This window comes from Leucopleurus acutus (genome assembly GCF_964270905.1).
Source record: "Leucopleurus acutus genome assembly, chromosome: 2".
NCBI classification, from domain to species: Eukaryota; Metazoa; Chordata; class Mammalia; order Artiodactyla; family Delphinidae; genus Leucopleurus; species Leucopleurus acutus.
This window is the reverse complement of record NC_139143.1, coordinates 84,840,908-84,958,286: the sequence shown is the minus strand read 5'-3', so window position 1 is coordinate 84,958,286 and position 117,379 is coordinate 84,840,908. Positions and strand designations below refer to the sequence as shown.

Below are 117,379 nucleotides of genomic sequence, written 5' to 3'. Positions count from 1 at the left end.
TTGCACTTCTTTTTTTTTTATTGAGGTACAATTGACACACAACATTACATTAGTTTCAGGTGTACAACGTCATGATTCAACATCTGTATGGATTGCAAAATTATCACCACAATAAATCTAGTTCACATCCATCACCATACACAGTTACATAATTTTTTTTCTAGTGATGAAAACTTTTAAGATCTACTTTCTTAGCAACTTCCAAATATGCAATACAGTATTATTAACTATAGTTGTTATCCTGTACATTACATTCCCATGAGGCAGGAGATAGATGGGCTCCAGGTTAGACATTTACAACTGGCCGCCTATTTATATTTCTGGGGGCGAGAAAAAGACGAGCTTCAGGTCGGACACTCACAACTAGCCTCCTGTTTGCATTTCCTGAGACAGGAGGTAGGTGGGCTCCAGGTTAGGCGTTTACAATCAGCCTCCTGTTTGCCCTCCAAAATGGAAGTAACAACAGAAACAGGATAAATAGCCAGGCTTTGTCTCTTGTGGACACCTTAAGATAACAGTCATGGCACTAACAAAGAGGGGCAAAACCTCGTTTGAGTACAGGATCAAGAGTCTCAGCTTCCCCCCCTCTCGTTGGGGCAAGGGAGACACTATACATGTGCAGAAAGGCTCCTTGGGGGGTCAAAAGTCCGGGGACAATGCCAGGCCATAATGAGTCTTGCTTCTCCCAGATGCCTTTTCATCGAGATCCATCTAGGCTGAGAGGTATGTGTGCACCTAGGGGGAGGGTCCTGAAACAAATAAGCCAGGGGGGACAAAAGCAAGATGATTGGCCAGAAGGAAGACAAAGACCCCGAAGAACTGCCCTATATAAATGACTTAATAGCCTCTTTACTGCTTAACTTAACTCACAACTTTTACCTTGTGTGTTTTTCTTTAAGTCGACACAGGAAAGAAGACCTTAGGCTATAAGTGTCCAGAGGTGAAGAATTAGATTCTTGAAGTCCGTGGACAAACTTAGTTTGTAAGTATTATGAAGGCTGTCATTGACTCATAAAGGCTTTTCAATGGCATTAGAGCCTAAAGGTTCAGCAAAAAGGATATGTACTGTAAAAAAATAAAATTGCCCAGGAGTATTATAATACCTGTGCCACTAAAAGTTAATGGGCTGGACTTCCCTGGTGGTGCAGTACTTAAGAATCCGCCTGCCAGTGCAGGGGACACAGGTTCAATCTCTGGTCCGGGAAGATCCCACGTGATGCAGAGCAACTAAGCCCGTATGCCACAACTACTGAGCCTGCGCTCTAGAGCCTAAAAGCCACAACTACTGAGCCCGCATGCCACAACCACTGAAGCCCGTGTGCCTAGAGCCCATGCTCCGCAACAAGAGAAGCCACTGCAATGAGAAGCCCGCACACCACAACTAGAGAAAGCCCACGCGCAGCAAGGAAGACCAAAAGCAGCCAAAACTAAACAAATAAAATTAAATTTAAAAAAGTTACTGGGCTGTCACTTGTAAGTTTTCATTTACTCCTCACAACATCTATGAAGGATAATGAGAAATAGAGTATATTGTGGTAGCTAAGAGCACTAGGACCTTGGATTCAGAAAGAGCAAGCAATTGGCCAAATCCAGAGCATGAGAGAGTCTACTGGACAAATGACCTGGCTTCTCCATAAAATCAATTACAAGGGAAAAAAAAGTATGTGTGTCTGGGGGGAGTGTAGGGTGAGGAGGTGACTGTCAAAGAATACAGTAGACTTAACAACTAAATGCAGTGTGTAAAACTGTTTGGATACTAATTTGAGTAAATGAACAGTAAAAAAGACACCTTAAACAATTGGAGAGGCTTTTAAATGGACTAAATATTAAATGATATTGAGAAATAATTATTAATTTTGTTGGATGTGCTAATGGCATGGTGGTTATATTAAAAAATTTCTGACTCAGAGATGTATAATGAGGGATTACACATAATCCCTCATTATATGAGTAAAGTAGTATCCAGGATTTGCTTTAAAATACTGAAAAAAAAATGAGGCGGGATAGATGAAACAAGACTGGAAAATGTTGATAATTGTTAACACTGGATGATGGGTACATGGCGCTTCACTCTACTACTCTCTCTCACCTTTCATATATATGTTTAAAATATTCTATAACCAAGTTAAAAATAAAAATAAATAATAAAATATATAAAAGGAGAGAGAGAAACAAAAAAGACCTGGTCTGCTTCCTGGCTCAGCCTCTTACTAGCTAGGTTACCTTGGGGAAGCTATTCGATATCTGTAAAATGGCAATAATAAGGATATGTAAAGCATTTAACACAGTATGGGCTGCATAGTTAAGCTCAATAAATGTTAGCTAATGTTGTTATTATGAAAGAAATAAAAAATATGTAATAACAGATTTGATTTACAGTAATTTTAAAACTTCTTTGTGTCAAAATATCAATCATTAATTACAGTATAATTTGTAACTGAGAACACTGGAAACAATATAGATGTTCATTTACTGGAGTTTAATTAAATAAATTATATACATTTTTATAAGGGAATTTCATGCATCTATAAAAATAATCATATTTCTAAGTCAAGACCTATCAATTCTATCACTTAGCATCATTTTGGAGATATTACATAATGCAAACAGACAAGAAAGAAATTAGAGGTAAAAATGAGAAAGAAAAAGGTAAAATTTACCTCTGTGGATGATATGCTTACATACTCAAAAAAAAAAAATCAAAAGAATCAACTGAAAAATGTATAAACCAAAAGAGAATTCAAGGTAAGGTAGCTGAGTACAAAAACTAATATGATAGAAATCAATAGCTTTCAAATATACATCCAATTAAAAATTATATTGGAAAAGACCCCATTTAAACTGCAAAAATAATAAAAGATAAACTCCCTAGAAAAGAGGTTAGCAAGAAATGGGCAATATCTATAAGAAGGGCACAAAAGAATACTTGACAAAATATAAAGGCACCTCTTATTCTTAGATAGGAAGGTTCAATAGTATAAAGAGGTCAATTTTCCCTAATTAGAGATATAAATTTAATGTCATCCAAATAAAAATACCAGCAGAATTTTAGACAACTTGACAAGCTAATTCAATAGATCACATGGAAAAAATAAAAAGCAAGAATCTTCAGGAAAAAATCTAAAAAAAAGAGAGTAATAAGGGGAAGACTAACCTGACTAGATATTAAAACATTATAAATGTGTGATACTGGCCAAGGATAGATATACATATTGATGTACCAGAATAGAAAATCTAGAAATAAACCCAAATACATACAGGAATGAAATAAATTTGTTGCCCACATATCCATACAAAAGGAAGTTCTAAGGGATGTTCTTTAGGCAGAAAGACAAAAAAAAAAGAAATCAAAATAATAGAAATGTGTAAATTTGCCTAGCTGGAAGTCAGACATCTCTCAAGCTTGTCTTTGGTCTTTACAAAGCTCAACAAAAACTACTTGCAGATTATCGAATGTGGTCTCTCATGCCTATACATTTCAGTATACTGTTCTTTGTGTCTGAATGCCATTTTACAGCTCCCAATCTGCCAAACCCATACCCAAGCTTCAAAAAAGTTCAGGAGTCATTCTTCCATTAAGTATTCTTTCTTTGAGAAGAAATAGAGTATGTGCAGTGTCTCCTAAATGTTGATTTTCCAATTTCTTGCATCTCCATTTTGTTCTTCATCTGTTATTTGTTCTTTACACCACTGCCAGAGGAATACTGCTAAAATATAGATCTGATAGTGTCTTTCTCCTACTAAAAAATATTTGATGCCCACTAAATGCCTGAGTGTCTATAAAATAAAATATGAACTTCTAGGGACATGAGAGGCTTTCAAGGCCTTCCAGGACTCACCTCCAACCTACTTTCTGTCCTCAGCTCTACCATGTAAATGAGTGTGCACCCTATATTTAGAGACACTGCAGCTCTTACCATTCACACACACAGCTTTCTTGGTGCCTTTGTTCACCCAGATCCTTCAGCCTGATATGCCGCCCTCCCTCCTCTAACCCTACTCCTCACCCCCAACCCAAATCTCTCCAATCCCTCATCCACCCCAATCCCTAATCTTCTCTGCTCACTGAGATTTTTCAAAGCTGTGTTCAATGAAACCACATCTAAAATCGATTAAGAATGACTCATTCCTGAGCTTCCATAATTCATGTTTATTTTATTATGGTTGATATTATTAATAATATTGATATCAGTTGTTTATATGCCTGTCACTAGTCTATAACATTCACAGAAGTCAGGGCCATGTCTTACTAATTTGTTTCATCCTGGTAGCTTTAAATACACTGCTTACCACATGGTAATAAATACTGACACACAAAAATAAATAATTTTTGCACAGCAAGAAATAAAGTAGCGCCTGACACATGGTAAGCATTCAATAAATGTGAACTCTTTCTAGTGGTAATAACAGATGCTCAATAAACGTTCTGTGAAAAATGGCAAAACCAGTTGTGCTGATTTATTATTAGCCAGCTAAGTTCTTTTAGAATTGATACTGCTTGGGAATCATTATAAAGAGTTTCAATCTCCTCTTTTGGTGATAGCAAAATTTTAGGTTCCAGAACCTCAGAAAGGGCCTTAAGATATTTTTCAAGACATAGGTTCATGTGTCACTTAATCTGGTCCCCATACAGATAGAATTAAATATTGAAATATTTTTATATCCATTTAATCCCTGAAACTTAGTATAATTCTTTTTTTACACTTTTCTGTTTTTAATAGATGAAAGATTTACAAAATCATAATTAGTCTCCTTCAGCAGCTAGTGTGGCCAAGACAAATCATATCAAAAGTACTTGTCAACTTACTTCCTGTAGACTAGAGGATAAACAAGTCTTTTTGTTTTTTTTAACTTCTTTTTTTTTAATTTTTCAAGATAAATAAAGTATACATTATTAGGACTTTTCACAGTCAAAAGTCAGTTTTTCACTTCCATTCCACGTGGAAATTTTTGCTGTGGCTTATTTGTTTTCACAGCTGTATGATATTCCGTAGCATATCTGTTTCACAATATATTCATCCATTTTTCTCTTGCTGTACATTTAGATTGTTCTAGGTTCTTTTCCTCTTTCAAATAATTCTGCAATGCATTCTTCTGTGTGTCTCCTTATGCACATGTGGGAAAGTCTCTAAAGATGGGTAAGTACTTCATCTTTTTTTTAAAAATATATTTATTTATTTATTTGTTTGTTTAGCTGCTTTGGGTTTTCGTTGCAACACCCTGGCTTTCTCTATGAGATCAGGCATCTTTTCCTGTATTCATCGGCTTTTTAGATTTCTTCTGTGGATTGCCTGTTTGTGTCTTTTGCCTAATTTTCTATTATTTGTTTTTATCTCATCAATCTGTAGTTTGTTTGTTTTTACATATACGTTCTAGATACTAGTCTTCTGTTATTTATAGGCTATGTCTGTTCAGGTCCTCCAAGAAGCAGACACCAAGAGGGAATTAGAAGTGCAAGACAATTACTGGGGGTCAGTGCTTCTGAAGGGTAATGGGAAAAGGAACAGGAGTGGTTGAGAAGAATCTTTAGACCCCAGTGCAGCTCTTGATACCGTCTCATTGCAGCTTCTCCTTTGTCTTTGGATGTGGGGTATCTTTTTTGGTGAGTTCCACTGTCTTCCTGTCGATGATTGTTCAGCAGTTAGTTGTGATTCCGGTGCTCTCGCAAGAGGGAGTGAGCACACGTCCTTCTACTCCACCATCTTGAACCAGTCTCTTAGTACAATTCTTAATACTGAGTAAGCACTTTAAAAATGTTGGTTGTAAATGTCTATCAACAGATGAATGGATAAAGAAGAAGTGGCACATATATACAATGGAATATTACTCAGCCATAGAAAGAAATGAAATTGGATTATTTGTAGTGAGGTGGATGGACCTAGAGTCTGTCAGACAGAGTGAAGTCAGAAAGAGAAAAACAAATACCATATGCTAACACATATATATGGAATCTTAAAAAAAAAAATGTTCATCTCACTGATGAAACTGCAGGGCAGGAATAAAAACGTAGACATAGAGAATGGACTTGAGGACACAGCGGGAGAGGGGGAAGCTGGGGTGAAGTGAGAGCAGCATCTACATATATACACTACCAAATGTAAAATAGTTAGCTAGTGGGAAGCAGCAGCATAGCACAGGGAGATCAGCTCGGTGCTTTGCAACGACATAGAGTGGTGGGATAGGGAGGGTGGGAGGGAGGCTCAAGAGGGAGGGGATATGGGGATATATGTATGCATATGGCTGATTCACTTTGTTGTACAACAGAAACTAACACAGTATTGTGAAGCAATTATACTCCAATAAAGATCTATTAAAAAAATAATAAAAATGTTGAAGGAATGAGCAAATAAATGAATTAGGACAAATTGTTTATGCAGCAGAATCTCCAGACAAATTGTGAGCACATCACATATAAGGAATATGTTTTGTTCATCTTTTTGTCTCCAGCATCTAGCATGGTATCTGACACAAAATGAACGTTTACTAAATAGCTATTTATTAAATTAGAGATAAGCGATAAATACAGTTTACTTTATAAATGGCAAAGAAGGAAAAACAAAACACATTTGTTGTATCATGTAACCTTGTACCAAAGATTTATGAATAGATTTATTAATGGGGTGGAATTTCTACCTTGAAGATATAGAAGTAAATGTGGAGACTGAGAAGTCAGGTCACCTTAGTCCTCTAGAGTGGTTAAAGCTAACTAGTCCCTGTGAATGAGAATCTAGCCTAGCTGAAGATCTCTAGCCTCTATTTACACAGCATTGGCCCCAGGACAACACAGTCAGGGCAGGTTGTGGTCACATCTCTTAGCCTAAGAATGCATACCTGTTAGGGAAATTTCCTATTTCTAATGAAAAAATAAAGACCTTGGGTGGAGAGAAGAAAAGTAGTAGGAGTGTCACTTGAAGCACAAACAAACATGGAAACTGAACAAACAATCTCTGTATCATTACATCTTCTTCAAGAAAGGCACACCAATTCCCTTCCAAGGTATATCAGTATGTTGCACCATTGTGGAAGGAATGGAAGAGCAGGATGGGGTTGCCTGGCTGAAGTCACATCTTGGGGAAGCTGGCCAGGTTGGCAATGCCACAAGCGTTGTTCTTATTCCGGGCCATGAGGATATAGCCTTTGTTCCCCCAGTTTTCTCCCCAGCTGTAGGACCAAGCAAGGAAAATACTTAGTACCCTCAGTTTATTCAATAAAACATTTACTGAGTATTGTACCTGAGTATAGGTACTGATGTTTTACAAAAATGAATAAGACAGTTTTTACCTTTAAACAGTTTAAAGTCAAGAAATGGAGGCATAGGGCTATAGGAGAAATTGCTTCTGACCAAGGGGATCAAAAAGGGCTTAAGAAAAAGGTGGCATTTGAGCTGAGCCCAAAGGCGGATAGAATTTGGACCTGTGGAAATGGAAGCCAGCAGGGGAGTGTGAAATGAGTAACAGAGGCAGGAAAGCATGCGACATGTGTTAGGATCATGTAGCTGAAAAACAGGGTGCTTGACAGGGTGTAGTGGGAGATCAGGTTGAGTGATCTTTATTGCCAGGCTAAAGAGTTTGACTCTCTGGCCCATGATAGTAGAGGAGACACTGAAGTTTTCTGATTGGGAGAGTAAAATCATTCAACTTGTGTTTTATGAAGACTAATCTTGAAAACGTGAGTCTAGAGCATAAGAAAGAGGCAAGAGGGCTGAAGTTGGTGATCTTGGTTTCATAGAAGAAATGAATGAAACTATGAGAATTGATGAGATTGCTAAGGAGTCAAGTGGAGGGACTGGAAGATTAGATACAGGTAGACAAAGACAGAGACAGAGACAGACAGAGAGAGGGAAGATTGGTCTATACATCTTCCTAAATTGTTTTCATGAGTTTTTTGTCCTTTTTCCCCAACCAGAAAATTCACCAGTTACCTGGTACATTTTACTTAAGACCTCTACCCTACCGCTGTTCCCTTCTCCAGGGGTCCCCAATGATCCTGATCCTGCCTAGGTGTGTCCTTTATTCTTCCCAGCTCTCTTGGCACTTGATCAAGAAAGGAAAGGGTAAGTGCTTGCGCTGGGAGTCAAGAAAGGGAGAACACAAGACAGAAGCTGTGGGAGAAGGAACATCCTCTTAGAAAGGTGCTCAGGTTCACTCTTAATTGGGACTGTGATATAAAAAGTTGCTTCAGGTTTGAAGCAACTCCCAGCCTTACATTCTATCCTGCCAGCCCTCCAGGCAGCAAATCCAACTTGGTTATACTACTGCATTGGCCTGTGCACTCCCCAGAGTCTAGGACCCCTGCTCTTTGGAGGGCACCAAGGACAGAAAATTTAATCAGGGCTACTGCTAGGCTGGTGTTGACCAATGAGGAAAGAAAAAGAATAACTACCCTAAATCTGCGCCCCTACAGAGTCACAAGGGGCTAAAGAGAAATGGGGAGCCAACTACTAATAACGTGTAGTTTTATTTGTTCCCAATAATAGAGAGGGAAACACTAATTTTTGTTGTTGTTGCTCATATCCACTTTCTGAAAAGCATTTCTCTTCACAGACTTCAAAATCTTTGGCCAGTTCTTATATGTCTATCCTAAGTGTAGCTGGAAGGGCAAAAAGCTGCACAAGACGATACTAAACTTTTACTTTGTTTATACTGTACCCTAGTGCTTATAGACAGACTGATGATGGAAACCTCTCTAAAAAATCAATCACATTAGAGAGAAAAGAAAGAAAAAAATATAATTCCAAAGCTCCTGCTGGTTCTTGGTGCTACTTTATGTTCTCATTTAGCTAGGTCTGTCTTTCTTAGGGGGCAATGAGGTCACTGAAGACAGACATCTGCTCATGTGTTTGTGTATGTGATTAAGTACCTTGAACATATAGCAGCTGCCCAACACATACCTTTAGTACTCTTGTCTGGTCATTAAATGTTAGAATTAATAGCCTCTGATTGGGAAGGTAGAATTGAAACATCTGAGAAAACTTTCTCTTGATTTAAGAGAAAGAAAGGAATATTGGGAAGTTGGAGTTGAGGGTGAGTGTTAAGAGGATGACATGTAGTGTTCCCATCATTACCTGTTTTTAATTATCCAATGCTTGTTTCCCTTCTGGATCCCGTATCCCACTGCCAAAACTGCATGGTTCAGATTATCACTATTGCAGTTTTCATCGTAATACACACCTAGGAAACAAACTATCAAGGTGAAGCTTTCTGCAATCCAAGGGTCGCCCTGTGAGGTCTCCCACTCTAGGAGACCCTCTGTAGAATCCCATTCCAGTCAGGAGGGCTTACAAAAGAGATGCTCTGTGCTGTGGCAGCTGTTTCTCCCTGGCAGACTCAGTCTTTATGGAAACAAGTACTGAAAATGCTCAGTACCCTTCGAGAAGCTGCCCAGCCCACGTCATAAGAGAAGGTTGATTGTGCCCCATAGGAACAGTGCCTTACCTTTTCTGTAAAACTGGAAGGAGGTCAGGCTTGCATCAATGGCCACAGAGACGGGTCCCACTCGGGCCACTGCCCTCTTCAGGGCTTTTTCATTTCCCTCAGGGATCTCTCTGTACCCTCTGCACTTAGCTGCCTTGCCTGTTGGGTTGTACATACAACTTTCATCCTGGAAAAAACAGGTTGAAATAGGACTAGGACTAAGCAACAGGCAGTGAATCAGTGAGTGAGGAATTCTGCCAATGTTTTGGGTGATGTCAGTGCACTAACAGGGGCAGCAGACTAGAGTCTCTAGAAAGGGTCTGTTCTCTCCTCACCATTTTAGAAACTATAAAGAAAAGAATATGAAAAGTGGATACCTTGTACCGTACACAAAAATCAGCTCCAGGTGGTTTTAAAACATAAATGTGAAAGGAAACACTGTAAAACTTAAAAAAGAGAATATTTTTTATTTCTACCTCAGGGTAGAGAAAGATTTCTGAAATACGATTTTTTTAAAAGCACAAATCATCTTCCGGCAATGTAGTATGTGTGATCCTCGGTAGGCAGGGAGGCAGCAGCTGCTGTGTGGGCAGGAGGCCAAGGCCAAGACCCAGCTAGAGGGAGGACCTTGGCCCCATGCACATATAACAGGCAAAGAGTTCTGGCTGGACCCTTGTGCTCTCATGAGATAAAAGCACATAACATGACACTAAAACAAATTAATAAGGAACTTAGCAATTTAGCTTGTGAATTTCCAAAGTTATGTTTTGCAGGTCTAGTTAACGATGATATGTTTCATTGTCAAGCCACAATTATGGAATCTAATGGGAACCCACATCAAGGTGGTGTATTCTTTTTGGCAGTTCATTTTCCTACAGACTACCCCTTCAAAACCCTGAAGTTGCATCTACAAGAATACATTGTCTAAATATTAACAATAATGGCAGCAGTTGACATGATATTCTAAGATTACAATAGTCTCCTGTCTTAATAATTTCTCAAGATTCCTTTATCTGCCATATGATCCAAACCCTTGATGCCTCCTAGCACCAAATATTGCATAGATCTACAAGTAAAATAAAATATCTAGGGAATGGATTTGGAAGGATACCACGTGATGATACTTTAAAAATAACCTGTATTATGGCTGGAGGGAACTTAAATTACTGTATTATCTGGCTGCTGCCCTATCAGATCTCTTCTTTTTTTAAATTTTGTTTTTCTTTACCTCCTTCCATTCATTTACACGTTCATATAAGATGTTCTTTCAGTTTTGGACAATAACTGCTTTTAAAAACTGTAAAGTAGATAAGAGAACAGTTGTCCAAGATTCAGAATGTTAAAAATGGAACACATGTTTTATATGGCTAATTCTTCATTTTAATTGATTATGAGACCAAGAACATTGCACATTTCTCTAAAATGCTGACGAGATCATCTGAGGGGGTAGGAGAACAGAGATTATAAGTCAATTGCTCCTTCTATTCCAAAATAGGGTTTCAAATGTTATGTAATTTTCCTTTAAATTATTCAGAGTTTCTGAGTTATTAGTTAAACTGTCTCTCAACAAACTGGTTAATATAGTACTGAATAAATGATGCAAGCTGTCAATGGATAAGTGATCAACTACTAGCTCTAATAATATTTAAGTTATGTTTTTAATATAGTTAGACAACCCTTTAAATTGGTTGCCTGGATTAATCAATACAAAAAAAGTTATAAACAGGAATCTGTTTTTTTGTATACACTGTTAGGATTTGTTTAATTTTTTTGATGTCAGGTGACAACAAAAAGTTGTCAGGAGAATATTTGACAGTTTAAAAAAGAATATTTTACCGCGCCCAGGTTATCTCACTGACCTGCCTGATGTACTCAGAATTCAAAAGCTAACCTTTTAGGACAGCTTCAGTGTGCTGCGCCTTATGGCAGCAGCCCCAGGGTCAGATATGGACTGGGGACACAGCAGTTCTGAGAACTGTACACATAGTAAAGAAAAAGCTTTCCACACACAACCTCCAACTTCTCTGACTTATTTACCTGACAGCTAAAAAAACCATAACATGGAATACTAATGGCATGACATTTATGAAATGAAGTAGTTTTGATGTGGCCAATGTCACGATGATGTGCTGAAGTGACATTACTATGTAGGTTGCTGAGTATCCAGTAAAATGGATCTGTTCAGTCATTTACATTAATGAGCATTTTTGTTGCAGGAGATACCATTTCAGATGACTAAACATGAATAAATAAAACTCGTTGTTACTGGATTTTTTAAAGGCACAAATTGCAAAGGAAAAAAATTAATAATTTTTCTACACTAAAATTAAAAACTTTTCTGGATTGAAAGACATCATAAAGAGAATGAAAAGAAAAATAGACTCACAACACACATAGTATTAGTATCCAAATATCTTTTTTAAATTCCTAAAAATCAGTAAAAAGGAGAACACAACCTAAAGATGGGAAAAGATATAAACAGTCAATTCACTGAAGAAGAAATGCAAATGGCCAGATAAGCATACCAATGAAGAGATGAATCAATAGGATTTCTTATACTGTGCAGGTGGGAAATACAAATTTTTCCAAACACTTTGGTAAATAATTTGACATTATCTAGTAAAGAGGAAGATGCACATACCCCAAGACTCAGACAATTCTGTTACTAGATATTATATTCTGGTAAAGAAACTCTTGTACATGTGCATAGAAGACGTGCCCGGGAATGTTTGCAGCAGATAAACAGATCCAATAGATAGATCTTGGCTCTGCTACATAACTAGAGGTGTGAGTTTGAATATGCTATTTTATCTCCTTAAGTGTCAATCTCCTCACCTATAAAGTGAGGATAAGGGTAACTTACAGGGCTTTTATGAGGATTAAATGAGAGCATGCACTAAGTACATGGCTTAGCATATGGTAGCCATCATTTGTATTACTCAGCCTTGTTATCCCTGCTTCAAAGGCTCTTATTGCAAAGGCCCCATATTATATTATCTATCAACCCCATGTATATAAAAAGCCCTCAGATCTTCTTCCTTTTAGATAAGAAAGATCTTCCTATTACTAAAGGACCTTATAGGAGGAAGTGAGTTGATCTCTAAAACTGCAATAAATATGAAGCAACTTGCTTTTTCCCTCATTTTATACATGTTAGCATGTTAACTTACATAATTTGCTTAAATGTTCCCCAAACCCACACTGAGATCATACAAAATAAGGCCAAGTGATTCATGAAATTAGCATGGTGGGCCTGGAGACTTGTGATGGGAGTGGAGGAATTGAGCAGAGTTACAGAGACTGACTCAGAGATCTATGGGATAACCTGTCCTCTGTTTTTTCTTCAGGGCAGAGAGGCAGATAGGAACCATGGTAGCCTAAGCTCCCCAAATTCTCCCAGACTGTGGGAATCTTCTTGGCCTCTGTGGGAAATTATCCCATCAAGAAGGCTGGATAGGGTAACAGAAAACAAGATTTCTGGACTTGTTTCCAGTACAAAATGTCATGCTGGGGAAGGAGGAGCCATTACAGAGCTGTATGACTGCATGGGACAGTCTCACCTGTCCAACATACGGGTAGGCATCTTCAGAGTCAATGCCCCGGTTCTTCTGCACATACTGGAAGGCATTGGTCATGTAGCCCCCTCCACAGCCATCATTCTCAGACACACAGTCCACCAGGTTCTGTGGACTCAGATTTAAGAGTTTGCCAGTTTTCTTCTTGAGTTGGCCCTCCAGGGCACCCACAGAGCTAAAAGCCCAACAGGAACCACACTGACCCTGAGAGGCATAACAGAGAAACTACCAGTCATTGCTGTTCACACTTTCTGTTTCTTCCTTCTACCTGCCTGATGAAATTCCATATGTTTTATAAATTCCAGCACCTGTCCCCTTTGCTGTGAAGTCTTCCTATTTCCCTTCATTTAACCTTTGTTGCAGTGTTCTATTGCTATTGTTGCTATTGATAACTGTTGTTACTATTGTTAACTGTTGTTACTATTGTTACCATTAGCTGTAGTAAAGCAGAATACAGCTCTTCCTCCAATGAATCCATCATAAATTGAAAATATAGTAAGTCGAAAATGCATTTAATACCCCTAACCTACTGAACATCAAAACTTAGCCTAGCCTACCGTAAATGTGCTCAGTACACTTACGTTAGCCTTCAGTTGGGTAAAACTATCTAACACAAAGCCTATGTTATAATAAAGTGTTGCATATCTCACATAATTTATTGAATACTGTACTGAAAGTGAAAAACAGACTGGTTGTAAGTGTATTGGTTGTTTACCCTCATGATCATGTGGCTGACTGGGAGCAGCGGCTCTCTACCACAGGCCAAGATCAAGAAAAGTTTTCGTACCACATATCCTAGCCTGGGAAAAGATCAAAATTCAAAATTTGAAGTACAGTTTCTATGGAATGCCTATCACTTTCACACCATCATCAAGTCAAAAAATCATAAGGTGAACCATCAGAAGTTGGGGACCATCTGTACTGGTTTTGCAACACACTAGATGTGTAACCTTGGGTAAATTACTAAACCTCTCTGTACCTCACTTTCTTTATGTGTAAATTGTGGATAATTATAATGTACTTAATGGAATTATGAGAATTTAAAAAGTTAATTCATGTAAAGGATGAATTATTATGTGTAATAATAATAATCTCTCAAAAGTGCTAGCTATTATTATTAGTGTTTGTTCAGCTAGATTATACATTTTTCTTTCTTTCCTGTTCTATTTTTTAAAACTGGGGATTTCTTGAGGACACAGGTTATGTCTTGGTCATCTTGAATCTCTACTGCCTAGCACTATATCTGGTAGGTTCTGAAAAAAATGTGTTTGTTGAATGAATGTTAAATCAAGTGTTTATCTGGTGGATAAAATCAGCCTTGTTAAGGTTGTGGGAAACCTTACATTCTCATGGTGGTAAGAATGTAAGATCATACAAACTTTTTTGGAAAGGATTCTGTGACCTACTGATTCCAATTTTGGGATTTGTTTTGCATAAATATTTGTATATATTCACAAAAATATATGCACACAGGTGCTTACAGCAACACTTTGTAGAAAAGAAAAAACAGAAATAACCTAAATCTACAAAAACAGATGATGAGTTAAATAACAGAATAGACTTTATTCTCTTAGCAGGGGGAGAGGTTAACTTAATTCTTTGCCCTCTTTTTCTGATGCCCTCCTACCTTAAGAACAAAGAAGCAGAAGAACAGAGAGGTCATGCCAGTTTCCATACCCACACCCAAGAGGAAGGAGGGTACCTGGTTTTTGACAGGAGTAACATATCCCTTCTTCCGATAATCAATAGAGTCTGGGCTGCCTTCCCAGTCTGGGATATAGAGGGTGTCATTACTGCGGGAATGAGAGGGGGGTATTTTGAGTCCAGTCATCTTCTGAACCACTTCTTCACTGGTCTGGGACAAAGAAGAAAGAGGCCAGGCATAAGCAGGGAACCAAGACAAACAGGGAAGGTAGACCAGGAGCTAAGGATCAACTCACCATATCCCCCAAATGGTTCATGGCCAGTTCATATGTATGGACACCAAGAGAGGCCTCGAGATTATGGATGGAAATATGCTTCAGGTTTTTTTCCCAAATTAAACGCCGAGAGACTTCATCCACCTAAACAGAGCATAGTCAGTATTGGCATAGACTGTGTCCTGTGTACAAAGTTATCTACATAATACTGTGGCGGTTTCTAGAAGAGATTAAATTTACAGTCATAGAGGGTTTACAATCTAGTTGGGGAACTGACCATGGGATTATTAAGAGCATGCAAAAGAAATATATAAAACAAATAATAGAATGCAAAGCTCTGGAGAGACATATAGGAAAATAATTGCTTACGGATTAATAGCATTAATCTGAGAAGGCTTCCCAAAAGAGAAATATAAGACAGTTATGAAGAAAAGGAAGGACAGGACTTGATGGAGGGTGAATTGAGGAGTAGTAATGGAAAGTATATGTTAACAGTTAGGGACCAGGGGCAGGTTTGCTTGGTTGTAGTGGTTAAAGTATTGGGGTTGAAGAAGGGAGTCTGGAAGCTAGGATTAGATGTCTCAGGTTCCAACCCTCCCACCATGTTCCCCTCCAGGTTCCCAGGCACCTTGCTGTTATACTGCTTTCTGTAGGTCTTCTTCCATAGCTCCCACTGGGTGTTCAGCATCTCCTCGGGATACAGAGCAAGGCTCACCACAGGCAGCAGTAGTAGAACCTTGAGCCCCCACATCCTGGAGAAGGGGATAATTAGGGGACACTCTTCTATTTGCCCAGAGGTTCCTAACCTGGCTTGGGATGAGGAAATAGCTGGAACCATATTCTCAGACAGGTGGTTCTTAACCTTTGGGACTCATAGACTCCCACGACAAGCTAATAAAAATTTTCAACCCACTTTAGTCCCAGAAAAATGAATGCACACAATAATTCTGGAGGGTTCATGAATCCGAAGTTAAGAACGCCTTCCTCTGGACCACGAGGCAGAGGAAAACTAGGCTTTACAAGGAAGGTAGACAGAGATTGAGGATGACTTCCATATGATAAAAACAGTGATAGTCAGGAGGGTTCTGGGTTTGGGTGGGACGCTGATACATCTGGTTACAAGTATTTTGACCTAGGGAGATTCAACACACACACACACACACACACACACACACATACACACACATATACACACACATACACACAGATACACTTGCACAGATAACCAGCAATGGGATAGAAAATGGACAATCAGGATGGGACAACACCTGTCTGCTCCAGTGTCCCCAGCAGACTTGGAGGAGATAGACAATGTAAGTGCAGGGTGGGATGAGTGGGGTCGGAGAATACACAAAGGAGAGATTTTCAGCTAAGTTTTGCTTCCTGATTATTTCTTCAAGGCATTCTTTTGTTCCTTGCCTAAATTCTGATACTTCTGATCTTGCTAGGAGAGGACAAGGGAAAAGCTGACAGCATTTCCTGTTCTCAAACTATGAGATGTTTACTGTCTCCTCAGTCGTCTTATGCATTTCTTCCTCCTTTCTCTTCCTGTTCCTTCCTCAGGCAGGAAACTGTCCTAATCTCAACCAGCTGCTGCGGGCAGGAAAGTTTCTTTTTTTCTGACCAAAAAGCCCACAAAACCTCTGTGACTGCCTCACAGGACAAAAAGCCTCAGAACCAAAGTTTGTTAGAAGAATGTAAGACAGAAAAGCAATGTTCTGTGATTATTAGATACACAGCTTTTCAGAAGTTTACTCTAGCTTCATTCACTTCTTGCAGTGTCTTGCTAATTTCATGTCCTCCATTTTAAGAGCAAGTTAGTCTGCATCAAGCCACACAGCTTGCATAAATTTTGAATTTATAGTCCATTTTTGTGTAATCTTTGCAAACTGGCAAAATGTCCAGGAGGACGTTTAATATCTGGAGTGTTAAGGGCTTTGGGATGTCTCAAACAGCAGGAAGACCTTACTGAGCTACCACCTCCCTGCACTACTCCTCCCCCCTGCTAGTAAGTTAACCCTTTTGGTACCTGCCCACCCACCCCCACACCTCCCCCCCCCCCAAAAAAAACCAACCCTGAGAGGTCACTCCTTGAGGGATGGGTAAAGGATGCCCTATATTCTTTGCTTTCACTAATAACCATGTATACATACAAACAAACCGTAAAAGGAGTCCTAAAGATTTCCAGGCAAATTTTACTTAGCCAAGAAATAACCTAAGAAGGGCATCACTGTTTTCATCTGCAAAGCCTATAAAGTTCATTTTGATCCCCAAGTCACTACGTTCCTAATATTCCTTAAAATGGAGAACTGAAAGGAATGAGAAGCTAAAAGATCTAGGAAGTTGAAAATGTTACCTGCTGATGGGGATCTGTTCTCTGGGCTCGTCTCAGCAGAGAAGTGTGGATAATGTGGGCGGATGACTAGGGGTGCTGGATTTATTCCACCAGGATTGCGGAAGTCAACTGTAGCTGTTGGCTGGAAAATTTGGATGGGGAGGGCAGTGGAGATAGAAATGCTGAGAGAGGGGGATTAGGGAGGAGGGAAGGAGGCAGCAGATTTGCATCGTTTCTGTGTGCGCATGTGGAGCATGTGTGCCAGGGCAGAGAGTTAGGTATTTAGTTTCACGTGGCTGCCTGCCTTTGAGAGCAGACAAAAAAAATACCTCAATACATATTATCCAAGTTGCGGCTTACCTTCTCTTTCGTGGACAAAATATTATTACACTAGGGGATTAAAACTTTCCAGTCCCTTTCCTGTTATTAATCTCTCCAACTTTGAAACCTCAGTTTTCCAATATGTCTGACCCTCACATGAGGGATGAGGAAATGAACACAAAAGGCTAGAAAAAAGTATGTAAGGGAAGTCACAGGCTCCAAAATCATTTGTATTTTATAAACTTGTTGACTAAAAGTTGTCATTGCTTCCAGGCAGGGGAATATCTTCCCCAGACTAACATGGTTTTGCTGAGGAAGGATACATCAAGAAAAGTCCAGATGAAACCAGTTCTAAAAGTAACCAGAAACAGTATTCCTGGTTATTTATGACAGCACTTGAATCAATGCCATAAGCACTGACAAATTCACATGTGACTTCTTTGTTGCTACAACTCTCAGATGGTGGGATGATGAACATTATCTGTCTCAATTATTAAAATCCCCAATCCAGGTCCAGTCATATGAGCTTCACCAAATGCTTCCCTCAACATCCAGGCATGTGACAGATCATAAGAATCTAGTTCAGTCCCTAAACCACAACCCCAAACATTTTCTTCCATAAACAGATGTGTGCGAAGAGGAAAAGGGGTCCTGGGAACAAAAAGGATAACACATGGGATCTAGAGTCAGTTTCTAGCTGGATTACACACATAGACCCTCAAGAACACAGGCTTATGCTTATGGGTTTTTTAAATTTCCTAATGAAACACATTGTCCTAGAGGGAAACTAGGTCTAGACCTGAATAGTTTAAATTTCCCCATTCTTAATACCTTTAAATCCAGAAGTGCCCTATTGGTCTCAAGTCCCAACTTTCCCCCTCTCCCAAGGACTTGAGCAATCCCCCACCCCCCATCCCATGGTCAGATGTTTCTGATGATTTTACTCAGAATGAGTCAAGATCAGGAGGACAACCAAGGAACGCTGAGTGATCAGAGCCCTATGATTTCTGATTCCTGAAATTATAGACATGCTGTGCTTTTATGTTTGTATATTTGAAGCGCAAGCTATGGATTCAACTAGTTGTGGGTGTTTGTTGTTTATGAGCTGGGAAGGAATAATAAAGCCGCAATCAAGATCACACAACACAGGAAAGTTTACAAAAGGAAAAAATATTTTGTTTTAAAATCTTTGCTACATGTCATTATTTTTGCCACTGTAAGGCTCAGCACAGATGCCAGCAGTACAGAAATGGCCAACAAGGAAAAAAAAAAAAACAATCAAAAATAAAACCCTGAAGGAAAAGCAGAAACAAAACCCCCAGAGCATCTTCTCCCGCCCCTCCCCTTCCCCAGAAGCCCTATAATAACTGTACAATATTATAGTCCTGATCACATTTAAAAACAGCTGATTATTAAAAAACAAGGATTTCATTGGAAACTCAACTTTTTGGTTTCTTAAACTGTGATATAAATATATATGTATATTGTATGTGTGCACATAGAATAAAAAAATAAACTGTCTCCTTTTCCATTCCACTACCTGGCACCAGATTGGAGACAAAAGGGAGGGAAACCTAATGACATTCTTTCAGCCTCTCCAAGGCCACCTATGTTCCTCAGTCCCCTATGGCTACATTTAGTATGTCTTCTCCTTATTCAATCTTGCACTTAAGATACTGGCCTGAGCCAAACAAATAAACAAAAAAAGGCCGATACACATGGCTGTTACCTGAGGAAGGGAAAGAGTGAGAGTAGTAACCTGTATCCGCGTTTATATGGCTATAGTTAATTGCTAAGTGACCCTGTCGGGATGGGAGTCCAGGTCCCATCTATCACATGGATTTATTACACTTGTACTATAAAGCAAAATCCAATCTCAAGATTGGAAAGGGAGCAAAGAGGAAAGAACAACAGGCCCAGAAGAGACCTAAATCTCCGTTTCTTGCAGACTGGATACTTTGAGAATGGGATGAAAGAGGTTACTTTGCAAGAAGGCTTGGTATTTGGTTTAAACTCCACCAGTGAGGATTTTCACTGGGACTGCTAATCCAAGAAGTTGAGTTTCCATGCATATATAACCTCTACAGAACACACATCATATGTGATTCTGACAGAAAAATGCAGCATTATCATTATGGCCAAGTAGGGGGTTTCTAAAAGTGTTTATCTTGCCAGCCTACTTCTGTAATGTTTACAGATCTTCCATATAAGGTGAGAGCACCAAAATCAGGAATGACCCATCTTTATCACTATATGTGTTCGATGAGAAACCAACGATTTCAATAGAAGACTTTATATATTTGCTTATAGTTGCCTATTGGCTGGGCATAGATATAAGTGCAGCAAAGACATTTATTTAAATACTCTTTGGCTGCAATACTAAGTGGAAAATACCTGGAAGAGTTAACTCCTTAGGACTCTTTAAAAAACACAAAGAAAGACAAAATCTGGGACAAATTTTGCATAACTCCCCAACAGGGAGAAAGAAACACAGAAACAAACGTGCACGTGCTCATGCACACACATGTGCACATGCATGCATGCATGCACGCGCGCACACACACACACACACACACACTCTCTCTCTCTTTCCCTCTCTCTCTCACACTTCCTTACTCATGTTTCTTTCCAGAGGAATTGCTCACAGGCAGCAGAAAGAGCCTATGCTCACTTCCTAAAGCCCCATGTATACCTACCATGCTTCATGGTCCTCAAACATGAGGACATTTCTCCCCTCCTCCACCTTATTGAGAATTTCTTTCCAGAAATAAGCCATATTATCCAAGACAAATAGTGGATGCCAGGTTCTCTAACCTGCCCCTTGACCCAGCACAAATCATCTCTGCACAAAATTTCTGGTCAGGAGACATAAGGAAAGGCATTCTTAACCTTATCCAGTCTCAATTTTTCAAAGGGTCCCCAAAGCCTTGAGGATTCAACTCCATTTCTTCTATAAATGTTATCTCAGAGAGAAACAAGGAAGACAAGGGAAAGGTCAGAAGGAAAAGGGGGTATACATCAGGGGTGAGGGAAGGGAAGGGAGAGGAACTTTTATTCTGTTTATAGTAAGATTTGCTTTTTAAAAACAAATGGTGATCTTTTTTTCTCCCCCACCCCTTATCCTCACCCCAATAGTTCTATTCTGAAAAGGAGGGAAACATAGTTAGATCAGGAAATTCTTCATTGTTGTAACTGTTGCTCTGGTCTCCCAGCATGGACAGCATCTCCTAATAAGTGAAAAAGAATAAGTTTGGGTCACACACCTTGATCCTTTACATTTATCAAGCTGCCTCCCAACATTCCCCTGAACTGTCATCTCTGGCCCCAGAGAGTTTCTGCTGTGCTGAGTTCTCTTAGCCTTCCTTACTCCCAGCAACAATGACTCCTTTAGATGACAACCTTTTTTCCTAGTTCCTTCTCTGTCTTCCTCCTACAGTTCCACATTTTCCCTCTTTTCTAGACCTCAGTATTTTCAAAAGGAGAAAAATCTGCTTGTCACATTTCATAAAACCCCCCTCTGGATACATATGGAATATCTCTTATCCTATTATGTTTTCCACCAAAACCTTGTTTTGCCTTCTTTCGACCTGTGTTTTAAACTAAGCTCCTCCTTTGTCCCACCTGAGATTACTCCGCTGACTCTTGCAGTCCCCTCAGGATGTATGTAAATAGACCTTTAGAGCTGTATTCAGTATTTTTATACCTAAAGTACTATCAAGCAGGCACACGGTTCTCCGTGAATGGGCCAAAATTACTTTTTTTGATGTCTTCACATGGCGCTTCACATCACTAACGACGGTCTGGTCAAAGGCTGTGCAGCACACTAACTTCACAATCTTTTCAATTAATGACATCTATTCCTATATGTCTTGACTCTTTTCTTCTCTTCTTACTAACCTCAATCAAACACCTGAATCCATGCATGCTTTCTTCTCTGTCTCTCCTCCCTGACTCTCTCCCAGTTTCTGGTTTTCTGAAGTCTGTTCACCCTCTCACCTGGAAGACCTCTGGCTGTCCAGGTTGCTGTGCTGATGGCTGTTGAACATGTTGCTCATTAGAACTTGAACGATGATGAGGCTGCTGGCCCTGCCACTGTGGCCAGACACCCACACCCTCTGCTGTCCGTGTCTGGAATTGTCCTGCAGTCTGTCCAGTCTCAGGAGCTAAAAATACAGCAAGGAAGAATAAACAACTTCAATCTGCTAACTCCACTAGAGAGGAGAAACTAGCATATTATCACATGCAAATAATTAATTTTACCTAGACACTTTCTGCCCTTCTTTCTGCAAATCAATGCCTCTTCTATTTCAAACCCTGGTCTCAGATTCATTTTTCTTCTCTAGGTACCCTTTCCAAAGAGTCCTTTGCTCATTCACACTATACTTGCATATTATTAAATTTATAATACTTTACATGCTTTTTGTTATATGTGCTGAAGTCTTTTTCATGTGGGTATGTTTTATATTCCAAATGGACTGTCACCTTGTTAGGTCAGTACAGCCGTGACAAAAGCAAGCAATTTTAACTACGAAATTCTTTCTCTCTCTTTTTTTTAAAATAAATTTATTTATTTTTGGCTGCACTGGGTCTTCATTGCTGCACGCGGGCTTTCTCCAGTTGCGACGAGCGGGGGCTACTCTTCGTTGTGGTGCGCGGGCTTCTCATTGCAGTGGCTTCTCTTTGCTGTGCAGCACAGGCTCTAAGCACGCGGGCTCAATAGTTGTGGCTTGCGGGCTCTAGAGCGCAGGCTCAGTAGTTGTGGTGCACGGGCTTAGTTGCTCCGCGGCACGTGGGATCTTCCCGGACCAGGGCTCGAACCTGTGTCCCCTGCATTGGCAGGGAGACTCTTAACCACTGCGCCACCAGGGAAGCCCAAAATCCTTTCACTTTAGTGGTGTGATATTTCTCCTTCTAGTCTGAACTCACCAAAGTTGGATCCACGATTGGTGAGACTTGGGTAGGCAGTGGCACCAGGTGATGCAGTGGAAGCTCCAGGGAGGGACATGGGGCTGAAGGAGGATGGAGTCTGAAAGTTGCCTACACCAAATTGGGAAGAACGAGTCTTGGCTGTAGCCTGGGTAGCCACCTGCTAAAAGAAAGAAAGGGGTAGAGAACAAATGGAACATTAATATTATTGCACAGGCCATTCCTGTGAGAGTTAATGTTACCTCTGTCAATCACTGGATTCTTCTGAGCCAAGCTCATTACTTATATGCCATTGTATATTTCTTCCAATTAACTCCCAATCTCCCTTGACACTATTTTTAGACACGTGATAAATTGCAAAAAACAAAGAACTATGGGATTAGTAACAGTACACGTTTATTTAGAGTTGTGAGAATTAAACGAAAATGACTTAACCGAAAGCATTTTATAAACTGTAAAGTTATACAAAAACTAGAGGTATTAATAATAGTATAGCATTATATATAGAGAAAAAACACTTTGTATCATTTTATTTAGTCTGTACCACATTTATTTGTTCCTAATGATTTTTTTTTTTGGAAACTAAACATTTTTCTCACTACAATATTAATGCATATGTACTGTGGGATATTTTCAAAAGGAAGGAAAATAAAAAGGAAATAATCATCCATAATTCTACCACCAAAGACCCATGGTTAACATTTTTGGATAACTTCTTCCAGTTTTTATTTTCCTATGCATTTTTTATACAATGAGGTCATACTGCATATAATAATTCTGGAGCTTACTTCTGGTTTTGGCTTTTTTATTTAAGTATTACTTAGCAATATAAGTATATATCAACATATGACAGGACATTAGCTTTAGCCTTAACATATATTTTATATATACATATATATACTATATGAGGATTTTTCAACACAATTTTTTTTATTTTGGTAAATAGATATCACTGTGTATAAATTAGTGATTAATTTTCTCCTTTGTCCCTGTATTTTGTAGCCCTAACCAAAGTGGAAACTTCTCAGAATTTACTCCAAAACAAATCTGGAACTGAAACCTGTTCAAGATGTTTGTGAGCAATTTTTGATTTAAGGTGAATGTGAAAACCATGGACTCTGAGATGTTTGTATTATCTATGGTTTTTAATTATCTAGCTGCTCCCAATAAAGATAAAAATTGGAAGGAAGGGGATGGAGGGGTGGAAAGAAGATGTCTAAGACAGACAGCAATAATTTTACATATGTAGAAAAGCCTAACCAAGCAAACAAAAAATACACAAGGGACAGACAGATGAGAAGGTTTACCTGGGCAGAGAAGCCTGGGCGGGTGCTAGGGGTCCAAGCTGGGGCTGCTCCCTGGGTAGGATTGGAGTGGCGAGAAATCTGGGCCAACATCTGCCCTGCAGAAGCTGATGGCTGGACAATGGTTACAGGAGGGGCCAGACCATTATTTCTAGGAGTGAACAAATAGTGAGGTAAGGATTTAAAAGGTGCATTTATCACAGAATCTAGGAATCACAGGACAATCTAGTGCTATACCTAGATTCCCTTGACTCCCTGGGGTTAAGAAAAACTTGATAACAGAATTTGGAAAAGATGAGAAAGACTGACAGTCACACACTGATCAGGACACACAGAGATGGAACCTAGAACATGGCAACAGGACAGGTGCAAAGAAAAAGGAGGAAGAAAAACAAGCTTGTCTCATCCTAGGCCTACAAGTTCCACTGCTTTGTCTGAAATAACCAGAGAAAGTTAGGGAAGAATAAAACTTGGATTCAGTAACTGAATCCCTCAGTTGCCATGTAAAGTAGCACACACATGTGGGGCTCACCTGAAACTCTCTGCCGGCCGGGAGGTAGGAGGGAATGTGTTGCCCTGGGAGAATAACTGTTGGGTGGCAGGGACAGTGCTGGAGGAGATGCCTTTACTCTGATCTGTGGACCAAAAGGAGTTGGGGGAGGGCCAGTCAAGGGGCTGTAGTATATTAGTTCAGCAAGTTCTTATTTACTCACGAGGTATTAGGATTAAATGGAAATATACTGGGAGACTACTGATTGGGCAATTGTAGGCCCATCAGTAAGTGATGAAAATGAGAATTTAAAATGAGAATAAAGAAGAAACATACCCGTATTGATGTTGGAGTAGATTTCTGAAAATCTTGGATCTCTATCTTGGGCAAATAGACCCTCTGACTTCTCGAGGGGCTTGCTGTGTTCTGGCCCTGTGGTTGTCACAGGCTGAACAGAAACCTGTGGAAATACAATGATAAAAATAACCAAGAAGGTTTAACATGACAACTCAATAACCCTAAAATTCATGTAAAGATACAAATATACTCTAACTGGCTCTCAGGGATACTTCTTAAGGAAATGCTCACCATCCTTCAAAGAAGACACACTAACCTGGGAATGATTGTAGCTGGCTAGTCCATCTCTTCCTTGTACCACATCCAATTCTGTTTGCTGTTGCTGCTGCCTATATGTTAAAGGCAAGTAAAGAGAGAAACGGGAAAAGAGATTTTTAAAAAGAATCTGGGGAAAGGGCTTAAAACAAACAAAAAAGTGGGACTGTATATGGCCACCACCCCAGGCTAGTCACTGCTCAATAAATGATTCTCTGACCATTTCTCACCTGGGTGCCAGCTGCCCTGAGCCCATCTCCAGGGATAAATTAGCTGTGGGACCTAGCTGTGGCCTCTGGATTGTGTTGGGCAGTGTAGGCCGTGGTTCCTGGCTAGAGTTCCTAGGAAAATGAAGAGTAGAGAGAACAAAGAAAAAAAAAGTATCTGACTCTGTTTGTACATAAGACATTATAGATTCACCTGTACATGGGGTAATCACTGATCAATTCCCCTTTCAAGTCCAATCCTATGATAACCTGTAACTTCAGATTCAGCAAATAATTCACACTACAGAAAACATGGTACAAATAGAAACTATGTCCTATGCAACAAGAGTTCATCCTGTTTGGGCTCTAACTCCTTCCAGGTATTCAATACCTAGTCGTTGTGGATGTGTGTATGTATATGTTGTATATCCATATATTGTGTTTTAAAAAAAGCATAAGTAAAAAACTGAAAGTACACAATGAAACATTAACAAAGACTATTTCTGGATAGTGAGAATTTTTTTCCTTCTCTTTACTATTTTCAATACCTTCCGAATTTTCTACAAAGAGTATTTATTACAAAATAAAATATTAAGAATCAACTAAAACCTACTGTAGTGGGAAAAACTGTAGTATGCAAAAATGGGGAAAGCCATTATTTCCAGAAACAACTTCTTAAAAAGACTTACACATTTCAAAACTTAAGCAAAACAGAAATACAAAACAGTTGTTGTTCTGTAATATAAAGATACAAAATCAAAACCCCAAAAAACTACAATGACCTGAGTCCTAAGTTAATGAAAATTTCTAACTGAATCCACTCAGTTATACTAAAATTAATTAGCAAAGAACTAAACTTTACAAGCCCTAAAAGTTGAATTGGAGGAGAGAGACTCAATGTTGTCACCGATATTATTCACACTTGCTAATTATTCATAATTAGATCTTCACACGTGGGTTTAAGGCCAATTCTACACAGATAGATTAAATGGAAAAGAAGTACCTTGACAACCGACACCCACTAGGATGGGTACAATAAAAAAAGACAGCAAGAATATGGAGAAGCTGGAACCCTCATACATTGCTGATGAGAATGTAAAATGGTACAGCAGCTTTGGAAAACAGTTTGGGAGTTCCTCAAAAGATTAAACATAGAGTCACCATGTGACCCAGCAATTCTACTCCTAGGTATATACCAAAGAGAATAAAAACATATCCACACAAAAACTAGTAAACAAATGTTCATAGCAGCAGTCTTAGTAGCCAGAAAGTGTAAACAACTCAATATCCATCAACTGATGAGTGGATAAACAAAATGTGGTATACCAATACAAAGCAATATTATTTGGCAATAAAAAGAAATGAAGTGCAGATACATGCTACAACATGGATGATCCTTAAAATATTATACTAAGTGAAAGAGGCCAGTCATAAAAGAACCATATATTATATGTTTCCATTTATAAGAACAGGCAAATTTATAGAGACACAGAATAGAATAGTTGTTACATACGGCTTGGGGAGGATGACCGTTAATTAGTACAGGATTTCTTTGGAGGTAATAGTTTTTTTGTGTGTGTGGTAATACTTGCACAACCCTGTGACATACTTAAGAAACTGTACACTTTAAATGAGTAAACTGTACGGTATATGAAATCTATTTTAATAAAATTGTTTCTTACAAAGCTGAGAAATTTCAAAGAGAAAAGAATCAAGGAACAGAGAAACAGAAGCTAACAAAAGAGTGAATATAGCTATGCTCTAAAGCAAACTATGGTCCGTGGGCCAAATCCAGTCCGTTGCCTGCTTTTGTAAATAAAAGTCTACTGGAACACAGCCATCTTTATCCATTTCATTTGTCTAGAACTGTTTTCGTGCTGTAACAGCAGAATTGAGAAGCTGCAATAGAGACTGTATGCCCCATAATGCTAAAATATTTAGTATCTGGTCTTTTACAGAAAGTTTGCAGATACCTGCTCTAGAAACAATTCCTGTCAGACTAGAGTGATACACTGGTGTATAAAAAACAAAATCCTGGGCTTCCCTGGTGGCGCAGTGGTTGAGAGTCCGCCTGCCAATGCAGGGGACGCGGGTTCGTGCCCTGGTCCGGGAAGATCCCACATGCCGCGGAGCGGCTGGGCCCGTGAGCCATGGCCGCTGAGCCTGCGCATCCGGAGCCTGTGCTCCGCAACGGGAGAGGCCACAACAGTGAGAGGCCCGCGTACCGCAAAACAAAACAAAAACAACAACAACAAAAAATCCTTTCTAAAAAGGGTTGAAACAAATTTGAAATACAGTTGACCCTTGAATAACATGGGGGTTAGGGGAACCGACGCTCTGAGCAGTCGAAAATCTGAGTATAACTTATAGTCAGCCCTCCGTATATGCAGCTCACGTAGTACTGTAGTATTTACTACTGAAAAAAATCTGCATATAAGTGGACCCACACAGTTCAAACTCATGTTGTTCAAAGGTCAACTGACCAAACCCTTCACATTTCAGAATCTAGTCTCTAAGCTACTGTTTGTTAAAATTTTACTCTACCTGTATAAGTCAACTATACTCTAGTAAAAAATTAAATTAAAAAAAATTTTACTCTACCTGGATGAACTACCCCAAATTCTAAGAAGTTGGAAGATGAAGAAATAATGGTGTTTACTACTAGAAAAGTAGAAGAGGAGGTAACCTGATAAGGCTAAGCAGACTTGGCCCGTGAGAAATCCCAACATTGGAAAAGGTCTTTATGGTACATACTTCACATTGGTGTTGGTACAGATGATGTACTCAATTTCATCTGAGTAAGGGTTCTGGAAAGTAAAAGAGCTGGTTCTCATCCAGAGCCATTCTCGGTTCTTAGACCGAAACCGGAACATGACAGATAGCACCTGGCCTTTTAACTTCACCACCTGAAAAAGTTTTCATGCTATCAGTTGAAACCCACAAAAAATTTTCTTTAGACATTTACAACCTTAAGATCCTTGTGTCACTGTCCTTGAAGTAACAGTCTCTTGCAATGTTACTAACAAAACAACATTTTGTTGTTTTGGGGAGTAACAATAAGTGACTAAACAATAAGGAGGTATATTTATCATGTTTCTTCTCAGAGTCCCAAGCTATCTAACCACTCTTGTCAATATCAAACAGGAGTAACAATTATTCCAGGAGAGAAAAGACTACCTTTCCCCACTTCCTTTAGAAAGTCCCTTAAAGATACACTGATCTAGCAAATTTACTAGGAGTTTATAAGTTTAATGACACTGAACATAGCTTATATGTTGCCCCTCAATCCTAGCTTTTCCTGCCAAGCCTGAGAATTTGTTTTCATAGCACCCATGCAGGTTTCTATAAATAAAACTAAGTTGGCTTTAGTTTTGTTTTGCTTTTATTTTTTAAAAGAAAGCAATTTTAGATCAGTTTAGTTTCTAATCTCAAAGAACAGAAAATAATCTTTTGAATGCCCTCCTTAACAGTAAAAAAAATAATATTAGCAGCTAACATTTGGTATTTACTATATGTCAAGCAGTAGGCTATGTGTTTTTTTTTAAGAACATTTATTTAACATTATAAAAAAGAAATGAGATATGAACATCTACATTTAAACAATAATATGCAGTCTTTAATACATGTGCTCACTGTATAATATATGCACAACGAACATCATTACATTTGTATACAAACTAAGTACTGGATTTGAAACCTGATTATTACTGTACATATTCATGCCAATGAAGTATAAGCCCAGTAATTCAAAATACCTACACTTTAAATTGCTTTTTAAGAAAAAGTTAAGTGATAACATTTGTGTTTAAGTTGACAAGAGTGTGGCAGTAACCGCTGACATTACAATCTGACTGAGAAATAATTATAACAGAAAACGGGACATACTTCACTTAGCAATAATAAAATGGCACATTTAAAATACATAAATAAAATTTTAAAAAATCAAATGTGAAACAAAGCATGACAAGAACCAAAATGGGAAGAAAAAAAAAAAAAGAGAAAAACAACCTTCACTGGAAATAGCAACTAAATTTATGTACTGAAAAGCAAAAAGAAATACAAATCCATCTAGACATAAGAAACATCAAAATCTAGATATCAGCAACTAGTAAGCAGCAACTAGTCTGCACATTAAAAAGTACCTTTGCTTCTGTACTCTACTATCATAGCAGCAACTGATGTCAGAATAAAAACCATGAGATTACAGAGTGTATATATGGCCCATTGCTTTGGAATAAACATTTTTCTAGAAATGATAAAGTGATACTCTGTGGCCCTAGGCGTGAGAATTATGAATTTCATGGATTTAAAATATACTGTACAACATCTCGCACTGCCAGAAGTCCATGTCCTTAGCTTTGAATGGTTTCAACAGAAGTCAGAATAGCTTTTCTAAGACTACACTACAAAAAAAAAAAAAAAAAAAAGTCTACCCGTACATGGAATGTGAGTGGATGGGACAGGTGATGCTGAGGAATTAGAGACAGAGAGACTTTTTACTGCCATTGTCTGATTTCCTCTAGAAGTTGGCCTTTGTGCTTTAAATGCTTTATCTTATATACCCATTGTATCAGTAAAAACACTATTGAGGTTTAAAGAGGAAAACTAACCAGTCTAATATAAAGTAAGAGCTACTATCGAAAGCCAAGCCTGTCCTGAAATTAAATTCGCCAGATGTTTTCAGGATCTAGGGCCTGAAATTAAGAGTTTGCTTACAATTAAGAGCCAACTTTCACTTATCTATAAAAGAACCATGAAATGAATTTTTCAACTACTATCCACTGTTCAGTGAAGTGTAGAATATTTTAAATACTTTAAAGACAGCCCCTTGGATATAAGACACTGAGTAGCCAAAGCCAAACAAAAATACCTTGAACATTATCCATAGTTTCAAAGTACTGGTCCTTTTCTGTTTCTTAAAAATACAGGTTAAGTACTAAAGTACATAAAACTGCAGGGCCTGCCACAGTACTAGGTTAATCAGCAGTCAATAAATATTTGTGGGATGAATGTAATAACAGACATTAGATTAAAATACTATTCCAATCCAAACCAAGAAAAAAAGTTACCTGTTGGAAGCTGTCTCTTAGAAGCTGCTGGTCTTCAGGATGACAGAATTCTACAATATTCTTTCCTAAGAGTTCCTAAAAGAGAAAAAGAAGAGTAAAATTGACACTTTTATGATCATCTAACTTTCCTGGGCCATTAGTAGGAGACTTGGATTTCATTTCTCTTGCTTTTATCCTAAGATTATGGATAAGAGTGGAGGGGGGATAAAAAAGACAAACAAAAAAAGATGGAATCTGCTAAACAACTGACCTCTAGAGCATTCTTCTTTTTCAGGATATTGTACATTTATTTTAACTGAATTTTTTACAGATTTGAGGTATAATTTAGATAAACTCACTCATTCTAAATGAATTTTATAATTCTAATTTGATGACCTATAATAAATTTATACAGTTGTACAACCATTACCACAATTCAGTTTTAGAACACGTCCACTGCACCCAAAAGTGCCCTTCTGCCCGTTTGTAGTCAATCCCTGCTCCTAATCCTTTGGCCAACCACTGATCTGCTTATGCGTCTTCAGTTTTGCCTTTTCTATACAAATGGAATCATACAATAGGTAGTTTTCTGTGTCTGGCTTCTTTCATTTAACACAATATTTTTGAAGTTCATCTATGTTGTTCCATGTATCAATAGTATATCCCTTCTATTGCTCATAAATATTCTAACATGGATATAACACAGTGTGTATCCATTCACTAGTTAATGGACATTCCACTTTTTGGCTATTATGAATAATACAGGTATGAACATCTGTGTATAAATCTTTGTGTGAACGTATGTTTTCATTTCTCTTGGGTAAATACTTAGGAGTGGAATTGCTAATTTGTAGGGTAAGTGTATGTTTAACTTTTAAAGAAACTGCCAAAATGGTTTTCCGAAGTAGTTATACCATTTTACTTATCTACTAACAATGTATGAAGGTTCTGTTTCTCCATGTTCCTGCCAGTACTTTTTGATGATAGCCATTCTAATGGGCATATAGTGGTATCTCATTGTGGCTTTAATCTGTACTTTCCTAATGACAAGCAACTATTTATATGCCATTCATATTGCTTCTCTGGTGAAATGTCTATTCAAATCTTGTGCCCCTTTTTTACTGGCTGGTTGTCTTAATGAGTTCTGAGAGTTCTTTAGTCTGGATACAAATCCTTCTTCAGATATATGATTTACAAATATTTTCTCCCAATTCATGGCTGGTCTTTTCACTTTCTTAATGATGCCCTTTTAAGAGGGCAAATTTTAACTTTTATGAAACCCAACTTACCAAATTTTTTCTTTTGTGAATCATGCTTTTAGGGTCATATAGAAAATCTTTGCCTAGGGAATTCCCTGGCAGTCTAGTCATTAGGACTCGGCACTTTCACTGCTGTGGCCTTGGTTCAATCCCTGGTGGGGGAATTAAGATCCTGCAAGCTGCACAACGTGGCCAAAAAAAAAATCTTTGCCTAACTCAAGATCACAAAGATTTTATCCTATTTTCTTCTAGACATTTTATAACTTTGGCACTTACACATTTATATCTTCGAGTTGATTTCTGTGTACGGTGTGAGGTAAGAGTCTAAGTTCTTTCTGTTTTGTTTTGCCTATGAGTATACAACTGTTCCGTCACCATCTATTGGAAAAGCTTCTTTTCCCCTTGAATTGTCTTGGCATCTTTGTTGAAAATCAGTTGACCATAAATATGAGAACAGACTCGATTCTCATCTACTGATCTATGTAACTATTCTTACACCAACACCACGCTGTGTTGGTAACAACAGCTTTACAACAGGTATTGCATCAGGTACTGTAAATGCTCTCTGACTTTGTTCTCCTTTTTCAAGATCTCTTTTGCACCAACCTCTTTACAGAAGTCCCTCCTGGCAGCTATAATTTTGAAAGTTTATGTAATGACTTGTTTCTCAATTCAGACATAGTTACCTGGTCTGCTGAATGAGATATCTAAATAAATCATAATAACTGGTGCTAAATTTGCATACTTTATGGGTTACTATGCAACTAGATGATTATATGAATTATCTAAAGGTGGCCAAATCATTATAACTAGTTTTTGCATCATCATCTGTATTAATATCACTAACAAAAAAGAAATACATTACCTGTACCTGCTGCTCCAGCCTGCTTTCACAAGCCATATTTTTCTAGATCAGATGATAACCTTGGTAGGAAGCTGAAATTATATTTAGCTATCAACAGACTAGGATCATCTCTTTTTCTGAGTTGGGGCTGACATGTTTTGGTTATCTCTGGAATTATACGACTGAATAATCTCAGCATAGCAAAAGGAAAACAGAAGCCTAAATATCAGTGGTGTAATAGCTCCAGCTCCTCACCTGTGGTTGGTAGCCAACGGTAGCCACACAGCGATGATCCACAAAAGTGAAGATTCCCTCAATATTGTGTCGAGAGATGAACTCCGTTGGTTGACAAACATTACTCATGTCTGTACAGTTGGGAGAACTAGTTACCTGAAAGAAAAGAGATAAAAATGAGATAAAATGACACCATTCTTTACAGATGTATTTCCCATCAGGTTTCCAATTTTAGGAATTTTTAAACTTTCACAACCCATCCAAAAAGGAAAAAGTGATCATCACAGATAGGGCATGAGGCCTAGCTCCACTCCTACACATGTACTCTTCACGAACTTTGTAAAGAAAGGTAATAATTCATTCAACCTGAAACCCACTTACTTTCATTTAGCTAGGTGGTATTCACTATTCAGATTGGAAAATTATACTCCCAAGTAACCAAGAAACATCTGTTTTTATAAGGAGAATCAAAATAATTCCAATTCTCTACTGTTAGTCATGTAATGAAAAATGAAAAGATCTCTCTTCTATTGTATAGGAGCAAAAGAAATTAGTTGGAAATAGAAAATTCAGCACTGCAAAGCTAAAAGTATGAAAGAGGAAAAGATCTCTCTCTCTCACTCTCTTCAGCTTCTGCTAAATCCAAGAGAAGCAATGTTAACTATGAATACCATATTCCTCAAAATATTCGGAGTTTTTCAGAATTCTTCATTTGTATTTAGAGAGTAAAAGAAAAAATAACATGAACACATCCTGAAGGAGATTTTCTCCCACTGAAAATGGGTGATATAGATGTGAAAAATTCATACTTGCCTGTAGTCTGCCAATAGCCACTAGGCAAAACTTGCTCCCCTGGCCAGCCTCTGGGTCATCATCTGGGAGGGAGACACCTTCAGGAAGGTGAAGTTAAAAGGTTTAACAGGTATCTCAAACTCAATTGCCTTCAAAAGTCAGATATGTAAAGATTTAAAACACATGTAGGTATGAAGAGACTAGGTATGAAACAATACAGACTGCTGAAAGATAAGAAAGGTAAACAACCCAAAGAACTTACCATATATATCAGGTACTATTTTAAGTACTTTTATATATATTAATTCATATATTATACTCATATTAATTATAATAAACTGCAGAGTACAGGTCCCACTCAAAGTATTCTAAAAGACTATGCTGGCCAAACCAAATACATATGAAGACAGTCATTTACTCTTTGACCATATCACAGGCAGAGAACGATGTCTTGCCTAACCTGTGACTTTCAAAGTAAGCAAACAACCAAAAATGAGATTAAACCAAACACCAATAGTTATTTATGTACTTTGGAAAAGAGACAAGCTAGTGTTTCAATGTTCATGTGGAAAGGGAAGAAGGATGCACTTTCCCCCTACTCTTTGCATATTTTTCTTCTTTTTACCAAGAAAAATAGTATTTCTTTGAGAGCTACATAGAAGTATAAAAGATCATGTGTATCTCAAACGCATGGTTTATACAGTATATAAACTAAAAAGTTCAAACTTCATTATGACTTAAAATTAATTTTTCTTAATTACATTTAACTACCATTTATTGGGTGCCTACCATATGCCAGGCACTAGGCTGGGTGCTTTCCTTACATTAAATCTAATCCTCACAATAACTCTATATGGGTTATATTATCTCTAAATTATAGATGAGAAAATTGAGGGTTTTTTTTTCCCATACAAGTCAAGCAACTTACCCTAAGTTATACCACTAATAAATAACAATGCCAGAATCAAACCCAGGTTTTTCCAAATCCAAAGTTTAACCTTTACCAAAATACACCACCTTGCCTCTCTTAGTTTCTATCTCCCTAAAACCCCCACTTCCCAGGCACACCTAGCCAGCAGGGAGGTAATAAAACTGCTACGATTTGGAAACTCTGACAAGCCAGGTTAAAAGGCTGATCCTTGTACCCCAACCACTTTTCTCACATTCCCTTTTTGACTTCAAGTTCTAGTAAAATTAATCCGCTCACATCCTGATTTAAAGTCTTTGCAGAGAATATCCCCTTTACAAGTTACTACAATCAAGCCATTTACCCGCTTCTCCATCCAAGTCTTGCTCCTTCTTTAGAAAACTTTCCCAAATCAACAGCATTCAATGTCAACTGCTTCTTTGCACACAAATACTTAGATACAGGTATTCAGTATACATTACTATTTGGACATTTAAAAACTACATTCTGTGACACAGCCATCACCAAGTCATTTTCAAGTCTGAGTAATCCATCTCCCTAACTGGAATATAAGATCCATAAAGGAAGGGAAGGAGTCCACTTTTTCTTTCCTATTACAGTTTATACCAAAGTACATTTCATATACTACAGGTACATGATAAATATTAGCTAACTTTCTTGGACTCTGTGAGGAACTTGCTGCACCCAGGAAGAAGTCACTATTCAACTTTCCTACCTGCTGGGGGCCAGGCCTTGATATAGCCTGTGCAGTGGACCACCACGAAATGAGGTTCCCCATCCTTCACAGAGCCAAGTCCATTCCTAGAAAAATTACAGGTGTGAGGAGAAAACCCTACCCAGTAACATTTAAAAGGCAATGCTGGCTTAGTACCTTTAACTTTAGGCTCCTGGGTGTTTATAAAACAGGACGACTGTACTTGGACCTTTCCCACCCAAAAGTGACCAGCATATATTTTATCTTTGCCAAAGTAAAGCAACTGAAAGGTACTGCAGCAGGAAGAAAGTATCAATAGGTAAAGTGGTAGCGTAACTTCCTTAAACAGGATGAGCAAAAGCTTTAGAAGTTCAGGAAAATATTGCCAGAAAAAAAGTAACTGGGAAGTGAGGGATGAGGGTGAGGGCTGCTGAAGGAAGTACAATAGTAAAATAGTTGAAAATGTGACGATCTCTAAAGGTACTTGGCCATCCCTTTGGGTTTTTATTTTTACAGCTTAGGATCTCACCTGCATCTGTTTCTTACAAAGCTCAGTCTATTCATGGAGACTGGGTCCACAGAGCTACTGCCACACCTGTTTCAATGAACAGAGAGATTAAAAGCAATTAAGTTGCACTATCATTCATAAAACTCAACAGAAAAACAAACAACTCAATGGAAAAATGGGCAGAAGACTTAAAGAGACATTTCTCCAAAGAAGAAATACAGATGGCCAATAGGCACATGAAAAGATGCTCAACATCGCTAATTATTAGAGAAATGCAAATCAAAACTACAATGAGGTACCACTTCATGCCAGTCAGAATGGCCATCATTAAAATGTCTACAAAGAACAAATGCTGGAGAGGGTATGGAGAAAAGGGAACCCTCCGACACTGTTGGTGGGAATGTAAGTTGGTGCAGCCACTGTGGAAAACAGTATGGAGGTTCCTCAGAAAACTAAAAATAGAATTACCATATGATCTAGCAATCCCACTCCTGGGAATATACCCAGACAAAACTATAATTCAAAAAGGTATTATAGGGCTTCCCTGGTGGCACAGTGGTTGAGAGTCCACCTGCTGATGCAGGGGACACGGGTTCGTGCCCCAGTCCGGGAGGATCCCACATGCCACAGAGCAGCTGGGCCCGTGAGCCATGGCCACTGAGCCTGCGCATCCGGGGCCTGTGCTCCACAATGGGAGAGGCCACAATGGTGAGAGGCCCGCGTACCACAAAAAAAAAAAAAACAAAAAGGTATTATAGGGCTTCCCTGGTGGCGCAGTGGTTGAGAGTCCGCCTGCCGATGCAGGGGACACGGGATCGTGCCCTGGTCTGGGAAGATCCCACATGCCGCGGAGCGGCTGGGCCCGTGAGCCATGGCCACTGAGCCTGCGCGTCCGGAGCCTGTGCTCCGCAACGGGAGAGGCCACAACAGTGAGAGGCCCGCGTACTACCAAAAAAAAAAAAAAAAAAAAAGGGTATTATACATGCACCCCTACGTTCACAGCAGCACTTTTCACGATAGCCAAGACATGGAAACAACCTAAATGTCCACTGAAAGAAGAATGGATAAAGAAGATGTGGTACATATATACAATGGAATACTATGCAGCCACAAAAAAGAATGAAATGCCATTTGTAGCAACATGGATGCAACTAGAGATCATTATATTAAGTGAAGTAAAACAGAAGGAGAAAGACAAATACCATATGATATCACCTATATGTGGAATCTAAAATATGACACAAATGAACCTATCTATGAAACAGAAACAGAATCAGGGGCATAGAGAACAGACTGGAGGTTGCCAAGGGGGAGGGAGGTAGGAGAGGACTGGATTGGGAGTCTGGGATTAGCAGATGCAAACTGGTATATGTAGAATGGATAAACAACAAGGTCCTACTGTATAGCACAGGGAACTATATTCAATATCCTGTGATAAACTATAATGGAAAAGAATATGAAAATATATATGTATAAATGAGTCACTTTGCTGCACAGCAGTAATTAACACAACACTGTAATTCAACTATACTTCAATAAAAAAATAAATTAAAAAAAAAGTTGCACTACACTATCAAAGAAGCTTCCATCAGTTAACAGCCAGATAACAGGTTCTGAATACAACTTGACACAGAAAATTGGTAACAATGCCCCTAACAAGGAAGGATAAAGAAGTCAGGTTTGGTATTTCTAAAACTTGTAACTGTCCCAGAATTTTAAGTCAAAATGTTCTACATGCTCTGCAAATGCAGAGATTCTCTACATCAGGGGTTAGTATACTTTTTCTGTAAATGACCAGACAGTAAATATTTTCAGCTTTGTGGGCCATACAATCTGTTGCAACTAGTCAATTCTGCTATTATAGCACAAAAGCAGCTACAGACAGTATGCGAACAAATGGGCATGGCTATGTTCTAATAAAGATTTATTTACAAACAAAGAGTTGTGGTTTGTTGACTCCAGCACTATGCTGCAACACAATCTATTTGCTACATTTCATTATTATTTATCTTGTTCCTGCCTATGTCTTTGCATTAGCCATGTCCACATATTGCAACACTCTCTCCCATCCTCTACTTTCTTTCTTTCACTTCTTTAATAATAAATAAAATTTACACAGAATTTTACATGTGTCATGCACTATTTTAAGCATCTTTACATATATTTATTCATCTAATCCTTATAACAACTTTATGAGGTTGATATAACTCCCTATATTAGATGAAGAAATAAAAACACAAAGCAGGGGGACCCTCCCTCGTGGTCCAGTGGTTAAGAATCTGCCTTCCAATGCAGGAGACGCAGGTTCGATCCCTCGTCAGGGAACTAAGATCCCAGATGCTGTGGAGCAACTAAGCCTGTGAGCCACAACTACTGAGACCACCCACTCTGGAGCCCGCGCACCACAACCAGAGAGCCCACACGTCACAACTACTGAGTCCATGTGCTCTGGAGCCTGCACACCACAAATAGAGAGAAGCCCATGCACTGCAACAAAGAGCCCATGCGCTGCAACTACAACCCGATCCAGCCAAAAATAAATAAATAAATAAATAAATAAATAAATATTTTTTAAAAAAGCAAACACAAAGCAGTCATTTAATCTGCTCAAGGTCTCAGAAGATAAGTGATAAATCCAGTAGTCTGGGTCCAGAAACTACTCTAAACCACTAAGCCACATAATATTCAATTTTTAAACTCCCCCAGGAAACCTTTCTTAATATCCTATTCATCATTTCTAAGAAGCATCCTCTCGTACAATGTAGTCAATTTCCATTATACAACCTGAATTTATTTTGTGACTTTAAGAAGTATTTTCTCTAGCTGTGAAGAAAAGTATCACTATCCTTTCTTCAGAATCCTAAAATGTATAGTATATAATTTATTAATGCTAAATATTAAGTGAAAGACATAATAAAGTCTTAAATTTCTACAAAAAAAGGAGGGGTGCAGAAATGGTCTGAGTACATGGATGTTGCCTCGTGATATACTGGGAAAAAACATAGGTATTGGCATCCAACTAGTATGGATTAGAATAAAATCCTGTATCAAACATTATCTATGTAATCCTGGGAAGTCAATTTCTTTGAGTCTTTTTTTTTTTTTTAATCAGCAAAATAGTAACCATGAATTCTACCCTATTGGGCAGTTGTGGGAAATGAGATGACAGACACAAAGCACCTATCATAATGTTTGGCATAGGAGGAGTTCAGTAAATGTTAGTTTCCTTAACGCTTTATTCTGTGTTACAACTCACGTGGATCTTGAGAGCTAAATTTAATCTAACTGGATCTTGGATTTAGAAGTTTAACTCCTCTGACCAGAAATCAAACCCTCAGCTCTTAATTCTTCCTATGGCAAATCACAATCCTCATCCTGACACTCACCTCATACGGCAAATAAAAGATCTCCTTGAGCCCATACACATCCTCATGGAAGACTGCTGACCTTCCTTTTTCACTGTTCCAGTCTTCAGATCAAGGATACGCCCTGAAGAAGGATGTGAAGAACAGTCTGGAGTACATTCTTGTGTGTGGGGAAGAGGGAGAGAGAGATACTGGAGGCAAAGATAAGTAAGTAGCCTATTCATGCTCTCCAATCTCCTTGCTTATAAGAGAATAAGCCAAGTAGGAGATGGATTTTTTTCAAGCCTAAAACACCTCTGTTCCCATCAGTGAATCTTACTTACTCTTCAGTTCAAAGCACTGGAAATAACTTTGTGCAAGGCAAGACAGGAGTAGAAGTAGGTAAAGTTGGCAAGCAAGAGCAAGGCTATATCCTTAGATCTGATTATTTTTATAAACACACATGCATGTGCGTATGCACACACACACACACACATGGAGTGAATGTCACTGGTTTAATAACAAGTAATTTTATATGCTACAGAAACACCCATCTGTCTCATGCTAAAATTGTTCCTCCCTTTATTATACAGAAACCAGTGGGAACTTTTGGGAAAAAGAAGAATTAGGAAAATGAAACCCATAAAAACATAAATGAAAGCTAAATACCAACATTAATATGACCATAATGGATTTTATTTTAATTACCAGTTCTAATCTGCTTCCACATTAAAATTTTTTCTAGATCGCTTAGGAGCAGATGTGACTTGTTTCCTTCAGCCAAACTAGGGCAGAAGGACTGAATAACATTAAATGGGGGTGTGGAGGTGGGGGCAAAAACAAGACAGAAAGATAGTATAAATACAAAAAAAAACCAAGAAAACACCTTACACACTGATAATCATCCCCCTCTAAAATAAAAATCTACTATCATAGAACCTAATACCAAGTCAAAGCCAAGCACAACTGGGTAAAAAAAATACCAGGTATTTACCCAACAAATGAGACAGAAAATGGATAATTTCATTCTTCTGGAATGGCTGGAGGGGTGGGGGTGGGGGTTATTGTAGGCTTGGCCTTTACTGTGTATTTACACTAATATTAAGATCAAAGTAAACTTTTTAAAAGCATTGTCACTAATGAAACATTTTCTAAAGATGAGCTACAAAATATATTACCTGCATGTGGATAAAAAGAACAGATTATATTCATTAAAGGAGAAAATTCTAAAAGTTTTGCCAGATTCAATCAAAAAATTTAAGAGTTAAAATACCTCTTCTATCTCAGAAAAAAAAAGAAGAAAGAATTTGCTATTCATTTTCCATCCATATTAACTCATACCTGTCAGGGCATTTTCCGAAGTGGAAAGCTGCTCACGAAGTTTGTCCACATCATCTGGGTGCACCTGATCATAGAGTGTGCTACCAAACCATTCAGACTGCGGCTGGTTCAAAACAGGGGTCACTGAGTCAGAGACATATACCACCCGGCCTGTCTCACATGAGACAATAAACAGAAAGCCATCTGCTGCCTCCAAGATCAAATGTTTCAGTTCCTGCCCAAGGAAGAGAAATACAAGTTAAAACTGAACTCTTCTGAAAAACCAAATATTATTCATGGAAAGAAGTAAGACACTTCAGGCCATATGTATCTCTCCATAAGTAATTGCTGGCTTCTGTCTAATCCACAGGCACAGCTTTGCAACCTAAATGTAACTACCTTCATGGACAAGAGAGGTTTTCCCAATAGGTATTTCCTCAATGTGTCTATGTCACTATCCATCTCCTCCTCTTTACCTCAGAACTCAAGACAGGGAATAAAAAGGCTTACCATTAACAATAATTGAGTTCTTGGGCTTCCCTGGTGGCACAGTGGTTAAGAATCCACCTGCCAATGCAGGGGACACGGGTTCAAGCCCTGGTCCGGGAAGTTCCCACATGCCGTGGAGCAACGAAGCCCATGCGCCACAACTACTGAGCCTGCGCTCTAGAGCCCGCTCGCCACAACTACTGAAGCCCCCATGCCTAGAGCCCATGCTCCACCGCAAGAAAAGCCACCGCAATAAGAAGCCTGCGCACCGCAACGAAAAGTGGCCCCCACTCTCCACAACTAGAGAGAGCCCGCGCACAGCAATGAAGACCCAACACAGCCAAAAATAAATAAATTAAATAAATAAATTTTTAAAAATTACTTTTTAAATAAATAAATAAATGAGTTCTAGATCTCACTCTCTCTGGTCTCTTTTTAGGATCTTGCTCTACAAATATTGGTGTTCTCTCTCTTTCCCCTCAGATCTTTTTTTTTTAAATAAATTTATTTATTTATTTATTTTTGGCTGCGTTGGGTCTTGGTTGCTGTGCACGGGCTTTCTCTAGTTGTGGCGAGTGGGGGCCATTCTTCGTTGCAGTGCGCGGGCTTCTCATTGCGCTGGCTTCTCTTGTTGTGGAGCACGGGCTCTTGGCACACGGGCTTCAGTCGTTGTGGGTCACGGGCTCTAGAGTGCAGGCTCAGTAGTTGTGGCACATGGGCTTAGTTGCTCCGCCGCATGTGGGATCTTCCTGGACGAGGGCTCAAACCTGTGTCCCCTGCACTGGCAGGTGGATTCTTAAACACTGTGCCACAAGGGAAGTCCCTCCCCTCAGATCTTAAACATGATCAAGTTTTCTCAATTCTATACAAAACTTCCCTCAACTTCGCCCAATTCATCTTTCAGCACCAAGCTTAAATTAAGAGTAGTGTTACACTCACTGGCTCTACTCTCTTTTCACTTATTTCTCAAACCCACTGCAATCTTCACTCTAAACCACTACATTCATGTTTTTTCAGGTTACTAATGTATTCCTAAATGCCAACTCAAGTCCCCTTTCCTGAGTCCATATCATTTTACTCAATGTCACTGCATATCTGATAGTGTTGTTCACTTTACCCTTTAAATTTTATTTCTCCCTAGCTTCTATGACACTGCACTCCAACTTATACTTCCTTTCCAAATGTACCTTCTCTGCTTCAGGTTCCCTTTCCTTTATTCAAGTCTCAAGTGTAGGCATTTCCAAGGTTCTATCTTAAGTTCTCTTCTCTATCCCATACTCTCTCCCTGAGAAATCATATCCACTCCTCCACTAAGAAATGATACCCAAATCCATATGCCTAGACTTGCCTAAAATCTATTAAGCATCTCCAAATAGACATTTTACCAGCAATTCAATTTCAACATCTCAAAACCTATCATTTCCCCCTTCGAAAACAATCCTCTGTGCTCTTCTAGCATTCCCTTTCTTGATTAACAGTATTCCCTTCCTCTCAGGATACAGGCCTCAAAACTCTTAGCTCCTTTTTCTCACACTCCAGGGATAACTCAGTTTTATCAATTTTATTTTCAAATACAACGTCACTGTCCTAGTCATCTCATGCCAAGACAAATGGTCTTCCTGCTTTCACTGTCTCCAATCCATCCTTAAAATGCTACCACATTTTTTATAGCTCCCCATTGCCTAAAAATTAAAATCTAAATTATTTAACATAACACCTAAATATTCCATCATCAGGTCCCAGCCTACTTTCCTATTACCATCTCCCAAGGCACGCTAAACTACCTGATTTTCCTTGAATAACCTGATTATTCTCACTATGCTTTTGATCAAGTTATTTCCAATACTTACAACCCTATTCCCCTATTCTTTGCTTTCCATATTTGCACTTCTACAGGACTTATTACTGCACCTCTTTCTGATACAGAACTGATTCTGTGTTTATATTATGATTGATTTACTTACATGTCTGTTTCTACCAGTGACTATCTCTTACCATTCTTTACATTTCTAATAGCACAAAGAACCTGGTTAGCTTAGAAATGTGCATTACTGGAGTTTGTTGAATCAATATCTGTATGTGTTCTGTTAGAACAAATTGATTAGCTATTTCATTGTACATATATATAATATCTGTGCTATATGTACTTTCAGACAGACCATCCTATTTGGAAAATTCTTATTCCTTTCTTCCAAATTATATTCTTTCTTTCCTTCTAATCCTCTGAATAAAAGCATGGCATCACAGGTCAATTTTTTCTTCCCTGTACTTCCTATATTTTACAAGTTTTTCTGCAATAACCAAGTGTTATTTTTAATAAAACACAACATGGCTTCCTTACTCTTTGAAGTTTTTGCTGACTATTCTCACTCAGGCCTGGCCATTCTATTCACTTTAGCTATCCCTCTAATGTGTGTGTGTGTATATATATATATATATATACACACACACACACACACACACACACACACACACACACATTTAATCCTATATAAATTATTAATAAGTTTTTTAAGGCATTTCTTCTCCGTACCCATTTTCCTATCATTTTTCACTTATGTGTGTATCCTACCACTCACATATCCATATTCAGACTGAGTTCCTGAAAGGCTGGAAATGTTTTTGCCTTCTCTATTTCTCTCATAGTGCATCAAATGTACCAGAGTACATCTCTAAGCAACAACTTCCTATTAGACTCCTTGTATCACTAAAACTGGAAGCTGCTTCAAGAATAAAAAATAGTTTCCTTCCATCTTCTATAACCCTAAAGCCAAGGAAAAGAACTGGTTCATGGACACAGTCATTTCTTCTCCCTGTGATTCCACTGTTCTTCATGAGTACAGTTCTAAAGTACCTATAAGTTTTGCTAAATAGCTTTCACAATTCTTCTCTACTTCTCACTGCTCCAAAGCTAATAAATGATATAGTCAGGGATCAAAACTCACTCTCCCATGGTCTGAATATTTCCTTCAGAGCGGAATTCTTGTGCTTTAAAGAATCTACAGGGATTTCCCTAGTGGCACAGTGGTTAAGAATCTGCCTGCCAATGCAGGGGACACGGGTTTGAGCCCTGGTCCCAGAAGATCCCATATGCTGCGGAGCAACTAAGCCCATGTGCCACAACTACTGAGCCTGTTCTCTAGAGCCCACAAACCACAACTACTGAGCCCACAAGCCACAACTACTGAAGCTCGCGCGCCTAGAGCCCGTGCTCCACAACAAGAGAAGCCACCGCAATGAGAAGCCTGCGCACCACAACTAAGAGTAGTTCCCACTCACCGTAACTAGAAAAAGCCTGCACGCAGCAACGAAGACCCAAAGCAGTCGAAAAATAAATTAAATAAATAAATAAGAAACTACAGACTTAGCTCTGCTCTGACTCCCAATATAATGTGCTATTCAGGATTATGGTCATCTACCCCAAAAGGATCAAAACCTTCAAAAGATTCTAGACTCTCTCAGCTGTGCTTCCCAGAGACCTGATCAGTGAGGAAAGACGGCTTGTAGGTGCCATCAGTGGATGTGTTGCCAGTTCCTCGCAAGGACTTCATGTGAGAAACCGCCATGCGTAAGATGGTTAGCTTGTCTGGTTTTCGAGCCAGGGCACTACAGGTGGGTACCATGTCTGACAGTTCTGTTATGTAGGCTGTCATCTTGTTCCGTCGGCGCCGTTCAATTTCACTATGGTTTTCCCTGCATGGAGAGGGAGAGAGAGGAGAAGCCCCATCCAGGTGGTCACATCTGGCCATTTGGGAGCCGGGAGAGAGATATGAATACCAAGTGAGCTGCTGAAGAAATATGGTATTCAGATTTAGTGATGCTTAAGTCTCAGAAGTTAAAGTAAGGTTTGCCAAACTTCTCATGCAGAGCAAGCATGGAATAGAAACTAATGAGGCAGACAGGGTACAAGCAGATACCAGCAATTCTAACTCCTGGAAACTTTACTTCCTATGTAAATTACCACTCCCTCAGAACAAAATGTGTTTTAAGAAATGACAGTCTTGGGAAGCAGCCACATAGCACAGGGAGATTACCTCAGTGCTTTGTGACCATCTAGAGGGGTGGGATAGGGAGGGTGGGAGGGAGGGAGACACAAGACGGAAGAGATATGGGGATATATGTATATGTACAGCTGATTCACTTTGTTATAAAGCAGAAACTAACACACCATTGTAAAGCAATTATACTCCAATAAAGATGTTAGGAAAAAAAAAGAAATGACAGTCTTAAAAAATGCTGAAAGCAGCTTGGCTGATTTCATGTCTACCAATTCAACTTTTTAAAGGCTGAAAACATAAAATGACCAATTTTTTCCAACACAAGTATGTTGCTCAACAGCTGATACAAGAATTGACAGTATAGATTCCCTTGGTCTATAAAATGCTGTTTGTTCTAAGCATCTCTCTTATTCTCAACACTAGATGGCAGAATTGGAAGTTTTACTTGTCCCACTAATGCACAAAGCCCTACCTTCTCTATCTGGGTTTGGTGCCAGTACACTGAGCTCATGAGATTTGTAAGATATCATCTACTAGAAGTCCCTTATGGGTGCCCAATTTGGGACAAAGCGAACTGGAGAATAGGAGTGAAGTGGACAGGAAGATGTTTAAAGGCCTGAAAACATAAAATCTGGATCTCACCAGGGTAAGTGGAACATATCTCCAATACTGACTTCCTCAAAATCAAACAGAGTATCATTGTTAAAAATAATAATCCAGTAGTTTTCAAACTGGATTTCTGAAAAGCCTAATAGTTCCTCAGTGTCTTCTGTGGGACTGCTTCAAGGAAAGACCCAAACAACATGCTACATTTCTGTTTTTACTTGAGCAGCTTTGCTTTTGTCTTTTTTATTGACTTCTATTACCACTTAAGGATTCTATTGGAACAAAAGTTCTCTGCCAAAACAAAAAGAACACAACAAATCTAACATAAATCTCTTTTTTATGGTAAGAGCAAACTAAGGTCAAGCAGTTAACTGACTCTTCTAAGGGCTGCCCTCATTCCCAATGAAGGCAATGTTCTTCCCACCATACCACACCAATCAGTTTTATGAAAGTGAAAGAGTTCGTAGGAGACATAAGTTGAAATGGCAGCAAAACGAGCTTGCGGCCCAGCTGAAAGAGGAAATGGTAGGTAAGAGGGGGGAAGTAATAAAAACTGGTACTGGTATTAGTGATCTACCTCCTACTGAGTATCCCAAATCACAGAGACCAAAAAACAGGAAAATTTGGGCACAACATTTCTTCCACAGTATTTCTACATTATCGACAACAGTCTCCAAAGAGAACTCCATAGAGTCTCCTTTACTGAAAAGGTCTCACAACATAGATTGACATTTAGTTACTTTGCCTGAGAAACATAAAATTCAATACTCAAACATAAAGCACCCATTTTCCTAGTATCTGACAGATTTCTGACACTGAAATCCATAAGGCTGATCTTTTAAACAGCCACATCTAGGCTGCTAAGCTTTTCTGGGAAACACAAAAGATTCAATCACCAAAGCAACACCAGTACTGCTGTGACAAAGTAATCTAGACTGTGAGTCTACACAGGAAAATAAGGGTGAGCCTTCTAGAGAGGTGTGGAGTAAATACTGAGGCCTAAAGACTGGGAACTAATTGCAAACACAGATATATTTATTGGTTTTCTGATAAAGGAGTATTTCCCTGCTAAAGCACCAACTGGCACAGCTGCACTGTTTCTGAAAGCTTTTTATTCTGTGAAACTTAGTGCTAAGATAAAGATAAAAAGAGAAATCTATAAAAACTAATAGCAATTTCTTAAATTCCTAAGTAAAGTTCCTTCAACCCCCCACTTTCTGATGGGGGAAGCCAAAGTTCCTGTTACACACAAACTTCTAAAAATCTTGTCCTCTCTTGCCACAGACAAGGAAAAACACGAAGAGAAAGGGGAAGAAAAGAGCAGAATAAGAAAAAGGATAGAAAAAGCAGCATGATCTGCTTCATCATGCCAAAAGACACTGTTCTCCTACCTGGCGAGTCTCTCCTTATCCGCAGAGCTCTGCTCATCATCCGACCTAGAAACAGAATTAACGAACTAAGCTAAAAGTAAAATAAAAAGAAAGAAGGAAGGAAGGAAAGGAGGGAGGGAGGGAGGAAGGGAAGGAGAGAGGGAAGGGACAGAGAAAAAAGGGAAGGGAAGGAAAGAAAAGAAATAGAACAAAACAGATGCAGAGAAGAGAGGGGAAAATGGAAATATGGACAAGAACCTTGCCTGTAACTCTAAAAAGCCATCTGTTAGGATTAAGAAAAAGTAACTTACAGGACAAAGGTCAACATAAAAGCAAGGCTAATATTCATTATAAATTAACATAATCTGAGCACAGTAAGCCAATCATTCTCTGTAGAAACCAAGGATATACAGTTTGAACAAGAAACAAACAAGGGAATACCATTCTCACACAATGCTCCCAATCTGAAAAGAAAATGATATCCACATATGCTATTCTATAATGAAAAAAAATCAAAGAGTAAATCATGATAAGAATGTCAAACAAGTGATCACAATCTTTCTATAACACACATATAGCACACATGCACTCACAGACAAAATAACCAAACAGCTTCACTGGAGAAATTACATAAATAAAACTAAGAGCTAAGTTTCTGATATATTCCCTATCAATGATTTGATCCTAAAGTAGTAAATTTCGATTCAGTCACTTTCCCATTTCTCTGCAATAAAGCCATAACATTGCTAGATCCTAGTACCAACTCCCCCTTCCTAGAGGGGGCTACAAAGATTATCACTAAATTTCTCTGGATAACTAAAATACTATAAGGGTTGGTGACAGCTGAAGAAACAAGGTGTTGGTAGGCCAGTTTATCAGTAATCAATTCCATCTTAAATATATATATATATATATAAATATAAAGAGATTAACACTAAATAGAGTAACAAAAAAAGTCTAAGTATGACATAACAGGCTGAAAGACTAGCTATTAAAAATGACAAGTATAATGACTTTATCAATATACGGGAAAGTTTCCAAAAAATGGCCAGCAGGAAAAAAAAAGAGACAAAAAATAACACAGTAATGATAAGAACCATGTGAAAACTTATGCATACTTACCAGAAGAGAAAGAAAACAGTGATATTAAGTGAAGTTTCATGTACATTGGGTTGTTGTAATTCCTTAACAAACTACAAATCATTTTTTCAAAAAGTTGGGAAAATTCATTTAAGCTTCTAAAGACCCTCTAACTGAATTCCGAAGGAGGATATGTGAGGTGAACTAGCTTAACAAATCATATCTTAAAGAAATGAGTTCTGGGAATTCCCTGGAAGTCCAGTGGTTAGGACTCCACACTTTCACTGCTGAGGGCACAGGTTCAACCCCTGGTCAGCGAACTAAGATACCACAAGCCACACAGTGTAGCCAAAAAGAAAAAAAAAAAAGAAAAAGAAATGAGTTCTTTTGTTTGAAAGTTAAATATCTAAAATTCCTATTACTACTCCTACCCCTACAGATCCATAATCCCTTACCCACTCTAATATTTCCGAGTGAAATACATGAATGTATAAATATTCACATTAAGCAAGACAAATGAAGTCTAAAACAGTTCAGGTCATGCTTTCATAGCTTTTAGGAATTTCAGTCAAGAGACTATGAACCTGTACCACCACCACTACTATTTGATGGCTTCACTTTCTAATGCAGCTTTTGAAAAACTACTCCCCAAATCCCTATTATTAACTTCTCATTTTAGAGATGGTCCACATCCTAAAATGTTTACAAGTATCTACTTCGATAAACAAATTCTTCAAAAACCTCTTAAATTCACTCCTTTCCTACTGTCATTGCCACCATTCTAGCCCAGGCCCTCATGATTTTATCACTGTATTATTATTTCAATAGCCTCATATCTACCTCCCTGACTATAGTGCTTCTGTTTAATCAGTCCTATATACTGCTACTAGAGAAAAATCCCATATGCATTTTATATATTAGCATCTCATTCAAAGCTTATGATGGCATCTCACTGCTTCAGAGTAGTTTTAAACTACTCTGACTGATATTTCTTAGCCCTCTACATCAATTGTTCTCAATGTATGGGCCCCAGACCAGCAGTATCAGCAATGAATAAATAGTAAATGCTTATTAGTTAAGCACTGGATTTGGGATTATTCACTTTTCTGAGGTGGCTGCAAACTCGATATTTAAAAAACAAATAACTTACTACTTATTAATATATAGAATAAACTTTCTAAAAATAAACCAATATTTGACTTGAGAAGGATCTGTTTAATAAAGCAAATTATTTTTCATCCTCTTGACAGATAAACATATTGTTTTCAATAAAAACTCCAGTCTTCACATAAATCATTTCTTTGCTGTTATTTTTAAAAGAATAAAACCATTATCTATACAGATTTTGTAGATCCACTTAATAATAAATGCAACAAAGAAATTCATATTGTTTGTGTTCCTGTGGACACCCAGCAAGCACACTGTATAGCTATCTAACACATACATAAAAACACTGGGTAAAATATACCATTAGTTTGAAGCCGTAAGTCTGAAGCCCTGTTACCCGAACGTAAACAAGTATAATACTAAATTTCAACAGCTTTCAGAAGAAGAAACAGACTGGATAGAGAAATTAACTCTCACTGAGATAAAATTAAAACTCAGTATTTTTGAATTGCCTGGTCCCACGACAAGGACCAAGATGCTCTACTACATTACCTGGCAAACCGCTCCTTATCATTAGACATCTGATCGTCATCACACCTGAAGGAGAAAAAAAGGGGCTTAGTCCAAGGCATTACACTTGTTATATCTATTTCACTCTGAAAGGAAAACTAGAAAGGGGTAAAAAATATTCAACCAAAAAAAGCCAATGAAAAGGCATCACAAAACAACAGAGATAATAACAGCATCCCACAGAACTTAAAAACCCATGACTATTATTTGTCAGGGTTCTAATGTGTCCTTTACTCTTACTTATCAGACACTCCAAAAACAGATGATGATCTCATGAGGGCACAGCTGACTACCCTGTCAACACCACTGAGGTTAGGGATTGTTTTGTTTTTGTTTTTCATTAATTATGGCAAAAAACGTGTAACACAAAATTTACCATCTTAACCATTTTTAAGTGTACAATTCAGTAGTGCTAACTACAATATGTTCACACTGTTGTACAAAATATCTCTAGAACTTTTTCACCTTGAAAAACTGAAATTCTATAGCTACTGAACACCACCCTCCCACTCTCCCTGCCCCCATCCCACGCCCAGCTCCTGGCAACCACCATTCTACTTTCTGTCTCTCTGATTTCGGCTACTTTACTTAGATCCTCATATAAGTGAAATCGTACAGTATTTATCTTTTTGTGACTGGCTCATTTCATTTAGTATAATGTCCTCAAGGTTCACCCACGTTGTAGTATGTGATAGAACTTCCTTCTTTTTTAAGGCTGAATAATATTCCACTAGCTGTATATACCACACTTCTTTATTCATTTGTCAATGGATATTTGGGGTGCTTCCACCTCTCAGCTACTATGAAAAATTGGGCAGTGAACATGAGTATGCAAATATCTCTCCAAGATCCTGCTTTCAATTCTTTTGGATATATCACCAGAAGTGGCACTGCTGGATCATATGATAATTCTGTTTTTAATGTTCCTCCAAAGTGGCCGCACCATTTTACATTCCCACCCACAGTACACAAGAGTTCCAATTCCCCCATATCCTCACCAACACTTGTTATTTTCCGGGTTTTTTGATGGTGGCCAGCCTAATGGCCTACTCATTGTGGTTTTGATTTACATTTCTCTGATTAGTGATCATGAGCATCTTTCCATATGCTTTTTGGCCATTTGTGTATTTTCTTTGGAGAAATGTCTATTGAAAGTCCTTTGCCCATTTTTAAATCAGGTTGTTTTTTTGTTATTGAGTTGCAGGAGTTCTTCAAGTATCATGGAAATTATCTTTTTTTTTTTTTTTGTGGTACTCGGGCCTCTCACTGTTGTGGCCTCTCCTGTTGCGGAGCACAGGCTCTGGACGCGCAGGCTCAGCGGCCATGGCTCACGGGCCCAGCTGCTCCACGGCACCTGGGATCTTCCCGGACCGGGGCACGAACCCGTGTCCCCTGCATCGGCAGGCGGACTCTCAACCACTGCGCCACCAGGGAAGCCCGCTACAAACTTTTAATGAAAACAGTGATCTAAGCTGAAAAAAGAGACCTATAATTTACATATTAATTTTGTTTGTTTGTTTGTTTTAATTTACTTTTGGCTGAGTTGGGTCTTCGTTGCTGTGCACAGGCTTTCTCTAGTTGTGGCAAGCAGGGGCTACTTTTCGTTGCCGTGTGTGGGCTTCTCACTGCGGTGGCTTCTCTTGTCGCGGAGCACGGACTCTAAGCACACAGGCTTCAGTAGTTGTGGGACATGGGCTCAGTAGCTGCAGTGCACAGGCTTAGTTGCTCCACAGCATGTGGGATTTTCCCGGACCAGGGCTCGAACCCATGTCCCCTGCACTGGCAGGGGATTCTTAACCACTGCACTACCAGGGAAGTCCTTTCATATTAATTTTGAATCTCAAGAATGAATCTTGCAGATATTTGCTACTCAAAGTGTGGTCAGTGGACCAGAAGCAGCAGCATCACTTAGGAATCTATTAGAATGCCAGAACCTTGGGTACTACCACAGACCTAATGAATTATAATCTCTATCTTATCAAGAACCCCTGGTGGATTTGTACATGCATTTGTTTGAATTTGAGAAGCATTCTAGATACTAGCAACTCTAATATTGTACCTAGAATTTCAAAGCCTTTATATTCTTAAAAATTATTTTATGGTCTCTCTCTCTCTTTTTCTCTCTTACTCCTCTTCCTCTTCCTCTGTTGTGTGAGGACACAACAAGAAAGCAACCATCTGCAAGCCAAGAAGAGAGCTCTCACCAGAGCCCAACCACGCTGGCACCTTGACCGCAGACTTCCAGCCTCTAGAACTGTAAGAAAATAAATTTCTTCTGTTTAAAAAAAAAAAATTATTTTATAGATGTTGTCTGGAGAATATAACAAAATGACACTTGGGACTTCACTGGTTGCACAGTGGTTAAGAATCCGCCTGCCAACGCAGGGGACACAGGTTCGAGCCCTGGTCCTGGAAGATCTCACATGTCACAGAGCAACTAAGCCTGTGCGCCACAACTACCGAGCCTGCACTCTAGAGCCCACGAGCCACAGCTATCAGTAGTTAGTTAGTTAGTAGAGCCCGTGTGCCACAACTACTGAAGCCCGCATGCCTATAGCGTTATATATAGCCTATATCTCTCTGCTGTCTGTGCTCTGCAACAAGAGAAGCCACTGCAATGAGAAGCATGCGCACCACAATGAAGAGTAGCCCCCACTCGCCGCAACTAGAGAAAGCCCACGCACAGCAATGAAGACCCAATGCAGCCAAAAGTAAATAAATTTAAAAAATGAATTTTTTAAAAAAATGACACTTGAACAAAGTGATGAAAAGAGGTAATAAATTACAGCTTTCATCCACCAAGGAGATTTAATATTGATTTACAGATACAACGCAAATAAGAGTTTCACTCATTGACCAAAGTGGAGAATTCCAATTAAAAAAAAAAAAAAAAGTACTGGGAATTCCCTGGCGGTCCAGTGGTTAGGACTCCATGCTTCTACTGCAGGAGACATGGGTTCGATCCCTGGTTGGGGAACTAAGATCCCACAAGCCGCGAGGCCAAAAAAAAAAAGTACCGATGGTCAAATAAAAAAAATTGGCGATGCCTCACTTGGGCATAATGACCTACTTGGTAAGATGAATTATGAAAACCTTTTTTTATGGTTGGGGAAAAGACAAATAAACCTTTTTAAATTTGCATATAGTTTGTGACTACCAGATTTTGTGGAAATGGAAGCAATGACTCAGGGATAGAGCTAACTGATAGGTATAAATAAGACTAGTGGTTACCCCTATCTCATTCATATGCACAACACAGTTCCACTAACAGTATTTATCATTATAATTAGGGATTCCTAATTGGAGGAATTCCCAATGGAACTGTATGAAAAAAGTCTATTCTTGAACAGAAATTGAAATCTCTACCCCTCTTCACATTTGTTGACACTCATTAAGTCTAAAAAGCTCTCCTGGAGAATTGCTTTCTCCAATATTTTGCAACTATCTCTTTATGGTGGCCAAGCCATGGTTGTTGTTTTCAAGAATATATGGCAGTGTTCCTCAACTAGGCAGTAGCTAGAAACACAAGCTTTCACTTTAAACACTGCAAAAACAACAACGATATTAAAAAAATACACAGATAGATGTAACTGACTAAGCATTACAAAACTAAACAATGGCAAGAAATTTACAATATGGGCATCCTCTGTGTAAAAACAAAAACTGAGGAGACAGTGTGTGTATGTGCACACATATATGTGCATTTAAATACACTTACATATGCACTGAATATTTCTGGAAGGATACTTAATAAACTGGAAACTATAATTGTCTAAGGGGAAGGATTCTGAAGGTCTGAAGTGAGGGAAGATGTACTTTCATTACATATAACTCTGCACTGTTTAAAAATTTTGCAATATAATGTTTATATTTCTTTTAAGAACTTAGTTAATAAAACGAACAAATAATGAAGCCTGGGCACTCACATAATAAAATAAATTGTTTAAAAAATAGGGCTCCTTTATTTATTTCTCAAATATTTGTTATTCTGCAATGTAGACGCTACCTAGGTAATATTTTCAAATTTGAAAAGAAAAAAGGCAGGTTGCAGTCAAGGTTATCTTCCATTCTTTGACTCTTATTGCTTTCGTTACTTAAAAACAAAGCCAAGTGACTGGTCTTAAGCAAAAATAAAAATTTCCCTTTTCTGAAAAAACTCCTTCATCAATATACTGAAAAGTCCATTTTCAGTTCTCCAGAAGATTCACTACTCAAAGATACAAATTCCAATTCCTGCTCTGTAGGAGAAGTCACTGAGTATTAGAGGGCATGAAAGATTAGTACATTAATGACCCCCAAACTAATTACACCTTGCAGTATTCACTACCTGGTATAGCACCATCCTATACTGAATCAGGACTCAGACATATGACTTGCTTTAGCCAATGGAACAACAGCAAACGTCAATCCAAAGCAATAGCTTGATAAGCATTCAGACTGGGACCTGCCCTTTGGATTGCAGCCATCACCATGTAAAGACACTCAGTCTGCCCTCCTTAAGGATAAAAGACCACAAAGAAAGAGATACCCAGCCTTATCAGCTGAGTCCAGTTCCCAGCTGACAAGGCAGCTGAATGCAGTCTTATGAGTGAGTCTAGGCAAGATCAGCAGAATAACCATCTAACCAATCCACAGAATTGTGAGAAATAATAAATCATTTTTCTTTTTAAGCCACACAACAATAGATAACTGACACAGAGGGTCTTGTAAATTCTCTGCTCTCCCCTCATTGAGCTCTTTCCTCTGGAGCTATTACCAGAATGCTTGAAAATTTTATGGGGTATAATGTAATAGGTAACTTTAGTTTTAGGGTGAAGCACTCTCCTTAGGCCTAAAGACAAAAATATTATGAGTCAGAAATATAAAGATAATGAAATAATTTTTAATATCAGAAATCTAGAGAAAGTTTTTTAAGATCTTACCTCAAAAATTTACTGTTCCCTTCTCCATCATCATCAAAATCCAATCTGGGGAAAGCCAACAAAAAATATTATAAGCCTATTGAAAATGCAGAACATTAAAAAAATTAAAATTCTAAATCTACAAGCTATCTGAACACCCACTCAGATGGAAGAAGGAAAAGAGGAAGTGGAATAAGTAAAGGTATATTACCTCTTCCTGTTGTACCAAACTGGGCAAAGAAATTAGCCAATCATAAGGGAATACCAGGGCTTCCCTGGTGGTGCAGTGAGAGTCCGCCTGCCGATGCAGGGGACACGGGTTTGTGCCCCGGTCCGGGAAGACCCCACATGCCGCGGAGCGGCTAGGCCTGTGAGCCTATGCTCCGCAACGAGAGAGGCCACGACAGTGAGAGGCCAGCGTACCGCAAAAAGAAAAAAAAAAAAAGGAATACCTATTGCTACCTTTCATCTTCCTAGGGTAGCAATCCACCTTTGCCAAAGTTTTATATCACAGTACAACCTCTACAAAAGGAGCAGGATCAACTCAAAAAGACAAGAAAAAATTAATATGAATAATTCAGGACTGTTTTTCATTTCTATAGTCTGCCTTAGGCTATGTTAAGCTCTCTGAAACATCTCTCAAAACAGTGATGTTCCATAGGGAGTGATTTTAAGACCTCTGGAGGTTGGCTGGTTGGTTGGTTGGTTGCTTTTTGGCTGCGCTGCACAGCTTGTGGGATCTTAGTTCCCAAGGGACTGAACCCAGGATTGAACCCGTGTCCTCAGCAGTGAAAGCGCGGAGTTCTAACCACTGAACCAACAGGGAATTCCCCGAAGGTTGTTAAATGATGTTTCTCTCCTTCATTCACCTAATGAACAAGTAATATATGCTACATTCCCGATACTGTGCTAGATGAGGTGAAAACAAAAGACTTGCCCTCAAGGGATTCTTTGCCTAGACAAATAAAATATACAAGTGAGAATGAGAAAGCTTCATATGGAGAGCACAATCAATAAGCTTTAAATGTTTAGTAAAAGCAGAGGTGACTTTCATTTCAAGGGATTAGGCAAGATTATAGGTAACAAGATAGGCCAATCTCCTATTAATCTCTATACTCCATTAAACTAAAACATTACTCATGTTACCACCTTAACCCAATGATCTTGGCATCTCTACTACTGTGATAACCTGATATTATGGGCCTCTAAATGGGTTATATATGAAGTACATAGCATCAACCCTGAAAGTGTCCATTCTTCTTCCTCTCTGTAGCCCCAGATCACCTGTCAAAGTCTACCTACTTACCCAATAACTCCACTTCTAAGAATCTATCCTAAAGAAATAACTCAGAGAAAAAAATTTATATACAAAGATATTCATTAAGCATTATATATAACAGCAAATCTTCAAAACAGTTTAAATGTCCCAAAATAGCAATTAAGTACATCCCCTCTATGTAAGTATTTTAAATTATGTTTCTATAGCATATGTGACAATATGGAAAAAAGGTTATTGTATACAATTAGGTGAAAAGACCAGGCTATATAAACCTACATAATTATATGATTATAACTATTTAAAGAAATCTACATATAGAATAAAGAATGAAGTAATTACACTAAAAAAAACTGATGGGAGATGACTTTGGGTAGTAGGATTATTGCTCTTTAGTCTTCTTTCTATATTTTCCAATCTTTCTTTTAAAAAATGTATATTTATTTTAATATATTTTCCTGATTATCAATAAAACACACTTACTTCAGAAAATCTAGAAATAACTAAAAACAAAAGAAAAAATAAATCACCCATAATCCCATCACCCATACATCTGATGAGTATCCTTTCAGTTTTTTTGCTATGCACACGTTATTTATATATTTTTTTCTGATAGAGTTGGTATATTACATACACTGTAACCTTTTTTATTTCATTTTATTCTTTTTTTAAAATATATTTTATTTATTTATTTGTTTATTTATTGGCTGCGTTGGGTCTTCTGTTGCTGTGTGCCTTTCTCTAGTTGTGGTGAGCGGGGGCTACTCTTCATTGTGGTGCGAGGGCTTCTCATTGTGGTGGCTGCTCTTGTTGCAGAGCACAGGCTCTAGGCGTGCAGGCTTCAGTAGTTGTGGCACACGGGCTTCAGTTGTTGTGGCTCGTGGGCTCTACAGCGCAGGCTCAGTAGTTGTGGCACATGGGCTTATTTGCTCCGTGGTATGTGGGAGCTTCCGGACCACGGCTTGAACCCGTGTCCCCTGCATTGGCATGCGGATTCTTAACCACTGTGCCACCAGGGAAGCCCCTGTAACCTCTTTTCTCAATATACTGTAAACATTTTTCTGTACCAATACATATTTGTCATTTCTAATAGCTGTACATTTTCAATACAACTTTCTCAATCAATCCCCTAATTTTGATAATACTGCTTCTAATTGTTTGCTATTATATATAACCACAACACTGTGTTTAAGAGAGTAGACAATAAAAGCTAACCTCCCAAGGTTCATATCATAGATCTTCCACTTATTAGCTTCAAAACCTTGGGTAAGTTACTTATTCACCAGATACCTCAGTAAATGAGTTAAAATGTATAAAGCTCTTGGAGACATAGCAAGTCTTAATATGTTACTCATGTTAACACCTTAACCCAGGGATCACTCTTTCATTACTACTGGTAAGAGGAAACTTAAAGACTAGTTATAACACTAGCTACATAATTATTAAAAGCAAAAGAAAGAAAAAGAAATTCAATACTTTAATACTTTAAAAAGTAGGTAAAATACTACCCATTCTTCCAGGCCTTTCTAAAGCAACCTCTTTTCTGAAGCCTTTCCCAATTTCTAACAACCAATGGTGGTATTCCCATACACTGAAACACACAGCAGTGTATCTGTTCCTTTCTTAGCAAACCTGGCATATTCTATCTTGAATTATATTTATGCATGTAGTGATTATCCCTTTCAGAACATAAGCAACTAAAAGATGAAGACTGTGCCTTATTTACCTTTGTATCCTAGTAGCAATCGGCACAATGACTTACACTAATGAGGCATCTAATAAATAATTTTGGAACTGAATGGACTCTAGGTTCCAAGCAAGGCAACATATCAATAACTTAAAGGAGACATATTCTACAGTTCAGCATTCTCTAAATTCAGAAAAGTAAAAAGCCTACCAGGGACTTCCCTGGTGGCACAGTAGTTAAGAATCCACCTGCCAATGCAGGGGACATAGGTTCGATCCCTGGTCTGGGAAGATCCCACATGCCATGGAGCAACTAAGCCCGTGCACCACAACTACTGAGCCTGCGCTCTAGGGCCCGCAAGCCACCACTACGGAGCCTGAGCACCACAACTACTGAAGCCCGCGCGCCCTAGAGCCCTTGTGTCGTGACTATTAAGCCCGTGTGCTGTAACTACTGACGCCTACGCACCTACAGCCCGTGCTCCACAACGAGAAGCCACTGCAATGAGAAGCCCATGTACCACTACTAAGAGTAGCCCCTGCCTGCTGCAACTAGAGAAAGCCCACGTGCAGCAGCGAAGACCCAACGCAGCCAAGAAAAAAAAAAGGCCTACCAAAAAACTTTTGAGAATGCAGATACAAAGCTTAATGAAAGCAGTGAAATTTTCTCAGCAATGGTGAAATCTTTGGGCTTAGCCAGAGTCCTTTACCTCTTAGAGATTTTTGTTTTAAAAAACAAAATAAAACTGCTTGTAAGAAACTAAGATAAAGACATCAATTCCATACAAAGAAAAATCCAGGGATTAAAGAAAGTTATCTGATAGGAGTGTAGTAAGTAGCCAGAAGAAGTGAGAGGGTTAGGAATAGATGGTTCAGCGACTAACAAAATCAGGCTGGTTTAAAGGAGAAACGTTTGTAACATAGTACACTCAAACTCACCCTGGTCGCCGCTTAATAGCCCTCTGGACAATGGCTCCTCCACCTTGAATCCCAGGCCCAGGGTTTCCAGAGGCAATGGCTGGACCCAGTGATGGTACATCTGATGTCATTTCTGTCAGAGAAGAACAGAAATACAGATTTTAAAAAGATTGTTCTTGCTTATCATCATCATCAAACTGGCTAGAAGAAAGGCTCAAGCTATGGATAAAATCTCAGGAGTTTGCTAGAAAACCCAAATGCTCACGTCCAGGCTGCTTTTCTTGAATTCTTACCCTGAGAAAAGATTTCCCTACACTTCAATTCCCCCAACTTCATACAGTTTGGAAGAGGTAGCACTATATTCTATAGCCTTCTCTTTTAAAAGCTGGTAATAGTGACATAATATTAATCTAAAACACACACACAAATTGGTTTACATATTTCACTAATGCAACAAATATACATAACTTAGCTCCTCTGATTTTTTTTTTTTTGGAAAATACAAAAAAAACCCAAAATTTAAAAAATCACCTAAATTCCAATACTCAAAAAAAACTATATAGAGTAGGGACTTCCCTGGTAGTCCAGTAGACTGCGCTCCCAATGCAGGGGGCCCGGGTTTGATCCCTGGTCAAGGAACTAGATCCCACGTGCTGCAACGAAGACCCAGTGCAGCCAAATAAATAAACAAATGTGTTTTTTTTTTTAAGTTGAGCTCATTTTATTTCTTATTTTTCCCCTCAGATTATATACACCTATCTCTCTGATCAAAAACAGGCACATTTGGTCATGGCTAATTATGTTCCAGAAAGCCTGCTACAATTTTTGCTCCCACTAACAGGATATGAGAGTACCTATTTCTCTCACCAGAACTGCATATTATACTTTTTAATTTCACCAAACCTGACAGGTAAAAATGGTACAGTATTTGTTGTAATTCTTGTATCTTTTTACATTAGTCATCTGAAATCAATGAGTTGACTCTTCATATCTTTAATATTTTTATACTGAATATCTTTTTCTAATGAATTTGTAAGATCTAACAGTATATAAAGGATATTAAAGGATATCAATATATAAAAGATAATATATGCCTGTTATGTATTACAAATATTTTTTCATCACCTACCTTAGCCTTTAAATATATAACATTTCACAATTTTATGCTGTAAAATTTATCAGTGTTTTCCTAAATAATTCCGGGATTTCTGTCTTACTTAGGAAAGCTCACCACCCTCGAGATTATTTCTATATTTTCTTATAATACTTTTGTGTTTCACATTTAGATTTTTAATCCATATGGAATTTACTACTTATGCCTACCTGGCATAAGGCAGGACTCTGATTATTTTCTTATACATGGTTAGATAATTATTCTAATATCATTTATGGGATAATCCATCCTTTCCTGACTTATCGGAAATGACTCCTTTACTACTTTACTTTTACTTTACTACTTTACTTACTTTACTTTTAGGTGTCTACAAATAATTGATCTCTTTCTATACTTTTATTCTGTATTAATATATTTTCCAGCTCCTATGTCAATACTGAACATGTTTGATAACTACAGCTTTATAGTACATTTGAATTATCTAATAGGAAAGTCCTCCATTCTCCATTAATTTATTTTACAAAATTTTCTTATTAAATGTCATATACTACTTCTGCTTCAGCCAAAATTAAATAAATAAAATTTTTAAAAATTAAAAAAAAAGTTTAAGAGATGAGTGGGAAATCAACACATTCTCTGATGATGGAAAACTAAGGAGGATTTGTCACCAGCAGACCTATAGCTAAACAGGGACTTCCCTGGTGGTCCAGGGGTTAAGAATCCACCTTCCAATGCAGAGGACGAGGGTTTGATCCCTGGTCAGGGAACTAAGATCCCACATGCTGCGGGGCAACTAAGCCTGCGTGCTGCAACTTCTAAGCATGCAGACCACAACTAGAGAGCCCACGTGCTGCAAACTACAGAGCCCACGAGCTCTGGAGCCCGCACGCCACAACTATAGAGCCCACACGCTCTGCAACCCACGCGCCACAACTACAGAGAAGCTCGCATGCCACAACGAGGAGTCCGCACCGCAGGGGAGGATCCGGTATGCCGCCAACAAAGATCCGGCATACCTCAACTAAGAGTCAACACAGCCAAAATAAAATAAATAAGTATTAAAGAGAACTTAAAAGAAAAAAAGAAAATCAGCAAAGATATAGAAGTTCTCAATGATACGTCAATCAACAGGGTCCAATTAACATTTATAAAAACACTACACCCAACAACAGCAGATATACATTCTTTTCAAGTGTCCCCAGAACATATACCAAGATAGACCATATCCTGGGCCTTTAAACAAACCTCAACAAGTATAAAAGAATTGCGGGAATTCCCTGGTGGTCCAGTGGTGAAGAATCCGCCTTCCAATGCAGGGGATGCGGGTTCGATCCCTGGTTGGGGAACTAAGATCCCACATGCCGCGAGGCAACCAAAACTGCGAGCCACAAATAGAGAGAAGCCTGCGTGTCACAACTACTGAGCCCGCATGCTCCTGAGCCCGCAACTAGAGAGAAACCCACAACAAAGAGCCCGCACGCTGCAAGGAAGACCCAGTGCAGCCAAAAATTTAAAAAACAAATAAATAAATAAAATAATCATAGATTGGATTCTCCAACCACAGTGGAATCAAACTATTTAGAATCAGTAACAGAAAGATAACAGGAAAATCTCCATTCACTTGGACATTAAATAACACATTTCTAAATAATCAGTCAAAGAGAAAGTCTCAAAGGGAATAAAAAGTACAGTGAACTAAAATTAAAATGAGGGACTTCCCTGGTGGCGCAGTGGTTAAGAATCCGCCTGCCAATGCAGGGGACACAGGTTCAAGCCCTGGTCCGGGAAGATCCCACATGCCGTGGAGCAACTAAGCCCGTGCACCACAACTATTGAGCCTGCACTCTACAGCCCGCAAGCCACAACTACTGAGCCCACCCATGTGCCACAACTAGTGAAGCCCGTGTGCCTAGAGCCCGTGCTCCACAACACGAGAAGCCACTGCAATGAAAAGCTCACGCACTACAACAAAGAGCAGCCCCCACTCGCTGCAACTAGAGAAAGCCCATGCATAGCAACGAAGACCCGACACAGACAAAAATAAGTAAATAAATAAATTTATTTTTTAAAATTTTAATGAAATTACAAGATGGTAAAATTTGTGGGACACCCCAGAAGCTATAGTCATTAAAATGCTATATTAGAAAAGAGGAAAAGTCAAATAAATCATCTAAACTTCCACCTTAAGAACCTAGGATAAATAAATAAACGCAAAGCAAGCAAAAGGAAAGAAATAATGGAAAACACAAAATAATAAAATTTTAAAACAGAAAAACAATTTAAAAATAAAACAAAGAATTCTTTAAATAGATCAATAAAATTGACAAACCTCTGGCAAGACACACAACACACAAACTACCAAAATCAGGAAAAAAAAAAACCAGGGATATCACTAGAGACCCTGAAGAAATCTAAGAGATAATTAGGAATACTAAAACTTACACACATAAATTTGACAACTTAGACCAAAAGGATCAATTCCTTAAAAAATACAAACTAAAACAACTGTTCAAACACAAAATAGTTGATATGAATGGCCTCATACCTATTAGAAAACTGAATTCATAATTTGAGCACTCTCAAAAAAAAAAAAATTCTAGGTCTAGCTGATTTCACTGGAGAATGCTACCAAACATTTAAAGAACAGCAATGCTACACAATCTCCTCCAGAAACTATTTGAGGAAGGGGACACTTACCAATTCATCTTTTGAAGCTAGTATTACCCTGATACAAAAACCAAAGACAGTAGAAAAACAAAACAAAAACTAGAGATCAATGTTCCTCATGAAAATAGATGCAAAAATCCTTAACAAAATATTAGTAAATAAAATTTAGCAATTTTAGCAAACAGAATTTAGCAATAGCTAAAGAACTATACAACGTGACCATGTGTTTTATTCAAGGGAAGTAAACTGGTTCAATACTTAAAATCAATCAACATATTAATTGGCTAAGAAGAAAAATAACATGATCATATCAGCCTATGCATAAAAAGTATTTGCTAAAATTCAATACCCATTCTGATAAAAACATAGAAAAATTAAAATAAAGTGAAACGTCCTCACCTTGATAAAAGTATCTACAAAAAGAAAGAAAAAAAAAACTACTGCTAATATTATACTTAATGGTGAAAGACAATGTTTTCTCCCTAAGATTTGGGAACTAGGAAAAAATGTTCACTCTCATCACTTACTTAAACATAGTGTGGGAAGTTCTAGCCTGTGCAAAAGTGCAGGAAAAGGAAATAGAAGGCATACAGATCAGAAAGGAAAAAATAAAACTGCCCCCATTTGCAGATTACATGATTGTCTTTGCAGAAAATCCTAAGGAATCTACCAAAACAAACAAAAAACCCTCCTAGAACAAATAAGTGAATTCAATGAAGTTGCAGTATACAAAATAAATATACAAAAATCAATTGTGTTTCTATATACTAGCAATTAACACATGGGCATCAAAATTTAAACTATAAAACCATTCATAACCACTTCAAAAAAGAAAAAATATTTAAGTGTAAATCTATCAAACAGGCACAAGATTTGTATGCTGAAAGAATGCTGATCAAAGAACCAAAGACCTAAATAAATGGAGAGACATACCATGTTCATGGATTGGAAGACTCAACAAAAGATGTTAATTCTCTTCAAATTGATAAACAGGTTTAATGCAATTCCTATCAAAATTCTACCCAGATGTTTCTGAAGATATAAACATGACCATTCTAGGGACTTCCCTGGTGACACAGTGGTTAAGAATCCGCCTGCCAATGCAGGGGACACAGGTTCGATCCCTGGACTGGGATGATCCCACATGCCACGGAGCAACTAAGCCTGCAAGCCACAACTACTGAGCCCATGTGCCTCAACTACTGAAGCCCACATGCCTAGAGCCCGTGCTCCACAACAAGAGAAACCACTGCAATGAGAAGCCTGTGCACTGCAATGAAGAGTAGTCCCTGTTCGCCGCAACTAGAGAAAGCCCGCACACAGCAATGAAGACCCAACACAGCCAAAAATAAAAAAAAACTAATGGTAAAAAAAAAAAAAACTAAAAAACTAATTGTATTAAAAAAATGTTTTTTAACTAAAAAATTTTTTTAAAAAATTAGGGCTTCCCTGGTGGCGCAATGGTTGAGAGTCTGCCTGCCGATGCAGGGGACATGGGTTCGTGCCCCGGTCTGGGAAGATCCCACATGCCGCGGAGCGGCTGGGCCCGTGAGCCATGGCCGCTGAGCCTGCACATCCGGAGCCCGTGCTCCACAACGGGAGAGGCCACAGCAGTGAGAGGCCCGCGTACCAAAAAAAAAAAAAAAAAAAAATTAAACATGGGTCTTCCCTGGTGGCGCAGTGGTTGAGAGTCCGCCTGCCGATGCAGGGGACACAGGTTCATGCCCCGGTCCGGGAAGATCCCACATGCCGCGGAGCAGCTAGGCCTGTGAGCCATGGCCACTGAGCCTGCGCGTCCGGAGCCCGTGCTCCGCAACGGGAGAGGCCACAACAGTGAGAGGCCCGTGTACCACAAAAAAAATTAAAAAAAATAAAAAATTAAACATGACCATTCTAAAATTTATACAGGAAGGTAAGTAAACTATAATAGCTAAAACAAAGAAAAAGTGGGAGAAAAATCTACCTGAAAGACTTCTAATATAGCTACAGCAATTAAGACTGTGTGGCCCTGGCAAAGGGACAGACACTTAGATCGATGGAACCCAGAAACAGACCCACACAAATATGCCCAAATGATTTTGACAAAAGTGCAAAAGCAATTCAATGGAGGAAAGATAGCCTTTTCAACAAATGGTGCCAGAGCAACTAGACATCCATAGGCCAAAAAATGAACCTTGACCCCTTATACAAAAATTAATCAAAATGGATCATGGACTTATATGTAAAGTGTAAAACTATGTAACTTTTAGAAAAAACCACAGGAGTCGGACTTCCCTGGTGGCGCAGTGGTTAAGAATCCGCCTGCCAGTGCAAGGAACACGGGTTCGATCCCTGGTCTGGGAAGATCCCACATGCCGCAGAGCAATTAAGCCCGTGTGCCACAACTACTGAGCCTGCGCTCTAGAGCCCGTGAGCCACAACTACTGAGTCCACGTGCCACAACTACTGAAGCCTGTGCACCTAGAGCCTGTGCTCTGCAACAAGAGAAGCCACCGCATAAGAAGCCCGCGCACAGCAACGAAGAGTAGCCCCCGCTCGCCGGAACTAGAGAAAGCCCACATGCAGCAATGAAGACCCAACGCAGCCAAAAATAAATTAAAAAAAATAAATTAAAAAAAAATAGGACAAAATCTGCAGGATCTAGGGGCTAGTCAAAGAGTTCTCAGACTTGGTACCATAAGCATGATCCACGAAAGGAAAAACTGGTAAACTGGACATCACTGAAATGAAAAACTTTTGCTCCATGAAGGACATTACTGAAATGAAAAACTTTTGCTCTGTGAAAGACTGTGAGAGGATCAAAAGACAAGTTACAGAGTGGGAAAAACATTGCAACAAAGGACAAAGGACTTCTATCTAGAATATAAAAAGAACTCTCAAAACTCAACAGTAAAAAAGCAAACAGTCTTTTTTTTTTTTTTTTTTTTTTGCGGTACGCAGGCCGCTCACTGCTGTGGCCTCTCCCGTTGCGGAGCACAGGCTCCGGACGCACAGGCTCAGCGGCCATGGCTCACGGGCCCAGCCGCTCCATGGCATGAGGGATCTTCCCGGAACGGGGCATGAACCCATGTCCCCTGCATCAGCAGGCGGACTCTCAACCACTGCGCCACCAGGGAAGCCCTACACTAGTAATTAGTTTCCTTCTCTTACTGCATTATTGCAAGGGTTCTTAATCTGTGTGTCAATGGATAAAATCCACCGGTAAACTTGGATGAAGAACAATTTTCTTTCTTTACTTTCATTAATCTCTAGCTGAAATTTAGCATTTCCTTCAATCATGAAAGTACAGTGTAACAGTAGTTTTAGCAATATCTGTGATTTTGTCATCAATAAAATCAGATATCACATGACAGTTATTACAGATATCTAGAATTACTGTTACATTCAATACTACTTTGAGAATATGGCAATTATTAGACTTGTCACTACATCTTATTTATTGTGTTAATAAAGAAGAAACATTAATTTTTGTATTACAAATTTGTAATTTTTTATATTCTGATAGCTATATTTTTAATAGAATTGATTTTTCAAAATACTATGTAGTGTTATTTACACTCTGAACAACATTCTCTGGGTTCAACAGGGAGAGCAAGCTGCACGCCAGGGTGATCTGGGGGCCTAGGGACCTGCCCCACGAGCTCACCAGAGTTTCCTCCCATGTGCAAGTCTTTCTGCCCCTCACCAGGGTCCCAGGGTCTCCAACTTGGCCCAGACCAGAGAAGGTTTTTATTTAGGAGTGGATGCAACACAAAAAGTGTGATAAGAACTTTTGAAGCCTCGAAGCAAAAGTATTACTCCTTGGCTTTACAGTGAGTGCATAGATAATCAGTGATAATTATGACTAATTTTTTTCTATGTCTTCACTGTGTGCCAGGCACTGTGCTGGGCAACTTGTGTGCCTCTCATTTATTCCCACAATGACCCAATGAGGTTGAAGAAGCGTTCAACAGATGTCACCAGTCATAGGGGTCCACGTGATACAAAAGGTTAAGAATCTCTTTATTTACTCACTTTTTTTTTTTGGCCATGCCATGCAGCTCATGGGATCTTAGTTCCCTGACCAGGGATTGAACTGAGGCCCACGGCAGTGACAGCAAAGCACCAAATCTTAACCACTGGACCGTCCAGGAATTCCCATATTCTGATTTAATAGTCTTTTTTTCTTTAAATCAGGAATGGATTTTTAAAAATCAGAAACAAATGTTTTTATAAAGCATTTATTGATACAATCATTTTTCCCCCTTTAGTTTGTTAACGACACAAGTATATAGGTTTTCTCAGGGTGACCAATCCTTGAGTTCCTGGAATAAATCTTGCTCAATAAATTGTAGTGGGCTGAAGAGTGTAAAAATGCATGTCCACAGAGACGCAGAATGTGACCTTACTTGGAAATAGGGTCTCTGAAGATATAATTAGTGAAGACGGAGATCATATTGAGTTAGGATGGGCTCTAAATCCAATGACTGCTGTTTTTATAAACGTAATGAGACAGACATTTGGATACAGAGACTGGAGTGATGTGTCTACAACCTAGAAAAGAGGGAACCTAACCAGCCAATATCTTCATTTCGGACGCTGAGTCTCCAGAGCTGCAAGAGAATAAATTTCTGTTGTTTTAAGCCCTCTAGTTTGTGGTAATTTGTCACTACAGACCTGAGGACCTAATATAATAATGATGTATGATTCTTTTAACATACTCTGGATTTAACTTACTAAGATTAGCTCCTTTTAAATGGAAGAGGAACTTAGTGTGATGTTAAGTGTAGCACAGTTAAGGAGTATTCTTAGTGCACTGAACAAAAGCACCTTCTATTAAAATCATAACTTGACAGAAATTACAGAAAAATAGTAAATATTTTAGTCAACACAGTCTCCCAAATTTATAGAAAAGGTACTTCTCGGGACTTCCCTCATGGTTGAGTGGTTAAGACTCCGCACTCCTAATGCAGGGGGCCCAGGTTCGATCCCTGGTCAGGGAACTACATCCCGCATGCTGCACCTAAAGATCCCGCATGCTGCAAAAAAGATCCTGCACACGGCAATGAAGATCCCGCGTGCTGCAACTAAGACCCAGCACACCCAAATAAATAAATAAATAATTTTTAACTAAATGTGACTTCCTTTCCTGAAATAGGAGAAATAATATAAAACTAAGTCATTGAAAACATGAATGAGGAAAACAGAAATGATAAAGGAAGCATTAAAAGTTGAACAGATAATGAAATGTTCAAAAAGAAATGTTGGTAACAATAATTCATCATATTCCTACCTTGTATAAAATATGAACCACTTTGGATGTGTTTTCTTTTTTTCATAAACCTATTTATTTACTCTTTTTTTTTTTTTTTTTTTGCGGTACGCGGGCCTCTCACTGTTGTGGCTTCTCCCGTTGCACAGCACAGGCTCTGGACGCGCAGGCTCAGCAGCCATGGCTCACAGGCCCATCCGCTCCGCGGCATGTGGGATCTTCCCGGACAGGGGCACGAACCTGCATCCCCTGCATCGGCAGGCGGACTCTCAACCACTGCACCACCAGGGGAGCCCTATTTACTCATTTTTATTTTTGGCTGCGTTGTGTCTTTGCTGCTACACGTGGGCCCTCTCCAGTTGTGGGGAGCGGGGACCACTCTTCCCTGTGGTGCACGGGCCTCTCATTGCTGTGGCCTCTCCCGCAGCAGACCACCGGCTCTAGGGGCAAGGGCTCAGTAGTTGTGGCTCTCAGGCTCTAGAGCGCAGGCTCAGCAGTCGTGGCACACAGGCCCAGCTGCTCTGCCGCATGTGGGATCCTCCCGGGCCAGGGATCGAACCCATGTACCCTGCACCAGCAGGCAGACTCCCAATCACTGTGCCACCAGAGAAGTCCTGGATGTGTTTTTTAATATTTTACTTATTATTCCTAAAACCTACCTCCAAATTATATTTATAATAAACTGCATCTAAACTCAAAATACAAAACCTCTTTTATGCATGTCTTTCGTTACATGCCCAAGCATTATAACTACCTTTAACACTGGATAAAGAGAGTACTCAAATACTCACCATTAAAATGTTGATGCATCACAAAGCTACAGTAATCAAAATAGTGTGACACTGGCATAAAGACAGACACATAGACCAACAAAATAGAATACAGAGCCCAGAAATAAAACCTCACATATACGGTCAAACGATTTTCAACAAGAGTGTCACAACCGTTCAATGGGGAAAGGATAATCTTTTTAACAAATGGTGCTGGGAAAACTGGATACCTGCATGTTAAAAAAAATGAAGTTGTATCCTTCCTTACATTACCTCATATACAAAAATTAACTCAAAGTGGATCAAAGGTCTAAACGTAAGAGCGAAAAGTATGCAACTCATAGAAGAAAACAGGGAAAAAGCTTCATAACACTGGATGTGGCAATTTCTTGGATATATCAAAAGCACAAGCAACAAAAGTAAAAAACAGATAAATTGGACTTCATCAAAATTAGAAATTTTGTGCATCAAAGAACACTGTATCAACAGAGTAAAAAGGCAACCCACAGAATGGGAGAAAACAGTTGTGATCCATATGTGTGATGAGATTAAAATCCAGAATACATAAAGAACTCCTATGACTCAACAACAACAAAAAAAGACAACCTAATTAAAAAATGGACAAAGGACTTGAACATACGTTTCTCCAAAAAAAATATACAAATGGCCAATAAGCACATGAAAAGATGCCTAATATCACTAATCATTAGAGAAATGCAAATCAAAACTACACTGAGATATCACCTCACACCCATTAGGATGGACACCATGAAAAATTAAAAAAATAATAATATGTGTTAACAAGGATGTGAGGGAATTGAAACTATTGTACACTTTTGGTAGGAATGTAAAAGTGGCAGCCACTATTGAGAATAGTATGGAAATTCCTCAAAAAATTAAAACTACAATGAATATATAATCCAGCAATTCCACTTCTGGGCATATACTAAAAAGAACTGAAATTTGAAAGTAGGGTCTTGAAAAGACACTTGTACAACACCCAGGTTCAAAGCAGCATTAGTCACAAAAGCCAAGAGGAAGAAGTAACCCAGTGTTGATCAAGATGAATGGATCTTTAAATACATAGCATATACATCCAGTGGAATACTATTCAGCCTTTAAAAAGAAGGAAATTCTGCAACATGCTACAACATGGATGAACCTTGAAAATATTATGCTAAGTGAAATAATCCAGTCACAAAAAGACAAATACTGCAGGATTCCACTTATATAAGGTACCTAGAATAGTCAGATTCATAGAGTGTAGAATGGCGGCGTGGGCTGGAGGGACTGGGGAACAGGAAGTAATTGTTTAATAAGTACAGAGTTTTAATTTTGCAAGATGAAAAAGTTCTGGAAGTGGATGGTGGTGATGGCTGCATAACAATGTGACTATACTAATGCCACTGACCTGTACACTTAAAAATAGTTAAAAAGAATATGAAAAATAATGTACATATAATGGTATAACTGAGTCATTTTGCTGTACATCAGTAATTAACACGACATTGTAATTCAGCTACACTTCAATTAAAAATAAATTTTAGGGGCTTCCCTGGTGGCGCAGTGGATAGGAGTCTGCCTGACAATGCAGTAGACATGGGTTTGTTCCCCGGTCCAGAAGGATCCCACATGCCGCAGAGCAACTAAGCCCGTGCACCACAACTACTGAGCTTGTGCTCGAGAGCCCGTGAGCCACAACTACTGAGCCTGTGTGCCTAGAGCCCGGGCTCCACAACAGGAGAGGCCACCGTGATGGATGGCCCACACACCACAACAAAGAGTGGCCCCCACTTGCCGCAACTAGAGAAAGCCTGTGTGCAGCAACGAAGACCCAACACAGCCAAAAAGAAATAAATAAAATAAAAATTGTTTTTAAATTGTAAATAAATTTTTAAAAAGTTTAAAAGGCAAATTTTATGTGTATTTTGCCACAATAAAAAAATTTCAATATATAAAAAAATTTTTGAGGTGGATCTATATGATTGAAATGGAAAGTTATTCACCATATATGATATGGAAAAATAAGCTATAGAAAATTATATATAATATAATCCTTTATAAAGGTTATATGCATAACAAAAGCCTGGAAGAATTCATTTCTATTTAGTGCATGCCTATTATATGCCAGGCATTGTTGCAGGCCCTAGAGATAGAACAATAAATAAAAGAGACAAAAATCCTAACTTTTTTTACATGTTAGTGGAAGAGAAAGATAAATTGAGAAATGATTAAAATATAAAATGGGTTGATAATATGAAACTGACATTTTATTTATTTATTTATTTTTTGCAGTATGCGGGCCTCTCACTGCTGTGGCCTCTTCTGTTGCGGAGCACAGGCTCTGGACGCGCAGGCTCAGCGGCCATGGCTCACAGGCCCAGCCGTTCCACAGCACGTGGGATCCTCCCGGACCGGGGCACGAACCCGTGTCCCCTACATTGGCAGGCGGACTCTCAACCACTGCGCCACCAGGGAAGCCCGAAACTGACATTTTATAGGTAAAAAATGGATAGTCATTTCATTTGGTTTGACCTAACGATATGTTATATAGTGATAAATGTGGAGAAAAATAAACTAGGGGAGTCAACTCAGAAATACATAAAGGTTCCAGCAATTTTAGATGCTGAGGGAAGACCTCGCTGAAAAGGCTAACATTTAAGGAAAGGTCAGAAGGAGGTAAAGGAACAAACCATGCAGGTATCTGGGAAAAATGCATTCCAGGCAGAGTGCAAAGACCCAGAGGTGAGAGCATGCCTAAGTTCTAGAAATGCTGTGGATGACATCATGGCTAGAATGGAGTGAGCAAATGTTACACAATAAACTATTAACAGTCGTTATCTATGGGATGGCATTTAGAGACTCCTATGTTTGATTTTCTACATATCCATTTCGTTTTCTCTTTTACATTAAACATATATTACTTTCACAATCAGAAAATGCGTGATCCCAATTTTTTAAAAAGAAAATTTATGTGCATGTGTCTATGTGTGTGGCATGCGTTGAAAATCTGAGAGAACACAAATCAAACTCTAAAGTGAGATAAATCTAGATTCCAATCCTAGGGTTACCAATTACTACGTATGACCTTGGGCAAACTATTTAATCTCTCAGGGTTTATCTGTAAAATGTAGCTAATGACAGTACCTACCTTTGGGGAAGATTAAATTAGATACTGCACGTGAATAGTGCCTGACACATTGTAAAGTACACCTTGAATAGTAGCTTTGTAAAAATATATCGAACACCAATTTGTTAACTGGTTTTGCCATTACTTATTTTTACATTACAAAAGTAATATATTAAAATATGGATATACAGAAACTCAGATGTAGACGTCTCTAAAAATACTCAATACAGAAGCAAACAGTCAAAAGTAAAATCCTCCACACATATACCCCAGCTTCCCCCATGGGAAACTGCTGTTAACATTTTGATATGAATCCTTCCAGACCTTTTTCTATACACCATCTATTACAGGGTTTTAGCAATTTTTACATAACAAAGGAGAGGGACCATATTATATTTATTCTGAAACTTTTATTTTTTTCCAATTAACAATGTATCTTGGAAGGTATATCATGTCAATAAATACTGTTAGCTCATTCTTTTTAAGTTATACAGTATTTCATAGTACAAACGTACACATTTATGACATTCAAACTATCATTATCATAAATAATGTTTCAATGAATATCCTTGTATATCTTTAAGCAAAGATGCCAGTATTACCTACAACTAAAAAATTTCTAAAAATGACTCGCTGGATCTAAAGGAGCATATTTAAAACTGCCCATTACCCTCCAAGAAGGTCATACCAATTAAGAACCTCACCAATGGTATCAAATTATCCATACCTCCAACAGCACTGGACCTTAGCAATCTTCAAATTTTTACTAATTTTCCAGGTATAAAATGATTATCATTGTTGGTTTGATGTGGATTTCTCTATCATTAGTAAAACTGAGTTTACTTTATATGTTATTACTATTAACTTTTTCCAGTTAAATTTTAAATAGCTAATATATGTAACTTTCCTAAGAAAAAACAAAATTTTCCCATAAAAAATAAATTCCATACTTTCAATAATAGGTTTTTATGGGATCTAAAGGATAGAGAAATTTAGAGAAAAAAAAGATAATTGAGATGGTTTAAATTAAGGTCTGACACACTCCCTAGCACAGAGAAGGTACTCAACAGGAAGGAAAAACTAAAGGAAATAAAGCTACCAGCCAGCCAGCCAGCCAGCCAGCCAGCCAGGAAGTTTCAGAAAAGTTGGTCAAGCTGGACCTCAGAAAAACTAAAGAAGAGGAAAAAGACATTCCACATAGACAAAAGAACACGAGCAAATCATAAAGGGAGGTATGAACATAGCTGTGAGGAGGTGTAGGGAAACAGGCCTATAAAGAGCATAGAGACTGTATTCAGGAGAAAATATAAGATGTCAAATGCTAGCCAACTGTAAGAAGGCCTTGAATGCCAAGATGAAATCTTAAATCTGATTCAATAAGCAACTGAAAGACAAAATATATTAAGTCAGAGTGACAAGAAGAAAATGTAAGTTAAAAGATTAATTTGACAGATTTAAAATTTGAATAGAAGCAGGGAAACTAGACTAATCAAAAATGAGGTGGGGGGTGTAGAAGGCAGGGCAAATGAAAGCTAAAATAAAAAGGATTAGTTTGATATCTGTTTAAGCAGCAGGTGGATTCCCAGATCCTCTCCCTGTCCCTTCCAGCAGGGAAAATGCCCCTCCACCACCCAGTCAAAAAACTGATTTATTCTCTGAAGAGTGTAAACCAGAGGTCCTCTGGACTGGGGAACACCAGACAAATTTGAAAGTGAGGTTACAATACTGAAAACAGGGAAACTAACAGCAATGTATGCAAAATGGATGTATCCTGTTGTACTGCTTCTTTCCTGTATTCCATGTTTCCTCTCTCTTGGTTTACTCTCGCCTATTGGTAAATCTCATCCCCTAGTAAGTTCCTGAGAAAGAGTATAAGGGAGACCTTGGGTATGTGAAAATATCTTTCTTCCACTTCACTAACTGATAGTTTGCCTAGGTATGGATTTCTGAGTTGGAGATTACTTTCCCTCAGAATTTTGAAGGCATTGCTCCATTGTCATCTATCTTCCAGTGTGACTACTGAGAAGCAAAACTAATCTGATTCCTTATTTATTTATTTTTTTTTGCGGTACGCGGGCCTCTCACTGTTGTGGCCTCTCCCGCTGCGGTGCACAGGCTCCGGACGCGCAGGCTCAGCGGCCATGGCTCACGGGCCCAGCCGCTCCGCGGCATGTGGGATCTTCCCGGACTGGGGCACAAACCCGTGTCCCCTGCATCGGCAGGCAGACTCTCAACCACTGCGCCACCAGGGAAGCCCCCTTCTTATTTTTAACTGACCAATTTTCTTCTCTCTGGAGCTTATAGGATACTCTTTGTATCTGATGCTGAAATTTCATAATAATGTGCCTTGAGTGGGTGAGTTTTTCATTCATTGTTCTGGCTCCTTCAATTTGAAAACTCTTGCCTTTTACTTCTGGGACATTTTATTTAATCAAAAGTTAAAAGTTTGGTTAAAAGAAATAAAAATGGATGTCACTGGGGAGAAGAAGCTAAGAGAAGGGGTAGAGGACTGCTGTTTTTATAACAAATCATGTAACACTAAGTCATTAAATATATGCATGGGTAATTTTTATTAAAATAATTTTTAACATATATATGTTTAAATAAATATATTTTAAGAATCACAGATGTAGAAAACAAACTTATGGTTACCAAGGGGGAAAGGGGGAGAGGGATAATTTGGGAGATTGGGATTGACATATATACACTACTATATATAAAACAGATAACTAATTAAGAACCTACTTATATAGCACAGGGAACTATACTCAATACTCTGTAATGATTTATATGGGAAAAGAATCTAAAAAAGAGTAGATATACATATATGTATAACTGATACACTTTGCTGTACAGCAGAAACTAACACAACATTGTAAAGCAACTATAATCCAATAAAAATCAATTTTAAAAAATTAATAAATACATCTATTTTGGGTATATATTTTATATGGTTAAAATGTTTTATATGTTTTAATATCCTTATATGTTTAAAAATGCTTTTTTTAAATGTAAAAAAAAACAAGATGTGATAACAAATCAGATAAATACATAAAAGAATCCAAACACATCTAATTGCTTAACCTGGGGAACTGGAAAAACTGCAATAGTCACAAAAGATACAGAAAAGTTAGGAAGGTCAGCAGATCTGAAGGAAATACTAGTGACTATATATATATATATATATATAAAAATAACATGTTACAGTTATTCAAATAAAGTTTTTTTTTAAATAGATGAAAATACAGGAAAAGAAGCTTATGTGAGAAGACAGGAATAAAAATTTTAGAGAGTCTTCAATATATAAAAGATAAATGAGGGAAGGAGATACAGTAGTTACCAAATAAATGTTTAATTGAGGCAGGTAGGTGGGCAAATAGAAATGAAGGAAGTTGACTGGCTTACTAATTAATTAATCAATTAAGAGTTCCAGTCCCAGGAGTGAGACTAGAAAAGGAGAAGCATAATGAACAAGGAAAAGAAAATGAGCAGGCCTAAGGAACAAAGAAGGAAGAGTCAGTGAGAAAGAACAAGCAATGCAGTGTCTCTGAAGCCAAATTCAAGAAGTTCATCAAAAAGGGACAATTATGGGGTATGAAGAATTAGGAGAAGGATTCCAGTAAGAGTTAAGGATTCCAGTAAAAGTTGTTTAAAGAGGTGAAAAACAACTATGAAGAAAGAATACAAGAAGTTATAGAAAAGATTTTAGGAACTGCAACACTCTTCCAGCAACTTTTTCAGCACCTTGCACTCACTTCTCCATCCAAGCAACTGTGCCATCCTGGCTGTTGGACGCCATATTTCACCTTCTTCATCTACTAAAAAAGACAACACCCCACCCTCCTCCTCCTCAAAAAGTATCCATTATGCCACATTTCTGTAGGAAGTGACTTTAAGTCACAATGGAGAAAGTCTTATAACTTAGTAATTAAGAATACTGTCCAGGGCTTCCCTGGTGGCGCAGTGGTTGAGAGTCCGCCTGCCGATGCAGGGGACACGGGTTTGTGCCCCGGTCCGGGAGGATCCCACATGCCGTGGAGCGGCTGGGCCCGTGAGCCATGGCTGCTGAGCCTGAGCTCTGCAACGGGAAAGGCCACAACAGTGAGAGGCCTGCGTATTGCAAAAAAAAAAAAAAAAAGAATACTGTCTAAAGACCACAAATAATAAATGTTGGTGAGGATGTGGGAAAACAGGAACCCTCAGACACTGTTAGTGGAAATGTAAAACGGCGTAGCCACTGTGCAAAACAGTATGGAGGTTTCCCAAAAAAGACTAAAAATTAAAGTACCATATGACCCAGCAATCCCACTCGGGGGAATTTATCCAAAAAAAACAAAACAAAACACTAATTCAAAAGATACTTGTACTCCAATGTTCATAGCAGCATTATTTACAATTGCGAAGATATGGAAGCAACCTAAGTGTCCATCAACAGACAAATGGATAAGGAAGATGTAGTACATATATACAACGGAATACTACTCAGCCATAAAAATGAAATTTTGCCATTTGCAAAAACATGGATGGACTTGGAGGGTATTATGTTAAGTGAAATAAGTCAAACAGAGAAAGACAAACAGTGTATGATATCACTTATATGTGGAATCTAAAAAATAATACATACTCCTGAACGTAACAAACAAGAAACAGACTCACAGATATAGAAAACAAATTAGTGGTTACTAGTAGGGAGAAGGAAGAGGGAGAGACAAGATAAGGGTAGGGGATTAAGAGCTACAAACTACTATATATAAAATAAATAAGCTACAAGGATCTATAGTACAACAAAGGGCATACAGCCAATATTTAATAATAACTATAAATGGAATATAACCTTTAAAATTGTGAGTCAGTATGTTGTACACCTGAAACATATAATATTGTACATCAACTATATTTTAATTTAAAAAAAGAAGAAAAAACTCCTAAAAAAAAAATTTGTGTAGACGGACTGCCAGCAATCAAAATGTCTCTACCCACCCCCCCCAAAAAAACTGTCTCTACCCCCTACTAGCTATGTGACTTCAGACAAACTAATTATTCACTCTGTGCCTTAGTTTCCTCATCTGAAAACAAGAATATTAATATATACCTCATAGGAGTCTTGTAAAGATTAAATGAGGAGACCTCCCTGGTGGTCCAACAATTAAGAATCCGCCTTCCAATGCAGGGGACCCAGGTTCGACCCCTGGTCAGGCAACTAAGATCCCACATGCCGCAGGGCAACTAAGTCCGCGCTCCGCGCACCGCAACTACTGAGCCTCTGCACCACAACTAGAGAGTCCACATGCCACAACTATTGAGCCCGTGTGCTCTGGAGTCTGTGCGCCACAACTAAGACCAGACGCAGCTAAAATTTAAAAAATAAATAAATAACTTTTTTTAAAGAAAAATATTAAATGAGATAAATATATGAATATTAAGTGAGGTAATATATTTATAACAACATCTGGCATATAATTATTGTTAGCTATTATAAATTAATTCATGATGTTAATGGTTTAATTAGTGTTATCCTTTCAAAGGTATTTTCATATTAACAGGGCATAAAGATATGAACCTCCAATGCCAGGTTTTACAACATTCATTTATTCAACAAACATTTACTGAACTGTAGTCCTACGTACTAGGCAGCCCTGGGAGCAGTAGGGTGCTGTGGTGAACAAGGGAGGTAAAGGTCCTACTCTCATGGAACTTAAATTCTAATTAAGTTGTTGAAGTCATAAACTTAGTTTGTCTACTCAACTAGACAAAATGTGAAGGGACAAATACAAAATGAAGAAATGATGAAAAGAAATGCAAATTTAGAGAATTTATTTGGAAGCTAAGAGATGGTTTCTAACATACAGAATAGCCAACAAAACAGGAAAGTGTAGCCTGGCATATAGTAAGAACTTAATAGATGTTTAATAAATGTGCCAGTTCCTCTCTCTAGGTTTGTTTTCTTACATGTAAAATGACAGGAGTTACCTTGAATCCAACTCCAATATTCGTTGATGTCTACTTATTGAAATCATCACGGCATATTAGGCAGCATTCTTAAAAACAGATGGCTGTACAGGCAGGGCCTATCATTGGGTGTGGGTGATGGGCCCAAATAGACTCCACTGAGCTCAGGCCTTGCATATCACAAGAGCTTTAAATGTATTCCTTTACTGTTACGTCTAAATAAGATCAGCTATACAACCACAGAGACACTGGATAGCACTGACAGAAATGTCACCCTTGCACCTCTATACAGGACTATACCACCAGGGAATTAACATTTAAAATAAATATTGTAAATAGCCTGAAGGGGGAAAAAAAAAGATGGTTCCAAAGATAGTTTCTACAATTAAGGATTCAAATTTTACTAGTTTTGAAATTAAATATGCCCCAAATGTCATAACCTAAGTAAAATCAAGGAAAAAGTGTTTAGTTTCCTTGAGTGTTGCAATTTAGTTTTTTGAAGATCAACCACCACTTGGTACTGTGGAAATCCCTACTGTTACTGCCTTAGAAGAAAGTCATCCATAGCAGACAACCACAAAAGACTTTCACAAGACATCCATGAAACAACATATTCTCATCTGTTAGTGGATTGTTTGAGTAGAGGAGTAGGGCTGGAATGCAAAAAAGTAAAGTGAGAGACCACTATTTCAAAACAACAAGAAAAGTAGAGTTCCAAGAATGCAGAAGTATCTACTTCTTAATTTCTAAAAAAACAGAAAAGATTCAGTTTGGTGCCACAATTCGAACAGCATAAAAAGTATATGGATTAAGGTTCTTTTTCAAAAATGTTAATTGTATTTCAATTGCTGAATTAGTAAACTATATTTAAACACTTTTGAAATAGGTTTTTGCAATAGAATATAATTTTTAAAGTATCTTGGCATTGTAATTTTATACTGCATAAATTCCTATTTTCCTGTATCTGAAAAAGGTTAAGTAAAGGTAATGGGTAAGAATTCTGCTAAATGATGCTTTAAAAACTATAATTTATGAAGGTAAAAATTATGTGAAAAAAAAAAGTTTTCCTAAGTGTCAGCCTTACAAACCCAAACAAGTGTGTTCCTTCCTTTGCCTTCTACCCGTTCTCTACCCACAATAAATGGTACCTAATACCACAAAAAGAGGTCCCTGGGAAAGAGAACACCAGAATCAAGGAAGGAGAAAACTGCACTCCTAAAAATTCATTCACATCTCTGGTTTGAATACTGAATTATAAATCAAATAACTAATCTATTCCCAAACAGTGCCTTAGCCGATGCATTACAAATCACACGTGCAATTTTTTAAATGTTTCTCAAAATGTTTAGTATTATGTAGACAAGAAAGATATAGCCTAAGACTTCATGGACCACCTACCCACTCACTTATCTTGCCACTGCTAAGTAGAATTAGTGAAAAATAATAGAATATGAAGAATTATCAATTACGCAGAAAAAAGCCACCACCACATTAGAACTATTACTTCAACGTAACTCTTAGATTGTGGAGTATAAACTATATCTTACTCTTCTTTTGATCCAGCACCATGTTAAGACATAGAGAAAAATGCAAAGGAACCAGGTCCCCTGCAAGACCCTGAAGGGACACCAACAGTCTCTAAATCAAACTCTAAATACAACTAAATGATCATCAAGTATTGTTATTAACACTAAGGATTAACTTAAATGAAGCTTAGAAGAGTTAAATAATTATTACCAAAATTCTTTGCAGACATATGTGAGGACAGAACAAACAAGAACCATAGGGAAACTTAACTAGCAAAATGACAAAGTAGAAAAAACTCAAAGAAATCAGTCTGATGTCCCTAGTCCTTAAAATGACTCTAAGGATTAAAGGTTTGACCATGCAACAAAGAATTCTGACCTGAAAACCAATTACTTTCTTTTCACTGAGCACAGTTCATTCCCACCCTGTGTCCCTACATTTATGGTCCTCATTTCCCAAAATGGAACAGTCTATCAAAACTCCACAATGCAGCTATGATCTCTTCCTTTTGATACAAAGGGGCAAAACAAGAATTGAAGGAAGAAAATGCACTTTCTAATTTAATTATCATGTGTTGAACTTGGGATCAATAACTTGTAAGAGATGGGAGAATTATCCAACATCGAAAAAGAACCCTAGGGCTTCCCTGATGGCACAGTGGTTGAGAGTCCGCCTGCCAATGCAGGGGACACGGGTTCGTGCCCTGGTCCAGGAAGATCCCACATGCCGAGCGGAGCGGCTAGGCCCGTGAGCCATGGCTGCTGAGCCTGTGCTCCGCAACGGGAAAGGCCACAACAGTGAGAGGCCCACAAAAAAAGAACCCTAAAAACTGCAGAAGCAGGCTGCCAAAGGGCAATAAACAAAGTAACTGTTTCATCATAAGCAAGGATTCTGCACAAATGAATGTTATTTTCTGCTTACAGTTTTAAGTTGATATTGATCAGCTAATGAAAATGTGGTCAAGAGATTGTCATTCTGGTTACTGTTGTTTAAAAAACAAAACAAAATAAAGCAACCCAACCCACACTGCTGGGAAAAAAGCTTCTGACATACGCACTAAACTTCTTTACCCAGGCCACCTCTTAATAAGAGAAATGCTTTGCAACTTGACTAGGGTTATATAAGTATTTTGCAATGTGTTATCAGTTTAAAATCTTGTTTATTTACTCCCTAGTTAACAGGTTATTTTACTTCAAGGTCAGGTCTGCCATAATAATAGCATCTTTCCGATTTTATTCCATCACTCGGCACTTCCTGCAATGCAATTTTAGCCATTAACTTTATCTCCTTTTCCTCTTAAAATATTTAAAAGATTTAAAAATATGATATTGATATGTGACAAATTAACTTCTTTAAATAGGTCTGTTCCCAGAAACATGGTAGGAAAGACAGTAAATTTCAGTGATTCAATTTTAATAGCAAAAGCTGAGTACTGTAAAATACTACTGCCTTTCAGAGACACGAAAAAAAATCCAGTTTAAGTTTTAACAAGGGAACAGCAGTGAATCCTTCCCACTACCATATTTTCAAGTTATTCACCCCCACCTCTCACTTCTTTTCTAAGGCTATCAAAGATAAGGATTTCTGGGGAATAGCCAAGGTCAGCAAAGTAAACTAGGATCCCTTAAATGAAATACTTCCTAGGGAGAAATAACTGTAATGTACTGGAAAGAGGACTGGGACTAGGAATTTGAAGACCTGATCTGTCTAGACCTGCTGCTGCACTACACCCCATTCCATCTTTCAGACATGACTGACTAGATTTTTAACGTTCAAGCTCCCACTTTAGAAGAGATGTTCATTGAGAAATAGCATGAACTGAACTTTTCTTAAAGAATGGGAACTGCCTTGACCCACCTAACAAGATTTAAATCTGGGTCCTGGATGCTTGCTGTTGGCAAGATCTATCCTGTAACTCAAACATTACACAAACCTCTGCCTTCAGCAGCTAATGACACTAGAGGCACCTCTTAATACATAAACGCAAGTTTCAAAGGATAGCCCTCGGATAGGGAGGGAGGAGGTACAGCTTCTTTTTTTTTAAGAAACTGAGTATGAATTCAAAGATTTTTAAAATTTAAAATCTAAACGTTTGGAAGTAACACCTCAGCTAAACAGCAACGTGATCCTATGAGTCCCAACTACCTTTAAAGTAAAACGAGCCACACTGCCCACAGTTACAAGCAGGTCCACAGTGGGCAGAAGGCTGAAAGAGGACTACATCGCACACCAGAAAGCCGCCACAAGAGTGGAGGCGGGCCAGCCCCGCACGGACAGCTGCTCAAACAGAACTCGGGGCAAGGTATCCCCAACTCCCACCCGCCTGCTCCCTCCCTCCACCTCGGGTCTCCCCTGTTCCCCAGGGGCGGGCCCCTCCCTCAGGTCACTCCCCTCCCCCACCGCCCCGTAGCCACCCCCACGCGTCTCAGCGCCCTCAGCCCCAACTACGGCCCCTCAGCGCTGGGTCTACCCAGTTGCCAACCCCTTCAGCCCCTCCTCCTTGAGAAACACCCCAGTCCTCCGTCTCCTCACCGGGATTAGCAGTAGTCGCCGCCATAGCTGTAGATGCCACCGCCGCCGCACCCCCCCCCAGTGGGAGGAGCCACCGCCAAGGAACCGGGGGGAGGGGGAGGGGAGAGCCACTCCCCAGACGCGGCGCCGTACTGCCGCCAATGCTACCGCGGAATCCAAGATGGCGGCTGCAGCAACCGACCCCCCGCCCCACCGTCCCCAGCCCCTACGACGGGGAGACCCGCCCCTAGAGGGGGCGGGGTCATCCCCAAGGCCAGCCTCCTCGGGAAAACTGACCAATGGAATCGCAAAACGACCAGAAGCAGGGCTGGCCACGGAGCTGCCAGCCAGTCCAGTGGAGGAGGGAGGGCGAGGAAGAAGTCCAGCTGTCTCTCTAATTCCGCCTCTTCTACCTTAGAGGTCAGCGATCGAGTGACGTCAGTGAAAAATAATTTTACTAAAAAGCTTCGCTGGGTGGTGGATTCGCCTGGTTGGCCACTCTGCAGATGATTTGTTTTGTAAATCTTCTTTAGGTGCCCTACTGCTTAAACTTCACTTCGTGATTTGTAATCCTTTCTAGTTTTTTCCTCTTTTAAGGACCTTTGTCCCTAGTGGGAAAAAGTTCAGCAAGTTTTGAATGCCTGCTATAGAACTGGTAGTGTAAGAGGATCTGGGCGCTTATGTCTGGTAGGAGAGATACCGACAGCCAAAACAGGAGGCAATGTATTTTGACTAAGAGTGGGATAACTTCCTTTGATCAACGATAGGGACATAGTGACAAGTTTTTAGTAGAGAAGTGGTAAGATGATTGCACAGATTTATTTTCTAATAATAGGAAGCAGGGAGACGCAAGAGGGAAGAGATATGGGAACATATGTATATGTATAACTGATTCACTTTGTTATAAAGCAGAAACTAACACACCATTGTAAAGCAATTATACCCCAATAAAGATGTTAAAAAAATAATAATAATAGGAAGCATTGAGCACTTCGAGCCGGACACTGTCCACACTGCTTTATAAGTACTTATTTAATCCTCATAACAACACTGTGAGGTAGATTCTATTATTTACATTTTGCAGATAAGGAAACAGAAGCAAAGAGGTTAAGCAAGGGACACCCAGCTGGTAAGTAGTGTTGCGGGAGGCAAACTGAAGAAGGCTGACTCTGGGAGTATATTCCACCCATCCCCCTGTTTTAGCACTACAGTGTACTACCTCTTCACACATCTTTCACAAATTGTCTAACATAAATTTATTCTAATTTTAACAGAAATCCCATTATGCTATTGAGCATCTTTGAATTCTTGTCGGTTGTATATGTACTACAAAGATTACACAGATCCATTTCCCTCATTTAGTTATCAGTATAGTTTATCTCAACCAAGGTATTTTAACATAATTCATATATTATTGTTTACATTTGTTAAAATTAAATTTTTCTTTGTTACCATTTTGTTGTATTATATTTCCAATTCACCAAAAAGAGAAAAATCATTCACTCAAATGAAGTACATTGAAGCATTAGAAGTAGTGGTGAAAAAAGGTAACAAGTACTTCAATTCAAATTACGTATTAAAGGTAGCTAGCTATTAAACAAGACTGCAGTGCAGATATAGAATATGAATCATTATGTGGCTTTAAATGTGGTAAGTTGATCCAAGCAACAAAAAAAAACAGTAAATAGGAAGTACAGCTATGAAGATCTAAAAATTGGATTTTATTGGGCTAGCATCCATTTGTCCCTTGCCCACTACACCTCGACTGTTTAGGAAATTTTGTCAATGATTTGGAAAACCATCAAAGCCTTCAAGTCAGTTTTGACCCAAATACAATAACCTCATTGCCAAGAAATGTATTTTTCTGGAATAAAAGCAATGTTTTCCAGAATGAAATAGATGAACTTGTGGATAAAAAAAGATCAAGTTACATCCCTCATTTTTTAAAAAAATGGTAAAGGTCACTTTGTTTCAGAGATAACTTGTGCAACTAGCTACACAGTTAATAATAAATATTTTGCTTGGAGAAAGTATAACAAGCTCTAGGCAAAAATTCCTAATCAAATATCAATATCATACAAAATCATGGTATACAACATGAAAGGGCAGTATCACCCTGTACTTGCTAAACAGACGTTTATCTTATGAGTGGACGCACTGATGTACACAATAGGAATCATTTCACAGTGTATATGTGGTACACAAGGAAAGATGCCCAGAAATTTCCTGTTTGGTTTATCATTAAAAATTCAGCTTATAGAAGAAGACATTTTCATTTAGAAAAATTTTCACTTAAAAAATTATTTTGTGGGCTTCCCTGGTGGAGCAGTGGTTGACAGTCCGCCTGCCGATGCAGGGGACACGGGTTCGTGCCCCGGTCCTGGAGGATCCCACATGCCGCGGAGCGGCTGGGCCCGTGAGCCATGGCCGCTGAGCCTGCGCATCCGGAGCCTGTGCTCCGCAACGGGAGAGGCCGCAGCGGTGAGAGGCCCGCGTACCCCCGCAAAAAAAACTGATGGGGTTGTAGCTTTGGGTGTACAAAGGATATTATTCCTACAATAAGCAAAATGTCAGTCCACTTCGTGTTTTATTCAGAGAACATTGGTAGTCAAACAATATTTCTCCTGATTCTGATTCAACATATAACAAAGTAGTGTAAACTGTAAACATATTACTATGTATATAGTAATAGCAGCCAGTAAGCATAATCATTGAGAAGAAACAGGCAAATGTTAGAACACTGCTTTTTCCACAATAAAGTATGGAGGCCAGTAATGGGGAAGGTGCTCTCACAAGTTTCTAAATAAGGGCTGGAGTAAAAATCCCTTCTTTACTATACAGATAATGCTAACAAAAACTACTTTAATTTTTCCAAGTAGACTTGTTCAAATGGTTTATCTGAGCAACATTTTCATTTTTTTTATTAACCTGAATTATTACTTCAAATTCTAAATGCCATGATTTTTAATGTTAGGAACAAAGTATCAGGATTTTTCGGGACTTTCCTGGTGGTGCAGTGGTTAAGAATCCGCCTGCCAATGTAGGGGACACGGGTTCAAGCTCTAGTGCGGGAAGATCCCACATACTGTGGAGCAACTAAGCCTGTGTGCCACAACTACTGAGCCTGCATTCTAGAGCCCGCAAGCCACAACTACTGAAGCCCATGCGCCTAGAGCCTGTGCTCCACAACAAGAGAAGCCACCGCAGTGAGAAGCCCATGCACCGCAAGGAAGAGTACCACACCCTCTCTGCAACTGGAGAAAGCCTGTGTGCAGCAACAAAGACCCGCCGCAGCCAAAAATAAATAAATAAATTTTTTTTAAAAAAACAAAGTATCAGGGTTTTGTAAGAAAACCAGACTTTTATGCAAATGCCTTTACTTCCAGGAGTTTATTATTTCCCAATACATGATAATTTTCTTTCTTATTAAGAGAAAAAAATGGATGACACATTATTCAACATATTTTCAACCACATCCAAATGTTGCAACTGTATGGAAAAAATGCTTTTCAGAGCTGAATGCAATCCATGCAATTGAATACAACTCCTACTCTTTCTCAACTTGAAACTTCAATTTCTTAGGTTGCCATATGCTCTTCTACTTAGGATCTAACACTACTAAAAGCTGTCTTCAATTAGAAGCTCCTCATGATGCTAGATCCACGCTAGATTCAACTGTTCGGAATTATCTGGTAGCCACCTAACACTCATTGCAATATCTGACAAGCTCATTGTGCATTTAGATTTTCTAATTTTAGTAGAAATAAAAATTAAGAAGTCAATTGTGAAACCTGCCCTATTGCACGTGTATTCAGCTTGCCAATATTAAATAGTTACCATTACTACTATTAAATTTTTAACTATCACAAGTCTTTTGGTAAGTTCATGGTAAGCCAGTTTTTTTAATTACTTAAAATGGTGGTCTGCAGATACATCAGTTTTACTTAGTCTCTCCAGATAGAGTTGCCAGATTTAACTAATAAAAATATAAGCTGGCCAGTCAATTTGAATTTCAGATAAACAACAAATAAATTTTTAGTATCAGTGTGTTCTAAATATTGCATGTGACATATTTATAATTAAAAATATTCATCTTTTATCTGGAAATACTACTTCTCGAAGTTAAAATTTTAAGGAACACTGATCCAGGTTATTTTGGGGAGGGGAGAGACTACAAGCAGGAAATCCACTTAGGTGGATTCTACTTTTTCAGAAATCCAGGGGAGAAATTACAAGGACTTGACATAGGTCAATGGAACTGAAAAGAAAATGATTGCCACAAATACTGTTGTGACAGAATAATCAACAAGGCCTACCATGTAATTGTATATGGAATGAAAGGAAGCTGTGATGTCAAAGAAGTCTTTTGGATGATATCAATGACAGAGACATGCTAACTGGAAGTTCAGATTTGTTCAGTTGAAGTTCAGTTGTTGGATTGCTTGGTGGGAAAACCAGGTAAAAATGCTTATTAAGCGTATGGAATTACAGGATATCTGTGCAAAAGAGAGGATAGGACCTAGACCTAAATTTGTACATCAGCCACAAGAGACTTGTGGTTGCAGGAATGATAGCACAAAAACTAAAACAGGTAAGAAAAAGGACACAAAGAACACCTCAAGAAATGCCTGTTACAGTCACAAGTAAATCAATGACGTTAGAACACTCCTTCACACCCTACACAAAAATAAACTTAAAATGACTTAAAGACTTAAATATATTTAATAAGACATGACACCATAAAACTCCTAGAAGAGAACATAGGCAAAACATTCTCTGATGTAAATTGTAGCAACATTTTCTTATGTCAGTCTTCCAAAGCAATAGAAATACAAGCAAAAATAAACAAATAGGACCTAATCAAACTTACAAGCTTTTGCACAGAAAAGGAAACCATAAACAAAATGAAACAACAACATATGGAATGGTAGAAAGTATTTGCAAACAATGCGACCAACAAGGGCTTAATTTCCAAAATATACAAACAGCTCATACAACACAATAACAAAAAAGAACCCAATCAAAAATGGGCAGAAGGGCTTCCCTGGTGGCGCAGTGGTTGAGAGTCCGCCTGCTGATGCAGGGGATGCAGGTTCGTGCCCCTGTCAGGGAAGATCCCACATGCCGCGGAGCGGCTAGGCCCGTGAGCCATGGCCGCTGGGCCTGCGCGTCCGGAGCCTGTGCTCCGCAACGGGAGAGTCCACAACAGTGAGAGGCCTGCATACCGCAAAAAGAAAAGAAAAGAAAAGAAAAAAGGGCAGAAGACCTAAATTCACATTTCTCCAAAGAAGACATGCAGATGGCCAACAGACACATGAAAATATCCTCAACTTCGCTAATTACTAGAGAAATGCAAATCAAACCTACAATGAGGTATCACATCACACCAGTCAGAATGGCCATCATTAAAAAGTCTACAAATAATAAATGCTGGAGAGGGTGTGGAAAAAAGGAAACCCTCCTACATTGTTGGTGGGAGTGTAAATTGGTACAGCCATTATGGAAAACAGTACGGGGGTTCCTTAAAAAGCTAAAAATAGAGTTGCCATATGATCCAGTAATCCCACTCCTGGGCATATAACCAGACAAAGCTATAATTTGAGAAGATACATGCATCCCAATGTTCATAGCGGCACTATTTACAATAGCCAAGACATGGAAGCAACCTAAATATGTCCATCAACAGATGAATGAACAAAGAACATGTGGTATATATATATAATGGAATACTACTCAGTCATTAAAAAAAGAATGAAATAATACCATTTGCAGCAACACAAATGAACCTAGTGGTTATCATACTGAAGTAATTCAGAAAGAGAAAGACAAATATCATATGATAACACATATATGTGGAATCTAAGATGTGATACAAATGAACTTATTTACAAAACAGCAACAGACTCACAGACATAGAAAACAAACTTATGGTTACCAAAGGGGAAAGGGAAGAGAGATAAACTAGGAGTTTGAGAGTAGCAGATACAAACTATTATATATAAAATAAACAACAAGGTCCCACTGTAGATCACAGGGAACTCTATTCAATATCCTGTAATAAACCATAATGGAAAAGAATATGAGAAAGAATATATATATATGTATGTATAACAGAATCACTTTGCTGTACATCAGAAACTAATACAACATTGTAAATCAACTGTACTTCAATTAAAAAAAAAAAGAAATGCCTGTTTCAGGTTATAGAAGAAGGAAGAGGCAACCTGGAAAGAACAGGGCAATGGAAGCCAAAGGAATTTCCAGATAAAAGAGTTTGAGAAACAGCATCATATGTTCAGAGATGAGGATGAACAAACCTAAGGGAAGTAGAAGGAGTGAAACCCATAGTTCAGATGAGTGAGACGTGAATAGAAAGTGGGTAAATACAGGCAGGTTGTTAGCATACACCATTTTCTCAAGAAATACGGCAATTAAGAGAATATAATCAAACATTAGTTTGGGGTGAGGCATAGGGTAGGGGTAGAGATATAAAAATATGTCTACAGACTGAGCTTGTGGAAAGGGGCAAATGAAAAATACAATTTAAAAATGCAATAAAATATATATGCTCAAGAAAACAAGTAAGACTGATCTTAGTAGGGACCAGGAGATAGGTTGGGCTGCGTGCGGAAGTGTTAGTCTCGGAAAAACCAAGGCACCCTTTTACTGAAAATATATAAACATTTTGAACTAGAAGAAAGAGAAATTGACAACACATGTGCAATGGCTTCAATGCTCAAAGAGAAATAATAGCTGAAACTTCCACTGAGAATAAGAGGTAGAAATGATGTTGGTTGTAGCTGTACAGCTGTATGCAATTGGTTAGGAAGTGTATGGATAAAAAAGTATGAATACTTAAGGTAGATAGCTAGTGGGAAGCAGCTGCATAGCACAGGGAGATTAGCTCGGTGCTTTGTGATCGCCTGGAGGGGTGGGATAGGGAGGGTGGGAGGGAGGGGGACGCAAGAGGGAAGAGATATGGGAACATATGTATATATATAACTGATTCACTTTGTTATAGAGCAGAAACTAACACACCATTGTAAAGCAATTATACTCTAATAAAGATGTAAAAAAAAAAAAAGTATAATACAAAGATTGTCAAATGCTCTGAGAGCCCAAAGTGAGAAGGCATAAATTTTCGTGAAACTATGGAGCATTGTTATTACTTTCTCTGCCAATACTCAGAAGCCTGAGGAAAGAAAGGAAACAGAGCAATTTACCCAGAATTGGAGAAATGACTGACAAATTAGATCAGTATCTTGGGAATGGAAGATTCTAGAGCTGCCAAAGAAGTACAGTTTACAAGTGTCTGGAAGGGGGTGAGACTGCTCAGGGAAACAAGAGAAGCCAGAAAGAGGTTATTGGGCTGAGAAAAGAGGTTGAATTCTGGAAGTTGATGTTGATAAAAAGCAGATTCAAAAATTAGAGATTGGGACTTCCCTGGTGGCGCAGTGGTTAAGAATCCGCCTGCCAATGCAGGGGACATGGGTTCGAGCCCTGGTCCGGGAAGATCCCACATGCCGCGGAGCAGCTAAGCCCATGTGCCACAACTACTGAGCCCACGAGCCACAACTACTGAAGCCTGTGCGCCTAGAGCTGCGCTCTGCAACAAGAGAAGCCACTGCAATGAGAAGCCCGAGCACTGCAACAAAGCGCTCACCGCAACTAGAGAAGGCCCGCGCGCAGCAACGAAGATCCAAAAACAAACAAACAAATAAATTTATAACACACACAAAAAATATGAGGGATTGGGAGTGGTAGAGGATAGGAACTAGGAAAAGCACAAATCAAAAAAAGTTATAAGTAAAAATATATTTTAATATATATGTATATGTATATATATATATATATAAGAATATATAAGAATTCATATATTCTTCAAATCAGTGAGTGAAAGATGAATAGCCCAGTTAAAAGAAGGGAAAGGATAGGTTACAGGAAATCTACAAAAGATGTTCAAACAATAGAGCTTCAAATACCATAGTATTTAGGGAAATGCAAGTTTCTAAGAAACTAAGATATTATTTTTTGCCTGTTGGATGGACAAGTATTTCAGAGATTGAAAGTAATCTATATTGGTGACACCGTTAAAAAAACAAGAATGAAGCACAAATTGCTATAACCATTTTAGTGTGTAATTTGGCAATACCTATTAAAATTCTGGATGTTCATAACCTGTAACCCAGCATTTATATTTCTAGTATTTTGAGGAATGTATCCCACAAAATATTTCCACAAGTACCCAGAGATATATGTACAGGATATCCATTGCAATGTTGGTATAATAAAAAGAAATTCAAGGGACTTCCCTGGTGACGCAGCAGTTAAGAATCCGCCTGCCAATTCAAGGGACACGGGTTCGAGCCCTGGTCTGGGAAGATCCCACAGAGCAAGATGCCACGGAGCAACTAAGCCTGTGCACCACAATTACTGAGCCTGAGTTCTAGAGCCTGTGAGCCACAAGTACTGAAGCCTGCGTTCCACAAGTACTGAAGCCCACGCGCCTAGAGCCCGTGCTCCGCAACAAGAGAAGCCACCGCAATGAGAAGCCCACACACCGCAACGAAGAGTAGCCCCCGCTCACCACAACTAGAGAAAGTCTGTGCGCAGCAACGAAGACCCAACGCAGCCAAAAACAAATAAATTAATTAACTAAAAAAAAATTTTTGAGACAGCCCAAATACTATTTATAGAGAAAATGGACCATGGGATATCTATGTAATGGAGTACCTGCGTGCTCAGCAGCCATTAAAAAGAATGAACTGGATTTATATGTATTAAAATGGAAAGATGTCCAAGATATACTGTTAAATGAAAAAGCATAAAATAAGTATTATTTTGTAAATAATAATAAATTATGGTAAATATAGAAATTGAAGCTGGAGAAATCCACCAAACTGTTAACAGTATATCTCTAGAGAGTGGGATTAATAGGAGATTTCTACCTTTTGGTGTGTATGTCTGTAATGTTTGAATGTACTATGACTTTACATTACACTTATAATTATGCAAAACAGAAAGATATAACAATTTTGTTTTAAGGTCCATCACTAAATAGATGGTACCTATTATAGTGAGTGGTTTTGTTTCAGGCTTTAGTTTTTCCTGGAAAGAAAGAGATAATACCCTTACCTTCCCTCAGTTCCTTCACACAATTTGAAATGGTACGGGCAAGTTCAAAAGAAATTTGGAAACTGAAAATATTTTTTAATTGCTATAATTAGTGTTCTGGGAAAATAAAAATTTGAGGGCTGGGACTACACTTCATTCTCCATTCTGTCCTCAGGATCCAGCACAGTGACTGACACACAGTAGGCATTCAGTAAATATTTATTAAATATAGCACATCTTTCAGGATAGTTACTTTTTTAAGGTGTGATGATAGTTTAAAATTTTGTCTAATTGAAACAAATTAATTTTGACTAGATAATATGCCCATGGTACAATATAAGCCACCCAATTCTCACCTTGAAGCCCTGGAGTGCGTCCCTCCAGAAATATTCTGTATACTTATAAGCATACACACTCTCTCTCTCTCTCTCTCTCTCTCTCTCACACACACACACACACACACACACACACACACACACAGGCACACACATCCTATGGAAGTTTTTTAAATGAACCAAATAAAACCTAAGAGGAAATAGCAGTAAATTTTGCATTTGAAGTGTATGTACATGTATAATAACTAATGCTAAGTGAAATAGTTTTGACTTTTCTGATCCAAATGTCCTAAGTAAATTCTTTTTGAGGAAAAGGGGAGATTTTAGAGCTTCACTGATCTTGTTGGCAAGTAATTCTCAAACTTGAGCATACATTGCAGGTAACCAGAAGGGCTGGTTAAAACACAGGTGCCGACACCTCCAAAGTTCCTGATTCATTAAAGCTGGAATAGGGGTTCAATAATTCACATTTCTAACAATTTCTCAGGTGATGCTACTAGTGCAGAGAATCATCGCAGAGATCAAAAAAGCTGGCTACTGACCCAACTTCTACCACCCATGTGATCCTACTTAAAAGGTATTACTTGAGCCATTAACCTTGGCTGCCCCAGCCCTAGCAGAGTTGTGGAAATATACTTCTACTGATCTAGGCTCCAATTTAATCTAGTGGGATCATTTTCTCACCCACTATGGGAGTGTCTGAAACTTGATCCTGTTTTAGTTGAACTATTCATGACGCTTCTGAGTTCAGTGTGGGAGTGGGGAAGGGAGAGAGCCACCAACCACTCTCCTTTTGTAAGAAGGGGTTGATGAAAAGAGGAGAGGCTGCCAAAGACTGCCCTACCAACAGCCAGCCTTGGATATCACTCTCTCAAAAGGTAAATAACTACCTGTATTACCTTCCTGGTAAAGTTTTTATGGGAATAAGTCCAACAATTCTTCTGAATTTAATAACACCTTTCTACAAGCTTGGGGAATACTAGGGATATGACTGAGGGAAGTAAAGAGCTTTTTTTCCTTAGAGAGTTTTTGAAAAGCGAAATTTTCATTTGAGAGGGGATATCTTGGGCACAGTCGTGTTTGAGGCAAATTAGGTGGAACTTCTGTTAGTCCTATTAGCTAGAGGAAGTCTTTGATTTTAGGGATTATCGTTAAGAAATCTTCATTATTGTAGTTCTTCACCATCACCTCTCCCTTCAGACTAAACTTATGGCCACGAAAGAATCTGGGTCTTTTTAAGTTTTGGGATTTTTGGTTTTTGGGGTTTTTTTTAATAAGAAATATAGCAAGAGGGAAGAGATATGGGAACATATGTATATGTATAACTGATTCACTTTGTTATAAAGCAGAAACTAACACACCATTGTAAAGCAATTATACTCCAATAAAAATGTTTAAAAACAGAAAAGAAATATAGGGCACTACAGATGGGAAAAATTAAGTGACTTGGGAAGAGAACACAAGGAAAGGAGAAGGTGATTGATCTTTCTGGAAAGTGTTAAGTGAAAGAGGGACTGACATTGCTATAGATTTGTAAGTAAGTACGGTTATTCTGTTTCTTATTTTAGCAAGACCAAATTTTACATAAACCAATAGATTCAGGCCCTACCTCTTTTTCCCTATGCTAGTCCCGAGCAGTGCTGCTATTCAACCCAAACAAAACAGGAACTTAAGTGCTACTTTAAAAAATTCTAGGGCATTTCTTCTCTTTGGAAAACAGATCTTGAATTTACCACTTTATCTGTCATTTGTATCTGTCAAGAAAAGCTATTTTATCTAAGAGTTTTCAGAAGAATGGAAACTGAATATCCAAGTCTCCAATAATTTATTGTGATCTTTTCCCATTCTAAAAACTTTAAACCTAATTTTGTATTAAAAATCTTTTTTTTTCTTAAAGAGAGGCCTCCAACTTGTATAAACTTCAGACCCTATAAAACCTGGATCAGATCCATACATTTGAAAATAAAAGCCAAGAACATACATGTCATACTTGAAACCAAAACAACATCATCCTTTTTCTTTTCTCTTCTCAATAAGAATGTGTTTTACTTTTTAAGGGAGAGAGAGGAAAGATAGCCTAACAGGGGCAAAATTAGTTTGTTGAAATTTGGCAGCTATGAGTGAGAAGTTTGAATAAGTAAACTAGAGACCTTTGATTCAAAGTTCAGGAATTCAGATATAATTAGAGAAGAAGGAGAATCAAAGATAACTTGATGTTTTCAAATTTCCAGACATTGAAGGTTGTCCGTGCCTCTCTAGCATACAAGGCTGTTTGCAAACCGCCCCCTCCCTGAAATTCTCCCATCTCTTCTAGTTTTCCTACTTGTAACTATTCCATCTGTGGTTCCTTGACCTCTTTTCTCCACCATAAATGCAGACATTCACTTGTTTCTAATTCTCCTCTGACCATCTCATCTACTCCTGTGATTCAACTATCCTGTCCTTGGGTGACTATCAGCTCTAAAGATCTCGCTCTTCTTTACGCCTAAACTTCAGTCCCATATTTTTGCCACCTGAGCATATGCCACACCAGTACCTTTAAATTCACCCTACCCCCAGGGGCTTTGCAGGAATGATTAGAAGGCTGATGCGACAAGATTACTTTTAAAGGTTCCTTCCAACTCTGAGATTCTGTGATTTTATACCTTTCATTTTCATGTATTGTCAGCTCCAACATACTGAATTAAGCAGTATTTCCCCAAAAGTTCCCATGCTTCCTTGTCTCTATCACTGTTCCTTCATTTGGAGTGTACTTTCCTTCCTCCAGATTGAGCTTGACCATCACCTGTAGAAAGACTTCTATGACTAATCCTACCCCAGCTGAGTTTGTTAATCAGACAAGGGTCATCCTGTCCATTCTCATCACCCAAGAGGAGCAGAGTGTTCCTTCTGACACTGGAGTCTCTACATCAACAAACATTTCCTACTAGGTGTGGGCACTGTGTTAATCTATGTTGCGAGAAGTCACAAAAAGAAAAAAAAGAAAAACTTTGAGATTTTTGCCCTCTAGAAGCTCATATTAATGGAAGAATTTCAGGTTAATTGTTGTCTCGTGCACCCTCCATATTCCTGTCAGTCTAATATTTCTAAAACCACCATCTAATGGTATAATTTCCATGCTTAAAAGCTTTTAATGGCTCCCCACTGATTGCAAAGTTGAGTCCAGAGTCTTTAAAGTGACATATAAGGCCCCTAGGATACTGCTTCTGCCCATTCGGTGGGAGAATACATCTCAAATACTTACTGAACACTTACTGTTTCTCAAACATACTATGCTGTCCTCCCTTAAACTTTCATGTTTGTACTTGAACTATCTTCCCTCCTGCTTCTCCCCTTTCCCACGTTTATCAGCTTGGTAAACTCCTACTCATTCTCAGGCCTCAGTTCAATTCAGGTATTTGCCTCTTCAGTGAAACATTCCTGATTCTTCCCTTTGGGTTCCTTTCACACTTTTATCAGCGATTGCTTTGGAATTATTTATTTTCATTCAGGAGGTATATATTTTTATTTATTTTTCTCTTTAACTTTATAAAATGGAGATGGTTTACATAGTATATAAAATCATAGCTAGAAATCTGTAGTAAGGAGAATAAATGATAGAAACACAAGTCTCTTGAAATGCAATAATGGAGAGAAGTTGGAAAATTAATGAACTATCCAGACTGTAAAGGGTCTAGTGAGATATGTAAGTACCAGGGTAAAATAATATGACCTTTTTGAGGGACTGTAATGATGAATAAAGAGAAGGTACATGCCTGCAAATGTAATGAGATATTAAAGAAATATATCTAGAAAGTGACATCTGAGGTATATACAAATGGATAAAGACACAGGCATGGTATTAAAACTGCAATGAAATTGCTTTTCTCACTACAACTCAATTATCAGCAAGTACATATTGAATACCTAGTAAGTGCCAGGATGCATTTCCCATTCCAGTTACAAAAATTCAAGAGAAGGGCTTTGGCCCAGCTTGGATGTCTACCCCAGACTGTGGAACTGTGGCAGCCAGCATGGTGGAGCCATGTCAGAACATGGCAGCTCTCACAATAGCCCTATGGATGGACAGGAGGGGAAGTGTGGGCCAGACAATTTCATAGAGGCCCACTACCTTCTGTTCTGGCATTTATCATTTGAATACCGGTGTCATAGTTGTATGGACATGTCATCTCCCATACCAGACTGTAAGTTTCCTAAAGACAGAAATCAGGCCTTGTTATATATCTTTTTATGCCCACAGAACCTAGTTTTTGTGCTTTACTTATTAAATGGTAAGTGGTGCACTGAAAGTAAATTGAAAGTTGATAGAGTTCATATAGTAATAGAGACGGATCTGTTTGCAATCTCTAGTTCCCAAACCACACAAGTCTGTAGGTAAAATAAAGTGACAAGAGCAATGATAAAGGAGAATTTCTTGACTCTCCCATACCCTGGGACTGAGGTTTGAGTGAACGCAGAAGAGGTGGGTCAGAAAACACTTTACCTCATAGAGACTGTATTGTCAGAATATTACCTCTGCTCTGACTCTAGCTAAACCCACAACCTAGACTATCTCTTCCCTTAGGATGAATTTTTCACCAGGGAAATTTCTAATTAGAAATAAACCAAATGTCTGGAAGACCAATTCCCAACCATCATAAAGACTTGTTTTTTTTTGTTTGTTTTAAAGATTTAATTTTATTTATTTTTGGCTATGTTGGGTTTTCGTTGCTGCGCACGGGCTTTCTCTAGTTTGTGGCGAGCAGGGGCTACTCTTCGTTGCCATGCGTGGGCTTCTCCTTGTGGTGGCTTCTCTTGTTACGGATCACGGGCTCTAGGTGCACGGGCTTCAGTAGCTGTGGCACGTGGGCTCAGTAGTTGTGGCTCGCGGGCTGTAGAGCGCAGTCTCAGTAGTTGTGGTGCACAGGCTTATTTGCTCCGCAGCATGTGGGATCTTCCCAGAACAGGGCTCAAAGCTGCGTTCCCTGCATCGGCAGGTGGATTCTTATCCACTGCACCACCAGGGAAGTCCCAAGACTTGTTTTGACACTTAAATTCTGGGACACACACAGGCTAAGCTTAAACTGGAATCCTTTCTTCAAGTCGTATCATACATTGAATATCTATTACATTTCTAGCACCAAATGAACTGTATGTAACCCAGAGTAGTTGTCAGCACTTTGAACTGTGGAACTTCTTAGCCTCCCCTCTCTGCTGCTGTTACACACTATCAATACTGCACAAGTGTGATATGGGAAGAGTTTGCTCTAGAACTCCACTTGAATGAAAAAGTAAAACAGCATTGACTTCCAGACACTCCATAGCAAGAGAAAAGGTGCAAGAAATGAGGAACATAGTAAACCCAGGGAGGATAATAATAGCAAACACTTATATAGCAGTTGTTAAGTGCCAGGCACTGTGCTGTGTTCTACATACACTTATTTATTTAATTTCAACATCTGCGTCATAGGATTATTGTATTATTATCCCCATTTTACAGATGAGGAAACCAAGGCTCTAAAAAGTTAAGTAACTTGCTCAGGATCACCAAGCTTTATTAGAGCCAGGATCCAAATCCAGAGGGACTGACTACAGAATTCATGCTCTCCACTACCATGTTATATTTCATGACTGTCATTGAATTGTTCTCATTGGGGGTTGATTTATCTGGAAGGAAAGCCCTTTGCCCCTCTGAAACCAAGAATTGCATGGACAAGCAAGAGTTTCCAATGAGCTCTCTCTAAGCTGTTCCCTCTTCGGCTCTTCAGAGGACACCCCCACGAACACATAGTGATCTCTGGAGCCAATGAGTTCTGTATGCCAAAGAACTTTGGATTTCTGATAATATACTTGCAGTGCAGGAAAATTGTTCTTTTCCCTGCCTTCATCAAGCCTAATACTTTTTAAAATATTTATTTATTTATTTTGGCTGTGCCGGGTCTTAGTTGCTGCACACAAGATCTTTGTTGTGGCATGCAGGCTCCTTAGTTTTGGCATGTGGGCTTCTTAGTTGCAGCATGCAGGATCTAGTTCCCCGACCAGGAATCAAACCCATGACCCTTCCATTGGGAGTGGGGAGTTTTTACCCACTGGGCCACCAGGGAAGTCCCTTGATACATTCAAAAGAAGATATGTAACATATTAGTTATGAAACATAGTAATAAATGAACTATTATGAATCCATTACCCAGTTTAAAACATATAGCATTACCATTTCAGTGCATCTACCTGTGTGTTCTTTCCTTTAAATCATCTTCCTGCCTCCTTCCCAGAAGTGATCATTATCCTGAATTTTCTATATCACTCCTTTGCTTTTTGTTTTTTTTTGGCTGCGCACCCGGGCCACAGCACTGAAAGTGCCAAGTCTCAACCACTGGACTGCCAGGGAATTCCCTCCTTTGCTTTTTCAAAAATAGATTTATCACATAGGTATGCATCCCTAAATAGTGTATTGTTATTGTAAATAGTGTTTTATTTTGAGATTTATAAAAATAATATAATAATGTATGCAATCTTCTGTAATTTGCTTCTTTCACTCACTAATATGTTTCTAAGAGTCACCCATATTATTGGATGCAACTCTAGTTCGTTCACTCATTCTTTTCACTGCTTTATAATATTCGATTGTGACTATGCCATAATTTTTGTGATAATTCTCCAGGCTGTGGTCATTTGAGTTGTTTGGTTTTTGCTTGTATGTACAATGCCACAATAGCATTCATTTATATTTCTCCTGGTATATATACAGGAGTGGAATTGTTGGTTTGTGGAGAATATGTATATTCAACTTTAAGAGGTAATGCTAGATGGTTTTCTACAGGGGATTTTTATCAATTTGTACTTTGATACCACTGATCAGCAGTGTATAAGAACTTTGGATGAGTTGCATCCTTGCCAACACTTTGTATTATCAGACTTCTTAATGTCTACCAATCTAGTTGATAAAAAATTAACATCTGTATTTCAATGATTACTAGTGAACTAGAACACCTTTTCATATATTTTTGTACCTTTCATGTTTCTTTTTTTTAATGCCAGTTCATGTCTTTTGCTAATTTTCCTATTATTTGTCCTTTACTTATTCAGTTGGAGGAGTTATTTTTCTAACTTTGGATACTAATCCTTTTTTAGAAATATGTTTCTCCGAGTTTGTGACTTGTATTTTTACTTACTTTATCATGTCTGTGGTGATCAGGAGTTCTTAACTCTGAAGTTAAACTTATCCATCTTTTAAAATATATGTTGTACCATTTGTGTCTGGTTTAAGAGATCTTTTCCTATTCTGAGGTCAAAAAAACATTCTGTATTTTCTTCTAAACGTTTTAAAGTTTGCTCTTGACCATAGATGTGTTTTTTTAAATGAATATCCTATTTTCCAGTATCACTTATTAAATAGTCCATTCTTTTTCTGCAGTCAAAAATGCCTATTCTGTTATAACTCAAGTTTCCCTAAACGTGCAATTTGTTTCTGGGCTTTCTAGTCTGCTCAAATAGTCTATTATCTACACATGTACATATACCCCATGTCAAAAATACTATAGCTCTGTAATAAACCTTAATAACTGATATGGGAAATCTCCCCACCCTATTCTTTTTCTTTAGAATGTCTTTTTAATTCTTGGGCCTGTGAGCTCCCATATACAATTAAGAAAATCAGTTTGTCAGTTTTCTCTAAAAACCCTGATGGGATTTTGGTGGAGTTACACTGCCTCTAAAGGTTAGTTTGGGGAGAGTTGGAATTAAAGCTCTACCATGTTGAATCCATAAATATGGCATATCTCTCTATTTACTTAGGTGTTTTTAATGACTTTCAGTAAAGTTTGATAATTTCTTCCAAACAGGTCCTGCTCAACTTTTCTTAGATTTATTTTTAAATACCTTATATATTCTTATGCTATTGTAAATAATGAGTTGTTTTGGTTTTGGTTTTTTTTGACCACGGCACATGGCTTGCAAGATCTTAGTTCCTCAACCAGGGATTGAACCTGGGCCACGGCAGTGAAAGTGCTGAGTCCTAACCACTGGACCACCAGGGAATTCCCAGCGGTGTCTTTTTTAAATTACATTTGCTTATTGTTTTGTTTTGTTTTGTTTTTCGGGGATCGATTTTATTTGGGCTTCTCACAGTGGTTAGAGCCACTCCGTCTTCAGAACAATCACAGCACAGGAAATGCGCCACCGAGACTGCCCAGAAAAGTCTGACCAACTGAATCTTATTGCTTAAAATACACATATTCACAATAACTGACAAAAGGTGATGTGCCTCACAGGGGAATGTGTTAGCATTTGCAAATCTTCCGACTGTGTAGCACCAAACCCTCGACCAACCCCTTTCTTCTCGTTCACCTGGAACACAAGACTCCCTCACATCTCCCCGGCCCCCTCCCAAGTCCTTCAGCTCCCTACTTCCGTCTTTCGTCATGCAGGGCAGCCTCATGTAGCAGGGGTCAGACTGTGACGCTGGACTCGAGCCCAGCTCCACCCGTTGCGTTTTCTTCTTCTCATGCCTTTTGGGTTGGATGCTGCAGTGAACCCAGCAGTAAACACGTGGACCATTTCCCCACTCTGACTGGAGAAGGAATCCTGAGAGGGCCAGAATCCATCCCTTCGACCAGTTAACTCAAGCAGGGTTCATTTTGGTAAAACTTGATCTCCTTTGAGACACTTCAGTGAGTTGTTTGAGACAAAAACAAAAACCAAAAACCAAAAGGTGGCAGGAAAGGCATCTGAGGGCTGTGGCACATTTCTGCCCACTTTCGCCACACATCAGCCACGCGCTGGACCTCAGCAGAGGGAGGTAAGCCCTACGGCACTGTGGTGGCCGCCAAACCCTCCTGGCAATTCTGGGCAGGGCTGACGTCTGGGCCACAGCCAGTCCAAGCTGGACACTGAAGATCCAGTCCAGCTTCTGTCGGAGGTTCCACCCTGGCCTTCTGTCCCGAGCGGTTGTGGATACCCCCGGGGGCTGAGGCCGAGGGCCAGGAGCAGCTGAGGGAGGCAAACAGGCTCAGAGCACGTTTCCGTTTACAGGGAGCAGAACACAGGCCTCCGAGTGTCCACGGAACAATGTGCAAATTGCAGTGATGGGTAGAGTGAAACCTCTACTTGGAGCACAGCATCTCTGGCAAACGCGGGGACTGCCGCCGACAGCGCTGCTGAGCACACCCAAGCGCACAGCCAGACATTTGCTCAGCAAACAGTAAATGCGTAAAACAAATTACCTTGAGAGGGCTGCGCCTGCTCCAAACGCGTGGGTAACGTGAGCAGAGAGGCTGCCGTTCAAAGTGTAGTCACAGGAAAACAGGGCTGCGGGCTCACACACAACAGACACACACAGGTTATCCAAAATGTCGCTGTATACGGACTGCACTTTGTTCAACGTGGATTTTGGTTTTGTGGACTCCAAACTCAGACACTCGTTCACCTCACAGCCTTGGATTTGTCTATTTTGTGTGTGTGTGTGTGTGTGTGTGTGTGTGTGTATACACATATATACACACATACACATATATACATGTGTATTCATATATATACCTTCCTTTCTTACCATAACATCAATGCCTAGTCTGAATGTCATCGTTCAAGAGTGGGGGAAGAACCAAACTCTTCATATGAACAGGGAACAGGACAGGGAATGTTAGTTTCAGCAGTTTGCTTTCTCCAATCAGATTATTCCTATCAAAACTTAACTGGTTTTTGAAGCCAAACTACAATAATAAGGATCCTGTGGTCCTTCAGGATGGCTGCCTTCACACTCCTACCTGGGCCACTTAGACACTTTACATAGGCTACAAAATTAGTTACCCCACTCAAGGCGGGGCGGAGCAGGGAAAGGACACGAAAACCACAGATAACCAAGGCATTTTTTCCAAATGGTCAGTTTGAAAAAACAAACAAATAAACAAAACAACTTACTCAGAATCAAGAGAAAATACTGTGTGAGAGTCAGGCTGCGGGACTGCCCTTTCTCAGGTCCCACAGCCTCCTCATTTGTTCATAGAGAACAGTGAGACGTGAAGGCCGGCAGACGTGTGTTTGGAATGGGGGAGGGTACTGATCACCTGTGGGCACAGATGAAAAGGGGAGAGATGCGGTAAGCTGCACCTCTATCCACTGCCACAGTGCAGGGCCTTCTGCTCACCCACAGAAGTTCCAGAGATAGCCCCCAGCCAAGCCTGCACACAAAACTTCTCCTTCTGGCTCGACTGTAGCCAGGACTCTTTGAAGGCCAAGTTGGGAAAAAGCCACAAATTTCCCTCTTCCAAAACAGAATTCTTGCCTGCCCACTGGTCAAGTTCTTATTTTCAGCTCACTTCTGACTTCTGTTGTTGTTTTTTTAAAAAAGAAAAAAAACAAAGAGAAGGCAGGTGTAATCTTCCACACTTGAACCAGTCCGCGGGCCAGCCAGGACCTGCTGGGGAGGGGCCCCTCCAGGATGCATCGTGCCACTTTGATCTCGTCACCTGGAATTTGAGAGCACAAGCCCTTTACCAACCCGCCACGCTACTGCTGGTCAGCTCTCATCCTCCCACAGGAGGAGCCCAATTCCGGCTCCGGAGACACTGGCAGCAAGGGGCGACAATCCCCGGACCACTGGGGCTTCACCCAGGGCTGAGACCTGCCACCTCTCTCAGACTGAGACGCGGCGAGGTTCTCATCAACTCACACCAGGACATGAATCCACTCCATCACCAAGAGTCACCTCAGGGCACAGTCTCATCCTCTCCTTGGGGGCCTCTGAAACGCACATCTCTCTGACCCAAGCAGGTAGTGACACGTGACTTGAAAAGAGGTAAAGGGGGACGGGGTGGGGTATGAGGAATGAGTCACAGGACAACTTCTCGGCCCTCCGTGACACTGTATCTATGGGGGGCGCGGTACCCACACCCCAAACTGTACCTGGAGATGCAGGAAAACGCAGGAGCAGAGGGAAAAAAAAAAAAAGGAACACAGTCACTTAATGCTCCTCTCATGGTTCTCCCCTACCCTGGTTGCATCGCCAAGTTCTCGGGCGCAGGCAGGGCCTGTTCTAGCTTGGGGAGCTGCTGCTCCGGGAGTTTGGGGAGTCCTGCTCGTTGATGGTGTTCAGCAGCAGGCAGGCAGGCAGCCGCGGCAGGTGAGGGTGCCCGGGCTCCCGAGCCTGCTCCTCGGAGGGCTGGCAGAGCCCTTCCTCCTCGTCGCCAGGGGGCCGCACGTGGCAGCTGTCGTAGAAGTCCAGGGGCCCGTCCAGAGCATCGTCGATGAGCGCCCTGAACTCCTTGAGGTCGTCATCATGGTGGCCCCGGTTACACACACACACCTCAATGCCCGAGTCACCTGTGAAGCGGCGACGTCTGCCGGGCGTCTTGTCTTTGCTGTCAGGGAGGGCACCGCCCTGCTCGGAGCTGTATTCTTTCAGCAGCTCCTCCTTACATGAGGAATCCTTGTCCAGGAAGGCCCCAGGGTCCACCTCCCCCAGGCCGGCCACAGAGCCGCTGGGCTCCATCCTGGGGGCTTTGGTGGCTGCTGCTGGGTCTGCTGGCATGTTGGAGGGCTCAGGGTCAGTGATGCTCGGGGGTCGCGTGCTGCTTCTGCTGGGCCCGGGCGAGGGGCTGCTCGGAGCCCCCTGGGAGCCCCTGGTGGGGTCGGCACCCCGGGGGCTGCCGCCTGTAGGGCCACACTGTGCAGGCAGCTGCTGCTGGAGCTGGAAGGCACTGTATGGTGGGGCAGGAGTCGGAGGTCGGTTCACCACTTCCTCATAAGGAGGTAGTAAATAGTTTGGCAAAAACCTGAAATGAAATGGCAGCGCTGAGTAATTGTGGGCTTCCCGGTAGGCGATCAGGTGGATTTCATGTTGCCGCTGCTGGGCCTGACGGCGGCGCTTGGCTCGGCGGTGGTGGCACACGCAGCAGCTCAGGAGGATGATGATGGTCCACACGGGCCAGAACCACCAGAATTCGGAGTAGTAGCTGCAGCACTGAGACCGTCCAGAGCAGCGTCCTGTGTCACAGATGTAGCTTTGATTGTTGGGACCCACGCAGGTTTCCTTATCCTGGTAAAGTGCTTGTCATCTGGCCAGTGGAGGCTAAAGGAGACTAGTGTTGAGGGCCCCTGAGTTTCTCATTTCGCAATCAAGGAATCTTGAGGGTGGGCATGGTCAGCCAGACACGGGATGGGGACAGCCAGCCTAGGCCCTGGAGAGCCTGTAATCCCACAGTCCCCAGTTCCACTTCTAGGAATCTAGCAAACTGGTCATTGCTCCACCTGGTCCTCATGGTACCTCAAACATCAGTCCAGCAACCACAGCACCCACAGAGTAGCCAGCTTGTGCCCAGCACCCACAGATGAGGGGCATCCTGGACCTGGAAGAGAGAGCTGTCCTCCAGACACAGCTCTGGTGAAGTCCAGGACCCTCAGCTTCCCTCGTGGCGACCTGACAACATCTAACGGTTTCTGCAGGCTGAGCGTGTGTGAGAACAAACTAACATTCGTGAGGCCGAAAATGAGAGGAGAGCCAAGATCTGCCGGGGATCAGCCCTGGCTGACAGGGAGCTGGGCAGCGCCTGGGGGAGCAGGGGCGCCACGCCACCCAGGAGCTTTCTCTTCTCCATCCCCCTCCCCCTCCTCCACCACGCTCCACCACCTCCCTCCTCCTCCTCCCTCTTCTTCCTTCTGCTTATTGTTTGTTACTGGCATTTAGAAATGCAATTGACTTACGTATCTCATCCAGACACCTTGCTAAATTGCCTATTTCTCATATTTTCTATAGACTATTCTGAAGGAAATGACATCTGTGAATGACGAACATTTTTGTTTTTTCCTTTTAAATCTTTGTTTTTTCTTTTTTTTCTTTTTTTTTTTTGCGGTACGCGGGCCTCTCACTGCCGCAGCCTCTCCCGTCGCGGAACACAGGCTCCGGACGCGCAGGCTCAGACGCCATGGCTCACAGGCACAGCCGCTCTGCGGCATGTGGGATCTTCCCAGACCGGGGCACGAACCCGTGTCCCCCGCATCGGCAGGCGGACTCTCAACCACTGCACCACCAGGGAAGCCCTTTTTTTTCTTTCTTTATCTTATTTTACTGCACTGGCTAGAACGTCCAGAATGATGTTGAATAAAGTGAAGCTAGTGAACATCTTTGTCTTGTTCCCAATTTTAAAAGGAAAATCTTTCAACTTTTGACCATTAAGTAGGATGTTTGCTATACATTTTTTGTTGTTGGTACCTTTATTGGGTTAAAGGTGTTCCCTTCTACCCCTATTTTGCTAAGAATATTAATATGGGTGTTTTATATTAGTATTGAAATGTATCAAATGCTTTTTCTGCAACAACTGAGGTATTCAGATGGTTTACATATATATATATATGCTACACTTCTACTTCTGGGATAAACTCAGCTTGGTATCTATATCCATCAAGGCTTACTTGCAGAGAACAGAAACCATTCTAGCTATTCTAAGCAGAACGGGATTTAATACATGGAATTAGGATGTTTTTAGTTTCAAATTACCAAAAAAAATCCCAAAGCCAACTCAAATGTGATTAAACAATATGTGGAAAAGTATGAGTTTGCTCAGTGTTGAATGCATGGTTCTATAAATCAAGCTTGTTAACTGTATTAATGAAATATTCTGTATCTTCACTGATTTCTGTCTAGTTGACCTATCAATGATTGAGAAGAATGTGTTTATTATCCACTACAATTTTTATCAATTTCTCCCTATAGTCCTATTGTTTTCTTATTTCTCTTGAGACTATTTTATTAGGTGCATACAATTTAGAACTGTTACATCTTCCTACTGAATTTTGCCCTTCATCATAATGTTATTCCTCTGTATCCCTAATAATGCTTCTGGTCTTAAGGTCTATTTTGTCTGACATTAATATAGCACCTCAGTTTTCTTTTGGTGAGTATTTACTTAGCATACATTTTACTTTCAATGTTTTTATGCCTTTAAATTTTAAGTGAGTCTCTTATAAACAGCATATAGTTGGATTGGGGCCAAGACCGAAAAATAGATGTTTGTCATCTTTTGTCTGCTCAACATCCAAAACCTCGTCTTACTTGAGGGAAATCTGCCTTTATGTGAGTCTGTGAGAGGCAGAACATCATTTTCACGACAGTGCCTAGAGATACCAAATATTCCCTCTTCCACCCTGTGGTGGCTAAGTCCTGGGGCATGACTCAGCCTTGACCAGTCGGATGCTCCAGCCAGGGTCTGGAATATTGAATGACACAAAGATGACACAATTTATAATTCAGGCATGGCAGAGGCAGCAGTATCCAATGACAGTAGCAGCAGTGCTCAGCAGCAGCAGTGTCCAATTGTGGTAGTGTCCAGTGCCGACAGTGCCCTAACCAGACTTTTCCTGTGCTGACCTTGGCTGTGGTTCCCAATGCCTGGCCTCTCTTGGTTTCTGCTTGTTTTATAGGACCAGTTCTCCTTCTGCTTGATTCTGGAAGCCACCTGATCTCTTTACAATAAATACCCTTTTTTGCTTAAGTAAAGGAAACCCTGTTTCTATCGCTTGCAAACAAGAATCCTGACGGATATAAAAGTGTTCTTTCTTCCTCTGGAATTGATGAAGAGGAGATAATATGAAAGGGGAATATGTGAGGTCTGGATTTTCTGGAGCCATTCTTGTTACAACAGGGAAGCCAGCCTGGGTATAAAATCAACATAGAAGAAAGGTAGACATATAAATGCAGAACCCTGATAACGCCTTGAATCTCTGGATCCAACCATACCTAAAGTTATCCTTACTCTGGACTTCAGTCTTATAAGTCAATAAATTTCATGTATTATTTAATCTCACTTAAGTGGACTTCTCTGTCTCTTGCAACCAAAAACATCCTACCTGATACCTTTCCATTCTGCCTTTGAAAAGGAATCCCTCGTTTGATTCTGCAATAGGCTTTTAGCTGCTATTCTTTCTTTCCTAGATGAACTCCTCATAAACGATTTAAAATCTTGGTGTCTTTATTTCCTCACTGCCCTTTCCTGCTTAATCCACTAAAGTCTGGATTCCTTCTTTACCACTCTGCTAACACTATCCTTTTACATCAGCAACAGTCTTCTCCTTTCTTAATTCAGTGCCACATTCTCAAAGTCATTCATTCATTCAATGAGCATCTTTACAAAGTGTAGTGCTACTGTCATTCATTGAACAGATACTTACTGAACATCTAATGTATGCCAGACTTTTAGATAAAAAAACAAATTATAGGGCTTCCCTGGTGGCACAGTGGTTGAGAATCCGCCTGCCGATGCAGGGGACACGGGTTCGTGCCCCGGTCCGGGAAGGTCCCACATGCCGCGGAGCGTCTGGGTCTGGTGAGCCATGGCCGCTGAGCCTGCGCGTCCGGAGCCTGTGCTCCACAACGGGAGAGGCCACAACAGTGAGAGGCCCGCGTTCCGAAAAAAAAAAAAAAAAAAAATTATATAGGGTCCTTAGTCTCATGTAGGATTACTATTTTATCAGAGAAGACAGAAACTAACTATAATAAACTATAGTGAATGTTACTAGAATATCTCCCTAGGAAATTAACATTTAAGCTAAGGCCTAAAAGTTGAATATAGAAAGATGGGAGTAATGCCAAGATAATGTTAATAGAAAAGGGATGGAGGCAAAGGAGGATCATGCAAAACTCATGGAACTGTGAGAAGCCCAGCATTGCGGGTAAAAAAGTACAAAGAAGAGAGTGGCAGGAAACAAGATGAGACCAAATCGTGGACAGCCTTGAAACCCCATCAAGAAGTTTGAAGACAGTGGGAAGCTGCTGAAGGATTTTAATCTGCAGACTGATTGATTTACATTTGTTAAAGATTGCTTTGTGGTTTGGAGGAGAATAAGAGTGTTTTCAGGAGATCAGAGAGTATTTGCAGGTGTCTGGCATTTGATGGCCTAGAGCACAGGGGTGGCCATAAGGGATAAAGAAAAGGGAATTGATCTGAGACATATTTGGGAAGTAGGCCCGAAAGGATATTAACAGAGGAAGAGAGTGATGAGCCACTGAAATGTGGAATGCAAAAATACACATGACTCTGCACTGTAGAAAGGATAAGGCACATAAAGAATGTAATACATACGTAAATGAGATACATATCTTAAAGACGGTACAAATATCTACCAATCTTCCCCCATTTTCCAGCTACCAGACTAGTTTTTCTCTCATCTTCAGTTTAGGAACACTTCCTTACAATTCTCTGCCAAGGTACAACTCTGCCCATTATGAATGCAATTCTTGATATTGTTTCACAGAGCAATTTATCTCCTCACCATCCCAATTAATCTTTTATAAAACAATATTTTAGTTTTCTCTGTGTGTCACCAAAAGACCCATTAAACCATTTTTCACAACAAATCTATTGGCATTTTTTCTCTCTAGGCTTGGATGATGTTCAGGACTCTTTCGCTCATGATGTGCTTTTCGTGAGCTCCGCAGAAATTCCCTCACTAGGGTTATCTAACTGCAGATCCCTCCAGGTCAATGTTTCTCCTCTGACTGGTCATTACAATGCTGAATCCGAGTTCACCTCCAGCCATTTTCTATTAAGGTAACCATCATCTTAGCAAGAAGCTCTGTTGGGCTAGATCCTCTTTTATGTGACCCCCAGGCTGGTCCCTATCTGTGGTCCATATCTGGTCCTCAAGAAAAAAAAAATCCCCCTTGATCAATTCAATCTCAACACTGCCTTCTTCTCTACTGCCACAGGCTGCTTCAGCCAACCTCTTTTCTTTCTTTCTTTTTTCAAATTTTGTTTTACTATGGTAACACTTAACATGAGATATACCTTAACAAATTTTTAAGTGTATGATACATTAGCATTTACTACACGTGCAATGTCATACAGCAGATCTCTAGAGCTTATCCATCTTGCTTCACTGAAACTTTATGCCTGTTGATTAGCGTAATTCCCCATGACTAATGATGTTGAGCATTTTTTCATGTACTTATCGGCCATTTGTATATCTTCCTTAGAGAAATATCTATTCACATCCTTTCCCCAATTTTTAATTGGGTTGTGTTATTATTTAGTTGTAAGAATACTTTAGATATTCTAGATACAAATCCCTTATCAGATATAAGATTTGCTAACATTTTCTTCCATTGTGTGGGTTTTTTCACTTTCTTGATAGTGTCTTTTGAAGCTCAAAAGTTTTAAATTTTGAAGAAGTCCAATTTATCTATTTTTTTCTTTTGTTGCCTGTGATTTTGATGTCATATCTAAAAATTCTTTGCCAAATCCAAAGTTATGAAAATTTACCCCTTTGTTTTCTTCTGCGTTTTATAGTTTTAGTTCTTACATTTGGGTCTTTGATCTATTTTGAGTTAATATTTATATATGGTGTGAAGAAAGGGTCCAACTTCATTCTTTGGCATATGGCTATTCAGTTGTCCAAGCACCATTTGTTTTCTTTCCTCACTGAATGGTGTTGGCACCCTTCTCAAAAATCAGTTGACAATACATATATGAGTTTATTTCTGTACTCTCAATTCTATTCCATTGATCTATATGTCTATCCTTATGCCAATACGACACTATCTCAATAACTGTAGCTTTATGGTGAGTTTTGAAATTGAGAAGAGGGAGTCCTCTGACTTTGTTCTTTTCAGTATTGTTTTGGTGGATTAAGCTGTCTTTTGTTTTTTGGGTTTTTTTGCTGCACCACACGGCATGTAGGGTCTTAGTTCCCTGACCAGGGATCGAACCCACACCACGTGCATTGGAAGCTCAGTTTCTTAACCACTGGACCACCAGGGAAGTCCGATTAAGTTTTAATAACTGAAACTGATCACTTCTGCGACATACCTGATTTTTAATTAAGACATGGGAATGACAGCACATAGTGATTAGAAAAAATAAAACAATTTTATGTTCATACCTACTAAGTTAAGACCCTACAAGAAATTACTTAAAGTACTCAGAATTTGAATAAATATTAGAGAACGATTTGGACTTAACACAGAACTGGGGTGTTCAAGACAATTTTACCTGGATTTAACAGAGCAAGGAAGCCCCAGTTGATTTCTGAGATACACATAATTGCTCATGTTTTGCTTTGGAGTATTTCTTCTGCTTTTGCATATGTGTATTTCTTGAAGGTCACCTATACTAATGTTATCAGTTTCACAAGTGCCTCAAATAAATCTTGCTAATTTTTTTTGAAAACCCTCTGGTTTCAGCATAGCATTATTAAGAAAATACATATATACATATACAAACCAGTAAACTTGTTTTATCCTCTTTTGTCTAGGAATATGACAAATCTGAAGACATTCCTGAGGAAGTAGCTACAGCTGGACAAGGGTAAAGAGGTGTGTGTTCTCATGGATGATTCAAGCCTGTCCAGCAGTGTTGATGTAGACAAAGGCTTTGCCATTGCCTTTGTTGTTCTTCTTTTTTTGTTCCTAATGGTGATGATTTTTCGGTGTGCCAAGTTGGTGAAGAATCCCTATAAGGCCAGCTCCACAGCCACAGAATCATCTCTGAGCTGAACTATGAAAAAGCCTGGTAGACCTTCCTTCACAGGAGATATGAAATCTTTTATACAGACGTTTATGAAACAGACTTTTTATTCTTTCACCTCCCTGTTTCTCAGCCTTCTCACTCTTGCATTCCACAATAGGCACATGAGGTTGAGTTGAGAATAATAACAAGGATGAAACACAAGCCAGTGTGTGTTGTTCCTATTCAGGAAAGTAGTTACCAAAGTGGGACAGAGACAGGTTGAACTTATTGATTAAAATAAGGCCATGATGGGCTTCCCTGGTGGCGCAGTGGTTGAGAGTCCGCCTGCCGATGCAGGGGACATGGGTTCATGCCCCGGTCCGGGAAGATCCCACATGCCACGGAGCGGCTGGGCCCGTGAGCCATGGCCGCTGAGCCTGCACGTCCGGAGCCTGTGCTCCGCAACGGGAGAGGCCACAACAGTGAGAGGCCAGCGTATAGCAAAAAAAAAAAAAAAAAAAAAAATAAGGCCATGGGTTTCAATCCTCCAGTATCTAATATTCTTAAGATAAGAAAGTTGGCCATAATTTTATGAGGTAATGTAATATAATATCATGATGCTTGGTAAGGTGCATCTAAAACTAGAAGCCCCCCTAGAGGTGGCCCTAGGAAGTACCTTTAGCTATGCAAATATAAGGGCAGCAGGAACCTTATAAGATAAAGAGTCTTACAGGACCTTTTTAGTGTGTGAGGTTTTATAAAACGTGATGACCCGGGGCTTCCCTGGTGGCACAGTGGTTGAGAATCTGCCTGCCAGTGCAGGGGACGCGGGTTCAAGCCCTGGTCCGGGAAGATCCCACATGCCGGGGAGCAACTAAGCCACGCGCCACAACTACTGAGCCTGCGCTCTAGAGCCCGCAAGCCACAACTACTGAACCCGCAAGCCACAACTACTGAAGCCCGTGCGCCTAGAGCCCCAGCTCCTCAACAAGAGAAGCCACCACAATGAGAAGCCCGCGCACTGCAATGGAGAGTAGCCTCCACTTGCCGCAACTAGAGAAAGCCCGTGCGCAGCAACGAAGACCCAACGCAGCCAAAAAAAGAAAAAAGAAAAGCTGATGCCCTTCTCAAGCAGGCAGAGCTCTGTGGTAGAGGGGAACAAATTTGCCTTGCGTGAGTCCCTTAATCTCCCTCAGCCTACATTTACTCATTTACTCATTTATAAAATAACATCTAGAGGGTTGAAAAGAGGCCCTCAAAATGATATGTCCATGTCCTTACCCCTGAAATCTATGAATGTGACCTTATTTGGATAAAGGGTCTTTGCAAATGGAAAGTTAAGGACCTCAAGATGAACTCAACCTGGATTAGTGGGGTGAGCCCTAAATCCAATGACAAGTATCTTTATAAAAGACAGAAGAGAAGACACAGAGAGAGGGAGATGAAAAGGTCATGTGAAGATGAGTGCAGAGATTGGAGTTCTGCAACCACATCTAAATAATCCTTGGTGGGAGCCATCAGAAGCTGGAAGAGGCAAGGATGTATTCTCCCCAGAGCCTTTGGAGGGAGTGCAGCCCTGCCAACACCTTGATTTTGGATTTCTAGGCTCCAGAACTCTGAGACAAAATTCTATTGTTTTAAGCCACTTAGTTTGTCTCAACTCTGAGACAAAATTCTATCGTTTTAAGCCATAATTTGTTATGGCAGTCACAGGAAGTTCATATATAATACATCATGATGATGATGATGAGTGTCACAATCAGCATCCCAGGGACCTTTTAAGAGAAAAAAGAAGGAAATCATAATGCCTACTCTCCAAAGTCTGAAGTTAATGGAAATTTGGTAGAGTGAACTAGGGCTAACCGGCAGGAAAGTCTGTAAGAGAATTCATTAGAAGGAAAGGAGGTATCTAGGCCACTGACCAAGGCTCAACACAGGTTTGGCTGAAGAGAATTGGTTCTAGCACAGTAAATAATAGAGACTAAAGCTCTCAAGTCCAGCCAGGCTGGCCAAATGTTCTAGGCAACAGTGACCTCGCATGGGAATGTGAACTAAGAGAGTTGTAACCCTGGAATCTAAGTGTGGGGCATCACTTGGGCTTGTGCAGGGACTTGTACCAGCATGCAGTCACTTCAGAGGAGACTTGTATCCTTGGGACCATGCTGGACCAGGCTTTAGCAGCAATACGAAATGGTATGGAGACATAACTCTAGCCATGCACTGTTAGCAGAGACTTGATAATTGTCTGTGTTGCTGATTCCTGGAAACAGGACTGCCCCCCTGCTTGGCATGAGTAAATGCTCAGGATTATTTGAAAATGGAGGCAGGGAAACTGGAGCCTTCCACTGGAGATACTAGACTTTGCCTTCACCAGAACAGATGGTGCTGTATTGGTTAAACTGGAGAAAGAGAGCAAGAGGTGATTGTACCCTTATTGGCTGAAAAGAAATTCAGGACAAGGTGCAGGTCAGGGTAAAATGAAAGCAGATTAAGATTGAAGCAGTACTTGAGGGTTACATGTGTTTCCCTCCAGAAGCTCAGAAATTAACCTTTTCTCCACCTTATAAAATAAAATGCAAGACAAACACATGGTTAATGAGAGCATCCATATATAGTCACTAGAGAGTGACAGGTTTGACTGTTATCCTACTTTCTCCAGTAATGTATCCAAGGAAAAAAAAAGTGCGTCAGTCAGAAGAAACGGATCATATGTGGAAGCAGAGAAAGAGTAGCAACCCAAGGCAAACTCACACAGGGCCAGAGTGAATGCTGTTCAGGAAAGAAGGCAATTAGCCATTGGACAGCTGATTATTTCTAGGCTCAGTAGCCAGATAGTCCTTGGTGTGGAGATTCAGGGAGCTGCAGCCCACAGACCTTGGGTCTGTCTGGTTTTATTGCCCACATTACCTCTGTTAATCTGGTGTCCTTAAACATTCCTTTCACTTACCTTAAACTGGCGATTTAGAAATCCAGTGGGTCTGCAAAGAAGTTTTATTGGGCCAGACCCCCTCCAGTGTAATCTACAAAGCGTGTGTGGTTATGTGTTGGGTTTTATATTTGCTTTTTGAGTTGACATTTTAAAATTATTATTGTAAAAGTAACAAATGCACATAATAAAAAAATTTTTTTTTCAATCATTACCTAAGGATAAAAATGCAGAAAGTTCCTAGACATTGCCTTGTTTCCCAATCCTTCTTTCTAGAGGTAACTGCAATTAAGGTAGTTTGTTTTTGCATATATGTGTATCTTTCCAGACATTCTTCTTTTCCTTTTATTTTTAAAGTAATATTTTTGAATAAACTATCTATTTTCATGTTTCAAAATTCAAAAGGTATAAAATGGTGTACTGTAAAAACTCTTACTCTCACTCTTGTCCCCCACCCTTCCATTTGCCCTCTTCAGAGACAACCAGTGTTAATTTCTTAGGTATCCATCCAGTGATATTTTATGTATATGTATAAAAATGTATATTTTTACTATTATTTAACAACTAATAGCATGGTGTATACCATGTTCTGCACTTGTTTTTCTCATTTAATAAAGTGTCTTGAAAATCACTTCATATTAATACACAAAGAGATTCCTTAGCCTTTTTTAAAAAACACAGCTGAAAAGTATGCCCCTGTTTCGGTGTGCCATAGTTTGTTTAACCAACCCTTGCTGATGAAAATTTATTTTGCTTCTAAATATTTTGTTATTTCAAACAATGTTGTAGAAGATAATTTAGCACTGTATGTCATTTCAAAGGTATGTATTTTAATTCCTAGAATTTGAATTGCTGATTCAGAGTATTGCAGAATTAACAAAATTTTTGAGTTAGTTGTCAATATTCAAAACTCAGAAGCTTTCATAAAAAAAAATACGGGTTTTTAAGTTCACTTGAAAAATTGGAGATCTGGCAGCATGATATGTGTGACACAGGACAAACATTAGCTAAACCTAAATATCATCAACTGCTACCTGTAGGTGAGACACGTATTTCCCAGGTGACCACAGTCCTCACTCACCCCATTTTGCTTCTGTACAATACTTTCCTGATGCCTGAAACCCTCTGAGTATTTAATCCCTATGTTCCTTTGTTTTGATTCTGAGATCACACAGTAACCTTCAGATTATGATCTAATTTCCCCCAAGTCTGTCTCCAAGGAAAGGATTATTTGGCATTCCAAGGTTCTGGACCCCATACTATGATTTCTCATGATCAAGTACTAAGTAGCATATGGTTGTGATTTTTCAACATATCACAATAGATTACAGGAGTGAATATGCTGAGCACACCAACATGAGCATTCCAATTGGTGTATCAGTTATTTATTACTTCATATTATTAAGCTGACAATAAGCTGTCTACTTCAATAATTTGTAAAATTTAATAATGTGAGTCATTTATATCAGGGCCTCGTCATCTCTGACTACAGTTAGTCTTCAGTACTTAAAAAAAAACGAAGCCAGAGCTTGGCTCCCTAATATTGCCCTGAAAAGGATTATACAGCTCAAACCTGCCTTTCCTATAGTGCTTCTCAAATTTTAGTGAGCAAATTACTTGGACGTCTTATTAAAATTCAGATTCTGATTCAGTACATCCGGAGTGGGGCCAGAGATTTAGGTTCTCTAGCAGGCTCCCTGATTGCATGTTTAGCAACAAGTCCTTAGAAGACACTTCCCTGAGTCCCGCTGCTGATCTACTGAACTGATCACTTCACCTCCTCAGGGCAATGAAGAAATCAGACTGGAATGTGATGCTCCAAATAGCTCCTGTTTCTCTTCAACATCCCCATTCCTCATTTCCACCCCCAGCCCACCCACACACACATCAGAAAGCTGAACGAATCTAACTAATAGAAACATAATCAGGGCAGAGCAAAGATTTCCCTTTAATCATCACACATTACAGAGCACGGCATGTACGGGGCAATATGTCAGTTGCTAGGGGAAACAAAGATGATTAATATAGGAACTCAGCATTGAGATGATCTCAAACCAGCAGAGGAAACACACATACACAGATAACAGACAAGTAGAAAGGAACTAAGGTAACAGAAGAACAGAGGCAAGAGTTAATTCTGCAGGGGGTAAATGATGGTCTAGAACAATGATTCTTTTTTTTTTGGCTGTGTTGGGGCTTTGTTGCTGTGCATAGGCTGTCTCTAATTGCGGTGAGCAGGGCCTACTCTTCCTTGTGGTGCGTGCGCTTCTCATTGCGGTGGCTTCTTTTGTTGCAGAGTAGGGGCTCCATGCGTGCAGGCTTCAGTAGTTGTGGCTCGCAGGCTCAGTAGTTGTGGCATGCGGGCTCTAGAGCGCAGGCTCAGTAGTTGTGGAACACAGGCTTATTTGCTCTGTGGCATGTGGGATCTTCCCAGACCAGGGATTGAACCCGTGTCTCCTGCGTTGGCAGGCAGATTCTTAACCACTGTGCCACCAGGGAAGTCCCTAGAACAATGATTCTTAAACTCTGGTCCCAGTACCAATGGCATGGGCATCAACTGGGAAAATTTTAGACATGCAAATTCTCAGACTCCACCCAGACCTACTCCAAGTGTGGTGTGGGGACAGCAATCTGTGGTTTAACAAGCCCTCCAGGTGATTCTGATACATACTAAAGTTTGACAACTGCTGGTCTATGAAAACTTCACAGAGAACACATTTGAGTTGGGCCTTAGAGAATTAATATTTCACCAACAGAAAGGGAAGGGTCATTCCAGGAGATAGATCACAGTAAACAAAAGTATGAAGATATAAAAATGAAATGCATAAAATTGTTGTGTAAATAGCATATAATCAGGAGTGTGAAAGGAGAAATGGGAAACATGGCCAGAGAGGTAAATTGGGGCCAAATTATGAAGAGCCTCAAATTTTATACTGTAAAGTTTAAACATAAAGAAAACAGTTTTAAAGCAGGGGAGTGACATGATCAGAGCTACTGATAGAACTGATCTACAGTAAGGCCTATCAATTAGGAGATTATTTTGTCCTGGCAAGAAATAAGATCTAGGGGACTTCCCTGGTGGTCCAGTGGTTAAGACTATAGGCTTCCAATGCAGGGGGAGCGAGTTCAATCCCTGGTTGGGGAACTAAGATCCCACATGCTGCGTGGTGTGGCCAAAAAAAATAGAAAGAAAGAAGAAAAAAATAAAGGCAGTAGAATAGGAAAAGAAAGGAGGGAAAAGATATAAAAAGCATTCATAAACTAGGATAAACAAGCTGTATTGTATAAAGGTTTAAAACCACAAGCTGTAAGGCCAAACTGTTATGCTCTGACACTTTTTAACTTTGTGGTTTGGGAAATTTATTTAATTCTGTACCTCAGTTTTCTCATCCATAAAAAAAGAGACAATAATATAAGACAATGGAATGTTATTCACCCATAAAAATGGATGAAATCTTGCCATTTGAGACAATATGAATGGACCTGAGGGCATAATGCTAACTGAAGTAATTCAGACAGAGAAAGACAAATACTGTATAATCTCATTTATATGTGGAATCTTAAAAAAAAATAAAGACCACCAAAAACCAATTTGTACAGAGAACAAATTGATGGTTTCCAGAGATGGCAGGGGGCGGGGGGGTGGTTAGGTGAAATGGGTGAAGGGAGTTGAAAGGTACAAACTTCTAGTTATAAAATAAAGAAGTCATGGTGATATAATATACAGCATGGCTACTATAGTTAATAATACTGTATTGCATATTTGAAAGTTGCTAAGAAAAAAATCATAAAATTTCTCATCACAAGAAAAAATTATGTATGGTAGCGTGTTAACTAGAATTATTGTGGTGAGCATTTTGCAATATACACAAATATCAAAAAAATTATTTGATACACCTGGAACTAACATAATGTTGTAAGTCAGTTATACCTCAGTTTAAAAATTTTAATTTAAAAAAGGAGACAATAATAATAGTTCCTACCTCATAGGATTATTGTGAGGATTAAATTAATGACTGTAAAGTGCTTAGAACAGTGCCTGGTATGAAGTAAACACTCAATAGATATCGTGTGTGTGTGTGTGTGTGTGTGTGTGTGTGTGTGTGTGTGTGTGTGTTTTATAAGGAGTAATATGTCTAAAATTTCTAGCTCAGGTTACAAAATAATATGATCATGAGGTGAGTCTGGAATATTCTGAATTTCAAATATCTAGAGGAGACATTTACTTCTCCGTACCTCAATTCCTGGTGTCTTAACAATTAGAAATAGGCAGTTAGCATGGTCCCAGGAAACTGGTGGGCAGGTGATATGAGCATAGGTGAAAGTGTGGTTACCAGGAGAGGATTTTAAAAACTTTGATGATCCTGGATGCTCAGGCCCTATTTCCAGTCTTACAGAGCAGGTTCTGGGGACTTCCCTGGTGGTCCAGTGGTTAACACTCCAGGCTTCCAATGCTGGGGGCACGGGTTCCATTCCTAGCTGGGGAACTAAGATCCCACATGCATGCGGCACGGTCAAAAAAAAAAAAAGGAGGTTCTGGTTTATACTTTTTAAATGAAGTTAGATGCAGTTAGTGTAAATATAGCTGAACAAATTAAAGCAATAATGAGAGTCTGTGGTAGTCAATAGTGCTGATTCATCAAATACATCTGCTTCTCCCTCCTTCCAGAGATGAGATGTGACTGTTCTTCTTGGCCCCCTTGTGTTTGGGTAGGGCCTTATGACTCATTCAAGCCAATGAGTTGAAAAGTAGTGTCCTGAGTCACTGTAATTGCCAACGTGAGACCCTCTAGTGTTCTCTCCTTTTGGCAGGGCAGCTCATCAGCCTGGGTTTCTGAGTAGCTATCATGAGCAGAGCTCCACTGTCAACTTTCTAGAGATGATTATGCGGTGTGAGCAAGTAATATGTGTTTTTGTTTTAAGCTTTTGGAGTTGTTTCTGCACATAGCACAGTCTGTCCTGATACAGATACTATTTAAACACATATCAAATTCTTAAAAACTGAACAGTTACCAGTGACTTCCCTGGTGATGCAGTGGATAGGACTCTGTGCTCCCAGTGCAGGGAGCCTAGGTTCAATCCCTGGTCAGGGAGCTAGATCCCACATGCATGCAGCAACTAAGAGTTCGCATGCCACAACTAAGGAGCCCACCTGCCGCAACTAAGACCTGGTGCGACCAAGTAAATAAATAAATAAATTTAATAAATAAATAGTTAACAAATAGTCCTAATGAGGGTGTGGGGAAAAGAGATACTTTCACAGATTTGCTAGTGGAAGTAAAAATTGTTTCAACCTTTTGAAAAGTAATTTGACAGCAGATCCTAATAAAAATGGGAGAAAGTACATTATTTTTTTACTCAGATTCCATTTTGGGGAATCTCTTTCACAGAAATTAAAGTACTACTGCAAACGGATGTTAATGTTTATTGTTGAGTTATTTGTAGTGCCTAGAAATTGAAAACAATCTAAATTCCTAAATATGGTTTAGCCATATTATGAAATATTATGCAACTGTTAAAAAGACAACTTTTATCCTTTTTATTGACTTCATGTGATGTCCACATGTTAAATGAAAACAAAACATAACAAAAAAATCCA

The 117,379-nt window shown here is 39.3% G+C and overlaps 4 protein-coding genes across 9 annotated transcripts; 1 reads left to right on the top strand and 3 right to left on the bottom strand.

Annotated features, from left to right (window-relative positions):
- Window positions 1-6,514: 6,514 nt before the first annotated feature.
- CTSK (cathepsin K) lies at window positions 6,515-15,673 on the bottom strand. Its single transcript, XM_082861798.1, has 7 exons — window positions 15,536-15,673; window positions 14,929-15,051; window positions 14,691-14,843; window positions 12,974-13,192; window positions 9,435-9,600; window positions 9,065-9,170; window positions 6,515-7,161 (listed from the first exon to the last, which is right to left on the bottom strand). The coding sequence occupies exons 1-7, from the start codon at window positions 15,656-15,658 to the stop codon at window positions 7,062-7,064; spliced, it is 990 nt and encodes a 329-aa protein (XP_082717924.1). The 5' UTR covers window positions 15,659-15,673; the 3' UTR covers window positions 6,515-7,061.
- Window positions 15,674-18,507: 2,834 nt separating this feature from the next.
- On the bottom strand, window positions 18,508-81,156 carry ARNT (aryl hydrocarbon receptor nuclear translocator). 6 transcript variants are annotated; one of them, XM_082833666.1, is made up of 22 exons: window positions 81,014-81,156; window positions 58,095-58,206; window positions 54,215-54,259; window positions 49,275-49,319; window positions 46,557-46,601; window positions 44,041-44,254; window positions 40,094-40,307; window positions 38,795-38,897; window positions 35,430-35,495; window positions 34,922-35,007; window positions 33,300-33,376; window positions 32,508-32,642; window positions 30,171-30,245; window positions 27,856-28,007; window positions 25,126-25,236; window positions 24,897-24,969; window positions 24,620-24,743; window positions 24,326-24,428; window positions 23,797-23,944; window positions 22,490-22,652; window positions 21,560-21,726; window positions 18,508-20,790 (listed from the first exon to the last, which is right to left on the bottom strand). In XM_082833666.1, exons 1-22 carry the CDS (start codon window positions 81,036-81,038, stop codon window positions 20,701-20,703), a joined length of 2,373 nt encoding a protein of 790 aa, XP_082689792.1. In that variant the 5' UTR covers window positions 81,039-81,156; the 3' UTR covers window positions 18,508-20,700. The 6 variants fall into 6 exon arrangements, with proteins under 6 accessions (XP_082689792.1, XP_082689793.1, XP_082689796.1 ...); XM_082833667.1 differs by having other exon boundaries at window positions 22,490-22,649; XM_082833670.1 differs by lacking the exon at window positions 25,126-25,236.
- A 20,293-nt stretch (window positions 81,157-101,449) lies between these two features.
- LOC309958377 (WW domain binding protein 1-like) lies at window positions 101,450-103,010 on the bottom strand (the record flags this gene model as incomplete). Its single annotated transcript, XM_082834194.1, has 2 exons — window positions 101,450-102,451; window positions 102,921-103,010. 2 exons carry the CDS (start codon window positions 103,008-103,010, stop codon window positions 101,450-101,452), a joined length of 1,092 nt encoding a protein of 363 aa, XP_082690320.1.
- Window positions 103,011-108,730: 5,720 nt separating this feature from the next.
- On the top strand, window positions 108,731-108,901 carry CTXND2 (cortexin domain containing 2; the record flags this gene model as incomplete). Its single annotated transcript, XM_082832975.1, has 1 exon — window positions 108,731-108,901. Exon 1 carries the CDS (start codon window positions 108,734-108,736, stop codon window positions 108,899-108,901), a length of 168 nt encoding a protein of 55 aa, XP_082689101.1. The 5' UTR covers window positions 108,731-108,733.
- Between the last annotated feature and the right edge of the window lie 8,478 nt (window positions 108,902-117,379).

Coding starts and splice junctions, on each gene's coding strand:
- CTSK (XM_082861798.1), bottom strand. CDS start 15,658: ATGTGGGGGCTCAAGGTTCTACTACTGCTGCCTGTGGTGAGCCTTGCT. Junction 9,601..12,973: donor CCTACCCGTATGTTGGACAG/GTGAGACTGTCC, acceptor TGTTTTTTCCAG/GATGAAAGTTGTATGTACAA. Junction 7,162..9,064: donor CATTGGATAATTAAAAACAG/GTAATGATGGGA, acceptor TTGGTCCTACAG/CTGGGGAGAAAACTGGGGGA.
- ARNT (XM_082833666.1), bottom strand. CDS start 81,038: ATGGCGGCGACTACTGCTAATCCCG. Junction 44,255..46,556: donor GATAAGGAGAGACTCGCCAG/GTAGGAGAACAG, acceptor CTCTCCATGCAG/GGAAAACCATAGTGAAATTG. Junction 24,970..25,125: donor TCAGGGCAGCTGGCACCCAG/GTGAGAAATGGT, acceptor TTTAACATATAG/GCAGCAGCAACAGCAAACAG.